The sequence below is a fragment of the Protopterus annectens genome, chromosome 9.part0, assembly GCF_019279795.1.
Source record: "Protopterus annectens isolate FY-2018-M chromosome 9.part0, PAN1.0, whole genome shotgun sequence".
In the NCBI taxonomy this organism is placed as follows: domain Eukaryota; kingdom Metazoa; phylum Chordata; order Ceratodontiformes; family Protopteridae; genus Protopterus; species Protopterus annectens.
The window spans coordinates 656,644,348-656,787,886 of record NC_056743.1 but is presented as its reverse complement, the minus strand read 5'-3'; the positions used below and the strand labels follow the sequence as shown (position 1 = coordinate 656,787,886).

The window sequence follows — 143,539 nt, the reverse complement described above, 5'->3', positions numbered from 1 at the left end:
TTTACCAACGTAGTAAACCAACATCAAAACACTGGTAACCTAGTATCCATTGTATTCCTACATCTCTCCAAGGCCTTTGATACTGTGTCCCAAACCAAACTCCTTTCTGCTCTCTCTGCTCTTACTCTCAGGCACTCCACACTAACATGGTTTTAAGACTATCTAACAAACCACCAACAAGCAGTAAAATGGCAAAACTCCTTGCCTCCCTTCCTACCTGGCACCCTAGGGATCCCTAATGATCCATTCTTGGACCTCTTCTTTTCAACATATTCACCAATCAACTTCACAAAGCTACCCGGCATGCCACTCTAGTCCAGTACGCCAATGACGCCACTCTAATCTGCTCTGCCGCATCACTCCCTCAACTGCAGGAATTGATACAAGAGTCCTTTACCATTGTTGAAACCTGGTTAGCCAACTCTCAACTAATACTTAACACCAACAAAACATAGCTAATGATATTCTATCCCACTACAGCCTTAGACCCCATACCACCATTTATAATATTCTTCGTCAATAACACCCCTATCACACGTGTCCAACACACCAAACTTCTAAGGGTTATAAAAGATCACAACATGAAATTCGATATACACATTGCACAGACAATAAAGAAAGTCCATAAAAAACTCGGAACCTTATATAGATGTAAAAAGTACCTCTCCAATGACAGTAAAGCCAACAGCTTCAGGTGAAGCAAGAACCCACCTACTATCCACACTCTGCTATGCCTTCCCCATACTCATTAACCTAAACAAACCAGACTTTAACAAACTAAACACCTGCTACAAAAAATATCTAGGTTTGCTATTAACCAACCCTTCAAGACACATCACTGCATAGCAATCAAGCAACTGTCCTGGCTAGATTTACCTAATCTGCTCACATATAACCAGCTTACAACAGCCCAGCAAATTCTATATTATCCCGATAGCATTCCTGCTCTTCAGGGTCTACTTAATATCTACTCTATCAAATGCCTAAGATCCACCAATAAAGCACTGGCTGACATAGGCAAAAGCAACAATAGCTCTGGGGACTCCTGGTTTTTCATTTCTGTTGCAAAAGCATGGAATACAATCTGTGTAGATATTAGGACCAGTGAAAATAAAAATAATTTCAAAAAAATCCTCCGGTCCCATTTACATAGCTCTTGGCTATGTAATTGTTCTGACCTTGGGTAGTTTCACTTAATTAGATCATATCATACTTTAACCTTCTATGAAAGCTTGCAACAACTCCTTTCTATACTCTTACTCAATCAGTGTGTGTTTACTGTACTAGCCATTGACGAATGTAACCAAATCACTAAATAAAATGTCCTTTCAACTGTATTGTTTATTGTAACACTGTGCTCCTTATAGTATATTTACTTTTTGCTCCTTTCTTGGCCTTGAAACTGTACCTTATTAACCTTTTGACTCTGTACTGTACTTTAGTAACATGTGTATTGTATTTACTGTATTTATTGTACTAATCTTTGTGGAGCTTTTCTCCCCGGCCCTCCGCTGAAAATGGGATCCATGCCCAGTCGGACTTTCCCGGTAAGCAAATGTAAGATAATAATAACAATAATAAAAAATAATTCACAACTGCAGGATTTATTCTTAATCTCAGTCTACTGCCTGACATGGAATTTGCATGCTATTGCTGTGTACCATTGAGAATTTCTTCAGGTTGTGTGAATTTCTCCCACCTCCCAAAACACCTAGTGGACTGATTACTCTAAATTTTATATGCAGGGGACACCTGTCCTACTTTTGTGACTACGTCTTAGCTGTAAAAGGTCACCAAACATCATATTGATCATATTGATTTACCTGTTTGCATACTTAGGTTCATAGGTTCATACTAGGCTATCTGCCCTAGGGCATTTATAAGCCTAGCCAGAGTGTGTTTAGCTTTCACCACCCATTTTAAATTAATTTTGCTATGCCCTTTTTCGAGGTTAGTATACTGTGCCTCTATCTTTAAGTGACACAGAAGTGATACCCGGGGTAAACCTACGATCTCCCATCCACTCATCAAGATTCCTCTTGAAGAGAGTCAATGAGGGACTCTGCCTAACCTGGACTGGGATTTTATTCCAGAGTGAAGGGAGCATCTGGGTTATGAATCTGTCCCTCCAGCATGTCCTATTTATTTCAGTGCTGAGGTTTAAGTCCCTCGAGCGCGTGGCTCGATGGGATTTGGACTTTCTAAGGTGCAGCATGTCCATTAATTCCGGGTTGGACATGGCTTTATATGTCAGGCACAGATCGCCTCTGAGCAGGCGGTATGCCACTGAGTAGAGCTGGAGTTTCTTTAACTGGGCAGCATACGGCATCTGTTTGAGCCCCTTGATCCTCTTGTTGAGGTACTTTTGGGGTCTTTCCAGTTGCTGCAGGTGTCTGGTAAGGTACATCCCAAAAGGGGCATTGTACTCAATTATGGGCCTGATGAGGGATGAGTAAAGAGGCACGATGACCTCCCCTGATCTAGATGTGAATCCCTTCATGATTAGGTGGGCTATATAAAATGTTTTTCTAACCACTTTGGCCACGTGGTTGTCAAATGAGAGATTGCTATCAACTTGGGTCCCCAGGTCCCTAATTACTTCTTCTGTACTTAATGGATTACCACCTATGTGGTAATTTGGCAAAAACAAAGTGCCCACAAAGGGGATGACTATACACTTTTTGGCGTTTATCTTGAGGCCATGGCTCTGGCACCAGTTGTCTGTTTCTATGAGGCCCTTTTGGAGGATGCTTGTGTCGGCTGGAGAGTCTATTATGGCACCCAGTTTGCAGTCATCTGCGAACTTGGTCAGCCACAGTCCTTCCAGGTTGGCCTGTACCTCTGAGAAATATATACCGAACAAGAGAGGTCCCAAGACTGAGCCTTGTGGGATGCCACTTGTAACTGGTTTGGAGTCTGACATGGCTCCAGCTATTCTAACCATGTGGGTTCTGTCCTTGAGCCAGTTTGCAACCCATCTAGTGACATAGGGGTTTATATTTAAGCTGGTGAGCTTATCTATAATGCCCGAGTGGGGTATTGTATCGAAGGCTTTTGCGAGGTCCAGGTAGGCTGTGTGGACCACCTTCCCCTTGTCAATGGCCTTGGTGACTGTTTCAAAGAAATCGATCAGGTTTAAGAGGCAGGATCTGCCCTTAACAAAGCCAAACTGGGTAGGATCCAGTGTCTGTAGGTCCCCAATATCTTTATTTATAAGGTCCATGATGATCCTTTCCATAGCTTTGCAGACCAAGCTAGTGAGACTTATGGGATGATAGTTTCCAGGATCCATTGAGGCACCACCTTTGTGGAGAGGGACCACTGTTGCTGTACACCACTCTTTGGGTACAAATCCTGTAGTAAGGCTGAGATTGAACAGTAGTTTTAGGTTTGGGTTTAGCTCTTCTTGGAGTTCATGTAGGACGCAGCCCGGGACACCGTCTGGTCCCATTGATGCGGTGTTTCTTGCTTTTGAGGGGGCAGCTCTTACCTGAGCATCTGAGATGTCAGGTGGGCAGCACTCTGCTGGGATAGATATTAGACCTTTTGGTGGGGAGGGGGGGGAGAAGTTTGCCAACATCCTGTCAGCTAGGATGTTGGCAATGTCTGTGGGTTCGGTGTATTTTTTGTCATTTTGGACTAATTCTGAGCATATCTGGGAATTCCCACCCAGGTTCCTAACATAACTAAAGAAAGCCTTGTGATTATCCTTAGTGTCCTGTGCAATTTTTCTCTCAAAGCTGGCCTTAGACGATTTTACGAGTGCCCGTAGTTTTTTGCTAATACTGATCAGAGATGCCTTCCCTTTTTGGGATTTTGCTCTGTCATGTAGTAGCTTCCTCCTTCTATTGTATAGTTTGTTTATGGCTGGGGTCCACCAGACAGGACGCCTGCCTTTGGAGGATTGGGTCTTGGTTTTATTTGGGATTGCATGATCCATGCATTCCTGAAGGTGTTCATAGAATGCGTTTATAAAGGATTTTGCGGTCTGGGCAGATTATCCACAGGCCCGGGGGCTTTGAAGGATTCCACCTCGGTTTTGAGGAGTGTGAAATTTGCTTTAGAGAAGTTTTTCACTGTGGTTTTCTGGGCATGGGGTGGGGTCAGGATGTGAATATACAGTGAGATTAGTTTATGGTCTGATCTTACCAGTGAGGGATACACTTCTGGTCTGGAGCATAGAGTCCCCATGTTGGTGATGATCAGGTCCAGTATGTTTTCCCCTCTTGTGGGAGTGGTAACAAGTTGTTCCATAGCATTTGAGTTTATAAATTCTAAGAACCTTTGGGCTAGGGTGTTGGAGCTAGAGTAATGCTCCCAGTCTATGGTTGTGTAGTTGAAGTCACCCAATATAATGGTGTTTGGAGAGATCTTCATATTTTCCAGTGTTCTTAGGAAGGCCGAGTGGGGTTCCTGGGTTTGGGAGGGTGGTCTGTAGCAGGCTATAAACTGGAAGGCAGTTTTACCCACTGTTAGTTGCATATGGATAGTCTCTGATGCTTCTTGCTGTGCCACCAACCTGGAGGTGTAGGTATCTTTGACGAATATTGATACCCCCCCTCCTTTTGTGGTTCGGTCCAAGTTTTGGGGCCGAAAAGCATGGTATGAGGTATAACCTGGTAGTGCTGGGGTGCTCTTGAGAGCCTTGAACCAGGTTTCTGTTACTGCACAGATATCGATGTTCTCCATGCTAAGGAGAGTTTCGAGTGCGTGCATCTTGAGGTTTAGACTTCTGGCGTTGAGTAGCATTACTCTTAGTTTCTTATCCCTTGTGATACCTATGGAGGTGGGTTTGTCTTTTGAGCCTTGCCTAAAAAAGGCACTATGGGGGTAGCAATAGCCTTTGCCAATATCCGAAAGCCCAGGGGTGACAGGTGCAAGCCATCCCTAGCGAAGCATCGTGGCTTGTCGAGCATGTCATCCCAGGCTGACAGGAATTGGATCCCCTTTGAATGACACCAATACTTAAGACAATTCTTGAAATTGATAATCTTGTCTTCATACTGTGGCATTATTCTTGGTGAGGGTAAGATGCTACTCAAGGTCAGGGTCATACCGGCCTGGGCTACATGCTCAGAGAGCTCCTCTATGTCTCTTTTCATGTAGTCCAGGGAGGTACGTCTCAGGTCATTCACACCAGCATGGACAATGACTGAGCCATATCTGTACTTGCCTTGGAGTGACCTGAGTGCTTGTGTTATGTGGCGGATCCTAGCGCCCAACGGGCAGCTCACCGTGACCTTCTCCTTGTTCAGCTTGGTGAGCGGGACGTCAGTGTGCCTGATGATAGAGTCACCTATTACAAGTGTATCAAGTGTGTTGTTTAGCCTTAAGGACTGTGACTGTTCGGCACATTGGCTTTGTGAGCTATGTGTTGCACGTGTTTTGTTTTGGGGTAGCGGTTGCTTGGGTGTCTGCTTTGGAGGTCTCTGCTGCTTAGGCAGATTTTTATTTAGAGCCTCCAAGTATGTTTTTGTGTATTTATGTGTTTGGTTTGCTGTCGTGGTAGGTCTATGTGAGACTGGAATTGTAGTGAGTGTGGTTTCCTTCTCCTCCTGACTGGTTACGCCAGTACTGAGTTGAGAGAGCTTAGCCTCCAGTTTGGCTGTATGGTTGCATCTCTCACATGTGTTGGAATTTGTTGGGAGGAGGAGAGGGTTGCCTGTGTACATTAGGCAGTTGTAACATTGCCTCAAGATTCCCAGGTTCACCAGCTGGACCGGAGAGGAGATTGACAACTGACCTTTGGACATGCTAGAATAGTATTGGGAATTCCTTTATAATTGAAAAAAGGGCCAATGGGGAACAAGTTACTCAAGGGGAGTTTGTGAGGGTGTAGTGCTTTTAATTTTTTAGTGCTGACTTATATAATTGCTTTAGTGAGCAAGTGCTAGGCTTTAGCGTAGGAATAGGGTGTTTATTATGAGAACTAGATCAGTTCCAAGGCTCAAACCCAAATAAGCGGCACTGCTCGATGCCGCGCTATGCACAAAATCATGCAAAGCTGCACTACAGCGGGTTTTAAACAGGCGGACTTGAAAGAGCTAGAAATTGGCCCAAAACAGCCAACAGACTACCAGATTCCTGCGCTGGGAACACTCCTCCAGGGACAGATAGGCTGCTCCAAGCTCCCCACTGCCACTGGTGAACAAAGAAGCCTCCCTCTATCCAAGAAAGGAAATGACAACACAGGAACTTTCCAAAAGTCCAGAATACAGCAAAGCTCATCATGAGGAGCAATTTCTCATTTTGCTTCACACAAATTCCCTTTTCCTGGCTGTTAGCGTTTCTCACAGTATCAGTGCCAAGCAAAATTCCATCATAAATAATTCCAAGCCATATTGCTTCATCAATAAAACATTCTGTAAGTATAAGTAACTCACTTAGTAACTGGAAGTTCAGATCTGAGGGTCCCTGCAAGGCTAAGTGCTTAACTTGCTTTATGCCTGTTTGGTCTACATTTTGAGCGAGACTTACTCTCAACATTTAGGAGACTAATGGCTGAAAGCTATGTTATGCTAATGCCTTATTGTTAGAAATTAATTTATTGACTTTTTGTCGTAGGATATCAGGTTAAAAAGCCATCACCAGATCATTTGTTTGTTTTGTCCTCCTTGCTGTTTCAATCCTCTGTCTTAAAGAAAAAAATGTAAGTTTTTTTCCTTAATCAAGATTTTCGTTTAGGCCATCATTAGATCAAAGGTTGTGGATAAAAGCTCCAGACTACACCTCAAAGCATTTATAGTCACATAGCTTCTGGGGACCTATTGGTCCCCACAGCCCTGGCTTATTTAAATTCCTTTCTGCACAATTGTTACAGTACAGTCTTGACCTGCTTGGTGTGTTGAATCATTGTAGGAAAGCTGACAAATGAAATAAAGTGTGAGAATGGAAAGGCAAGGATGGAAGGTAAGTAAAAAGGTCACCAGGAGCCTGCCAAAGAGACAGTAAACAACAGGGTGGGCATGTGCCATGGAACCCTTGGCCTAGGATTCCATATCATCTAAGGCTGTCCCTGCAGCCTCTGTGTATGGCATTTAAAAACTGGTGCTTCTAGGCATGGTTTGCTAAAAGGAGTGGGGCTCCCCCAAGACAAGAGGTTATCGTTTTCATTATACAGGGAGGTATGGCTCATTTATCAAAGTGGCAACCTTCTTTATAGGGGCAGGTCCAGAGGAGGCCAGAAAGTGTAGGTGCACCTGACAGACAAAGATGGGCACTGTGGCCATTGATGTTCATCTGCAGGGACAAAGACAGATGCAAAAATCAAAAAGAAAAGAAAAAAGAAAAGAAGTGTGATAACATGTAGCTTAAGCCTGCTTTATTAAACTAAATTTTGTCTTTAGTCGAAGGTAAAGGCAGTGCTTACAAATACTTGGGAATAAACCAGATATTAAATCCTTCCAGGCAGACAAATATATAATCCCACTGTACAGAACTGAGTAAAAAGCTATCCCCTATTATTTAACATTTTGTATTATATAATGACTGGCCATTAACATTCTAAAAGGAGCACGCTGATCAGTCAGCCCAACTAGTGTGCCCATTGTAAATCGAGAATATACCAACGATAAAAGTTTGGTTGCTAAAGTATTGAGTGGCCAGACTTTTTTTCTATTATTATACGGTAGGCACCCATTAGTCTGAATGAAAGAAACTCTGAAAATGAAATGTGTGTCATTATTTAGTGACTTTGTTCCTTGTTTTTTCTGACAAATCACTGAGGAACAGTCACTAAATAATGACAGGCATTTCAGTTACAGACTTACTTTCCTTCAGACAATGCACACATATTCACATTTTTTAAATAAAAGATCAAGAGGAACATATGAGACCACAGAAAATACAAGAAAAATCATACATTCTACAAACTAAAACATACCTGATTTTCCTTGTATTTTCCTGTCTATCTCTCTCTCTCTCTGTACCTCTAAACTGTCGGGAGTTTACACTTAAAAAAAGAAAAAAATAGCATCGGAGATCGTCCTTTCTCCATTGCTTACTTGCTTACTAAACCATGATGCACTGCGTATGAGAATGCAAGTACATCAAAGAGCAGAAGCAGAAAACAATGTAGAAGAACACCATGACACTGTTATACAAATACATTATTTAAGAAAAGTAAGTAATTTTTTTCTTAAATAATGTCATTGTATAATAGCAATAACTGACTCCGTTGTGTGGTATATTGAAGATTTACCCACAATTTGCTCTGTTTAATCACGGGGCTTCGCCTTCGTGATCAAACCACACCAACCATGGGTAAATCCAGCATTACTCACACCTAGCTGTGGGTTATTGCTATAATGAAAGAAACCTAAACCTGCAGGTTTGTATGTGGTGTTATCTCTCATCTAACCAGCAGAGGGTGCTGTACTATATAGAATGTCATTTGTTTAACCCAGCTACAGAAAACTTTTCCATTTCTTACCTGTTTTTTGCAAGTTTAGATAAACATACCATACTGTACTAGTTACATAAGGAAGCCTTGTCAAATAAGTATATCCCAACAGGATTTTACTTGTATGAAACATGATTTTCATTACCTGTAAGGAGCCGAACACGTTAACACCAATGTCATTAGAAGAAGATGTAGTCTTTCAAGTAAATGGTATAAGAAGGACCAGGATATTATTAGAGAGTAAACAGAAAGTGCTGGGTAAAGCCCACCAGAAGAAGGGAAAGGATAAGTATGCATGTTTCATGTTAAGTTTCAGGTATAGGAACAATTGTTTCAACAGCTTCAGGTGAAGCACTAGAGAAGAAGCTGAGGAGGAGGTGTGTAGTTCTGAAAGTAAACCTTGTGATACAGCAGGCATCTTGGATGGGATGAGCTGCACATGGGACAGGTGTTTGGCAAACTTCATGGGTAATCAGAAACATGAAATCTAATGATTCAGTGGCACAAAATAAAACATAATTTGACAGGAAAGACATTAAGTGGCAGTGTGTGACACAACCATGGCCAAGATCTGGGAATTTGTGTTTCGTCTGATGCCCATCTAACACTGAGTTCATCTTATGGTATCTAACCACAGATGTTCACATCCACCATTCCAGTCTCTATCCCCCCCAAGTCCCTAGCATCTAATACTGGCAGACCTTTATTCACTGCATATAACCCATACTGGTTTGAGACAGACAGGAAGCAACCATGGGGGACGATCATTAGTGGCCCATAGTGCAAAGAAAGAGCTTTACGTCTCTTACATATGAACCTCCATAGGGGGGCACAACATGAAATAATGCAGAGTTCCAGAGTCACTCATGCTTCCCCCTGTCAATGAAGGAAAGTGCCGTTTCTAATCCACCATAAATGCATCATTTGCTCAGGCAAGGAACCAGTTCATTTGTCCCTGATGCTCAGCAAGGAGATAAGAAATCCCCATTTATAATTCCCTTCCTCAGAGTGAGTGACAGCAGGCAACCACCACTCATTACCATACACTAAATCAGGCATCCTACTCTGAAGCAGCCATTAAACCATTACCAAATTACCAAAGTCACATCTGAAAATGGGATGTTGTGACTAGCAGGATTTCCACAATCATTTAATAGGCACTGAATAAACTGCAAAGGTGTAGGTACAATGGTAATTATTTTTAGAGTACATCTGCTATCAAATATAATAAGCACAACTAAACTATTCATTCATGTAGACAATTGATAAGGAGCCGTCATTCTTTTTTGCAGCATCTTTTTTTTTTTTTTAACTTGACTATGGACGTTTTGTGGGTTGTTGGAGTAGTCAGTCATCTGACAGGAGCGTTTATGTTTTATTTCAATCTGGGATATTTACCTGAGAAACCCCATTATATGTGAAGTACATGAAGACAGCTGTGCTACATTCAAAGTTCTCTAAAACAGGAAATCCAAAAGGCACTATCCAGCCCAATATGTACATGCCAGTTCTATCAGGAACTTTAAAAAATAAACAAATGGAACTATAGATAACATGTACAAACACCTTTTTGATCTGAGTGCATTCATCAGTAATGTTGTCTGACTTCTTAGCTCTCAAGAGTAGTTGGAGAGTTTAGAAGAAGATCAAATTTTGCAGAGGGATAGAATTCCACTTTAGCAATAGAGCTCCAGTAGAGTCTTGGCCAGCATTTTTGTGGGTTTAAGTGTGCTGAGAAAATGTAGTTCACTAAATCGAAGTAATCCATTACTGTGATAGCAATGGATAACAGGAGTAAAAGTAGGGCAGTCATCAGTTTTGTGAAAAATGTTGCATGTAGAGATAAGCTGTATGCAATTTGAGGCAGTTCCAGGAAATTCAAAGCCTTGTGTTTATCATTGAGTTAAACAATGCAATAATAATGGAATGTACGTATTGATGGTAAGTTGTGACTCAGCAGTTACCTTTTCCAGGCTGATGGTATCTTCCTGTCTAAGGACTGATATTTTTAAAATGCATTTCGGTGGTACAGCGGTAGCATTGTTACCTCACAGAAAGAGGTTCTCCCGTTCGATTCTCGGCTTGGCTTGGGAATGCCTTCTGTGTGGAGTCTGCATATCCTCCCCACGGTTGGGTACCATTCGAAAGACATGCGTGCATAAATGGGCGTGCCTTCGTTGAACGTTGGGCGTCGAGCGTTTCATAAAAAAAACAAATCTACTGCCAATCATTAGTGGACCGGAGTTCTGCTGTGGCGACCCCTTACCGGGAAAAAGCCGAAAGACAAACATTTTTTAACCGCCCAAAACGTCATCCCTGCATTTTGGCGCATAGCTGGAATAAAACACTATATTCATAAAAGAGTGCAGTGGCGTTCTTATTTGTAAAGTCCAGCATATGTGTGTGTGGCCTGAGTATCATAGACATAACTTTGAACTTATTTCCAAATTCCTAAAAACTCCGGGACAAAGCCAAAAATAATTGAGGGACAATGGATCAAAATCAGGGACAACTTCTAAGTACTATTCTAATAAACTCAGAAGAAATTATTAATAGAAGTACAGTTTTTGCATCAACATGCATTTAATATGAAGGATAAGAAAGATGAAGCTCTAATGTCTAGCCATTACTGACTGACTACAGTCTTCACTAATTAACCAGAAAATCAAACATTTTAACGGGTGATAATACAAAAATATGGCAAAATCAGGGACACATGTTCGCCAAAAGCAGGAACAGCTGAGAGTTATGACCAGAGATAATAACCACGTAGTGGGTGGAGGGACTTGAAAGAGCACAGCAAAATATGCAGCATTAAGATTTCTCCCTTTTTTTTTTTTTTTTTTATTTTTTGCTTTGCAACTATACATGAATGATGGCATTCATACAGAGGGCAGTTCTTCTGATCCTGTTCAGGGCATATGTCGCAACAGGTAAGTCTTGGAGCTGTTACAACTGAGGTACACAATATTGTTCACTGTTAACTCTTGGGGTGTTCCAACACCTGCTGGGAAATATGAAGACACTGATGTACATACTGCCATCTGCAAGGCAATCACAAAAGTGTTCTTGTGTTCCCGAGTGAGGCGACACAAAAAGAATAACTTCTGCTAAGCCTTTTTTACTTTCTGTTTTCTGATTAACCACTTTATTGAATTTAGGTCGCAGGGGAAGCCAAGCCACTACTGCACTCACCTAGTATGTGGCTGGAAGGCATCACACCCACTGTGTCACTCGTACGTGGCACAAAGTCCACACACTTTAGGACAAGTTACACAAATGCCAGGTCATCCTCTTACAGTATATGCCTTGGGATGTTGGGAGTCAGGACAAAAGCACTCGGCTAAAATTGTCGATAAAGAGGCAGGATTTAGTCAAACAGAACACTGACCTTTTAATCTGTTGATGTGTTTCCTTTTTGGATATTTTGCTGTCATACTAATGTTATGGACAGCGGAATTTTTATAAGCAGTATATTTGCAGAAACTGGCCTAGGCTGCATTGACTAGCATAGGAAGGGCGAAAATAGGTCACGTTTGCATTACTGCATATCATGGAAATTGGCTTTATGGGCTTTAATGCATCAATAAAGATACATAAAAAGTAATTGGATTCAAAAACCTTGTAGCTGAAACTTTCCTATGTCCATGAACCTTGGTTCACGGAGGTTTAAGGCATTGTGGAGTGAAGACTATGCGCTGCCTGGGCCCCTTTTATTGTTTTTGCCTACATGGTATTTCCATGGGCTCTTGTTGGTCATTTCTGTTTTATAACTAGACTATTATTATTATTATTATTATTATTATTATTATTATGTTTATTTGTTTATGTACCTTATCTTCAACTTCGCTATCCTGCTTATTTTACGTACTGGGAAAGTTTGGGGTAAAATGCTGCAAAATAATGCAAGAGGTAAGAAAATGATACATGCTGAAGTGGGGGCAGAAGTGTATCACACACACACACACACACACACACACTATGACTGAAACAAGCTGATGGGCATTAGGACAGGTAAAATTAATTCAAACAGTCAAACTAGATAGTGCATGGTCAGACTGGGTTTGCAGCATAGAAATATTGGCCATGTCTAAGACATCCCAGGTTAGTTTGCCTTTCAGTGGCCTGAAGGAGGTAACTGATGAAGGATGGGAAAGAGTGCTTAACACCAGTTTGCCATTCTAGGGCAGAGCATTGCAGACCCACCACAGGAGTGCCATTCTGTAGAAGGTATTGAACTATAACTTCTGCACTTGTGTGAGATTGCCAAAAAGTGTACAAAACTTGAGCTGAAGTTTGCAGCTGTACACAACTGTGTTATTGCACTGACCCCAAACTAGTGGGCATTGCAGTATGTTTTTTGAACATTGCAGCATACTTTTTGGTCATTGCAACATGCTTTCCTGGACATAGCAGCATGCTTACCTGAATACTGCAGCATGGTTTCCTGGACACTGCGGCATGTTTTCCTAACAATAATACTGGTTTAAAGAGCATTCAGAAAACTGTTTTACCCATACTGGATGACGGCCACATTTTCCAGTTCTTGTCCTGTCTCCCACAATCACCAGTTGCAAGGCTGAGAATGAGAATTTGAAGGTCTTGGGGAGACAGAAACCAAAAATTAAAAATAAGAAATAAAACAAAAAAAATTAAAAATACAGTGTGTTTGTGTGTGTGTGTGTGTGTGTGTGTGTGTCTGTCTGTCTGTGCATCTGTGTGCATCTATGCATCTGTGTGTGTCTGTATGAACTTGTCAGGAAAATGTAAAACTTACTGACATCACTCAATGAATGTTTTGGGACATAGGACAAGGTTCAGCTCCTACTCAAAATATCATGAGCATGATGGAGTAGTAGGACAAAAGGAGTGTGTGTGTGTGTGTGTGTGTGTGTGTGTGTGTGTGTGTGTGTGTGTGTGTGTGTGAGAGCGAGCCTGTGCACGTGTGCATGTGTTTGTGCATCTCCGTGTGTTTGTGTGTGTGTGTGTGTGTGTGTGTGTGTGCATGTGTTTGTGCATCTCCGTGTGTGTGTGTGTGTGTGTGTGTGTGTGTACACAGGCAAAAAATGCACAGTCTCTCTCAGAGAGAATTCTCAAATCAGTATCAAATATTACTGCTGGGTTAGCTTGGATAACATCACTTTTTGTCACCTGACTATAGTTCCCTAGCTAAACCAGAAACTAACAGAATTTTAACATCTCTGTGTTAAAAATACATAGCTCTCAGATGTTTGCTGAGATCTTGGAAGTTGTAAAACAATAAAACACTTTTACATTTTAGACCTAATAATTACTTTTCTCCAAGACAATACAAAAAAACTTGTAGCTCTAGACATTGTGTCTGCTATTGAACTGAAACTGAGAGATAACATATTTTGTTTATGGCCCAGCTGTCAAGTAACTTAACCTCAACTATTCTTAAGTTTTGCAAATTAATCTTCTGTGTTCCAACAGGGTATGCTGTGGTTACATTCTTGAAGCTCAGTATATACATACAATTCTGTATAAATCAAATCAATATTTACAAATGACGTAGAATTATTTACAAAATTTCAGATAGCTGGGTTGGCACTAGCAGTGTCACACATACAAATACATACACTTAAATAAAATGTAAGGTGTGAGAGAGTAATATGGTTCATATTTTTTGAAGAATGTCTCATAAATCAGTTTTACTGAGCTGAAATAAGATGGTACATTACTGGGAATATTTTATGAGGAAATCAAAAACTATTTGAATTTAGGATTTTTCCAGTATACCAGGTGGCAGAAGAAACAATAATAAGGTAAAAATAATTTGTGACTCAAATGCAAGAAAATGAGAGCACAGTTTTTTTACCTCATGGATAGAGGCAACATGTAAATGTTCCATGACAATAACAAATGAAATTGCACATTCAGTATGTCCTGCATATGGGTTACTCTTCTGGATGTAACTTAATGAACAATCTCTTAATATTAGGGAGAGATGTAGACATGTTGTTGAGCATGCTGGAAGATGAATACTTACTAGACAAAATGTAGCATAAAACTGATGCTTTCTGAAACAGATGGTGAAAAATCAGAGGTCTTTGTTACTGTTGTATATTTTGAAGTGAAAGAGATTAGGCCTGGAAATAGGTAGCTGCAAACATAACTAGGGCATCCAGTCAGCTGAATAAATGTCATCCTTATAAGTACTGAAGGAAAATAAAGGAACTTTGTATACCTAAGAGACAGTGCAAAGATGGATTTACAGGTAGACAATAACTCTACAGGCTGGTTTATCTTGCTTTACTTTTATTTTTGTTTCATGTCTGTTCCGTGTGGTGGAAATATTACAGTGTCATATTGTAGTGTGTGGGGTCAGAAAGAGAACAGGCATTAATAAAGCTCTGGTGGAGCAGAGGTTAAAAGTTGTCATGGGGTGTGACCGGGTGCAAGTGAAGTACCAAGATTAATTTCTAAAATGAATCCTGTAGCACTGTATTTTTGGTCCTCAACTGTGGGTTGAGGGGGGTGCCTGTCTAGGGACCGACCAGTGTGTCAAATAACTTAGCTACCACTTTGGGAGTAGGTCCAATTCAAACAATAACAAGCTGTAATCTATAGTTATTTTGAGAATACTCAAGTAATAATGTCACAGTCATACTATGGGAAATAAATAAACATTTTCAGTTGCAAAACATTAGATCAGAAAATAAATTTGTAGAGCATAGCATATTACATAAATCAATACAGCTGAGCTTGGCTGGACTAGAATCTAAGATTTACACAAACTAAGTAACAGTGTAATCACATATTTCCAGTATTTAGCACTGCAGTATGTAACTAATGCTCTCATCTGCAATGTATCAGCGATAGCTGTATCATTTCAGAGTATAGACTGCCATTTACTGCATGATCTTCAGTTAACCTATTACTTAAATCATCTAGTTCATTGTTCATAGGTCTTAATGCTTGCTATCTCTTAATGATTAAGTAGTGGTGTCTTTTACCTCCCTATTCAGGCATGGCAGATTCCCTGTTATTCTGTGAGGTACACATAGTAGGTAACAAAAAATGAACAGCACAAACACCCACCAGGGCATAGGGCACCAACCTTATTGTCCACATGGTTTTACCTACATAGTAGGAATTAGTGAAGGAAGTTTGGAACTTTTCCACATTTGTTTGCACATATATATATATTTTTATTATTATTTTTTATACATTCTCATTATATATATTATATATTTTTTTTCATTAATAAACTACTTTGATTAATTAAATATTAAAATATTATTGACAAAATGTGGTTTTATGATAGTGTTTATACACTGTAATAAAATTTTCGTAGTATCGCTGCTGCTGCTGGACTGTGGTAAAAAGTTTTTTTACACATAGTAGGTAGTTTAAAGTGACAGGTATAGTAATGCAGGCTGAGGTCTGGTAATCTGTCTAATACATTAAAAATACATACTGTTTACAATAATCAGGTAACGGTTGTAGTATAAGAACTTAACTGTTATCTTTGAAACTTTCATTCTTGAATATGTAAGCATCAAAATCAGCTGTTACCAGTTATTAACTTTTGCTCTGGGAACCAGACAGCCATGCAACTGTACCAACACCGTGTGACTTATCGTCTTCTCCCATGTCCATTTATTAGTTAGGCAGTGAGTAACCCAGAGTCTCCCTTGGGAAAGAGAACTTTTCAGACTAAAGAATGTTTCAGTCAAATGCGGTATACCTACCTAGAAATTATTTCTCTCCTATGTTTTAATTATCTACTATCCAGTTAATATATATCCTGCTGGTGCAAATAATTATGTTACCCATTACAGATATGTAAAACAAGATTTCATACACACAAAAGTGTAAACTCACATGCCTTGTTTTACTGTTTGAATGCATTCAGTTTGAAGTGTGTTTATTAACTATGTCAGCAGATTTGTCCAAGGATTCACCCATGAGTGAAGCATAAGGCAAGTGCACACATCATGCAAATAGCACTTATACTAATTCAAGCCATGCAGACAGAGATAGTCGCCAGCAGATTAGTACTGGCAATTATTTGCAATATTTATGGTGGTACATCTAATATTTATAGTGGTACATTAATATACATTTGCTCGCACTAGTATCTTGAAGTCATCAGTTTGAGCAGGAAATAAGCTCAGATATAGTCACTTTTCCCTGCAGTCAGGAAGTATTTGAATATTACTAGCAGTGTTAAGTGATCAAGTGTCTTAATTATGATGGCTGCCAAAAAAGCAATTACTAGAAAATGGATATCAAAATTTTAGCCAACTATACTGGAAGTAGTGAATATAGTAACAGAGATAAAACAACTGAAACTGAGATCTTTAGAAAAGGGTAGGAGTAAACTACATAGGAAAAAATGGGAACTGTAAGAGCAATACATACAGGGGAAGAATGATGTTTAAAAGAAGACAGGACTTAAAATCAGCTGTGTAATGTTTGATCAAGAAAGACTGGGTAGATTATAAGTGATTTATAATTGCAGCTGGGAGTGTGTCAGTATGGTTTGTGATGCAAAATGCTTACAACTAGGATTGTGTCAGTGTGCTTTGTTTAATTTATATAAATGTATGATTACCTGTGTAGCAATTGATGGTTTAATAAATATGTTTCTTGTTTAAAAAGGGGGCAGGAATTGCATAATTTATGTGATTTTGCTTAGGTTATATGATATATAGAAATATATGTGAAGTATAATGTTTGTTATGTTAAAATAGTTTGATTACTTTTGTATGAATGTAAACTTGCCTCTGTCACAAGTCATAACTCTATAAAGTTATTTGAAAAAAACAAAAGAATCTTCTTTTTAACCTTTGGAAGAAACTATCACTGATGTGTGAATATGAAGAAGACTGCATAATATAATACACAATTTATTTCTTTTTTTGTTACTTAACTAAATTTTATGTTCCTTCGTATATGATATATATATATATCTAAGTCCAAGCGCCGTAACTGCAATCCTCTGAACTTCAGAACTACTACAAGTACAAACATGGGGAATATTTACTTAAGTCTGAGGCTTCTACATCTCAGAGTACTCCCCGACTGCAATGTACAGTTCTATCCGAGTTAGGGGCCAGTGGCAGACCCAGCATTCACACGATGGGGGAGCTAACAGTGACCTGACAATGTATGAATAACAGGCCATCACTGTAGCATCTAGCTATTGCCAACATGCGCACTGTCTCTGTTGCTGTACTGTTACCATTTCCATTTTTCTTTAAATGCTGAGCAAAAGCTGCTTTCCTGCACACTGTAGCAGCCCCTTTACCTTTGTTTCATTCTAGGCTGGTTAAAGAGCCTGTAAGTTTAGTACATGGGTGGTGTTTCGATGTAGGTTTCTCAAGTCTGGAACTCTGCCACTTGAATTTCCCAGTGTGACCACAGGCCTGTAAGCCACATGCAGTTAAATGTGCACTAAATCAACCCATGGTGAACTTCAAGTCATGGTGAACCTCAAATATATCTACGTACAACCATTTTGCAAATTAGATTTGCAGTATTTCTTAGTAGTTCTCAGCTTGCTAATAAAACTGACTGTTGTAGCCTTGTGTCCCCCCCCCCCCGATAGTACAGTAATCCTAACTGTCCAATAGACAGTATAGATTTAATTCACATTCCTGTGACTAAATTAAATTAACCATCAAGCAGCCCTCTCAGTTCTTTCTGCCTTAGTTTGTATCACTTGGAGGATCACCTGTTTATTTGCATCTCTATCATTGCTAATGTATCTCCCTACTCTAATCTGTGCACAAACTGGTTACTAATCAGCAAGTCAATGTAAAGACACACTCCCAATCTTAATAAACTTTGCTGTCTCTTCTCTCCTTCACTTTACAGGTAGTTTGAATTATTACTTACCCTCTCTGAGGCCTTCACTGATTTCCACTGATTGCCTCTCTGGTTTCTTTGCATTCCACCTGGTTTACACCCCTTGTGCTATCTCTCTCCCCCAATACAAAGTCTATATTTGAATCCTGCTGAGCATGGAGCCATCTTTAAATTTCTAGTCTCCCACCAGGACACAAGTGCTCTTCAGCAATTACATTCTGCTAGCCGGTAAGCCATTAGACCTCAGGAATTTGTTTTAAAAGTGTTCAGATTTGTAAAGTAATACTTACTTTTTTCTCTTGCCTTGGTTGGCTCTGGCTCTGCCCCGCTCCGTTCGCCCTCACTAACGCTCGGGCTCTCTCCGCTCCCCTGCCCTGCCCCCTATTCCCTCCCGCCCCCACTACCTCTACATTTATAGTAATCATAGCCACACCCACAGCTCACCCTCACATCACCTCCACCAATCACAGCTCCTCAAGTCATATCACATTAAACCACACCAACTTGCTCTACACAAAATACTCCCAATCACTCTCATTCCCACTAGGCATTTTTGCATCACCCACACTACTTCCCCATCCACATATAGTGCAACCCTATAATTCCTATTCAGACCCCCCCACCTAGAAACAACATAAACTTTATAACCATGACTATCACACAACCAAATCTAGTCTGTCTTCTCATAATTCTTTACAACACCACAAGTTATCACTCTAGCAATATCCCTAAACTTAGTAGCACAACACTGCATTATGCACTCTCATACACAGACACCACACATTATAATAATATCTGCCCACACTTATTCAAGAACTACATAACAGACCAATTCAGAACTAAACACATATGCTCTCATTCCTACTCCAAAAACACAATACTTTCTCACACTCCTCACCAAACTCCAATATCTGTATAACCATTTTAACTCCAGGCTCACCATAAGTGGGGATATCCACCCCAACCCAGGCCCAAATCCATCCTGTCCAACACAAACTGCTCCAACACAAATGTCAGAACATAATATCCCCACTTTCTTCATCCCTGGGCAAATCAACAACAGCAGCAAAACCAACCATCTTTTAATGCTAAATATTAATATTAGAAGTATCAAAAATAAAATACCTGAACTCCAGGCCACAATAGCACACTACTCCCCAGACATAGTTGCTTTAACAGAAACCTGGCTAAATAAAAACATAGCTAACTCAGAAGTTCTCCCTACCGGCTACAATATCATTAGACAAGACAGACCACTTTTTAAAGGGGGTAGAACTGCCTTACTCTACAAGTCCAACTTAACTGTCCATCAATTACCAAACTCCTACCCATCCCCCAATAATTGGGACATACTTATCTCACAACTTCAACTTCACCCTAAAAAGGTCATCACCACAATTGTGATCTATATTCCACCTGGTAATACACCTGCTAGCCTTGAAGACTTCTTATCCTGGTGTTCTTCCACATACTCACAAGAAACCCTTATTCTGGGGGACTTCAATCTAGATTGGTTCACCTGTATATCAGAACCACCAAGTAATCTAATAAATCTCCATGGCTACCAGCAGCTAGTCCAAATTCCAACTAGGTGTGATAAAAAATCTAAAAGGGAATCCATCCTTGACTGGGTCCTAACTAGCAATCCCACATTGTACCCTCACACAGGCAGTCTCCCAGACACCTTAAGTGACCACAACATAATATACTTTATACATAGTAGAACAAGCATATGCAAAACCACTAACTATATATCCACTAGAAACACAAATAAATGCTCTCCTGAGGTCCTCAATACTTTACTGTGTAACTGTGACTGGACCCCCCTAAAAACCCTCCCACTTGACCAAGCTGTAGCATATTTCAACAAAACATTTCTACAACACCTAGACACTGTCACTCCATTGCGCAAAATCAAGGTTAGAACCTCTACAAACCCCTGGCTCAGTAAAGAAACCAAACAAATCCTCAAGTCCAGAGACACTGCCTGGCGTTACTATCAAAAAAACAAAGAAACACAAAGCCTAACTAAGTACCAAGAACTGCGCAACCGTGCAAAAAAATGCATTAGGATGGACAAAAAAATCCTACTACACAACATTACAAACTAAATACCAACACAACCCGCAAAAATTTTGGAAAAATGTAAACCAGATACTAAAATCCACCTAAAAGGCTACCCCCAAACCAACCACCCCTGACACTAAAGTTCCCATCGAAACACAATTCAGCTCCCACTTTGTGAACTCAATTCTATCCTTAGTATCACAGGACAGTTCCTTCCTCACTACCCCCCCCCCCAATACAAATAACACTAACAAGTTTTACCCTCAAAACAGTTTCCACCACTTCAATCAAAAGCATGCTCTCCAAACTAAAAACCTCATCAACAGCAGCCGACCTACTCCCCAGCTATTTCTTGAAACTCACAGCAGATGCTATTGCTATCCCAGTCTCCACTCTCACAAACAGATCAATTGTTGAAAACTATGTGCCCAAACTCTGGAAAAGATCCTATGTTACACCCATACATAAAGGCGGGACCTCCACTGAACTTAATAACTACAGACTCATTGCTTTACTCTCCCCCCCCCCTGGCCAAAATCCTAGAAAAATGCATCCATACCCAGATGCTAAACTATCTCCTAGACTGCAACATCCTGTCACCTTCTCAGCATGGTTTCAGACCTGCCCATAGTACCGCTACAGCTCTCCTCTGCTTCACAGACACAGTAAACCGTCTCAAAAATGAAGGCCTGCAAGTGTCAACTCTTTTTTTGGATATGTCCAAAGCATTTCACACAGTCTCACACCAAATCCTACTAAACAAACTAAACCAATATCATCTATCTAATTCCACTCTTACCTGGTTCCAAAGCTACTTAACTGACAGGTACCAAGCTGTGAAATGGGAAAATTCTCTCTCCTCAGCTGCCCATAACTATAGGAGTCCCACAGGGTTCTATCTTAGGACCACTACTATTCACAGTCTTCACAAATGACCTCCACACAGCATGCATCTATAATTCAGTATGCAGATGACACTACCTTAATCTGTGCTGCAAAAAACATTCCCACCCTCCTGCAAACAACTCAACTAGCATTCTCACGTTGAAAACTACCTTACCAAAGCCCAACTTATCCTCAATCCAAAGAAAACTCAGCTTATGATTATAACCAGTTCTAACAAAAACACTAACAGTCAATTCACTATCTACTCCACAAATGCTACTCCAATTGCTCCAGTGGCACAGGCTAAGCTATTGGGAATAACCATAGACTCCCACCTAAAATTTGATAGTCATCTGAACTTAACTATTAAAAAAGTACATGCCAAACTGGGGTCACTCTACCGTATCAAACCATTTCTTACCAACAACACAAGATCGGCCATTGCTCGCTCCCAACTTCTATCCACCCTACTCTATGCATCTCCCATTCTGACTAATCTCAACAAAACTGAACTAAGCAAAATGGAAGCTTGCTATAACAGAATTGCCCGCTTTGCTGCAAATTGCTCATATAGAACTCATCACTGTACTGCTTTGAGACAGCTCCACTGGCTTGAACTGCCCAACCTCCTAACCTACAATCAGCTCTGCCTCTGTCATTCTATCTATTACCTCCCCAATAAGTGTCCTGCCCTCAAAAACCTAGTACAACATCACTCAGCCAAAAGGCCTCTTAGATCATCAAGCAAACTACTACTAGAAGTCACCAACAGCTACAATAGCTTTGGAGATGCACTATATAGTAGTTCGGTGACTACAAAATGGAACTCTGTCCCTACTAGCATTCAAAACACATCATCCAAAGCCTCCTTTAAAGACCTCATCAGGCAACATCTCAAGCAAAGTTGGCAGTGCCATGATTGCTCCCCAGGCTAGTGAAAGCAGATAACATATACATACTAAATCTAGAGTAATTGATGATAGTTTTTCAATTTTACTCACAAACACTGGCTAATCTACAATGTATGTACTGTACCTGTGTACTATGTATGTATTCTACCTACGTTCCAAAGTTCAGCCGTACACCACAAATCTATTACTTACCTTTATTTTTAAAATTAATATTTTTTTGATTGTTCTCAACATTTATTTTTTTGATTGTTCTCTCCACTGTAACTGTTTGTGCCGCATACCACTGTAAAAACATGTCTCTTGTAATTTGTGTGTATACTGATCATGTCTAAATAACTAAATGTGTCTGTAATTTTTCTTTGTGGAGCTTTTCTCCCCGGGCCTCTGCTGAAAAAGGGCCTTTGTGGCTCAGTCAGACACTCCCGGTTAACAAATGTAAAATAAAATAAAAAAAATAAATGTGCCTGAACTGAAAATGCTAGCTTAAATATCTAACTACAATACAGCACTGCTGTAAATAAAATGATCCCATCATAATAAGCTAAGTTACACTAACATGTGATCTGAAAATAAAGCTATATATTGTGCCTTGTACCTTGCTTATGCAAAACAATTGTGAAGTTCTAATTAACGGCATAGAAGGGGATATCATAGATCACACATACAAGCTACTACGGTTTGTCTGTATGTCCTGTCCTAAGGGACAACAAAACAACTCCATCCTCCAGTCAACAGTACATGAGTATTGGGGTTTCTTAATTTAGCTCCCCTTCTACGGATCCCATATAGATAACATACCCCCATTTGGCCCTGGCAGGTTTTTTTTTTGTCTACTGCTCACATATTCCAAAACTGATTTAGGGTTGCCAACTGTCCAGAATTTTTCTGGATTGTCCAGAATTAAGGGACACTGTCCAGAAAATGGTAAGGACGGCATATTGTCCAGAAAAAATATCAGAAGATAAATTTTCTTTTAATTAAAAAAAATACTTTTTTTTAAGGGTATTTTTTAAGAACACCCTTTGCATCTGGTCACACACAGCTGCAAAAGATGAAAACAGTCTTCTGCGCCTTCATAACTGATTGTTTATGTCTTTGTCTTTCGCACTTGTGGAATTTGAATTCTTGAAGACATTTGAACTGTGCAAAGGACCACGAATGGACATGTTTCAAATATGGTTAAGGTACTTATGAAATGTTGCAGTTTTACCTACTCGTTCCACAGTCTGTTTGCATATATAGAGGAAGAATGTGGAATTCCTAGCTATACAGTAATATTTCAAAGTGCTATTAGTGGATATTAAGTAGCTATGTTGGCAGCTAAAGTTTCAAGCAATAAAGATACTAGGTCTGAATGACTCCAAGAATATTAAATGTATAAAATATTTTGAAACAGAAGACTACTAAATTATGATATTGTTTTTAGTTATAATGCTGTTTTACTCATGTTTTCACTAAATGATTAAGCAGAATATTTTTGTTGCACTTGCTTATGCATTTCAGTATTATTGGTGGGGACTTAATCATTTAATGTGATCAAAGAAGTCTTTTAAATGTTTCTTTTTGTGGGTGAATTCATTTCTGGTAACAGATGCAGTCACAGACTTCTGACAAATATTAGTAACTGATGCTATACAAATGTAATGTATCCAAAAGTAAAAAAGTGTGACAAGCCTGAGGATGCTGCTGTACTAATCAAATCTAGCTGCATCAAATACCGGCAGACAATTTAAGCACATCCCTCTCTCTATAAAGATGATGGTTGCTAAACCAGTATTCAGTGGGATAATGCCAGAAGACCATATGATCAATGTGCACATTCATGTATCTGATTTTTATGACTGCCTTATCAACCTTAGAGTACCACATAGACATGATACTGCATATATATATATATATATATATATAGGTCCCCCACGTTTTTGTTGAATGCCATTTGTTCAACAATCACAGGGGGTTTGTTTTAATGTCAATGGTACTGATAGCCACACAGTGGAAATGATATTGTGTAATGCTGAGATAGTTAAGTGAGGTTGGAGGGGTGAGAGTGTTTCTGAATGTGTATGTGAGGGAGGGTTAGGATTGGGGAGAGTAAAGGATAGGTGTTATATATTTGTGTGTGAGTTTGTTTATTTTAGGGTTAGCATCAGCGTTAGGTTAGGGGATAAGATATAGTATTGTCTGTGTGTCTTGTGTAGTGGCAGTGTTATGGGATGGATTTAATGAAGGTAAGGTGTAGGGTTTAGGTTAAGGAAAGAGGCTTCATTATAGGGTTTGCACCCATTACTGAAGTGGTACAGAGGGGCAAAGCTGACTACACAACTCACTTGTGATTCCCATGCTATCATATGACATTGTAAATAGTTTTTTCCATAGATGTACATAATTTAGTTATTGTATATTGCTTTTTATATAGCTCTATACTTTAGATATAAGGTTTATTTCTGTTTATCTTAGACCAGTTGTAAATGCTCTGTATGTAATACAGCTGTTAACATCCTTTTGTATCTGCTTATTTAGCCTGGGGCATGGCTGAAAAGGATTATCAGGCCAGTTTACTGACCTGTGTAACTTGTTAACAAAGCAAGCTAATTCACATGCAGACATAATATAATGTGGTTAACATGTCTGTATTTGTATGCTTTTCTATGTGGCTATCCGGGTTGTTCCCCTTTGTGTCACTTTCTTGATATTCAAAATGAGTAGGACTGATGTTCCAGATCTGACACAATGGGGTGCAAAATATGGTCTCAGTATACCAAGAAGCCATTGTTGCAGCGCTGGGCTTTCTGTGGTCAAACAGAATTTATATGTTGGTAGAAACACCAGCACTTCATCATTAAATATCAGACTTATTAGCTCAATAGTCAATTCAAACAGTGCCTTGTTTTTGTGGATTCATATACAAAGACACTGTTTTTCAATTTTCCACAAAAATACTGTAAAATTCTAAAATTGTTATTAAGTACATAAACAAAGGAATTTCTAGAGTCTGACATTTTAGGCTAGGTTAATCTTTCAATAAAGTTTCTCTTGCCAGTTTTCTTAACTTCTTATTCTGTTTTATTTGTTTTGTTTTTTTGTTTTTTGTTTTGTTTTTTTTAATTTGCTTTTAATCTCTTACAGACACATTTGCTGTAATCTGCTTTTGATCTGTTTATATAAACCACAAAAATTACAAACAGACTGTGCAGACTGGAACCAGAATAACAATCACCAGCGTAACACATGGAATGTCTGCAAATAAAAATGAGTCTTCCCCTGGGATTCAGTGAACTCCATGTAGGCTTCATACAAAGCTTACACAGAGTTTACATGTGTGCATGGTGATGCACTGTGAGCAGCAGCGCTAATTGCATAGCCATGCCTCGCACCACATTTAAATGTAAATAAGCAAGTTTTGTGGTTGGCAACAGTGTTGCTGGCTAGGAAGCTGTGTAAGCCAACACAAAAAGCAACCCTATTTAACTCAGAGCACAGTATTATTATTTTATTTATTTTACATTTGTTAACCGGGATGGTCCGACTGGATACATGTCCTTTTTCAGCGGAGGCCCGGGGAGAAAAGCTCCAACAACAACAGTAGGTTGTGAGTTTGCATGGAATGCCACAATGATCACCCGGGCTTAACAGATAATAGTCCTCATAGCTCTCAATCTCTTAGTGCAAGACATCTGGACAAAGCTCAACATAATGGGGGGGGGGGGGCAGTGACTCAGAAATAGGGACAGATTTTACATATTTGCTCTTTTAAACTTAGAAATGGTTGTGTTACAGCCCTTATAATGGTGGCCACAAAGGAAGAGACAGAAATTGATATAACATCAAGCCAACAGTGCTGTACAAAGATGTTGAGAGAAGACCACAAAGTTGTTGCACAAAAAAATCATGAAGAGCTGCAAAAAGTTGTTGCACAAAAAAATCGTGAAGAGCTGCATTCCTGTAAACAGCTGTAGTCATAACAACTGGTCTAGCACAATATGCCTTTAAGACAGAAAAATCACCGTATTTGCTACAGCAAAACAGGATGCAGTCTGAAACCCATCTGGCTAATATGATATCTAATACTTTAATTGTTCTATGGGAGAAAGCAATAAAAAAATGCCTATCCTGAAAGATGGGCTTTGTCATCTCAAGACAGAATCATAATTGTTGGAGCATATCCATATAACGGTTAAGATACTCTCTTCAAATGGAGTATTGTGGAATAAACAGGCAAAGATGGATATAGCAATTTCTGTTTGAATCAGTCACCATTTGCTTCAGAGAGTGAACCTGTCCCCCTGAAACACTGGGTCTATATTACATGAACGAGCGATCAAAATGTCGAGTACAACATACTCGACACACTTTGATCGCTCGTTCATGTAATCAAAACCTAAAAACCCTGAAAAATATAAAAATCAAAATATTTTGTTTGTCCCACACCTTCCCTAAACTAACATACAACACACACATATAACCAATGCATACAAACCCCTACACACTCACATCACTCAAACACCTACACAAACACACATACTTTTAAAACAAAGTGGGGGGCTTCACCCCCCCCAACTAAATATACCAACTCCGAGATCGCTGTACATTGGGGAAAGGACAATTTCCCGGTAATTGTAAAGCGACTTCTTACACAAGCGATTACCAGGAAATTGCCCTTTCCCCAATGTACAGCGATCTCGGAGTTGATAAATTAAAGAAAGCAGCCTCTTACAAAGCCATTCTGAACAGTATAGCATGTTTACATCACACGCTACACTCGCTAGGAAGGCCAACCAAAACACTCCGAAACTCCACATTTCAACATTCAGAGTCTCCGATTACATGAACATTCGATCAAAGTATGTCAAGTATCTTGCACTCGACATTTTGATCGCTCGTTCAAGCAATATAGACCCGAAACACCATATAAAGCCTGTCGCTCAGAAATTCTCAAGGCAGAAGACAAAATTACAAGGAAAAACATCTTCCAATAAAGATATTTCAAGTCTACAAAGGAAGGAAGACAAGATCAGCTTCTCCAACATAATTTCCATCTCAAAGCAATACTAGGTCCCTAAAGGGTAGCTTCAGTAAGACAGAACGACTTTGCAAACCTTTAATGAGGTTGTTGCTGAGGACTTAAGGTCTTCATGAATTTCTGATATGGTTGTTAAAAGCATTTTGATGGTGGAATAAATGAGGCCAGAAACAAAACCCTTGACAAGATAATGAAGTACTTATGGAACAGGGGCTCCTCTGTCTGTGATCTAGACAGAAAAATGGGACCACTCGTTCTTATAAATTTTGTATCAGATTTCTGTAAGGAAGGAATAAGCTAAATTATCCTACAAGAAGAGAAAGAACTGTTGACCACTAGTGGAACTGAATAAACTATATAATTAAGTAAAAGTTGTGTATGTCCAGGTGGGACAGAAGTATCCTGAATGGGTGCAATTAAAGGGCTTCTTCAGAAAGTAAGGCGGAATAGGAAAACTAATTTGCCAATGCAGAGCTATGAAAATAACTTCCAAAATAAACTTCTTCAGAAAAACAGAGGAAGTGAATAGGAGTCCAGATGGATATTTCTAGACCAGACTGTTCCTGAAGCATCCCTTCAGTGAAAGGATGAAGGAAAAGTAGTAACTGCATACATCACTGATTGGCGAAACAAATAAGTCACAGCAAGGCTTGCCGCATTATTGAAACAATGTCTGAGCCAGCAAACTAATGATGGCCAATTTGTGGGGCATCAGTCAACAGCAAGTGAATATGTTTGCCAGTGAGCTGGCCTATCTAGGAATGTAGCTGACTACCAGAAGGCAGTATGATAACCTATTCGTATAATTCCATGACCTTCTGACATATGGGGGTAAGACTGATCTCCTCCACATCTGTTGATGTACAAGCCACTACCATGTTGTAAGGGAGGATGGCAACCACTCTATGAAAAGGGTATCTTGGAAGGCTTGCAGAATCAGAAGGATTGGCTTCACTTCCAAGGTGATAATACGCAGATTTTACTCCGAAGAAATCTAGACACCTTAAACCATATGCAATGAACATGACCACCCACCCTAAGTCATGACTCTGTTTTAACTGCCACTGATGGAGTGAATAAGAAAATGGAATTCCCTGTGGATAACGTGAGAACATGCATCCATGTCTGGAAATGCATTTTACATACTTTTGAGATCTGAACACAGGGCATCAGGTCACAAATCTGAAACCAATGAACCATTAATGTTCACTCTAAACACCCACACGTGGAATCTAGCATGACATAGCATAGGAAGTAATGTTTCCGTGAGACCCAGTGCTTTAAGGCACATGTGCAGTAGCATTTTGAAAGTCCGGGATCATAGATACCTTGCTTTGCAAGGTGTGTACCCTGGCCATAGTCAGAGATGATATGCACCTCGGTGAATCCAAACGAAAGCCAATGAGTATGAGGAACCATAAGGGGTTCAACTGGGGAAGACTGATTGTAATGCCTACAGAGTGGAACAGAACTTAAATTAGAGAAGCAGCTGACAGCCAGTCATCTGCATACAGGAAGGCCTTGGCTCGCTGCAGTCTCTGATGGGCTGCCATAAAGGACATACATTTATTAACATCCTGGGTGCTGAGATGAGGACAAACAGAAAGGTTTGGAATGGTAATGGCTGGCTCCTAATACGAAGAAAAGAAACTTCCAAGATTCCTTAGCAATTGTGATGAGGATGTAAGAATACTGGATGTCCAACGTACATACACAGTTAGCTAAGCAGAGAAGAAATCGTATGAAAGGTTTCTGTGTGAATTAAAGTTATTTAGGCTGTTTAGGAACTGTCCTGATTTCCTTGCCTCTTTTCAGAACTACAAACATAATGAAGCAAAATCCTGATGCTTTCTGGTCAGGAACATCCTGGTTGGCTTTTTTTTTGAGAAAACTGAAGACCTCTATTCTTGCAGCCTGTTTCTGTTGAGGGATGGTAGACAAAGGTACCGAGTGTGGAGCTGGTCATATGTGAAAGGGAAATTCTGATCTTCTGGACAAAAGTGTCCTGACCCACCTGTCCACTGTGACTGATTTCCAAGCAGACATGAGGGGGTATAGCTAGATCTGCCTGCCTCCAGACAGGGGCATCAGGCAAGGCCTCAGGGTTGCTGCTACTGGCCATCCATGGGTTGACCTCAGCTAGCTAAAGACTGTGGGGGACCACTCCTCTCAGACCATGACTTCTATGAAGGTTACCCTGAGAGTGTTTTTTTTTTTTCCAAGATTCCTAGTTATTTTTCTGTTGTGCATACTAAAGAAGAGCTGAGTTGGCTGAAGTTTAACACCCACTGTGGTGATTGCTTTTCCCTCTCTCTCTCTTCATATGTATGCCTTTACTTCTGGCCTGAAAATGCATGGGACCTTGAAAAGAAAATTCATAAAAGTTGCTTTGGTATTCCAAGAAAATAAGTTAACCTCAGCCACATCTACTAGCTTACAACAATGCCAGATCACACAATGCTGGCAGAGTCATTATCAGTGTTAGAGAAAATGCACATCAGTAGGCTGAGTATAAAAGAAACAGCTGACGATTAGGACAAAAGTTCGTCCTTGGCCAAGTCCATCTGGCACACTATCACTGAGATCTTGTTAAAAATTCACCACATGCAAGAGGCAGCTTAGCAGCCTTAAAGAAAAGGTTGAGGATGTGTAAACTCATTTTCCTAGGGAGTCCATCTCTCTGAACTCCTTGTCCAGTAGGCTGACAGCAAGGATAGTACAGTTGTGTACACTTACCATAAATGTAGATGTTCGAGTGTCTTCACTGCTGCAGTCATGACTGTAGGGTTCTCCCCTGCCGGCAGGCAGTCCTCGGTTGGCCAGAATCCCAAAGTCTGGGTCCGGCGTCGGCTGTTCAGCCATGCTCCCTGACGTCAGAGCGCCAGGAGTACAAAGCTGACAGCCGACGCCATGTTCTCCAGTTTTTCTTGCCCCAGATGTCAGGAGTGCCAAAATGAGTAAGGCCCCATATCCTTTGCAAATACACCTCAGAAGAATGGTGAAAGAAGGAACCACACAAAAGTAAAAATAAGAGTGGACAGGAGGGATGGAAACCCAGACTGCAACAGTGAAGACACTCGAACATCTACATTTATGGTAAGTGTACACAACTGTACTATGTTCATCATGTTTCACTGTTGCAGTCATGACTGTAGGGTAGAATCCCAAAGCAGAATGAAAGGGAGGTGGTCATAAAGAAGAAGGGGCAGCTAAAAGGCCCTGCAAGACTGCAGAAGCAAAGCCTGCCCTAGACTTAGAGTAGAGAGGTAGACTGTAGTGCTTTGAAAAAGTATGCACTGAACTCCAAATTGCAACTTCCAAAATGTCTTTGGTAGGAACTCCCCTGAGGAAAGCAGCTGAAGTGGCAGCAGCTCTGGTGGAATGAGTGCGTATACTCCCTGGGATTTGTTCTCCATGGTGTGAATAATAAAATCTGATTCCATGAGCAATCCATTTAGAAATGACCTGTTTTGAAATGGCTTTGCCTTGGGAACTTGAAGCATAAGAAAAACAATTGCTCTGATTTTCTGATGTCCTTGGTTCTGTCCAGGTAAAAACGTAGTTGTCTGTGTACATCCAAGGAATGTAAGATCCTTTCCCCTTTATTTTGAGGAGTGGGGAAAAAAGTTGGTAAGTGAATAGTTTGATTTAAAGCCACTTTAGAAACCACCTTAGGCATGAAAGTAGGATTAGTCCTTAAAGACACCCTGTCTTGATGAAAAATAATATAAGGTTCCACAGCCATAAGAGCTTGTAACTCTAAAACTCTCCTGGCAGAGGTCAGTGCTAACAGGATGGCTGTTTTCCAAGATAAAAACTTAATGTCAGAAGAGGCAGCAGGCTCAAAAGGAGGTAAGGTGAGCTTTTCCAGAACATAGTTGAGATCCCAAGCAGGAATGGGAGGAGATCTAGGAGGTCTTAAGTTCTTAGCTCCTCTGAGAAACTGTCTCATGAGCTGGTGGGAAAAGATTGGAGGGTCTGTATTATAATGAGCGGAAATAGCAGAGACATGTATCTTAATGGAAGAGAAAGACAGACCCTTATGTAAGAGATCTGTCAGGTAAAGTAAAATCAAAGGAATGTTAGGAAGAAGAGGATCAGAATCCTGAGCCTGCATCCAGGAACAAAATCTTTTCCATTTTCCTGCATAAGATTTTCTAGTGCTAGGACGTCTGGCTTCTAAAACGACATCCATAACCTGCCTGGGCAGGAGAGAATGAATCAAAGACCCTGGATTAACTAGGCCGCCAGGTTGAGAGTTCTGACATGGGAGTGTAGAACCTGACCCTGGTGCTGGGACAGAAGGTTCGGAGTCTGTGGTAAAACCCAAAGGGGCTCCAGACATAGGTTTTTCAGAGTTGGGTACCAAAACTGTCGAGGCCAATTTGGGGCCAGCAGTATTATCATCTTGGGCTTGTCCTGTTTGATTTTTAATAATACCCGTGGAAGAAGAGGAAGAGGCGGAAAGGCATATCCCGATAGGTTTCTCCAACTGAATGATAGTGCATCCACTTTCCAAGCTTGTTCGTGGAAAGTCCTGGTGCAAAAAATCTGTAGTTGATGATTGAGGTGGGATGCATATGTGAGGACATCCCCAGACTGCTGTTATCATCCTGAATATTTCGGTGTCCAGCATCCACTCGTGTGGGTCTGAAAGGTTTCTGCTCAGACTGTCTGCCAGGAAGTTTTGCTTCCCTGGTAGAAACTGAGCTTGAAGGTCCAGATTGCAAGCTAGAGCTGTGTTCCATAGATCCATGGCTAGTCTGCAAAGGGGGTAGGAATGAGATCCCCCTTGCTTGTTTATGTACCACATAACTGTGGTGTTGTCTGTCCGTATCAGTAGTTGTCCTGGTTGTAGAAGATTCCTGAAGGTCAATAGAGCTTTCTGAATGGCTAACATTTCCTTTAAATTGATATGCAGGTGCTTCTGATCCTTTGTCCAAAGACCCTGCAGACAGTTGCCCTGAAAATGGGCTCCCCATGCATAATCTGAGGCATCCGTGGATAGTATCTGAGTGGCCGGAGGCAGACAGAAGGGTTTTCCTTTGTTTAGAGTACATGCCTTGGACCACCAAAGGAATTCCTTTTGAAGACAAGACAGGACGGAGATCAGTATGTCTAAACTGTGGCAATGCTGAGACCATACGCTTTTTAGGTACCACTGTATTTTCCTCATATGTAGTCTCGCATATGGTACGAGAAGGATGCAGGAGGCCATGTAACCCAAAGCCTGCAGGAATCTCCTTGCAGATAGCTGAGTTAAAGTTGCCAAGGTTTTGAAAGTTGAAGCCAGCTGCAACTGTTTTTCGTGTGTCAGAAATGCCATCTGGGTTGTTGTGTTTAGAGAAGCGCCCAGAAAAATGATCTGTTGTGAGGGTGTCAAATTTGACTTTTTTATGTTTACAGTGAATCCCAGAAATTTGAGAAGATTCTGAAAAAACTGTAGATGCTGGAGTAAGACCTCCTTGCTGTCTGCCTGAATAAGACAGTCGTCCAGATAAGGGTAAATTTGAATTCCCTTGAGTCTGCAATAAGCTACTACTGGAGCCAGGCATTTGGTGAAGACCCTGGGCGCAGTAGACAATCCAAAGGGCAGCGGAGAGAATTGAAAGTGCCTCGATCCGGCCTTGAACCTGAGGTATTTTCTGCGTTCCTGCCTGATGGGAATGTGTAAATATGCCTCCTTTAAATCCAAAGTTACCATCCATGCATTTTTGGTCAGCATTGAAAGTAGCTGCTGTAGAGTTAGCATCTTGAATTTTGGTACGTCTAGAAAGGTGTTCAAGACTGACAGATCCAGAAAGGGTCTCCATGAATTTTGCTTCCTGGGGATTAGAAAGAGCCTTGAGTAAAAGCCTTGTCCCATCTCTGAAACTGGAACTAGTTCTATGGCTTTCATAGCCAAAAGAGCTTCCACCTGGTTTAAGGCCTCTGTCCATTGATGTTTTGGAAGATCTGGCCATCCGCTTGGCCTTGGTAGGGTATGAAAATGGAATCTGTAACCTCTTGAAACCACATCCAGAACCCACTTGTCTTGGGTTATAAGAGTCCAATTTAGGTGAAAAAGAGAAAGTTTTCCTCTGAGAGGGGCTTCCAGGCAAGAGGTTCCTGCAGCCCAAGAGAGGGAGTCATTCAGTCCGTTTCCTATGAGCTTGCGACCTGTCCTCTCCTCCCATAGGGGTGGAAGCAGTCCACTGTCTTGGTCTATAAGAGGCTTGTGTTTGAGGCCTTCCTCGTGAGCGTCTGTATCTACCCCTCTGAGGCCTGTCTGAAGTGAGAAAGGACCAATTTTTTGTAGGCCAATTCCTACTAAATCTGGGTGGCTGTACTTGTAAGAAATCTTTAACTGTTTGCATGGATTTTGCCTTGTCCTCCATCTTTTTAATCACCTCTTCAGCTTTAGATCCAAACAAAACATTATGCTGAACAGGAGCATCAAATAATTTAGCTTTTACTTGATCTGGCAAATTTTGTTCCTTTAACCATGCATACCTTCTAATTACTGTGCCCGAGGCAGCAGCCCTACAAGAAGCCTCCAAGGCATCAAATCCACAGTGTAAACCATGCTTCCCAACTTGTTCAGTGGCATGCATTAAGTCATGTAATTCCTTATCATCTGCACAAGCGGAAATGGAAGTTAGCTTCTGTTTTAAAACAGACAGGAGAAATTGCTGGTATTTCAGCATATGAAACTGACAGTTTAAAGCCCTAATAGATAAAGTAGCAGAAGTATACACTATTTTTGTCCCATCTTTCTAAAGATCTGGAATCCTTCTCAGTGGGAATGGGTTTTTTTAGCAGAAGCGGCCTTAACTCCCTTAGGACCCTGAGAAATAGTTTCAGGGTCAGCGGTAGGGTTCTTGTATAAAAACTGGTGGGAATCAGGAACCCTGTAATATCTGTCAGGCTTAACAGGAGCAGGAGGAAAGGAGTCAGGGGTTAAGTTAGCCTCCAAAAAAGCATCATCCACAATATCCAAAATAGGAGGAATAGCCAGGGGTCTATGTTGGGGAAGAAGAAGAAAATCCCTTAGTCTCTTCTTAGATTCCGAATACTCCTGTCCTTCCCAGTGGAAATGTTCCCTCATTTCATGCAAAGTTTCCCCACAAGAGAAATCCTCAGGGGAAGAAGCTGAAGGTATGGACTCCTCAGCATCAGAATCCTCATAAGGAGGGAAAGAATATTCCTGGTCAGAAGAAGAAACTGAAGAAACAGAAGCCTGATCAGAGGAATCATAATAAACTTCCTGCCTTGGCCTTTTATCTGGAGGGGGACGTGAACCCCTGATCATAGTAAGTAAGTCCTCCGCCATCTTAAGTAACTGTTTCTGTGACTTGGGAGCCGGATCAGAAGAGGCCTGTGTTGCAGTCTTTGATTTAGTAGGAGTCTTTGGCTTTGCCTTTATTAGAAGCTGAGTAGGCCTGAAAACCCCTTCGGAAGCCGGTACCTGCACAGCAGCTCTGGACCCATCCAAAGGAGCATTGTCCGAAGGTCCTGCAACAGAAATATTCAAAGGCCTAGTTGGCTCCTCGTGGGAGTCCGTTTCGGCCATTGGTTCCGAAATGGCCGATGACAGGGGCTGCAAAAGCGCCTCACTGACGACGGCCGAACCTGAAACTGGCTCTGCTTGAACGATATCATCAGATTTGGACCTCAGAGGCCTGTCTTTGTCCTTGCGTCATTTGTGAACTCCGGTAGCCGGAACCGTATCCGACGACATTTTGTAATTAAAACGCCTACCGAAGTAATGAAATGCAAAATCGTACCTTCGTTTAATTGTACGTTGATTGAATCTAGCACAAAACCGACAACTAGCTACGTCGTGGTCAGGGCCTAAGCAAGGAATACAGTAAGAATGAAAATCCTTATGAGGTATTTGCTTCCCACATGAAATACAATTATTAACTTTTTCTGACATCGGACTGGAGCAAGAAAAAGTTTCAACGGTGTACTTAGCTTTGAGTAGGAGAAGAAAGTCTTCGGACTGAAGTTTGTTCAGAAAAGATTGTCAGGAGTCAGCCGACCGGCACTTGCGAACTGCTATCACCGCACGGCAAGAAAGACTGGAGAACATGGCGTCGGCTGTCAGCTTTGTACTCCTGGCGCTCTGACGTCAGGGAGCATGGCTGAACAGCCGACGCCGGACCCAGACTTTGGGATTCTGGCTGACCGAGAACTGCCTGCCGGCAGGGGAGAACCCTAAAGTCACGACTGCAACAGTGAAACATGATGAACATCTGAGGTGGTGCAGCCTTCTTGGGGGCATCTGCTTAAATCAGAGTCTCTAGCTTGGGTGGCCCTGATCAGTAATTCCACTCTCTAGGGTGTCAAAGGAGAAACATTATCATTTTGTTTTTTTTGTAACAGGAGTCCCCGTGTCAAGAACTTCCCAAGCTATGTTAGTGACATCCCTAAAGAAGCCCGCAAAGAAAAACATTTGGATAGACCACAAGGCCTTTAGTAGGAGGACAGGAGTCAAAGTCATCCCCCATATGACAAATTTGTTGAAGGAACTATGCAAACCTGGGATCTGTTGAGCAGGAGGATATACTGAGGAGTCTGTTTTTTCCTTGTCATCAACATCAGCAGTAAGTGTCTCTGCAGGTGAGGCCAAGTGCTATCTCTTGCACTGGGTCTTCCTTGGAATCATGAGTCAGAAGAGTCTGAACAGGAAGAAGCACACTTTTGGTGGAGGGCTATGAAAGACCTTGAGGCTCTCTGTTCAACTGTGCAATAAGTGGTAGGGCCAAGAGCTTAAGAACAGGCTGCTCCAGCCTCAAGTGTGCTGCCAGTATCAAAGAGAGACAGTTGTTTTGGGAGAATCAGTGCAGAGCTTACTGCCAGCTTGAAACTAAATAAGATGTTGAGGGCTAGCTCTACATGAAGACACCTAGCAGTGAATACTGTAAGCTTTGCAGGTCAGGACTTACAATGAAAGAACCACAGAAGGCATCATCTCTGAAGTCCCAAACCCCAGTTTGGCAATGTGACCATCAACACCAGCAGCAGCAATGGGAATGATAACATAAACATAAAGGGGACAACAGTCAAGGGAAGACGCACTGAAGCACAAGCATATAAATTTGTCAAAGGCATTACAGCCAAATCCTTTAACACAGGCCCCAGTGTCAATACTAAAGGTGAAGTCATCAAAACTGGCAACCTCTGGAATACTGCCACAAACTATGGGGCAAGTAAGAAAAACTGTTGTCATCCTAGGGTGGGGTGAACACAAAAAGAGACCATCTCTACCCAATGGAATGAGCAAGGAAGGGATACCACAGTCCTCACCAAGACCACCAGGAAGAAACGTTAACTATGTGTACTACGCTCTGACTGCAAAATAAGAGAAATTTCTCTATCATCTCCAACATCAAATAAAGGTACTTTGAGATGACAATTGAAAATATGCTAAAACAGATTCCACCACTTTAACAGCTGTCTTTTTAACTTGTTCTATTGTAGTTTTACCCTGTACCACAGAAACTGGAAAGGATGAATTTGAATGATTCCACCCTTACTTTTTTTTTTTTTTTTTAAAGAATTATGTAGCCAGCTGCTTAAGAAGGTTAAGGCCAAGGAGGTGGAAGGCTCAGTTACCCCGTGGCTCAACAGACACAGCTTGTCCAAACTAAACCATTTACTTTTACTTGAAAAAGTAAAACTCATGATCAGACAGCACATTTGATATTTTTGGGTGCTATACTGTTGTCCAATGAAGAAGACAGACTTCTTGTCTATCCTGGGGAGAAATAACAATAATAAGGCCCCAGTTTTTTTTTTTTTTGAGTGGTTAATGCTAGAAATGTGAACCTATGCAAAAAGCAGGTTGTCAAAGTGAAAGGACTCCTAACTAGCATCCGACTAGGAGTAGCTGCAGTAAAGGAAAGAAGTATTATCTCTCAGAAGTAATAAAAAGTTCATATCAAAAGAGCAGCTTTCCGTGCAGCAAGTCATAAGTGAAATGAGAAAGAGCTGCAGTCTAAGCACTGCTAGGGTGCATTATGAAATAGGCAGAGGGTCTTCGGTAGCTTTGGAAAGTTTATCCTGCACAAAGGTTCTAACACCCATCACCCTTTAATTAACTATCTGGTATTCTTACCAAATCAGACATTCAGCAAAGCAAAGTTTAAATTAGTATTTTTATATACAGAAAAATAATTTAGAACATGTTACCGTATAATGTTTACTGAAAATGGTGTTTTGATATATCAGTCTGCAGACCTTCATCAGAAATGACTACATAACTGAATACCTGAACACCTTATTCTTTCGATCTAATGACACACAGACCATGATATAAACACAGTATGCATTTATGGGCACAATCAACTCATGCTTCAAAAGGAACTCCACAGAAACCATTTTCAATGTACAATAAATGTTTCTACAAATATACTAAACCTTCTGACTGTTTCTGAGAATATCACCTTTTCCAGCATACAGCCTGGTGAAAAACGTAGCTGTCTGCAATGCCAATAGTACAGTGTGATACAGAATACACACAAAGGCAATCAGAAAAGCATCATGGATGGGGATTACCCAGGTTGTAAAGGTGGCAGCAATACTACAAAGTTACTTCATATGGCCTGTCTGCACGAACTGTCTGACGTACTTTGTACTTTAGTATATTCCACCTTAAAAAATACTAAACAAAATGGCACAAGGAACTATATTTAAAAAGATGAAATGCTTTTCTTCTGCAAATGTGTTCACACATACTATTTAAGGTATGCAATGTGGCATATAAAGACACAGCAGTGCTTACATCTTCAGAGACACACAACTGTATTGTTTAGAAATCACTATATTGCTTATTGTAAGGAGTTTCAAACCACACATCAGCTTAACGTTGACAGCCAAAGGTAAACCCATTAAGAGCTTTTCCCATTTACTCCTGAGGGGGAGTAACCTTATGGGGGAATCCAAGTGGCACAGCCCATCCCATGGATTGAGAGGGTGCTACCCCACCCAAGAACAATTTTGGAAATTTTGTCACCATCTATGTTTTTCGGTTGATGAGAAGTTTTGGCCAAAATAGACCTTGGAAAGTCCCCTGAAGTAAATTAACTTTACAAATATGCCAGATAAAATAAGTAATTAAGTAAATGTGCTATTAAAGCTAACAATGCTAGCTCGTTCTCCACCTGCAAAGCAGCAAAAAAAAAAAAAAAATAGTCAAATAACAAGGGTGACCTTCTTGCCTTTTCCTGCAGTTTGCAAACTTTTCCTGAAGTCTTATACAAAAAATGTGAAAAGATAATCACCTGCAGAACATATGTTTCAAGATGGAATCACATAGTTAAATGACATTCAATTAAAGGAACATTAAAGCTATATTAAAACAAATAAGCTTCAAAGAAAAGCATACATTTAAAATCACTTCTGATGCAAAAAATTAATATTGTTTTGTAAAATAACATTTAAATTCTTAATTTTTTCTGACAAAAGCATATCCAATCATTTTTTTTTTCTTTAATGCGGTAACCTACCAATTTTATGCAAGTAAGTTTGTGGTATATATTCTTAATGTTGTGACAGTACCGGAAATACTCATGTAATTTTTATAATTTCAACAACTATTCAAAAGTAAATTATCTTTCATTTTGCTTCTTCTGATAACTTGTTCAGTGCCTGTGACAGTGCTGTGACTGTGGCAAGAATTTTGTCCCGATCTTTGTCCAGCAATCGATCACTGCAGCGCTGCAAGAATTTGTCAGGGTGCCACAGAGCCTGCTGCTGGCGAAGGTAACGTCTGTAGGCTGGTCTGTCACTTGTATCCATCCCATGAAGAATTACTGCTGTCATATCCTCAACAGCTCCATTTCGACATGGCCATGGAATGTCACTGTATGCTAGCTTAGCCAAAGAACTCGAGCCAAAGATGTCACTACATTTCTGTACATACTGCTCCTTTTTGCTGCACCTCAACTCATGTCCCTTCTGATGAGCTCTCAGTAAGTACTGCTGGTGCTCCTCCTCCAGTTTTCGCTGAAATTCTTGCTGTTCCTGTTTCCTTCTTTCCTCGTCTGTCACATTTTTCTGGAAGCTGCAGCCTTCAGTACTCCTGCGTTTAGAAGCGTACTCTCTTGCAATTCGCGCTGCCCAGTCATCATACATTTCAGGTTCAGGATCAATACAGTAAAAGTCTTCTGAAAGAAACAAAAAAACAGAAGCGCAAAAGATTTACTTTCAAAATTGAAAAGACTATGTTACTAACTAAAAACAGGACTACGGTCAACACAGAAAGCACATTATGAAATTCTTCTCCAAGGAAGGAGATAGAAACAAAAGCCCAGGTAAATGGTCTTCACTAAAAGCACATTTGAAAAATTAGTTACAGACATGTCAATACTGACAATGACATACAACTTTCCCTAAATGCAGGGTAAAAATGAGAAGTAAAGCTAAAATATACGGTTTTGGAATGTGCTGACCATGCTGCACAATGATTTTCAACACTTTCAAACCATTAACAACCTTCTCAGGTGTGCAACCTGTTATTTATATAATGTGAATATCCTGTACAAGCGTGCAGACTCAAATGAAAACTCCAAAGCTAAAATCTCACAAGGTATTCTTCTGTTGTTCGGTTATTAATAGAAATCCTGGCTATAAGTCACATCCAGCCTATTCACTGTAAGGCTTTGACGGCAGGTATAAGACTTATTGAATACCAAGAGTTTATCCAGAATGTAGCCTCCCAACCCTAGTCAGTGCAGGTTTTTGGACAGGATACCTTTTCGGTACTGGAAAAAAAATCCTGAAATAACAAGCTTAAGGAAAAATACAAAACATTTTTACAAAATATACAACCACAAACCACGTATAAGTCGCGGTGGTGCAGTGGTAGCGTTGTCGCCTCACAGCAAGAGGTTCTCCCATTCGATTCTCGGCTGGAGCGACTTCTGTGTGGAGTCTGCATGTCCTCCCTGCGGTCAAGTAGCATTCAAAAGACATGCGTGAATGGGCGTGCCTTCGTTGAAGGTTGGGCGTTGAGCTGGCACCTCGGCACCATAAAAAATCTGCTGCCAATCATTAGTGGCCTGGAGTTCCGCTGTGGCGACCACTAACTGGGAAAAGTCAAAAGAAAAAAAACATGCAACCACAAACCACAATAAATATGTCAGAAATTTCTTTTAACTTAAATTCCTTTATATCTTATTGGATAAAATATTTCTTAAAATTATATATTGTGGCATGCATCATGCATATTTGGCTATGTGCTTAGTAAAGACAGAAGTAGTTCGGAAAAAAATGATAACCTTTTTGGTAGATTACTACAAACATGGGAATGGGTACTTTCAGGTTACACCCTTATTTATATGACAAATTTTGATATGGAGGAAAACTTTGAAAGTAGTCAGATCACTCAGTATTTACTCTATACCAAACATAATTCAAAAGAGTACTCCAACACTGTTTAAAACCTCTTGTAGCTGAATAATAAAAGAAATACTGTTAAAATTCAGCTAAATGCACTGGCAGTTATTGCAGGGGATTACGGCTCTGAAGTGTTAATCAGCTGTTTCCTCTAACCAAACAGTTCAAAACCGAAAGCACTTACTGATATTGTTTAACAAATATCTATTTTGCAGTATATTATAATTCAGCTCTTCATTTTCCAATGTATTTAGTTAAATTTTACTAGTAATTCAAATGAATGCTCAGGAATATAAACAATACCACCAAATTAAACTGCTTTGTACAGTTATTTTTCATTATTCTAACCTTCGTATTGGCCATAGGTCTCAAAGTATTCATCATCACATTCAGCACTTATTTTCTGCTGCCACTCTCTTTCCTCCTGTGACTTCCGCTTTCTAAATTTACTGGAGTAGTCCACATATCCTTTGTAACCTACAGACTGCAAAATTAAAAAGGGGTTAATGGCAACAAATGTATGTAACACATGTTCTGCACAGAGAAGAAACACAACTTATTGTCAGATGAGGTAACACATTTTCAGCTACAGAATTCAGTGTTTGATTGCTACATACATGAATACATTTTTTTCAGAAAGCTGATAAGTAGTGTAAAATAGTTCCTTCTACTGTTTAAAAATTGCACTGCATTCTACATTTCAGTACAGTTACATTGAAACTTACATGTACATTTGCCTCACAAGATTAAGATATGTTTCCATTAGATGTTTGCTGTGTAGCATATTGACTATTACACAGCTCTGAACACATATTGCAGACCTGAATGACCTCTTGAAGCTAGGCATTAGTCCCTTACAATATGAGCTATCACATTATATGGTTTGTTGTACATAAAGCACATCTGTATGTTTTAGTTTGCTGTAAAAGATGCAATCTCTTGACATCATAGAAGTCAAGTAAGAAAATAAAGAATGTATATATCTGCCATATTCAGACACCACAGTCTATTATATTTCTGTGCTAATCATAATTCTCAAACAGAAAACACTGCAAATAGAGTCAAAGGCCCTTGGAAAGTAGGTTCACCCACCCCAAAAATGGACATCTAATCAGCATAAAATGTAAATACCAAATAGGACATAATACTACTCAAAAACATGTTTAAAGAACACAGTGACAAAAACAATGAAAAAATCTAAGCACATTATTGGTGTAAAATAATAAACTATATTACAAATGTATTTTTACTTCTTAAAGTGGGAGATATAAGATGTGTCCTCCGTTTTTAATTATTGGTGCCACTAGCATGTTGACTGTATTGTGTTATTTTCTATACACTTGACAGCTTCAAAAATCACATGTGATTAGGGGGATTCAGAAAAATGTGTGGTGGAGTAAATTAATCCTAAACATAGAGATATATTTCCAAAAAATAGGTACCTCATGTGCAGCAGTAAATCACTCTAAAAACAGGAACATTTCCGCAAAATGGGGAAACAGAGAGATGTGGTGCAAAGTAAAACCAGAACAGACCAGAATTCCCTGTAAAGGCATACTATCTAGATAGCAGAAATGGCTTTTATTATTATAACTCTAACTATATGAGATGATGCAGTACTGAAAAAGCAACATAAATCAATAAATAACTTAGTTCCTAAAAAAATATTCTTATTCTGTTGATCAAGAATGCCTTGCTACAGAATGCAAAATAACAGATTCTTCAACATTTCATCAAGTCTAGTTAGTGTAGCTTCAACTGGATCAAAATAAAATAAATGCTGCTTCAACTTGAGCCCACCATTTTTTTATGGACAAGCCCCCCCTTACCCCTATTTGAGTGGAATGAGAGAGATGCTTACCTTGTATACTAACTCTACCATTGTACAACCACAAAGAAAAGACAAACCCCGGGATTCAATAAACTCCATGCAGGAATAGTGCTATTCCTGCACAGAGTGAACAGTGTCCGTTTCCTCTTAGCTTTAACAGCAGCGCACCTTGCATATTCATGAAGGCTCGCTACTGCTAAAGCTAAACAGACACGAACACTACTGAGTGCAGGGGGCGTGTTTAAGTAGTGCACGCACATCTAACATGCCCCCTGCACTCAAAGTGCCATATGGCACTTTTTAAATGCATTTCAGTGTCAGTGTACACTGAAATCAAATAAAATAAGTAGAGCAGTGTGTTCGGACACTGAAATAGATAGGGAGAACAAGAAATCAATGCTTTCCGCCAACACTGAAAGCAACAATTCCAATAGGAAGCAATGCAGGGGGTGTGTGACAGGTACTGTTACACACCCCCTGCCATACCTCTCAACCATGCCGAATTACTCGGTTTTTACCGAGTTTTGGGGTTCAAATGAAGGGGTGCCACGATTCCCGAGTGGCACCCCTTCAGTTCCGATTTTTTTCCTTTTGTTTTCTTTGTTTTTTAATTTTCGCGGCATTAGAACTGACATCATCACGTACGTGATGATGTCAGCTCCCTCATGGCTCCCAGCCTGCGCGATGATGTCAGCCCCCCTACCAGCCTGTCGGAATTGAGCACAAGGAGCTCACGCATTTCTGGCATGACTGGCTGCTCAAATGCGGGAACAGCAACAAGCGGTTGCGGTTGCGTGTTATAAAGAACTATGGATGAATGAATCTATTATCGCTGAAGAACTTCTTGGTAATGTGACTACTATGCTTTGGATAATTAGAAGATTTTTATTTTAGGGAATGTTTTATTTAATTTACTTATTTAAGAAATGACTGCAGAAAACTTAAGTGCTTTTTTTTTAGTTTATTTTAATGGCTGAGTGAGGAGAAACTGTGCACTTTTTACTTTAACAAACGGCTCAGCTGCAAAAACTGTAATGGTCGCAGGCAAGGCAAATATTTTGCTTGTTTATGTGCAGTGTGTGTGTGCGACAGCAGGAGAAGCTGTGCTGTAGTTGTACTTCATTTAAGAAATGGCTGCATTTTGTTTTACTTTTCATTAACTAATGGCTGAGTGTCAGGGCAAAATGTGTACTTTTTACTTAAAAAAAAAAACAGCTGCAAAAACTGTAATGGCAGGCAAGGCAGGGAAACTATGCTTTACTGCAGGTCTTGTAAAGGATATGCTTTCACTTTGCTTTAACGGCTGCACTTGTTTCATTTTACTTAACGTCTGCCTGCATTTTATATATGTGAAACCAGTACTTCACTTATTTAAGTTAACGGCTGGTTAACAGGTTTTATTTTAATGCCTGAGGAGAAACTGTGTACTTCCTGTAAGAAACAGCTGCAGAAACTGCGCTTTACTTTAATGGCTGAGACTCTGAGCGAGGAGAAACTGTGCACTTCCATTTTACTTTAACAGTGGGGCAGGTATTTTACTGCAGGATATATACTTTAACTCTGTGTAACTTTCGTTTTATAATGCAATTACTTTAGCTGCACTTTCATTTTATTTAAAAGCTGCCTCCATTTTATATATGTGAAACTGCTTTACTTTACCAGTACTAGCAGCAGGAATACATTAAAGATGGCTCAGTTTTAATGCCGGAGTAGAAACTGTGTACATTCTTTAAGGAACGGCTGCAGAAATGACGCTCTCTGAGCAACTGTGTACTTTCATTTTATTTTAAATGCTGCAGGAAGCAGGATACATCGGCAAGAGTGTACTTTCATTTTACTGCAGAAACTGTGCTTTAATAGGTGAGGTTTTGAGCAAGTGTGCTTTCATTTTACTGCAGAAACTGTGCATTACTTTAATTTTACTTTAAATGCTGCAGGATACATCAGCAGGAGTGTACTTTAATTTTATTGCAGAAATTGTGCTTTACTTTAATGGGTGAAGTTCTGAGCAAGTGTGTGTGCACTTTCATTTTACTGCAGAAACTGTGTTTTAATGGGTGAGGTTTTGAGCAAGTGTGTGTATTTTCATTTTACTCTAGAAATTGTGCTTTACTTCAAAAACTGTGCTTTACTTTAATGGGTGAGGTTCTGAGCAAGTGTGTGTGTAAATAAATGCCCAGTTGTGATTTAAGGAGATAACCATAGTTTTCAATGTCCAAAGTTTTATGGAATGTTTGGCTCATACTTTTGGTCAGTTCCTCTTAAAATTTGTGGTTTTCTAACATCAATGAGAAGTTGAACTGAATTCACTAAATAATGATAGCCATTTAAGTTTTCAGTCTTCCTATCTTTCAGGAAGTACATGGTAACATAAGACATTTTATTCTAGTAACTTTTCTAAGATTATACAAGCAATGTTTAAAATGTGTCCCTGGTTTGGGGCTTTTTTCCCCCCAATAAATGTATGGCTTTTCCATGTTTCTTGTGCTGCATAGTTCTTCAGGGGCAGAGAAGTTTAGTGCTTGTTATGCCAAGTCCATTTGTGTTAGTAGCACAACAGGTAAAATACTTGCGTTTGATGCATAAGGCTGTGGGTTCAATTTCCCATGGTATATAGATGGATTGTTGATACTGCTTGTACTTTTAAAGGGGGTTGATTCTGCAGTCCTGAGAATATCCTATTTGATGGAGATACCTAGTAACTATGAACCTGTTATCAGTTTGCCATCCATTCCCTATTGCAATATTACTAGCGTTTTTTTTTTTTTTTTTTTTTTTAAGGAACAAAGACAATTTATTCCTCAAGGGCAACAGCCACTTTATTTATAGATGAAACTATGAAATATTAAGTTGTTTGCTAGCAGAAAGCAACCTCTTCATTAGTTACACATCTTACATCTGTCTTTAATGTGGAATTATTTAGATGACTTCTGCAGAGTGTGTATATTTATGGATACTGGTGGACTGTAGAAGTTTAAGTACACTTTTATGATGGAAATGTTATGAATTGAACAGTTTTGTCATTTATTGGTTCATGCATTTTGTTTCATCGCCTACTGGAAAAATGTTTAAACAATAATGAGCTGTAACTGTAAGTCTAGCAAGTGTGCTGTATTATACAAGGAATATAATTTAATAATGTTAGGAAGGTGTATCAAAGAATACATGTAAGCTTCTTGTTTTGTGTGCAAGGGGCCTATGATGTGAAAACAGCCCAAAGGTAATCTTTATCCACCGCTGGCAAAATGCATTTTCTTTGGATGTGGTGTAGGTTTCAATGCTGTTTCAATGAATGTGAGTTTCAAGGGCAGAGAAGTTTTAATGCGAAGTCTATTTCATTGTGACACAGTATTGCTTTGTTTAGCAGATGTCTATTAGTGTTTTACATTGTGATATAAAATGTAAAAATAAAATCCAAATAATCATTGTAGAAGTAAAGCAGTATGCACATTAGTGTTTATGGTAAATGGAATGAAATAGCCAGGTAATGGGACATTGGAATGGCTGCAGGGGGACTCTGGTGCCATATTTTGCTTGTCTGTTCTTCAATTTGTGTTGGTATCCCACAATTCCATTGGAGTGGATGGAGCCACATAATTATATATGCAAATTTTATGTTAATTAGTGTACAGATTTGTACCTATTTTTCATGTGCCCTGTCCAGACTTTTGATGTTTCCAGGTTGAGAGGTATGCCCCCTGCACTGTTAAAGTGCTGTACAGCACTTTGCAAGTGCTTTCAGTGTCCATGGACACTGAAAGCAACAATTTCAATAGGAAGCAATACAGCCATACCCCTCAACTGTACAGGTTTCCCCAGAATACCCAGATGCCTGCCTCACATATTTCTCAACCTCCTAGAGCAAGAAAGCTGTATAAAACCATAAATAATGGGGGGACAAAGGCCCCAAAATAGGGACACTTTTTAAATATTGCACTTAAAAACTTGGAAATTTGATAGAATAAAAGGTTTGCATTAGCACAGATTTCCAGAATGGTATGAAGTCTAAAACACAAATATCTGTCATTATGTTTTGACTTAAACCCAGAGTGATTTGCCAGTGATTTGCTAGAAAACCACAGTCACATTTTAAGTTTGTAAGAGCAATAATTAAAATCTGTCCCTATGTGTCCCCTTACAATTTCCCTTACTGTGACTGACAAGGAGTACAGATACCTGTAAATAAAGGTGGTTTATTAATTTATTTTTTCCATTCTAAGGCATGTTTAAGCATAGCTGAGCGGCTGTGCGCGTTATGACCCTCTCCTCAGCATTGCTTAAACATCCCATAGGAGCCAAATAAAAATATACAGCTAAAATCCTAATGCCGAGATAGTGTAGTGGTTAAAGTCCCGGCTTTGCTTGCAGGTTTTCACGGTTTGAGTACCAAGACAGGCACTTTATTTTTACATGGAAAAGCAGTGTTAAATTATTATATTTATTTTAAATTATGTAGTAATTGATATTTGTCAACCAGGGTAGTGTAACTGGTCTAAAATGGAAGTGTGAGTGCATATAACATGTGGTATCACCCATGTATACACAAGTGCCCCATACAGTATAGTTGCACCTCACCGTAATGTAATGAAAGCACATAGAGGGACATCATGTAAAGTAAATCATATACACTTACTAATATGTCAGTAATGATTAATTAGGTCATTAATCTGATATTTTCAAAAAATGAAAAGTAAGCAATGGTTAGTAGTGCTCAACTATGCTTAGCTGGTTTAAGAAGTGCTTAGACGTAAATGCTAAGCAGAAGTCAGCTCAGCTAAGTGGATTTGCTCATTGTTAAGCAATGATCAGCAATTACTCCGTTAAGCACTGTTCAACCCAGCTTAGCAGATTTGCGCACTGCTTAGCTGAGCTTAACATGTTCAAAATGGTCCAATGACAGCAAAGGGCGGGAATATAGCCTTATTTTAATGACTCAGGCAGGAATACAGCCAGAATCTGTTGTAGCTTGCTGCGAGTAGGAACTATGGGCTCACACTTTCAGGTGCAGCGCTAGGGCATTTTGGAGTCCAGAATCACGGCTGGGCTCCTTGTAGCAAACCATGTGACACACTGCTGCAGGGCTAGTACCATGGCTCACAGTATAAAGCGGAGGCCTGGGACCATCTGGCATACGATGTCACCAAGGAAACTGGCATCCCCCAAACTAGTGAGCAAGTACCACATCACTATGCCGACCTAAAGCGGAGGAAGGGTGTGCTTTTGGCCCAATGGATCCAAGACACTCGGGACAACCATGCTGCAGTAGTTTGTAAGTATCCCAGATATAGCTGTACCAAATTTTAGCCCAAGTATGTGATAGGTATGCATATTGTTTGTTTTCTCCCCCTGCAGTTGCAGCGGAGAGGGCTAGCAATGCTGAGGACCATGCAGACAGACTGACAAGGCTGCGCTGACAGGCTGGTGAATAAAGATCTCCCTTGCAGTATATAGTGAAATAAATAAGAAGGATTAAACTGTTTACTGGGTTCTGTGTCTAACGATTAAAGAAAAGTTTTCCAGACTAATAGTGATCTACAGCATATGCAGTAGTAGAGCACTGTGTCATATAAGTGCAATAAAATCCTAAACCACCAACTGTTGTGTTTATTCCGGTATGTTGTTGTAGAAATAAAATGTGTGCATGTTCTGTACAGAAACTATGGCTTTGACAGCATGAATTAACAGAGGTTGTTTTGAGAACCAGCTAGTATGCAAAACAGTAGATTGTGGAGCTGGAAATCAAGATAAACATGAAATATGACATATGCTATGCACTAAGATCCGAACCCTGAATACTAATGTCAAACTAAGATCCGAACCCTGAATACTAATATCAAATGTAATATAGTGTGTCCCCTGCTGCAGTGCCTTGTGTTAAACCTTTGCTTTCTAGATCATATAATTTCAAAGGATTACTACACAGTACACTGCCATGCATGAATCCCAGGATTACAAGGTCAGACTGTCTAACCCACAGAGTATTAGGCAGAAAACAGTCAAACAAGACACAGCAGTTCACCAGTACCTCAGTATGATGAGAAACAGCCTTGTATTTCATTTTAGCACATCCAGACACGGTTCGAATCCAAGGAGTGGTACTGAAATATGTGCATATATATTCACTCAAGAAATCTTGAATATTTGCAGAAACAGTCAGATAGTGGTAACAGATATTTTCTCCACAGGTCTTACAGATAATGAAATGTTTGTAGTAGCTGTTTAAATGGTATAACAACACACAGTGTACAACTATCCCAATGTCCAACCTCATGCCTGCAAAGGACAGCAGGATAGGTACATACACCATGCCCTCTACCCGATACATGTCTTTCAAGTGTCACACTGTCAGGGCTAGTGGTCAATGCTGCCAATCACCTTGGACACAGACAGGAATGCAGGTAAACTATGCTAGTAGCAAACTCACGCAACCTCATTGCAGGGTACCCCTCTTTGTCAAGTATGCAACTCTGACATGTAAAAGCACCCTCCAGTAAAGTAGCCACAGTTCACCCAGTCTGCCCCATACCATTACAGGTTGACAGTCTAACAGGTACATATGTGCCACAGAAGCTATGGGCCATAGGTGATGTAAAGTGAGGGCAGACCGGTAGAGTATTGAGCAGTACTGTTGTGAAAAATAGAAGTCGATACAGTTGTTAATGGACTTTTTTCTCCCCCCCCCCATCATCTGCATCAATAATTATCATTCAAATACTACAGGTATGTTGTTCTCAAAACCTATTGTTGTGACGTGTTATATTATTGTTCATATATTTCATTGGTTGCATATCAACATACCTTGTTCAAATACCATTATTGGTGGCCTGTTGCTGTCAATGTAACTTGTATGCTGTTAAAATACTTACTGTTGTTCCATTTATGCATGTGTTCTGTTTGCTATGCAACTGTTTCAAATCTGTTGGCTTGGGTTAATTGGAACACCCACACATGCTGTTATAACTGATTTTGAAATGTGTTGTTTATGACTAATCAATATATCTGGCAAAACACCACCACCATAGCACATTTGGGAAGGGAGATCCCAGCAGATCAGATTGTCCTGCCCCATCTGGCCATGGCACTGGGCCCCAGCACATCTGGGACCCAACCTGGAACATCCTCCTCCACTGGTCCTGCACCACCTTCGGGTGCAACCGCCTCAGGGGATGGGGCCCATCCCCCCCTGGGCACGGAGAGGAGCCAGTCACCCAGAGAATGTTGTAGGGTATGGTGCACAGCGTCATCTGCTCTGAGATGGGTGGGCAGCTGCCCCAGATGGAGGGCCGCCTGGTTCACCTTGAGGGGCAGGCTGCCCATCTTGTCCAGCCCCAGCACGGCCACCTTCGGGGCCATGAAGGTGCAGTGGTGACTGACCATGGGTGGGGACCTCAGTCCTACTGTAGCCATTTGGGGGCTCATGGGCCTCTGATTCCCACCCACCCTCCTCATCCAAGGTGTTTACCCCCCTCATGTCTCATATACCGCCCCCCCGTCTGCTGTCCTGTGTGTCTTGTCTGTCTGCAAATGCTACTTATCCTACCGAACCTACCTCCCCAAACATACCTACAGTCCTTTCCCAACATCGCACTCTCACCTTAAAGGAAAAAAAAGGACATATTGCTGAACAGCACCTATGGCCATAGCATCTGGCTCTGTCTGCAGTGACATACATCACAGCTCAGGCCCCTGAGTCACCCCAGGAAAGGATGGCTCACATATGACTATTACTGGAGTGTCTGTTGAACAATACTGACTGTGACACTGCTAAGCCAGCTAATGGGATGTTGTAAATATCCATATGTTACTTGTGAATACAACTATGATACACATTTGTCTTGGAAATCTAAGTGACCTATACAGGGTATGTGCATAGTAAACTACTGTCGCAGAAGTGTGTGTTGAACTGCATGTCATATACTGAGCTCATACCATTCAACTGTCCAGTGTTCTGCACACTGACCACATGTGTGCCTCATAGTTGTAGTCATTTCCTCATAGAGTTATGTTATGCCTGGCAAATCAATGGCAAATCTGTGAAGACTGACATCAGAACATAGCAGCATACATATGAATGTCAGACATCCTCCAGGGTATTTCTGTGAATGCAAAGCCTACTGTGCTATCAACTGACTTTAGTGTGTTACAGCAATATTAATAAGGTGTCACTAGTTTTGGGCCATTGTCCCCATTTATGCATGCAATTGTCCAGATGTCCTGCTCTAACAGGTTGAGAGGCATGACTGAGCAGCAAGTGTGTAAATACAGTGTGCCATACTGACATAGAACAGAAATGTATATCGGGTATTACCTGTGCACATGTATGTATGAGTAGGTTAGCTGGAAGCCTCAAAACAGACATGAGATGCAAAACATCAGGTAAATAAGCTGTACATGTTGTACACGTGTGCAATCATGCTTTCAGTGTATCCAACAGACATAAATGTTTACAGCTACTGCTTGTTGCATTGCCCTGACACAGAAATGGGTACTAGAATAAGCATGATTATCAGGTTTAAATTGGAGAACTGTCCAACTGTGTTATGCCCTCGTGTCCATGCATTATACAAACAGCTATATGAGCACCTACATAGCTGTATGGGCTCACCAATACCCGACTCGTAAAACCTGCCTCCACCAAGGTAGAGTAATCCCCTTTGCTGGACAGCAGCACTACACAAACCACATGACAGGTCACTATATTGGCTGTACAGAGCCAAGTAGGTGCAGGCACCAACTTGGAAGCAAGTCCACCTTTGTCTGAACAAGCATATAAGGTCACAGGTGAATCACTGTAAGGCTAAGAGTACAAATTGGACACATCCACCAAGGTCAGTCACAAGGCCGTCATCACATATGTCTTCAATCTCAGAGGCAACAACCTAACCCACCCTGATGCACAGGGTGAATATAGTACAGTGTAGCTATGCAATGCTGTGTAAGGTGCTGTCTGCTTGCATTTGTTATGGGTACACATCAAAGTGTATGAACCTTATTAGCCATAATGCATTATTGGTGTTAGTACCATTGACTGAATGTAGCCTGACATGCTGTGTTCTGTTGGTGTTCCAGGTGTGTGTGTCTGCAGGCTGTGGCCCTGCAGACATTACCAATGAGGAGTATGGTAGAGTGGAAACACATCAGCCGTTTCAAGGTACAGCTGCATATGTACATGTTTACCAGGTGTGTATGCATGCAACAGTGTGTGAGGGACACTGTTGGCAGATAGTGCGACCTTGCATACATACCCCTTGTCACAGACAGCTAGCCTTCATATATGTCACCTCAGTGTTCTGTAGTACTACAGGCTCATACATACAGAGGAGGTTAGTGGAGTACTGGCACTAGGTACCTCAGAAGCCTGGCCATGACGTTAACCCCAACAGATTCACCTATCTTGTGGGCACACAGTAATCACAGGGCCTTCTCATGTCTACATATTCTACACACATAGGCAACACCCAATGTACGTGTGACATTATCAGTTGTGGAGTGTGGGGCACAAGTTGTAGTAATGTGACAGATGGCAGCACATAGCATGCCCACAGCAAGTGCAACACAGGACACCCTCTGGTATGCTAGTATGGCACCTTCTTTGTGTGACATTACCTTCACTTACAGTATTCCTCATGACATTAAGGTGCTTCTGATGTGCAATTATGTCTCTATGCAATCAGTACAGACCCATATGACATGTTTCTTGTCCCACAGTTCTGGGACCACTTTTAACTGTTTCAGTTGTCAGCACAGGTTACCCCCTGCCAAACATGGACTGCAACCTGCAGGGTGGTTCAGACATACCTCTCAACTGTACACTTTACACAGACTGTCCTGATGCATGCCATATATCAGTAATGCATTTTCTCATCTGCCTGTGTCTGCCTGGCACATTGTTTCCAAACAATTGCGGGCTTCAGTCATAACATAATGGCAGACATTATGAGTTGCACAATTCATACCATTCAGACCATCTATGCTAATGCAAACCCTGTTATGCTATCTCCATTATATGTTTGTAGGAGCAGTATTTCACTGGTGTCCCTATTATGTGTCCTTTGTCACCCCATTACATATGGCTTTGTGAACAGTCCTTGCACTGACCGCTTGAGAGGTATGGGTAGATATGGTGGCCATATCTCTGACCTCTGCATATGTGTGCAGATTGTCCTGATCTCTGACACATGATTTCTTCACACTGGTCATGTACATGTGGTTTTCTGGCCAACATCTGGTAAAACAATGACAGACTGACATTGTAGGTTAATGACAACTACTATATGTAACACATACCCTTTGGAAGGTGCATTCAATTGTATGACCTGTTCCGCTATCCATTTCCCATGTATGTCACAGCAATATGCAATGGGTGTGCCCATGTTTGCTGTTTGCCCCAGCTTCACATATGGCATTTACCTGATGTCTATCTGTAGACTGCTGCAAGGTGATGCGATACAGTGATAGGGTAACAGTCTATCAGCATTATGTTTCAGACAGGTACGAGGTCTGCTGTTGCCATGTCTGTCACTACAGTGACTGAAAGTTTGGCAATGTGTCTCATAAATGCCCATTGTTAGGGATCACAGACAACATACTGATTGCAAACATCAGGGTATTCCGTATACATATGTACAGATGGCTGGTATGGGCAGTACAGTTTAACATGTCGCATGTACAGCAGATGACATTAACTGGCTCTGCAAAGTAATGCCATGGTGAATGAGTCAACAGGCCTTAAAATGATATACCGACACAAACAGTCACAGGGAATATGCTTCTCAGACACACACACAGTATCACAGTTGCCAGTATTGAGTTTAGAACCCCTTCCTATCTAGTTGTTGGTACTACTGTGTTATGCAGCTATTGCATGCACCACGGAGCTTATAGGATTGAAGAGTGTCCTAAGGTACTTCTAAGGTGTATAACATCACCAGCCCTTGTAAAAGTATGGCAATGGGGAAGTGTACTGGCAGGGAAATGCCTCACGATACTGTATACTACAAATATACACACTTACAAACACACACACATACACACACGCACATGTTTGCCAGAACTGAGGCTAGACCCCCTGCCTATCTAATTAATTGTACTGTAGTATTACATAGTTATTGCACGCGGCATAAGGCTGAGAAGTGTATACAGGTACGTCTATGGTGGATGACATCAGCAGCCCTTGCAAAGACGGCAGTGGGATGTGTAATGGGTGGAACACACCTCATAATGGTAAAGCCCACACCCCCAGAGGATATGGCCTCAGCCAAACACACACACACACTTGCCAGGACTGAGATTATAACTTCTACTTATCTAGTTATCTGTACTATACTATTACAAGATTATTGCACGTGCCATAGAGCTTATAGGGCTGAGGGTTGTCCAACAGTACTTTTAAGGTGAATGACATCAGCAGCCCTTGTAAAGTAAGGCACTGGAACATGTTGTGGATGGAAAGGTCCACAAAACACTTTATCCTATGAACCTACACACTTACGCTCACACATTTGGCAGTAGTGAGGGAAGCCCTGCCTATCTAGTTATTTATACTGTAGTGTTACGCAATTATCGCATGTGCCACAGAGCTTAGGGCTCAGGCCAGTCCAAAGGTACGTCTTCGACAAATGACATCAGCAGATCTTGTAAAGTAGGGCAATGGGAAGTGTACTGGGTGAGAAAGGAGTAAAACTTTTATTCCTACACACACCCCTCCCCCACACCCACACTAACATATGCCAGGACTGAGGTTAGAACCCCTACCTATATAGTTATTTGTACTATAGTGTTACACAGTTATTGCACGCACTACAGAACCTATAGAACTCACAAATGTACTTCTTATAGGGCTGGGGCTGTACAAACCTATAAACACACACACACACACACACACACACACACACACACACACACACACACACACACACTCTAATTATTTGTACTATAGTGTTACACAGTTATTGCATGTGCTACAGCACTTATAGGGCTGACAGGTGTCCAATGGTACCTCTAATGTGAATGACAGCAGCAGATCTTGTGAAGTAGGGCAATGGAAAGTGTACTGAGTGGGAACAGCCTCCAAATACTTAAAACTACAGATACACACACAAAGGCAGGTGATGTGATATTATAACTCCCACCTAAGTACTATTGCACAATGGATCTCGCTTTCCTGCTAGCACATGCGACTGGTTATGACCAGTATGCCACTGTCCGCAGCAGGGCATCGCTCTATGCCATTCAGGGTATCCGTGTGTATGACTCACCCACTATGTGTCCCCCTGTGTCTCTCTCTCCCTCTTTATATCACTGTCTGTCTCTCTCTTCCCCACATCTGTGTGTGTGTGTGTATGCTTGACATATTATCTGTTGCCCATATATATGTCGGTGTATCACATGCAACAGATGCGGATATATCACATATGGGCCACCTACAGCTAGCTGGTGATAATCCTGTCTGACGGATGTGTGTGTAGGGACAGTTAAGGTGCACATAGCTGTCTGTATGCAAAGACATATATGCACAATACAGTTACACAGTCTGATGTGGGTTCCAACATGGCCTGTGATAGGAGCATGCCCAGTATGACCTTCTATAGTGATAGTGGGACTCCATTCCAGAGATAGTTGTACTCCGGTCTGGGATTTTGTGTGCTACAGTCATACCTCTCAAAAGTAAAAAGGACTTTCCTGGAGGTACTGGGTTTGTTTTAGCAGACATTTTCTGACATATCTAAAGTCAGACACTGCAATGTATTGTGTCACTACCTAGTGACAGACATCCTCAAATTATCACAGTGCTTTACCAGAGGAATACAAGATGTATGATGCACAGACCAATATGAGCCCGACTACATACATTCTTGCCCAAAAAGGCCAGTTGAGAGGTGTGGCTACAGCCGGTCAACTGATGAAGCTGTGTAAACAAGTCCAGCAACTTGGTGATATACTGGCTGGGGATCTCCTACTTGTGTGGTATTCTTCTTACCTGCAAAGTCAGATCCTGGTGTGACCATACCTCTAAACTGTACATTTTTTGGAAGACTGTCCAGGTATTTGTCTAGACGTTTTGTCCAGTCTACATAAACTTGTGTTTTTATGGCAAGTTAGTTGCATATAATTGAAGACTGATATTACAAAATAATGACAGACAGTGTTTCAGACTTCATAACCTTCAGACAATTCCTGCTAATATAAAACCCTTATTCTACCAACTTTCTCAGTATGTGAGGGCAATATTTACAGCACGTGACTATCATTGTGCCTTTGTCCCACTTTTATTTATGATCTTGTCCAAAATGTCTCGCTGTCAGATGTTGAGAGGTATGGGTGTGGGTACAGTGTGCATTCTACTCTGCAGAAATGGTCATTATATGTGTAGTATATTCCACATAGCACTCTGACTTCTAGGTATGTCAGTGGCAGAGCAGTACAGGGTAATGTGGTGAACCACTGACAGACAGCTGTGTATAGGTTGATAGGTTGCTATGACATTAGTAGGGTACTGCCCTGAAGCCCTTATAACCTACGCAGACGGGAGTGTAGCCCATGTTACAACACATCAGCACACAGCGCCCCTGTCCAGCAGGGACACAGGTGGGATCACAGGACTGTAATTTGGGTTTCCCGTGCACTTATACAGGGAGCACATCACTAGGGGTATGGAGGCACTTGGCTTGCTGTTGACAGGGAGTGTATTTCATAGATGGAGGAGTGTGTGGGATATGTATCTGTCACACCAACAAGCAGTGCTAATATCACAGCCCAGGTTAACGCTGCACCTACAGGTTGATGGAGTGGGCCTTGAGTTCCAGATATGCAACTGTCCCATCAAGGCAGGATCTGGATTGCTTTGCATGCCAGACAGGGGTCACCTCAGCAGAGTATGTATGGAACAGGGTAGTGGGACAGTGCTGTTAGCCTATCTGTGTAGGGTAGGCGTTTGGTGTAAGGCCTTCATGTTTGCAAGACCCTGGTATGTGGAGTCTACGTGGTCTGTATGTTTGTGGAGCTCTCATGTGATTTTTGCCTCTGAGGTATCCATTGTTTGGGTTTTGTATTATTGTGGACCTCCACTTACATGGGTGTGTGTTGTGTATTTGCAGGTGATGTTTACTGACTCCTTACACTGCATGGCACCTATGTTACTGCACAACCTGTTCTGGTGTGCATATTCTCCATTTGTCTGGCCAGTGGTTTCCCTTCTCCTTATGTGTGTCTCTTTGTCCTTCTGTAGTCCAGTCACAGGCTTTGGCCATAGTAGCTGCTATGTATTTGTAATTCTGATATGGGCAGGGTACATGCCATTACATCACACACAAGGTTGTGGAATTCACACCTCTGAGTGTACCTATTTAGCAGGTTGTCCATCACTGTAACACTCCATTTGCTGGGGTCCTTAGATGGTTTGTGTTGCTATATATTATAAAGCTACATGTGGAACTAGGTGTCATACCGCCACAGACTGACATCTGGACAGGCCCAAATATTACAGTCAAAGGCCCACACATGGTGACAGGGTGTTAATAATGTTCTGCCAAACAGACAGTTGGGAGACCAGTTTGGTAATTGCTTGTTTGCTTTAATGAGTATGAGGTCTGCTTCCCCACCGTCTGCTATTGCTGTTTTCACATGACCCTTTCTTGTTTTGCAAATAGTTGGCAGGCAAATGCAATGTTAGGAGAAGCAGAACAGACATACAAAGCATACTTGTGCTCCTTCTATGCAACCTGTGTCATTCCAGGGGTATGGCTGTGCTAACACAGAAAGGTGGCAGCCATTTATACACTAGCAATACGCTGGCCTTTGGGTACCTGCTGTACTATTAGGCACCATACCTCTCAACTTTTGAGAGCTAGATATCTAGACAAAGCCATACGTAAGTGGGGGATAGAGGCCTAGATATATGGACCATTTTTAAGTATTGGCCTTACAGACCTAGAAAGGTGATTCAATAACAGGTTTTGCATTAGCATGTGTTTTTCTATAGGGTATGAAATCTGACACTACAATCTGTCATTATTTTCTGACCTTAGTCTAATGTGATTTGCCAGTGAATTGCCAGACAACCACTATTTCATGATATACAGACCACAACTATGATGCTTACCTCTGGACATTCTACAATAGGTCTGCACAGTTGAGAGGCATGGTAGGCACTGTGTAGGTTACTCCAAACTGTGTACCCCCTGTCCATGATCTGTCCAGCTTTCCTGCAATAACAAATATTGACATCTGGACAGTGTGTACAACTCCTACCGTAGGTTTAGCTGACATGCAGATTAGTTGGCACTGCAGTTCTTGGAGCATGGCCCTGTCAACCACAGTACTGTACCTAGGCCACTATGACACAACAGCCAGGAGTAAGTGCTGGCCACATCCTGACAGTATTAACCACACATATACATAGCTCATTGACCCCTGCATATTGTGGACATGCAACATGTTGTCATGTAGATTGGGACAGGCCTGGCAATCTGTGCTCTGCTGCTATTTCCCTACAAACATACATGTTATTGCAGTTCTATGGGAATATGTGTGTGGGGAGGCACACCTGTCAAATGTACATATTTGCACAGACTGTGCTGCTATTTGCTTTACATTTTTGTTCTATTTAGCATAGTATTGTGCCTTGTCTTGGAGACTAGAGGTATATCACTAAATCACAGGTCAGAGTGTAATGGCATAATTTCAGTTTCAGACTTCTTACTCTTCAGAGCCTTACTGCAACACCTGCTGTACTATCACTGTGTAAAGTCTGTAGGGGGTATTTCAACATTGTTACCATTTCTGGGCATTTCCCAGACATTTCTTAATGGTTTTGTATGGCTAACTTGCTGGATGAGGCTGAGAGGTGAGTATGGGACCCCCCACACTGACATCCATGCCTGTGACCTATGACCCCCCAGTTAGCTGCCCCCCCCACATATACTGCAGTGGGATCTGTTACCTTGGGTACTACTGCATAGTGTGGAGAAGCCAGTAATGGGCAAACATTTTCTGGTGTCCCACATAGCTGTCAGTTGTCTGCTTCTACCCCAGTAGGCCACCCCATTCCCTTGCATGCATATAGTGATACCATAGATATGCTATCAGAACATACTGCTACCTTCATTTATTGTTAAGACGACTGACTTACCTTGTCCCTGCAGCAGTTGTGAGGACAGTGCTTGAGGGCTGCCTATGATGGATGCACGCAGTACACTGCCTATACATGGTAAGGTATAGGAAGTGTGATATGTGTGTGGCATCCATTTTTAGTGTGTGTGTGTGTGTGTGTGTGTGTGTGTGTGTGTGTGTGTGTGTGTGTGTGTGTGTGTGTGTGTGTGAGAGAGAGAGAGAGAGAGAGAGAGAAAGAGAGAGTCGGAGAGAGGTGTCAGTCCCTGGGCCTCTACAGTGTCAGTGTGTGTGTTACACATTGCCTCTTTGCCAAGGCCAGGGCATACTGGGCACGCCTCAGTCTGCCTACAGGAGCTGGCTTAGGGGGTTCCTCCTCAGAGTCCTTCTGTGCCTGTGGAGACCTTGGCAATGGTGGGGGGCTGCATGGCCCTTCCCTATGCTGTTCCTGCTCCTGCTATTTCTGCAGGATCATATTGTGTAGCATGGCAAATGTTATGAACATGTGTCCAAGTGGCTGGAGAGTACTTCAGGGCTCCACCAGATATGCCAAGGCAGCGGAACCGTGATTTGAGCATCCCAAACACACACACTATGATGACCCTGCTTTGTGCGTGTGCCTCATTATGGCGTTCGTGAGTGTGTGTGCATTTCTGACGGGTGTCATCATCCACGGCTCCAGTGCATAGCCAGCATCCCCCCACCAGATGGCTATATGAGATGTCCCCCTGGCAAATCCCTGGTAAAGCTGTGAGGAATGCCAGATGTGGGAGTTGTGATAGCTTCCAGGGCTGCCAGCACACACATTAATGATAATGGCCTGGACACTGCACATAACCTGGCAAGCTGATGGAGTGAAAGCCCTTGTGGTTTACGTAGACCCTACCCTGTTCATTAAGTGGTGCTTTGATGTGGGTGCACGTGCAGTCTATGGCACCCAGGACTTCTGGGTAGTCTGCTACATGGTGGAAGAAGTGCATATTGCTGGTCCTCTCCTCATGGGTGCTGAGGAAGTAAATGTGCTCACCGGCATGTGGTAGCATAGCATCCAGGAACTGGTGGAGTACCCTGGATGCAGATGCCTGTGAGACCCCCCCAATGAGGTCCTCAGTAGGTCTTTGGAAAGTGAGACCCCCCAATGAGGTCCTCAGTAGGTCTTTGGAAAGTACCTGTTGCTAGTATTCTTAAGGCTATACATACCTTGGTATCCACTGGGATGGGTTCCCCTCTGTTGGCTCTGGGTCTGAGATGAGGCCAGCACAGCTCGATGAGTTGCTGAAGTATGTCCCTGTCCACCCTGTAACACTCTAGTATCTCCAGATCATGTAGCCCCTGGTAGATTACCCTGGGTCTGCACACTCTTCCCCTCCTCCTCAGCCTGGATCGGTTGGCAGAATTATCCTCCTCGCCGCTCTCAGCCTCTAGCACATACTGATGTATCAAAGCAGCAGCCCCTAACATTTTGTCAGTTAAAATTCTCCCAAGTGTGTACACCAACAGGACAGAGTTTGTGGGAAAAAACAGACTGCAAGGTGTTTGCATAGTTTATACTGTTGTGCTGCAAATGCTGCCTTTATGATTGGCTGGCTATGATAGATTCCACCTGTCTACTATATTATTTGTACTCGATTGCTTTTATTCTGCTATTTCCCATTTTCTTTTTTTTCCCTTTCCATTTCTGCCACTTTTAAGCCCCATTGCGCTCCATGCAAAACCCGCTGCCGAAATGTAAACAGTTCTGCTATTTCCGGGGGGGGGGGTTGTTTGTTTAAGAGATGGCGCACGCCGCGCAAACCGGTTTAGCTAAAGTAAACACTTTTAAGCAGAAATGGCCCTCCCTAGATGCGAACACACTCCTCATTTCATGGAACAAGTAAATACAGCCTCAGACATACCTTCTTTCTTACCTGTGCTTAGCTAAGCTCAAATGGAAGCCGTGGAGCTCCAATGTGCTTACAACAAGCATGACACACCCCCTTTTCATGTCAGTTGCTTCTCCTGCTTACACCACTGCCTTATAGCTCCTACACGGTTAGGTGCAGGCAGACAATGGTCTCCCATTTTGCTATTCAGTAAAATTTGTTCATTTGCATACCCCACTGCCTTAGTCCCTTGTTACACCACTACACCAGAGACTTTCTCCTTAGCAACCAGTGTTACCCGTTATTGTTTTGATTCTGCATGCTATACACTATAACGGCAAAAGGCAAATTTCACTTAAAATTGTCTTTTCACATTTTTTAATTTTTCGACATGATCTCGTTTGTGTGCCACTGCGCTATGCTTAAATGGCCGAAATCGGCCAAAAAAAAAAAACTTTGATTTTTATAATTTTGCAACTCTTTTCCGTGCTAACGGCCATATTTTTGGCCACTGGCATGCCTAATGATTATAATACATGCTTTACTTTGAGCTGTCATGCCCCCGTTTTCATTTTTGCAGAAATGTACATGGTCAGTAACCGAATACATTTCTGCAACAGACACTGTTATGGCACAGATGCCCGCCTGCTTACTGAATCACCAATTCACCTAATTTGCATGGTTTTCACCAGCAAATGAGGTAATTAGCATTATTCAGTGGTGTCCATGTCAGAATAGTGCTGGCGGGCTCGTGCATGCCTCCAGCCTTGTTTACTGAATCGCTCGGTGGCCATATTCCATGCAGAAGCTGCTGCACTATTCTGGCACAAAAAAAACGATTTAATGAATCCTGGGGAAAAACTCACACATACTGAATCACTACTAGTATGCCAACAAACTACACCAGCAGTAACTTTCAATACGAAAGGCGATCAGGAAAATGAACCTGATGGATTTCAGCCTTGCACACTTTAAACTCGGGGCACAGAAACCATGATGATATTCTGAGGATGTGATTATATTGAAAAAAATGGTTATGTAACAGAATATTAAAAGATCAAAAATACAAAGACTTTTTATTTTACTGAGTTGTAACTTCATCTACAACACAGCTGCAAACAAATGACAGTGTTATCTAAAATGTTTGTAAAGAAGACATAAGCTTCATTATAAAATCTTCTGAAGTACTAATCAAAACCAAAAATTAAGACTTCCCCACAACCACTCAAAATTTATAATTCCCAAAACCAAATTAATTTCCTCTACAGATGTACACCTTCAAAGAGAAAATAAGTATCACAGCTGTCAGTTGTTTTTGTAGTTTTATCGACAGCCCCCTTTTTTCCATTTATTATTATCATCATCATTATTATTTTGCTGATCTTTAAGCTTCCCTGAATCAGATTAGAGCCAATTTGTTCCCTGGTGGTGGTGATCACCAGGGAGAAAGCTATTTGGAAAAAAACAACATTCAGGCAGCCATGACAATTGCTTGCATCCATGCTGTCTTTCCAGCAACTAGGACATTTTCGCTAATTAATCTAAACCATCCTCTGAGCACGGGGATGTGTGAAACACATCACTGTGGGAGCCCATAACACCTTCCTTTTTCCAAGTGCACCTGCAAACTGAGGGATGCCACAAATTAGTAGCATGGTGGAACATTTGTATGCCCCAGGTCACAGGCCCTCTCTTTCTCCAAAGGGCAGCTACTGCCCACAGTCCATTCCTCCCCCTCCTCCTAAGAGTTCCAAGTCCATCCTCCCAGTCAGCTCCATCAGGCATCTCAACCACTAGTTAGGCCTGGGTTGCCTGGACCACACTCGGGGCTTTACCCCTTTATGTCAAAGGACAGGCTTATAAAAGCCCTTTTTGCTTCTCTTTAGCTTTATCACAAAGATTTGTTTCTTTTTTTTAGTTTTCTACACACATTTTCACTACTGTGCACTCCATTACTCATTAATGAGCCTCATAGGTGGTAAGAAAGAAACAGTCTCACTGTTTTTTTTTCTTGTCAGCAAAGCATGAACAGCATCACCTCTGTGCTGGACAGAAGAAAACTCCATATTCTCTTACCTCCCTAAGTGATACCATTCTTTTCAGAAAAACCTTTGGCGATAAAAAGCAGTGTCACAACTCTACACTGTTTCTTTTCAGCTGAAATATCAATATCAGACAACAACATTGCGAATTGTAACTGTTGGTGTCTATCAGTTTCTGTTTGCTAACAAGACAGGAAAAAAGAAATGGTGTAACATAGTTAGAAATTCCTCTTTTAAAGTAAGTGGGATATGCCTACAGGACAAGTTTCAAAACTCAGTAAAGTGCAGTTGTGTAAGTAAACTTACCATAACAGTAAATACCCGAATGATCACTGCTGCAGTAGCCTAAACTATATGGGTTATATCCTGCCAAGAATATAACAACCAGCCAGCTTCCAAAGCTTCAGGGTACCTTCCACGCACCCAAAACTGTCAGACAGTTCAAAGTGAATTGTGTAAAAGACACATTTGGGTACCAAGCTCTTCAGAGCTTTACTGCCAAAAAGATATAAACAACACAACACAAAAACAAAGGGGATGGAGGACTACTGCAGTGATGATCCTTTGAACATCTACTAATACAGTAAGCTTACTTGCACAACTGTACTATGTTCATCATATTGATCACTGCTGCATTAGCCTTAGTTATACTAGTAGATTACCTTAGCTTACTACATTTGGGAGGTGAAAGGAGAAGACTGCAGGAGCCCCAAGTTCTTGCAAAGCCTGAACTAGACCTAGAGAAGGAACCAAGCTTATATTGCTTTCGAAAAGTATGTACACAGAACCAAGTAGCAGCTTCTAGAATGCAAATCTTCCAAAAAGACATATATGAAGTCAAGACCTGGTAAAATAGGCCTTGGCCCTGCCTGGAATACTTTTGATGTGGTGAGTATAACAAAAGTTAATAGCCTTACACAACCATTTGGAAATGTCAGTTTTGATACAGGTTGTCCCTTCTTCTTGCCTTAACAAAAAATAATCAACAGATCCAAAGATCTGAAAGGTTTAGTTCTGTTAAGATAGCACCTACATTGTCTGTGGACATCCAAGGTACGGAGTATCCTTTCTCCCTCATTTTTAGGTTTCAGAAAAGAAAACAAGGAGATGGACAATTTGGCTTAAAGTAAACTTGGATACCACTTTAATCATAAAAGAAGGATTAGTTCTCAAAAAAACTCTCTCTCTGTGGAAAATGAGACAAAGTTGACTCAGCACCAGAGCTTGCAACCCAGATACCCTTGTTACAGAGGTCAGAGCAATCAGCAAAACTGTTTTCCATGTTAAGAACCTCAAGTCAGCCAGGTTAACTGGTTCAAATGGAGCAAGTGTTAGCTTCTCTAACACAAAATTAAGATGCCAAGGAGAGGCCACAGTTTTTTTTTGGAGGCTTCTTATGCAAAACCCCTTTAAAAAAACATTTTGACAAGAGAATGTATTAAAAGAGGAGGACCCTTGGGCAGACATGCTGAAATGGCCGATAAACGATCCATGACAGAGGAGCAAGAAAGACCACAGGATAATAACTCACATAAATATTGTAAAACCAGAGAACAACTAGCCTTGAATGAGTGGTGGTGGTTATGCTGCTGGCACCAATTAGAAAACCTTTTCCATTCACTAATACATGATTTTCTAGCAGAAGACTTTCTTACCTCCATTAATTCCTGCTGCACATCCTCAGTAAATGGATGCCTAAAAGGAATTAAAACCCTATCATCTAGGCACTCAAATGAAGTTGACTGATGTCAGAATGTATCAAACATCCCTGTTCTTGTGTGAGTAGATCCAGTTGTGAGGAAGCTTGTGGTAATTCCCCTGGTCATTTCCAAATGAATGGACAACCACAGAAGCCGGGGCCAGAAGGCAGCTACACAATTATCCTGGGGATTCTTATGACTCTTCAGAAGTAACCTAGATATTAATGGAAAAGCATGCAGAACATTCCTGCCCACAGAAAAGAAAAGGCATGCGTCTTACAGGACTTCTTGCATGGAGTCCTGGAGCAGAATCTTGCCTGCTGAGAGTTCGGACAGGAGGCAAACAGGTCTACTTGAGAAACTCCCCACAGATGGATCAAATCTCAGAAGACCCCCTGATCTAGTTTCCATTAGTGAGGGTCTACCCTTGTTCTGCTCAGCTTATCTACCACATAACTTTGCTCTGACAGAATGTAGGCTGACTGCAGAGTGAGAGTGTGCGCTGAAGCTATATCTCAAGCTAACAAGTCTGCAGAGGGGATACAACCTGGTTCCCCCTTGATTGTTGATGTATCACATGACTGTGGTATTGCCTAACAACTTGAGGAGGTCCCATGGACCAAATATACTTCAGAGAGTTGAGTGCTTTGATAAGAGCAAGAATCTTTTTTATATTCATGTGCTTGCATTTGCCTTTAGTGCCCCCCCACATCTAGCACTTTAATCCCTCCTTAAAATGCTCACCAAGCAAAGTCTGAGGCATCTGTGGTGACTGACTGCTTTGGAACAGGCAGGGGAGACTGGATTTGGGGATATCTGTTGTCTCCAGCAAGCGATTCTCTTCTGACAAACCCCAGCACTGAGATGTGAAAAGACAAGGGGTGTTGGTGCTGGGACCAAAGAGAAGCCAGATACCACTGTATCTTTCTCATGTGGAGTCTTGCCGAGGTATAATGAGAATCATAGAAGCCATGAAACCCAAAATCCTGTAGCATTCCCTCCAAGTGACTGAAGTTTGAGTGGAAAAACCCTAGAAACAGATCTTGTGTTTCTAGCTGATATCCCAGAAACACAACCCTGTGATAAGAAATCAAAAATGACTTTTGAATGCTCTCCTGGAATCCCAGCTTGTGCAAGAGATCTCTCTCCCAAGAGAGAGATTCCTGACACACTGAAAAAAGACTCTGCAAAGATAAGCAAATCATCTAAATATAAAAAAAAATGTGGATACCCTGTAGCCTGCAATGAGCTATAAGCAGAGCTAGACACTTTGATGAACACTCTTGCTGCAGTGGATAACCCAAAGGGTAATGCAGAAAACTAGTAATGTGATACAGACACACAAAACTTTAAGACACACCTGAAGTCTGGATGAATATGAATGTGACAATAAGCATCTTTTAAATCTTGTGTTACCAGGAAACATGAATGAGGAACAAGTACTAACAGAGAAGCGACAGCATTTCAAATTTGGGAACTATCACAAACAGGTTTAGTAAAGAAAGATCCAGAACCGGTCTCCAAGCACTTTCTTCTCTTTATTTCTTTCTTTGGCACTAAAACATCCTTGAATAAACCACCTTTCCCACCTAGGAAGATGGAACTGGTTCCATCACTCTGTTGGAGAGCACGTGACAAATGACAGGAGAAACAAAAGGGTCTGGTCTGGAGGATGAGGTAGAACTTCAAAACTTCCTATTGTACAATCTATATGTTTTACAACTTCATATACACACATACTAAACCATAAATGAAATTAAAACACCAAATTATATAATAAAAAATATTATTAAGTAAGAAATACATTGTTACCCTAAAGAAACTCATGTACATTGCTAATAACCAATGTCAAACGCGAATTAATATAGTTACTGTACTAATAAATTAGTGCAATAATATCAAACACACTTTAATAATATCATCTTTGCAGACTTCTAAGTTTAAGAATACTACTGATGGAGCAGGATTCATTTAAACCTGGAACATTGTATGCATTGAGTTTGATCTGCCACATTAACTCCAATTCTTCAAGTTTAAGAGGGAAAGGTCCACCTCTAATGTCCTGTGATACATTATCAATTGCCATGAATTTAAACTGATGGTCCACATTAAGATGAATGTGTTTTGCCAATGCGTTATCAGTCTTATTATGGCTAATTGCATACAAATGTTCATACATTCTGTCTCTGAGTCTACGCTCCGTCTTACCTATATAAAAGGCTGGACAGCATGTACATCTAGCCAGGTAGACTGTAAACCTGGAATTACAATTAAACCTAGACTTTAATTTGAATTGTTGTCCATTTAAAACGAAGAAATTAGCTACCTCCACATTTTTACAGTAATTGCAGTTCTCACATTTGTTCATCCCAACTATTCTGGGAACCTTAATATGCTGTTTTTCCAATAAGTTCTTGAGATTTCTTCCACGTTTAAAAACAAAGTTTGGTGTACTACCAAATTTATTAAATAATGTTTGATTAGATCTAAACAATTCCCAGTTTTTCTGCATAATTTTAGTGCAAAGGTTACTTTGTGCATTAAATGTAGTTATAAAACTACAGTATGATCTTTGGTTGTTGCGGGAAATGGGCTCACTAAGAACCGTGTGCACTGACAAATCTGAATCTATTAAGTCATTACACACAGTTTAATAGCCAAAATGGGTTTGTAAACTTGATTTGCCCTCTTAAAGTTGACTTCCTCAATCAAAGAATCCAACAAAGATTCCAGGTAGTCACGATGTAAAAAGAGATTCTTTAAGAATGTGCATTCTTGTACAAAATCTTCCTCCTGGCTAACAATACGAGAAGCCCTAACTAGCTGACCCTTGATGATGGGCCATTTCTGATGAAAAGGATGGCAGCTAGAAAAATAGAGGAAAGAATTAGAATATGTACTTTTCCTAAAAATGTTGGCCGTGAAATAACCCAATGTTCTGTTTTTACTTAACCAGATGTCTAAATATGCTATGGCCTCAGTGTTGAAAGTGGAAGTAAAATGTAAGAAATCAGTTGATTGATTGAACATTTCCAACATCCCTCAGCCTGTCTCCTGATCTCCTTTCAACAAAATAAATACGTTGTCCAGGTATCTGGTGTAATATACAAGGTCTTTTTGTACATTCATGTTGTTCAGTACAAATTTGGATCCCCAGTGCACCATGACCAGATTGGCTACACTGGCTCCGCATGGGGAACCCATTGCTATCCCCACGTTCTGCAAATAAAATTGGTTGTTGAACATACAAAAATTATTTGTTAATACTAAGTCAAGTAATTCCATCACTAAAGAAATCTCTGAACTGGGAGCTCCATGTTTCTTCATCAATAGAGCTACCCATTCGGTACTGACCTCATGTGGAATACATGTGTACAGGTCCCTGACATCAATTGTGAGAAAATTGTTGTTTTCATTATATTCTAAGTTGTCAATTTTAGCCAAAAAAGTCCGAGTGTCTTTACATATTTGGTCTTCACAGACCACACATTTCTGCAACATTGTGTCAATGACCTTAGCACAAGCATAAGTGGGGAGCCTCGACTATCAACCAACGGTCTCATGGGTGGATCCAGTAGGTCTTTGTGTATTTTTGGAATACCGAACAGAAATGGATATTTAGGATAAGATGTTGTCATGTAATTGAACATGTCCTGTTTAATCTGACCTTCAATAAATAAATCATTAATACACATCTTAATCAAATTAGAAGCCTTATTGACCTCTGAACGAGAACTCGTTTGGTAAGCATTACTACTCAACAATCTATCCATCCTTTCAATATAATCAACATAGTCAAAAACCACCAAACCACCACCTTTATTGGGTTTGCAAACCCAAATATCTTGTGATTGAATGTACTTTTAAGTAGTCACTTTCATCACAATTTACATTCATAGAATAATTACTATATAGACTACTTTTTGCCATTTGCCTAAAGTCTAGTTCACACAGTTGCTCAAATACCTGCAACACTGGATGTAGCGGTGGATTGAAAGTGCTAGGAATACGAAACACATTGATACCTACTGTGTCTGTCTGTGCTGTTACCAAACAATAACTGAAAATTCAACTTCCTAGTAAAAGACAATTTCAATAATGGCCTTAACAATGTCAATTTGATGTTGAGGTACATACATGTGTCCCTTAGCTAAAAGGTTCACAATATCGGGCGTAAATACACTTGAAGAAAAATTATACACTCTAAAGTCACCTTCTTTGTTACAGATAACCTTTGGACCTATCTAACATCATTGTAACTGTTCATCGTTAAATGGAGACCTTGGTGAACTATTTTCTTCGTCACTAAACATTACTTGTTCATAAAAAACCACAGGCTGAAGAATAAGGGAAGAGACCTCGCTAGAGGAATCTAATACCTCACTTGAGGAATCTTCCCCAGCCGTTAAGTTTTGTTTCTGTTGGTATATGGCTTACCCTTGTTCAATTATAGGTTCTTTTGTTGTTTCGGCCTCGCTCCTGTATTACTGGCTTGCCGAAAAAACTGATTCTCATTAGAATTTTGTCGTCTATTATTACTATTATAATATACGCAAGGACCGTTTTGAAGTCTCTCACTCCTCTGGACCTCTGGAAAAACAGGATCACTGTCGTTAAATTCATTACCATTGTTGGTCACATTCATAGCATCAAAAGGCATGTTAGCATTCTGGGCAACCTGTTCACCATTAAATTGGTCAGGTTGATCATTGTTAGAAAGGCCATGACCATGAACTTCTTTCTCTTGCTGGTTATGCTTACCCCTGGCCAGCCTGCCATACTTGAGCAGGAGAAGGGGCCGGGTATGCCACTCCTTGGTTGTATGCCTTACGGTCACGGTCGAGTTTTTTGACTTTATTAGCTTTGAGCTTACTCATATGTTGCTCAATACTAGTGAACACCCTACTATATTCGTATTTGTATCTTACAAACTCAACATCATTGTTAATACCCTTGTCTAAATCAGTAACTGAGTTGGTTAAAGTATCGACACAAACAGAATAATGTTTAACCATAAGTTCTAAAAGTTCGAACCCTTGACGGAACCCTTGACGGTAGAACAGTTCTATTAAATCCATATGAAAGGGCGATCCTTTAACAAGCCCTGTAGGGTACTGAAATCTACGCAAGCCTTTCGAAACCACTCTCTGTGCTAAACATTCTTTAAAGTAAGATATTCCCAATTGCATTTTCTTTAGTTTTAAAAGATGGGTGTCAAACAATTTCAAATTATTAACTATTTCAGGAGGTTCAAAAGAATTACCTCCCACTAACTGAGAATCACTAACGGTAGATGAAACTTGCCCAGAAAAAGAAAAATTGTCTGAGATTCAAACTGCCAACGAAGGAATTCCTCCCCTCTGTTCCTGCTGTTGGACTGAGTTAGCCTGCCGGTCTACTTGCAGGGCGTCCTGTGGATTCACTTGTTGGTTGATCATGCCCTGGTTCTCTCCTTGCAGTAGCTGGTTAGCAGGCTGCCACTGCTGATTAAAGAAAAAGGTAAATTACCGGCACAGACATTACAAGGAATTAAGTCCTTAAGAGCCCGCTGGTTTTGGTCAAGCTGGTCGAGTCTCATACAAATAGACTCGATTTTACTGAACAATGATGGTAACACTTTGTTGTTTAGAGAGGAATTAATACCATCAGGAACAGGAGTGATTTAATTCCTCTCTAAACAAAGTGTTAGCATCATTTAGTCAGCAGTGGCAGCCTTGAACCTCAGCAGGCTAATTTACTAACTAACTGGACACAGCCGCTACATGGTATTCCAAAGCAGTTAAGGCAGCAGGAAGCTGTTATTGACGAGAGTCGGGTGAATTTGTCAATACCACCACCAGCACAAGGTACCGTGGTTGGGTCCGTAAGGATGACCCCAGCTCAGTCGTCTAACCAGCTACTGCGAGGAAAGAACCAGGGCATGATCAACCAGGTGAATCCACAGGACGCCCTGCAAGTAGACCGGCAGGCTAACTCAGTCCAACAGCAGGAACGGAGGGGAGGAATTCCTTCGTTGGCAGTTTGGATCTCAGACAATTTTTCTTTTTCCGGGCAAGTTTCATCTACCGTTAGTGATTCTCAGTTAGTGGGAGGTAATTCTTTTGAACCTCCTCATATAGTTAATAATTTGAAATTGTTTGACACCCATCATTTAAAACTAAAGAAAATGCAATTGGGAATATCTTACTTTAAAGAATGTTTAGCACAGAGAGTGGTTTCAAAAGGCTTGCGTAGATTTCAGTACCCTACAGGGCTTGTTAAAGGTTCGCCCTTTCATATGGATTTAATAGAACTGTTCGACCGTCAGGGGTTCGAACTTTTAGAACTTATGGTTAAACATTATTCTGTTTGTGTCGATACTTTAACCAACTCAGTTACTGATTTAGACGACTATTAACAATGATGTTGAGTTTGTAAGATACAAATACGAATATAGTAGGGTGTTCACTAGTATTGAGCAACATATGAGTAAGCTCAAAGCTAATAAAGTCAAAAAACTCGACCGTGACCGTAAGGCATACAACCAAGGAGTGGCATACCCAGCCCCTTCTCCTGCTCAAGTATGGCAGGCTGGCCAGGGGTAAGCATAACCAGCAAGAGAAAGAAGTTCATGGTCATGGCCTTTTATAACAATGATCAACCTGACCAATTTAATGGTGAACAGATTGCCCAGAATGCAAACATGCCTTTTGATGCTATGAATGTGACCAACAATGGTAATGAATTTAACGACAGTGGTCCTGTTTTTCCAGAGGTCTGGAGGAGTGAGAACTTCAAAACGGTCCTCGCGTATATTATAATAGTAATAATAGACGACAAAATTCTAATGAGAATCAGTTTTTTTGGCAAGCCAGTATTACAGGAGCAAGGCCGAAACAACAAAAAAACCTACAATTGAACAAGGGCAAGCCATATACCAACAGAAACAAAACTTAATGGCTGGGGAAGATTCCTCAAGTGAGGTATTAGATTCCTCTAGCGAGGTCTCTTCCCTTATTCTTCAGCCTGTGTTTTTTTATGAACAAGTAATGTTTAGTGATGAAGAAAATAGTTCACCAAGGTCTCCATGTAACGATGAACAGTTACAACGATGTTAGATAGGTCCAAAGGTTATCTGTAACAAAGAAGGTGATTTTAGAGTGTATAATTTTTCTTCAAGTGTATTTACGCCCGATATTGTGAACTTTTTAGCTAAGGGACACACGTATGTACCTCAACATCAAATTGACATTGTTAAGGCCATTATTGAAATTAAGTCTTTTACTAGGAAGTTGAATTTTCAGTTATTGTTTGGTAACAACACAGACAGACACAGTAGGTATCAATGTGTTTCGTATTCCTAGCACTTTCAATCCACCGCTACATCCAGTGTTGCAGGTATTTGAGCAACTGTGCGAACTGGACTTTAGGCAAATGGCAAAAAGTAGTCTATATAGTAATTATTCTATGAATGTAAATCGTGATGAAAGTGACTACTTAAAATACATTCAATCACAAGATATATGGGTTTGCAATCCCGATAAAGGTGGTGGTTTTTGACAATGTTGATTATATTGAAAGGATGGACAGATTGTTGAGTAGTAATGCTTACCAAACGAGTTCTTGTTCAGAGGTCAGTAAGGCTTATAATTTAATTAGGATGTGTATTAATGATTTATTTATTGAAGGTCGAATCAACAGGACATGTTCAATTACATGACAACATCTTATCCTAAATATCCATTTCTGTTCGGTATTCCAAAAATACACAAAGACCTACTGGATCCACCTATGAGACCGTTGGTTGATAGTCAAGGCTCCCCCACTTATGCTTATGCTATGGTCATTGACACAATGTTGCAGAAATATGTGGTATGTGAAGACCAAATATGTAAAGACTCTTGGTCTTTTTTGGCTAAAATTGACAACTTAGAATATAATGAAAACCACAATTTTCTCACGATTGATGTCAGGGACCTGTACACATGTATTCCACATGAGGTCAGTACCGAATGGGTAGCTCTACTGATGAAGAAACATGGAGCTCCCAGTTCGGAGATTTCTTTAGTGATGGAATTACTTGACTTAGTATTAACAAATAATTTTTTAATGTTCAACTACCAATTTTATTTGCAGAAAGCGGGGATAGCAATGGGTTCCCCGTGCGGAGCCAGTGTAGCCAATCTGGTCATGGTGCATTGGTAATCCAAATTTGTACTGAACAACATGAATGTACAAAAAGACCTCGCATATTACACCAGATACCTGGACATATTTATTTTGTTGAAAGGAGATCAGGAGGAGACAGGCCGAGGGATGCTGGAAATGTTCAATCAATCAACTGAATTCTTACATTTTACTTCCACTTTCAACATTGAGGCCATAGCATATTTAGACATCTGGTTAAGTAAAAACAGAACATTGGGTTGTTTCATGGCCAAAAGTTTTAAGAAAAGTACATATTCTAATTCTTTCCTCCATTTTTCTAGCTGCCATCCTTTTCATCAGAAAAGGTCCGTCATCAAGGGTCAGCTAGTTAGGGCTTCTCGTATTATTAGCCAGGAGGAAGATTTTGTACAATCATGCACATTCTTAAAGAATCTCTTTTTACATCGTGACTACTCCGAATCTTTGTTGGATTCTTTGATTGAGGAAGTCAACTTTAAGAGGGAAAATCAAGTTTACAAACCCATTTTGGCTATTAAACCATCTGTGTGTAATGACTTAATAGATTCAGATTTGTCAGTGCACACGGTTCTTAGGGAGTCCATTTCCCGCAACAACCAAACACCATACTGTAGTTTTATGACTACATTTAATGCACAAAGTAACCTTTGCACTAAAATTATGCGGAAAAACTGGGAATTGTTTAGATCTAATCAAACATTATTTAATAAATTTGGTAGTACACCAAACTTTGTTTTTAAACGTGGAAGAAATCTCAAGAACTTATTGGAAAACAGCATATTAAGGTTCCCAGAATAGTTGGAATGAACAAATGTGAGAACTGCAATTACTGTAAAAATGTGGAGGTAGCTAATTTCTTTGTGGTAAATGGACAACAATTCAAATTAAAATCTACGTTTAAGTGTTAATTCCAGGTTTACAGTCTACCTGGCTAGATGTACACGCTGTCCAGCCTTTTATATAGGTAAGACGAAGCGTAGACTCAGAGACAGAATGTATGAACATTTGTATGCAATTAGCCATAATAAGACCGATAACACATTGGCAAAACACATTAATCTTAATGTGGACCATCAGTTTAAATTTATGGCAATTGATAATGTATCACAGGACATTAGAGGTGGACCTTTCCCTCTTAAACTTGAAGAATCGGAGTTAATGTGGCAGATCAAACTCAATGCATACAATGTTCCAGGTTTAAATGAATCCTGCTCCATCAGTAATATTCTTAAACTTAGGAGTTTGCAAAGATGACATTATTAAAGTGTAATAGTTTGATATTATTGCACTAATTTATTAGTAAAATAACTAGATCAATTTGCGTTTGACATTGGTTATTAGCAATGTACATGAGTTTCTTTGGGGTAACAATGTATTTCTTACTTAATATTTTTTATTATATAATTTAGTGTTTTAATTTCATTTACAGTTTAGTATGTGTGTATATGAAGTTGTAAAACACATAGATTGTACAATAGGAAGTTTTGAAGTTCCACTTGATATAGGTACTACGCAATTTTAGTATTTGTCAGTTAAGTAGCAATTATCAGTTTTTTCTCCCGCATTTTTTTTGGATCAAGTGTTTTTAAAGGATGACGTAATTTTATGTATTTTCACTTCTGATGAGGTTTGCATGAATGCAAACGAAAAGCGCTTCAAGTTTTTATTAATTAAATTAGAGCGTTGACTCTACAGTTGCTTGGACTTGTTTTCCGTTATTATTTTTTTAAACATCTGTTTGCCTACACTTTGTTGAGACTGTTTATTTTGTTTCATACCAAACTCGGACAAGGAATTAGTGAATCCGTTGGAAAATTTGGTAAAGGCGGGCTATTCCATAAATCAGCTTACTCCTTTCATCACACTTTTTCATCACCTCTGCAGCACATGGGGCAAAAACTAAATCCCTATCCAAAGGAGAATTTAAAATCTTACATTTATCATCATCTGGGAGGTTTGGAGAATGCAGCCAAGCAAATCTCTTCAAAACAGTTCCAGTGGCCATAGCCCTTGAAGAAGCATCAACAGAGTAACACACACACATTGTATACAATGAGTAGTGACTTGATCAATAGAAGAAAATGCAGACAAAACATTCCTCATACCTTTGCAATTAGTCAGGACAAACCTTAACATATGTGCCTAACAATTCTACATCTTGAAAATCAAAGTTGCAAAATTATACACTTTTTCCCATAGTTATCAATAATCTTCCCATCCTTATCAGAAATAGTAGAATTGGAATTACTAAGTGTTTAGCAGCAGAAGGATTAACTAAAGCTATAGCTGCTGGATCAGATTTTGGAAGAGCATATACAAAACTTAAGATTGAGGAATTTTACACATCCTGTTTTTGGAACAGCTGTAAAGAAAACTACAGGCACTAACACACACATCCTCCAGAGCTAACAGAACTGGAGGAATGGGTGCACGTTCTGGAAATTCTTTCTGTAACAGCTCATAATGTTTTCATAGAGACAAAGAAACTTCAGTGTTCCCACCTTGAAAACACTAGCAAATTGTTTCAAAGAAAGAGACCCCCCCAAACACACACACACAGTGAGAGTCACAGACTGAGCTCTCTTCTGAATCTGAATCAGAAATCTGAGGTGAAAACCATGAATCTTTCTCTTAATTCTCCTGTCTTGATTCAAAATCTTGAATATTTTCATGAAAAGAGGCATCCCTCTTTCTTTTACCAGAAACTACTTTATAAGAAGGATCAATAGCCTGAATTAAACCCTGAGCCAGTCCCAAGAAACTAGTCTTGTCTACGGAAATTAGAGGAGGAGCAGATACGCGTTTAGTTTTCTGTTTCTTTTTGACAGGAAGAAAAGGACTAACATTGTTATTAATGGCACCAGTAACTTCTCCAAGAATGTGCACAGCATTCTGACAAAACAGGGAAGCTTTCCCCTGTTCCCACACCCAGGACCAACAAGAGTGGCTCTCCCTTGCCTACTGAGAGGACCCCAACAGCTGCAGAGGACATGGTTGACCCCAGTCCACAATGGCTATAGGTGCTACACCAGTGGGATCTGGGGTAAAACACAAGTGGTCTGAAGTACAACTGAATTGATAGCCTGCTGTAATGACACAGGCTGCTTTTGCTTAACTTTTTCTTTTTGAGGCTGGAGGAAGGATTGATCATGGGGTTGGTAGAGTGTTCCATGGTCAAGCCAAAAACGGTGCCTCTTCCCAAATAAAACAAGCACCAAATGCCAGAAAAAAAAGTCTTTAATTTCATTTTTTCACATACAAAAACAGCAAAAGGCACTTAAACACAGTAAAAGGCACTTAAAAATACTTTGCCTGCCCCACAAAATAAAATAAATACAATATCTCCACAGAAAAAAATGATTGCAGTTACTTTAAACAAAATTTAAACTAACAGGAAAAAAACTGTGCTCCCATTTAAAAGTGCAGTACAGTCTCATGACAGTCCATCAAAACACAACCCCCAGCTTTAAAATAATGTTCCTGAAAACAGAAGCATCAATAAAAACAAAATTATTTAACAGAATTTTTTTCCATAAATGGAACGCATCTGACAGCAAAGGACCAGCACAAGCAAACCACTGATTCTTTCAAGCCTCAAATGAGCGTATTCTTCAGTAGCAGTAAAGTTCTGAATGGCTTGACATCCAAACTTGTCTTTTAGTCAGCTCAGCTCATGCTGCCTGACAGAAGCTTTGAAAGCTGGCCAGCTGTTACATCACTGGCAGGATATAACCCATATAGCTAAGGCTTCTACAGCAGTGATCAATATGATGAACAGCATCACTACATAATGCAATAATTTATGATGCAGTCCTTTGCTTTCATGTACTCATTTACTACACAGAGCGCTAGTGTGTAACTGGTGTTTCAGTAGAGTTAATGAGCAACTCACACATTCACTCCTAAAGATACCATTGTTCTGCTTTTTATAACTTGTCATTCATCTTTAAATAAAATGTAATCATTCAAATAACACTTAATAATGTTTCCTGGGTGTAAATTTACAGCAAAGCATGCATGAGCAGGGTCTTTTTTTTTTTTTTTTTGAAGACTTCATTTGTAGTCAGTGAGCTATCTTAAAGCTGAGATGCTCATTGCTGATATTAAAAAAATACTTGGGCTGTTTTCAGATTTTAGAATGATGTGTGGTATCACTGGCAAAGTATACAGCCTGTTTTCAGTTTCGGAAGTTTTATAAAACTCACACTACCAGTTAGAGAAATGGAACAACATGAAAAACTTTAAAATCTAATGATATTTATAGTTTAGAGAGGATAACTAAACAGTTACACTGATAGCAAAATCCAACTGCAGAAAAAAAATGTATGCTCAAAAAGCGCATGCAATTTAAACAAGAATAGCAACAGCATCAAAGTGTCAAGATAATAAAATCTGATAAACAGTCTCAAGATAACATCTGATAAACAGTCTCAAGATAATAACATCTGATAAACAGTCTCAAGATAATAACATCTGATAAACAGTCTCAAGATAATAACATCTGATAAACAGTCTCAAGATAATAACATCTGATAAACAGTCTCAAGATAACATCTGATAAACAGTCTCAAGATAATAACATCTGATAAACAGTCTCAAGATAATAACATCTGATAAACAGTCTCAAGATAACATCTGATAAACAGTCTCAAGATAATAACATCTGATAAAGTCTCAAGATAATAACATCTGTTATCTGATCTTATCAAACAAAGACAATTTTCCAATTAAACTGGAAAAATAAGTGGATGGCAAGCCAAGGACTGTAATCATGCTCTACATAAAAACTTTTTCTCATCATGCCTGCTGACCTATCAGCCAATTTATTTTTTGGGCATCAATCACAAGCAGTGATCACACCAGTGTTGACTTATGCAGGCATGCTTCTGCACATGTTTAGTGATAACTACAGGACACTACATGGCAAGTACATGCATCCTAGTTCTTGTACTACACCACTGCAAAATTCAGCCTCTGCTAGGGATCAGTACTGTAGCAGACAGTTACCTACCCACCCACCTCCAATGATGGGTAAGCCAACACCAGCAAAGGACCCCACCCATCTTTCTCCCACAGATATTGTGTTACTAATGAATTGAGGTCATCTGCATTACAGTTGGGGATTTATCTCTCCAGCTACCCTAGATACAGATGTTACTAAAGAACAGCAACCACAATGATATTGTTCACTGTTCTGTTGTCAAAAGCCTGGGAAAATGCTCTCGGCAACCATGCCCAGATTAAAAATGGAATGATCCCTAGTCTGTTCTTTGCAATGAACAAAATGACTGCTTAGGTTATTTATGCATTTATGTACTTCAGTTGACCACGTTAGTCCTATTAGGCTCATGGATTGCTTTCAAGCGAGACAAGGGATGGTATTTAACTTGACTAAGCGTAACAATGTCAGAACACTAGGGAAAAGCATGTACACTTTTTTTTTTTATACATTCTACAAGATCTTAAAGTTGATTACCACCACCTAAGGCAACTGGCTTAATGTTTGTTTTGAATGACTGCACCTCAGGAGTGCAACAAACCCTGCCCCCTTATGCTGCACTACAGTGTCAATACTGTAATATGAACCCAAGTACCTGGTTTGGGAATGTGACCCTCAGCCTTCTGATATTCCCTACAGCAATGGAGAATGCACTACCTGATGAATCACTATCATTGCAAGACTGTAAATTTACACAATTCTGCAATCCATGCAAAAGGACATCTTGGCATTTTGCCAAACATCCCCATCACACAGAATCACTTACCTTTCTATTTTTCATTTGTTCTATAATGCTTCTGGGTGTCTCCCCTTCATGATTAGCAATCTCCATGGCAACAGGGCAGTGCTTCTTCAAGGGAATAAACAAGTCATCATATACTGCAATGATAAAATGACAACTAAGTTAGTACAAATGCAAGTCAGAAAAGAATACTTTTTTAAAATTTATATTCACACCATGTATAAAATAATCACCCTATATCTGTTTTTGCCTTCTCATTTGCCTGATAAAATTTTAATTAAAAATCACCTGAGGAGTAGTTACTGACACTGCCTTGTGAAAACAAATTAAAGACGAAGAACTGGAAATGGTTGCAGAAGGAGGGCAATATGTTTTGGTAATGACTGGCCAAAAATGTGGGGTAAGTATTCAAACCAAGTCAATCTCTCTTAATTTTCACTACTTCTTTTGTTCAGAATGAGTTACTTCAGAAAGAATGACTTTAAGCTAACCCACTGGCTTAATACCTGTGCTAATACTATAGGTAGCGACATCAGTAAAGCAAGGCCACACTGAAAGACTAGTGCAGTGATGGAGACGGAACTCAAAGTAATGTGCATTCAGACATTTCTGCTCATTCATTAGTATGGAAAGGCAACACTGGATGTAGCTATTTAGCTGTAAAAAGATGACAATTGATGATTACAAAAAAGTGATAATATGGTCCACACTGGGACACAAAAATAATGTACTATAAAAAATCTTTACAAAGGGTTGAACACACACCACTACAGAGCAGCTGCTCAAACTACTTTTCACAATCTGAGCCACTCAGGATGCAGTAAGCTAGATGTACTACCTAGTCTGTTCAGAGCAGTTTACAAGCACTCAGGAGACAGGAAGCACACACAGCCTTACTCAGCACATGATGCCTTTATGTAAGTACCACACTGTGTGGAACAATCCACATCAGGATGATATAGCACAAGCCTCCACCAAAACAAGTTAAACCACATCAGCAAGGTCCTGCTTTAGAGAACTCTGCACAGCCAGGGCAAGGTGAGAGGGAGGGTGAAGCAACCCTCAAAGTAGGCTACAACTGTCATGTCTGCTAGTAGTGGGTGGTTTTATAGGCTGGTAGGATAGCAAGCAATATACTGGGTAAATAATATAGCATGCTCAAGACAAACATGCCATTACGCGACATGTACTGTACTATTAAAATTTATTAGTCTGGCAATTGAGTAAAAAAGGTTAGAGCTATGTGCAGTAACAAGTTTCATCCTGTAATCCTGGGTTTGATTCCTTCACATTCTACATACAAACGATGAGACTCTCATATGATGCTTCATCTAACAGTTTTCCTAGACTACTCCTAAAAAGAGGCATTTGCACTTATCAGATATACCCAATTAACAAATGAACAAAGTTAACCATTTAAATTAAAGAATTTTCCAGTAATAAAAAAAACAAGGCAAACTATGGCTGAAAAAGAACCCACAAAACATTTTTTCTTAGCGCTTTCATTCTTTTTAATGTTTCAACAAGAACTTCATCAGATGAAGTTTCTTCAGCTAAGAAAACGTGTTCACGGGTTCTTTTTCAGCCATAGTTTGGCTTGTTTATTAGTTTTCCAGTTGTTTATTGGAAAATTAAGATACCAACAAAAATTACTTATGTTACACTACCAGTGCTGCATTTTTGCTAATTACAACTAACCTGACTGGCTAGCAACAACTACCAAGAAACTTTCTAGTGGCTGTGCATTGCAAAAGGTCAGCATGTAACTGCAGCTGGCAACATTGCCATTATATAAGACAAGAGGTACACTCTACCAAATGCCCTTAGTGACCACTGCTCTGTCACAGTAAATAGACACACTCCCCATTTCACCAGACCTTTCAGGTTTATCACGTCCCGCAAAATCTCATCTTTTAGTCTTGACTCTTTCACTGACCAACTCTAAAATTAACTGGTCCCATCTCACTACACTCCCCTTAGATGAGGCTGTCCACTCTTTCAACTCCACCTTTCTAAACATCCTCAACTCCCTTGCTCCTCTCCATTCAATCAGAATCAAAGGGTCTATATATATTATATCCTCGAATGCTTAAAAAAGCAAACGCTGATTGATTGAACTTATTTTCGCGAAACTGCAAAATATTGAAGCAGCAGAAACTCAAATTTTTTCCTAGGGAAATAATTTGGTTGTCCGTTTCTGTTGCTTCGGTATTTTCAGTGTTATGGTGAAAAGTTACCAGTCAGATTCAGGTAAGTGTGCGATTGTGTGGATTTGAGTGTTAGGGTGATTTAGGTGAGTTAGGGTTAGGGCTCGGGTTAGGTGTGTGTGCGATTGAGTGGACATGAGGGTTAGGGCGGATTTAAGTGAGTTAGGGTTAGGGAGCGGGTGAGGTGAATGTGCGATAGTGACGGACCTTAGGGTTAGGGTTTTGGTTAAGGTAAGTGGGTAGTTAGTGGTGTGTGCATAGTTTAGTGTAGGATTAGGTATCAGATTTTAGGTGTATGTGTGTGGATTTCTGTTTGTTTGGTGTGCTTGTGTTGTGTGTATGTGTTTTGGATCAGCGATTTTTTTTCCCTGGGAAAAAAATCACTGATCTGACAGTTCGAGATTGTAAGCTTTCACTTAAATTAGGTCGATCAATCAGCGTTCGATGATATAATATAGATCCGAATCAAAGCTAAAACCACTCCTTGTCTGACCAAATCTACTCGAGCCTTGATGAAAACCGTGACAGGATATGGAAATTATAGACTAAAACGAAGACCCCTTCTCTCCTACAGACCTATAAAGAACTTAGGAATCAAACAAAGAAAATTATCAACAAAGACAAGATTAACTTCTATGCAAACCCTCCCACTACTCTAAAATCTGACCCCAAAAAATTCTGGAACACAATCAATCATATACTACATCCAGGAAACCCTTCCCCTCCTAACCCATGCCCAAATAAAACTCCTGAAGAAACTGCCACTACATTTAACAATCATTTTATTGACTCAATAACTACTACAATAAATGCTCTTCCCACTAGAAAAAATACTAATAACCCCACATTCTCAACTTCTCCCCCTTATCCCTCTAACTCTTTTTCCCTTAAATCAGTTTCAACTAACTATATTAAATCTCTATTCTCTAAACTCAAACCCTGCTCCCCCTCAACTGATAATCTATCTTCCTACAGACTGCTGCTGAAACCCTAGCCTATCCAGTATCCATACTGATCAACCAATCTATCTCTGAATCAAATGTTCCAGTAATATAGAAAACATTGTATACATTACCTACACATAAAGGAGGTAATTCTACAGATACATCAAACTTCAGACCAACTGCAACACTGTCTCCCCTCTCCAAGATACTTGAGAAATGCATACACAAGCAGATAATGCAGCACCTTCTCTAAGAGAACCTTCTAACACACACACACAACATGGCTTTCATCCTAAACCCAGTACTACAACTGCACTAATATCCTTCATCAGTACTGTATCACTGGCCCGTGGCAACAATAAACTAGTTTATGTCTGTTCCTCGACCTGTCCAAAACCCTTGACACTGTCTCCCATCCCTTTCTCCTAGACAAACTCTCTCATTTAAGATTCTCTCCTCCCACCATATCCTAGTTTTCTAGCTCTCTCTCTAACCGCCAGCACGCTGTTAAATGTCACTCTGCTCTATCTCCCCCCCCGTAATCATCCCAATGGGTGTCCCCCTAGGATCCATACTTGGGCCACTGCTCTTCAATATTTTCACCAACCTACTTTACACCTCTTGTCCCCCACTCGACACTTGTACAATATGCCGATGATTCAACGGTCATCACCATTGCTGACAATCCATCTGACCTCCACTCTACTACCCTAGCATCACTCAACACCATAGAGACATAACTTTGTGATAACAAATTAATTCTCAACCCTAAGAAAACTAAGCTCCTACTCTTCCTCCCAAAAAACCTCATCAATCTCAAAACTACATTTTCCATCCTATCAAGCAATAACACTATCATTACTGCTGAACCTAGCACTAAACTGCTGGGAGTCATAATAGACGATCAGCTTAAATTTGATCTCCAAGTCACTACCTTTATCAAAAAGGCTCACCAGAAACTTGGACTCCTTTACCATAACAAAAGACATTTAACCAATACAGCCAGAATAACTCCCATGCATTTCTTCTTCCCACCCTTCTTTACAGCGGTCAGTTATTCAAAATCTTAACACCACGCTCATAAATAAACTTGAAACTACCTACAATAAGGTTGCTAGATTTGCTGCAAACCAAACCTACAAGTCACACCATTGCTTATCCCTTAAACAACTGGACTGGCTCGAATTCCCTCATTTGCTGCTACTACATCAACTGCAAATTATCCACTCCATCCTCTATCTACCTTCTTTCTGCTCTAGCCTTCTATCTATTATATCTAAATATTCCCCAACTAGCACACTATGTAGCTCAGACCAGGACTTCCCACAGATTTCTAAACCCAAAACCAAAACAGGATGTTTACTCTATAACTATAACCCTGCTGCGACTTGGAACCAACTACCCCTAGAAATTAGGTTCCTTGAACAAACCAACCATTTAAAACTAGCCACTCGGAGATATCTAACAAATAAATGGTCCTGCCACCGTAGTCATCCTCCCTGAAACTACCCTACCTTAGCTTCCATTCATCCTCCTTCCGTTCTCTTCCCTTCTACTTCTTCTCCCTCTTTTTCCCCTCACCTTCCACAGTCTTAGCATAATAAACATCTACCCCTCTGTCTGTGTTTAACCACTTCATCCCCATGCTATTCCTTTTGTACTTATACTGTATATAACCACTTTAACACCTTATTCCTTTCATGAAATTATATCTAGTGTTTTCAGTAAGATTTCTTACATTGTACCCAACTGTCTTCTGTATGATTTCTGTATGATTTATTGTAAATGTTCTCTCTTTAACTATCTGTTTAGCTGCAAATGAAAATGTCTTAATTGCGCGTAAGTATAATGTAAAAACTCACTGCAGAGCTTTTCTCCTCGGGTTTCCACTGAAAACAAGCCAAATGCTCAGCTGGACTAACTCTGTTAACAAACGTAAAATAAAAAAAAAAAAAAAACTTGGCTATGGTATTCAGTGTGTGTGTATGTTGTCTATCTAAAGCATCTGTGGATAACACAAACACAGAGGAAGATGTTGCATGACATTTACTGATGTCTGTGATGCACATCAGAAAATAAAAGATGAAAGCACCAAGGACTTCAACTATTTTTACACAATATATGACAGCATACCTATTTAATTACACTGAAGCCTATGTCAGCAAAGAGAATTAGCAGTGAAAAAACCTGCATTATCAGCTCAGTGAAAGCAGCAGGAATACAACACTGTGCAAATGACAAAGCAACATGTACAGAATTCTGGACATATGACAAATACTAGAGAAAAAAAACACAGCACAGCTCTGTGTGCAGTTCTTCTAAGCTCTACAATCACAAGAATGCCAGCAGGCACTAGTCTGCTGAAGATGCCTAGTAACTTGGTTTGTGTATTTACACAGCTGTTGCTCTCAAAGCTTTCTTAAGTCTACGTACTGGGAACACATCTGGTGTTAGACAAATCTCAGAAGGGAAGACTTTATAGTTTGCATCATCCAATGTGAGTTTCAAAAAAGGGTTCTGCATACCATACTTTGCAGTTCTTACCTCTTCTTCCTTTCCGAATTGCCAGCTGGGCTGCAACATGAAGTGGTGTGTTTCCCTTGTTGTCCTGAAGCAGTACACTAGCTCCATACTTTAGAAGCAAGTGAACCACAGCATCGTCCTGCAGGCCACAAGCAATATGCAGTGGAGTCCTGCCTTTTTTTACAACATAATTGACATCAAGACGTGTATTCTTTCGAAGGTAAGACTTTAGCTTGAGGAGATTGCCCCCCTCTATGTAACATAACAGTTTCTTCCACTTTTTTGATTTCATGTTGAAGAACTCAGCTTATCGTCAGCAGCAATAGACTCTAAATCAGCCGCAAACTCTTTCAAGCCAACAAGTGGACAGGAGGTGTCTGTCAAAACACTTCTTTCCCTACAAGAAAAAAATAGTTTTAAAATGAAAAATAATGTGTTTCATACACATTAATACTTAGAAATATAAAAGTGGGTGCAAGCAGTATACGGACTAATTTTAATTTAGAGGCAAACTGCATTTAAAAAGGCATTTGAAATCAAAACCACAATTACTTTCCATGTTGCACTATGGACAGAAGTAAAATTTCACTCTGTAGTTCACCCACAGAAGGTGTGCTTAGCAGCCTTTGTTTTCTATAACAACATACTAGTTACACTGCACTCTACAAATTCTGAAGCCTACCAGAATAATTTGGGAGAAACACTCCATAACTCAGCACTGAAAGCTTCTCTAGTTTAGCTAAAAAGAAATGTATACCAAGCTGATCTTTGCCAAAACAGCACTAACATGGCATACCTACAGACAACCTAGTAATTATAGGTTCAGGTTAATACTAGACTAACTGCCCTTGCAGGCCTTTTAAGCCTAGCCAATTTCAGTTTTTGTGCTTGAAATATCCAATTTGATTATAGACTGGCCTAACCCATCCCATTGTTAATAATTATATATTACCCTTAATAAAAATAACTAATTTAATTTTAATTTAACTCCTGTACCTTAGTTTTTTGCTTGGGTTCCCACAGCAGCTGTCTACAATCAGCTGTGAACTGCAGCACCTTCTCAAATCACAGTCTCTCACACCTCTCAGATCAGGGCCCCTTGAACAGGGAAACCCTAAGAGTAAACAGTTTTGTGCAGAGATGAGTTCAGGGAGTCCTACAAAGGTCATCCTGACACATGTGGAGGGCTTTTTGAATGCCCTATCCACTGGTTTTACCCACCTCCTAATGTGTACTACGTGTTCATTTGCTTCTAAACTTTGATCACTGCCCTCCACCAATGACTGCCTGTCACTAGCTATAAACCATGGCCCTCCCATGGGATACATGAGCTGGTAAAAATGCCATTGCTCCATATCCTCTTGGCTAATCCTTCAGTGATTAGTTCAGAGTTATATGGGTCACAATCAGGGCTCCAAGCCTCTCTGGGCCTTTCCTTATACACTTTTTACAATAAAGCATCTGCAAGAATTACAAGAACTACTACCATAAAAGTATACAGAATAAAAAATGAAGAAGAAACATATGACATCATTACTTAGAATACTTGTCAAATGTCCAGAATTTTGCAGAATTTCCAGACTGTTGCCTCATATTTACGGTCTGTTCTTTGTAAAATTTGCAATTTTCTGACAAGCCACTGAGGAATGTAGTCACTATTATAACAATAGACATTTGAGTTTCAGACTTCATATTCTTCAAAAAATGCATGTTAATGCAAAACCTGTTACTCTAGCAAGTTTCTAAATTTATAACCGCAATTATTTAGCATATATCCCTGATTTTGACCCTTTATCCCTCTGTTACTTTTGGATTTGCCTTGAATTCTTGTGCAAAGAAATTGAACATTTACTGGGTTATACTGTTGTAATATCATGAGAAACATTACAGTTCATTACCAGAAAAGATTTCTGAAGCAGGATGAGATGACTCAAAATTTAAAACAAATTGCAGAGATAACGGATACCTTATCATGTGTACCTAGCAAAGGAATTCTGGCCAGCATTGGCGTTTAGAGTGTGAACTAGGATAAGGCAGGGAAAAGAAGATTCAATATACTCCTAACATTATGTAAAAAGTCTGTAGAAATTACTTCAGTTATAAAAATAACATCCATATTAGAAAGGGGACAAAGAAAAAGAAATACTGGATGGTGGTTGGAATATCAATAAGGAACACAAAAGCTGCATAACGGAATAAATACCAACCGTCACAGGGACAATGTGTCTCACACACAGTCCACTAATTAATGGTGCAGCCAGACAGCTAGGCTGGGGAGGGTGGAAGGAGTGAAAGGAAACAGGCTGATCTTTCCTACGGGTAGGCTTTGTGGGGGGGGGGGGTACAAGCTCTGGAAACAGAAGGAATGGGAATTCTACAAGAGTAGCAGGGAAGTTAGCTTGTGCCACTGTGCAGTTGTGGTTCCACTACATACCTCAAACATGTTCCTCCCTAAAATATGAAGGAAGATCAAGAAAAATACAGTAAAAAGCAAATCCACCCAGGATTATTGCACAGCACCAATTAACTCTTGCTCCTACCAGCAACTGTTATGACCAAAGTGGTCAGTGGAGTGGTGGGGTAGGTAAGATGCAAATAAGAACATTACAGAAATTTCTGAATAAACCTCCTCCATCTACCTTCTCATATGTTCACTTTGTGCTATGGTTCAGAAGTCAGATGGGCAATTCAAAAAAATAACAGTGGGAAAAATAAGAAAGATGCTAGTAACAGAAAACATTATTATCACATTTGGTTATCTTCTATTTAATTCTGGACAGCTCAAAGTAAATGTGGCCCCATACTAAACAGTTGCACTCATAGTCTCATTTTAGCAAGATATACAAATTATAATTAGCTATTTACGAGGGGTGACACAGGAATTCTGATCTGGTTAAATGACATCCTCAAAAGTCATGCACTACACCTGAGAAAGGGATAAGAATCCAAAAATAAGTTGTTTACAACTCATTATGATATGACATTGTATATAACATACTGAAATACATTTTGAAATTTGTTTTTTTTTTAAACTACATTGTTTCCTGCAACAGAAAAATATGAGAACAAAAATATAAGAGCAAAAGTGAAACTTGTCCAATGTTTTTATTCATTTTTTTATTCTCTTATTTCAGTTTAGCTAAATCTAACACTGTTTTCAGGAAATAATCAAATTTCACTTGCAGATTATCCCCAAGATGTGACAAAAGTACAAATGCTACAGCTAACAGAACACCACCTACTAAGTAAAATTGGGAAAAATCTACTGTCGAGTGTCTGGCAACTGGTTACAAAAGAAAACATAATTCAAATAACCAAGACTCAACCAGTTGCAAGTATATCTTTTCAAAATGTGACTCAAAATATTTCCCCTATTAAACTGACTTGCTTGAACTTGTATTATGTAAATGAAGAATCATGAACTGAAAACTAGATCTACAAAATAAAGTTCTGTGATACTGGCTTTAATGCTCTGGACTGCACTGCCACACAAGTGGCTTCCCAGCCTTGATTTCACATTCCTAATGTCCATCTATAGAGTCATTTTAAACAAGTACGATTCATGTAGATTACTCTTAATATTTATGATAAACAGGAGAGAAAGCACGCACCCCTCTCCATGAAAATAATTAAAGCATGAAGCAAGCCCTCACCTGGTGATATGAGGTCAGAAACATTTCAAACACTAGTGCTGTATCCAACACCATACATTAATGATTTTTTTTGGAAGACAGCACTTACAGCAACAATTCAATAATGACAACAACTTCTTCAGGACAGTTCAGATTATTTCAGGGAGGATGAAAATGATGACTTTTTTGTACTGCTGTTCGCAAGGTCATGTTAGAAGATTGCAACTTAAAATATGTATCCAAAAGTAAATCACTGGCAAAAAGCCAAATGTACCGAACTACACTGCAGGTATGTATATATTAAAAATTATTTTAATTCTAAGATACAGCTCAGCATATGCTTTTCCTTCTTCTTCTGTACTGGAATGGCCTAAAGTCATTTTGATTCCAAAAGAAACATTAACCTCTTCATGACAGTTTGCGGAACGCTTAGTGTAGAAGACCAAGATTCTGCATTTTACAGTTACTTCCCTCTGGATTCAACATCCTGCCTCTATACTTGCACAAAGCTGAATGTGCAATGTAAAACCTTTGTTAATAAGACCAAACAGTCAAAGGAACTAAAGAGGCACACACATAGACCACAGCTCTTCCATGATATATACTGAATTAAAATACCGTTGAGATTTAAGCTACTTTCTGCCCTTCCAAACTTCAGCATTCACCCCATCACTGAGATCTAGCAACTTACACAGCACTGCCATCAAGACTTCAAGCATTACAGCAGCAGAAACGCTAGTGTCACTGAATTTTTTTTATGCACAGTATTATAAATATAATTGTTTTGCAAATTTTTGACAATTTACTGTGGCAGCATCCCTCAACCTGGTCCATTGCCTCACATTTAAATCAATGTTTCATCATTCTCTTGCATTATTTTGGTGGGTTCCCACACACCAAGGCTGCATCACTTGATATTTAAATCTTTCCAGATTTTTTTCATTATTCTCATGCCTGAGTCATGAAATAAAATCTGTCTACCAGCAGGAGGACACAGTCAAACTGGCCTGGCCTTCAAGTGCATTTAACATCCAACCTCTCTTATATCCCTTCCACCTTGCCTTCACGCTCTTCAATGAATCTGTGGATTCCTTCTCCAATTTCCATTCTGGTAATCCTTTGCAAGGCTCCACAACCACCTCTACATTAAAAAAAATACATTTGCAGATCCAGAAAACAGAAGCTCCTCATAATCTGCTACTTGCTCTCCTTCCTGGTGTCTTTCATATTGAGGCTGACCTCTTCACTTCTCCTTAACATGTCCTTAACTTGATTGTGCCTTGTACTCCAATATTAGCATCTTCTGGACTCTAGTGAGATGATCCTGTCTTCTCTAGTCTCCTGTGATAACGGTTCCTTTTAACCAACACATTCTCCTGGTGTGTTTCCTCCAGACTTCTTTGACATCATTCTCCCTGCAGAGCCTTCAGAACTTCACATGACACAAAATACACAACAAGCAGCAGGAATTTCTTCTTTGCTTCTGGAGTCTATCTCCCTGAGGAAACACTCCATCATTCTGTTTGCAAGTACCATGGCCATCTGACTGAAGCCAATAGTTCAGTCCAAGTGTAACAACATTCTGTAATCCTTTTTCTGCTCTGCACGATCAATTCCACTCCTCCAGCTGACACTTCACACCAAGGCTTTTGCAGCCCAAATATAGTAATTTACATTCCTCTGCATCACATATTAAATGCCACCCTACTGCACAATGGGCCAGCTTTTCCAAAACCCTTCTTAGTCTCCACCTATCCTCCAGTGCTGTCCCTATAGTTGTGCTGTCAATAAAGAAAATAATCCTTCTCTGTTCCTTTAGATACAAGCGAAAAAAAAAAATGCGTATAGTACCTCGCCAACCAAGACCAGTAGTCCTCCACAGTCATTTGCTTTATTCCCAGACACCGTCTCACTCAGATCTCTTCTTCCTACTACTCAACCATGCAGCAGTTCTGCAGCTCCAGTCGCTGTAGTTTTCCTAGTCAAAGGCCTTGATAAAATCCACATAGACCATATCTACCACAGGATCATAGGAGGTTACTAGGCTAACAGCCCCAGGGCCCTTACAAGCAGAGTTTAACTCTTGTTCCCAAGGGTGTCCGGTTCAAGCAGACACTAAAATCAGCACCTATTGCCCCTGTCCAAGACGGACACAGGTGGAACCCCCAGGGTAAATTTCCAGTTACTCATACAATCGTCCAAATTACACTTAAATAGGGCCAATGAGGGGCTTTGTTTATAATGAATAGGAAGTTTGTTCCAAAGGTGGGGCAACCTCTGTGAAACAAACCTGTCTCTCCAGCAAGTTCTGTTGATGTCACATACCAGGTTAAGGTCCTTTGAGCGAGTGACCCATGTTCATGCCATTTGACCTGTGAATGTGCAGCACTTCCATTAAAGGTGGGTCACAGATTGCTCTGTAAACAAGGCACAGGTCGCATCTGAGCAGTCTGTATGAGACCGAGTAAAGTGACAATGATTTCAGTCTATCCACGTAAGACAGATCTTGAAGATCCCGAATTTTCTTTGTAAGGTACCTTTCGGGTCTCTCCAATTGCTGCAGGTGTTTGGAAAGGAACATACCAAAAGGAGTATTGTTCTCTATTATTAGGGAAGAGTACGGGGGGGGGGTTATAACCCCTTTTTTTCTGGAGGCAATACCCTTGTTTAACAGATGAGCAATATAAAATGCCCTTCCTACCATGTGGAGGCATGGTGATCGAAGTTAAGGTCGCTGTCAACCTGTGTTCCAGATCTCACACCATTGACTGTGTGCTCAGGGTACTGCTTACCGATGTGGTAGTTTGCAAGAACATCACCCTTGCCGAAAGGGATGATAAACTTAATGCAAAAAATGCGTTAAGACCATGACTTTGGCACCAGTCTGTGTAAGACCTTCCTGAAAGATGTTGACATTGCTAGGGGTTTCAGTGATCACTCCCAGTTTGCAGTCATCCAAACTTTGTCAGTCACAGTCCTTTAGTTTTAGCCTGTACTTTGGAGACGTAGATTCCAAACAATGGGGGTCCCAGAATGGATTCCTGTGGAACACCTCTGGTTATGGGTTTGCTGGAGGAGGTGGAGTCCCCTATTTTGACTGTATGAGTTCTATTAGTGATCCACTTTGCAACCCATCTGACATAATATATATGGGCTGACAGCCAGCTGGGTGAGTTTATCAATAATGCATGAGTGGGGGATTGTGACAAAGGCCTTGGCTAAGTCTAGGTAAGCCATATGCACAGATTTACCCTCATCTAGGTCTTTGGTAACTGTCTCAAAGAAGTCCACCAAGTTTAACAGGCATGATCTCCCCTTGGCAAAGCTGCCAAACTGGGTGGGACCGTGCATTTGGAGATGTCCTATATCTTTATTAATAAGGAACATGACGATTTGTTCCATGGCCTCTCAGATAAAGCTGGTCAGGCTAATGGGTCTATTGCTCCCGGGGTCCATGAATACACCCCCTTTGTGCAAAGAGATGATGGTAACCGTTTTCCATTCCGCTGGGACAAAGTCAGCATTTAGGCTGTGATTGAAAAGCATGCCCAATGGTGATGCTAATTCCTGTTTTAACCCATATAGAACACAGCCTGGGATGTTGTCTGGACTCAGAGGCTGTACTTTTGGCCTTGGAGAGAGTGTTTAAGACCTGCTGCTTAGAAATACTAGGTGGAGGACAGGTGTTGGGATGCTTTGGAGTATATGTGACAAGGACAGGGGAGTGAAGTTTTAACTGAACCTGTCAGCCAGGTTTGCTATATCCACAGGTTCTGTATATACAGTACCATTAACTATGAGTTCAGTGCAAATCTGGGCCTTACCTTTGAGGTTACGGATGTAACTAAAGAACATCTTGTGGTCATCCTTAGTTAGGGAAGCTAAATTGGATTTGTGGTTAGCTTTGGAGGACTTCACTAGGAGTCTTCTTAGCTTGTTTAAGTTGAGGAGGAAGTGTCTCCAGTTTTGAGACAGTCTCTTCCTACTCTTAAGACAGCAATTTTGTTCTCCTGTTCTATAGCCTATAATGGCAGTTGTCCGCCAGGCAGGTTTGTTTTTCCTTGAAGATCTTGCTTTGGTTGTATCAGGTACAGCAGAGTCAATACAATTCTACAGGTGCTCATATAAACCATTGGTGTATAACTCAGCATAAGTGTCTGTTTCATCAGTGGGGGGAGCTATGAAGTTATTTATGCTGTCATGCAAGAGGTTGTAATTCACCGTGGAGAAATATTTTAGTCTAGTTGTTGCTGAAGGGGGGCTTGCGTTATAGTTACTTCTAGTGAGACTAATTTGTGGTCAGATCTCACCAGGGATGGACACACATTGTAATGTTGGTGAGCACCAGATCCAGGATGCCTGAGCCCCTTGTGGGTGTGTCAACCGGCTGGTCCAGGACATTGCAGTTAAAGAAGTCCAGGAACCTTTAGGCAAGTGATTTAGAACATGCATAATTTACCCAATCAATGGATGGGTAATTAAAGTCACCCAAAATCAGGGTGTTTGGTTGTAGCTTGATTGACTCAGGTAGATCCAAGTAGGCTGAAGCTTGACTGACTCAAGTAGACCCAAGTAGGCTGAGTGGATGTTCTAAATCATTGAGGGGGTCCTACAGCTGGCAATGACCTGAAGAGGGGTCTTATCTACAGTCAATTGCACCTGAAGTAATTCAAGGGACTTTCTCTGTCAAGTACTGCTGCCAAAGAGTCATGGATTCATAGGTTTATAGGTGTTTACTAGGCCAACGACCACAAGGGCTTTTTAAGCCGAGCCATGCAAATCTCTGACAATTTCTGATACTTTTGATAAGTATAAGCATGGACCTTGGAGATTAACCATTTACAGGCTACCTGCATCCATTTGAGACATAGGTGCCAAACCAGGATGAATTTCCAGTTTCCCAACCAATTGTCCAAGTTGCACTTGAATTGGGTTAGGGGCTCTGCTTCACATGGATAGAGAGCCTGTTTCATAGATAGGTATGTATCCCAGAGACTACCCTATCCCTCCAGCAGGTCCTATTTATATCACATCACAGGCAAGGTTTAATTCTTTAGAACGGGTAATTCTGGTGCTGTTTGTTTTGTGGATATGCAAGAGGTCCATCACAGTGGGGTAAGACAATGCCCTGTATGCCAGGCATAGATTTCTCCTCAAAAGCCTGCAGGAGACAGAATACAGGGATAGGGCCTTTAGGTGGACTGCAGAGGACATGTTACTTATGCCCTGTATACTTTTAGTGAGGGACCTCTGTTGACATTCCAATTGTTGGATATGCCTGGTTAGGTACATACCAAAAGGGGGGCATTGTACTCAATGATAGGTCTGATGAATGCCAAATACAGTGGAACAATGACTTCCTTGGACTTAGATGCCATACCTTTGTTTATAAGTTGCGCAACACAGAATGATTTCCTCACCACTGTAGATACATGATGGTCAAAGGCTAGATTACTATCTGTGTCCCTAAGTCCCTGACTACTGGGTCAACTCTAAGGGGTGTGTTGTCAATACGATAGTTACCGGGGATGTATGACTTCCCAAAGGATACTATTATGCATTTCTTGGCATTTAGTTTTAGCCCATGGCTCTGACACCAGTTGTTTGTCTGTGTCAGCTCCTCCTGGAGAACATTTGTGTCAGTGTGAGATTCAATGACCGCTCCTAATTTGCAATCAGCTGCAAATTTAGTCAGCCAGAGACCACTGACATTGGCCTTGACTTCAGAGAAGTAAATGCCAAAAAAGAGCGGTCCAAGGACTGATCCCTGAGGGACTCCACTTGTGACTGGCCTCTTTGTAGAGGTGGACTCCCCAGTTTTAACTTCCTGGGTCCTGTCTGGGAGCCATTTTGCTATCCGCTGGGTAACATATGGGTTTATACTCAACTTCTTGAGTTTGTCAACAATGCCAGAGAGAGGTATTGGGTCAAATGCCTTGGTCAGGTCAAGGTAGGCAATGTGAACGATTTTCCCATCATCCACTGCTTTGATGACCTTCTCAAAGAAGTCCACCAGGTTAAGTAGGCATGATCTGCCCTTGATGAAACCACACTGGGTTGGGTCCAGTCTTTGGAGGTTTACTATATCTCTATTTATTAAACATCTCCATGATGACCTTGGACCGCTCCTTTTTGGCATTTGCTTCTCAAAAGTCAAGGTCAATGACTAAATTTGCAGATTATTGCAAATTAGGAGCCATCAATGAATCTTACACTGACACAAATTTGACCATCACGTGTCTACAGTGGTGAAGAAATCATTCTATGTTGCGCAACTTATAAACAAAGGTTTTCTGTAATCTCCTTCACAGCATGGCCAGTTTTGAACCTTCCTTCTGCTACATACCTAAAAGACCTATGTTTATAGGCTGGTACTAGGCTATCAGCCCTAGGGCCTATGCAAGCCTAGCCATAACAATTCCCTGGACATTTCTTCCCACAATATTTACTTCTCTGGACCCCTGTCTAGCAGGCGACTGACATGATCCCCGGGGTGAATTTCCTACCTCCCATCCAATCATCAAGGTTCCTTTTGAAGACGGTCAATGAGGCACTCTGCTTGACATGTATGGGCAGTCTATTCCAGAGTATGGGGAGTCTCTGGGTCAGGAACCTATCCCTCCAGCAGGTTTTGTTCATTGTGATGACAAGGCTTAGATCCCTGGAGCGTGTGGCTCTGAGGGATTGGGATTTCTTTAAGAGGAGCATGTCCAACAGCTCAGGGTTTGACATGGCCTTGTATGTTAAACAGAGATTGCCTCTGAGTAGACGATATGCCACAGAGTATAGCTGGGAGTTTTTTTAGACGGTCAGCATATGGCATCTGCTTTAGGCCTGTGATTCTTTTAGTGAGGTATTTCTGTGGCCTTTCCAGCTGTTGCAGATGTCTTGTGAGGTACATACCAAATGAGGCATTATACTCTATAATGGGTCTAATGAGGGATGAGTACAGTGGGACAATGACCTCCTTTTTTCTGGATGAAAAGCCCGTAGTGATGAGGTGTGCCACATAGAAGGATTTCCTGACTGTTGTGGCGATGTAGTTATTGAAAGTGAGACCACTGTCCACCTGTGTCCCTAAGTCTCTCATCACACTTTCGATGTTTAGTGTCATGCCACCCATGTAGTAATTCATGGGTACGATTTTTTTTCCAAAGGGGATAACTATACATTTCTTAGCATTAAGCTTGAGCCCTTGTCTCTGGCACCAGGCATCTGTTTCTGTAAGGCCCTTTTGCAGAATATCCACATCATTTGGGGATTCAATAATGGCTCCCAGTTTGCAGTCATCTGTGAACTTTGTTAGCCAGAGTCCCTTAGTGTTGGCCTGTACTTCAGAGAAATAGATGCCAAACAAGAGTGGTCCCAGGAATGAACCCTGATGTACTCCACTTGCCACTTGTCTGGAGCTGGATTAGGAGTTGGCTACTTTTATAGTCTGGGTTCTGTCAGTAAGCCAGTTGGCAACCCACTGAGTGATGTAGGGGATTTATGCCCAGCTTAGTAAGTTTCTCTGATTCCAGAGTGGGGGATGGTGTTGAAAACCTTGGCGAGGTCCAGATAGGCTGTGTGGACTGCCTTACCCTCGTCCACAGCTCTGGAGACGGATTCAAAGAAGTCAATCAGATTCAGGCATCAAGATTGGCCCTTCACAAACCCAAACTGGGTGGGGTCCAGTGTTTGAAGGTTGCCAATGTCTTTGTTTATAAGTTCCATGAAAATGCATTCCATGCCCTTGCAGATCAGGCTTGTCAGACTGATGGGACGGCAGTTCCCGGGATCCAAGGTGGGTCCTCCCTTGTGGAGCGGGATAACTGTAACTGTGCGCCACTCAGTGGGCACGAAGCCTGAGGTGAGGCTATGATCAAACAAAACATTTAGGTGAGGTGCCAGTTCATTTTGTAGTTCATGTAGTACACAGCCTGGGATGTCATCTGGTCCCATGGATGCTGCATTCTTAGCTTTGGAGAGTGTGGTTTCTACCTGTGTGGCAGTGATTATCAGAATTTGGCAATCTTTTGATATTGAGATGGGCCCTTTAGGGGGATGAAGCTGGCACTAAAATCGATCTCTCAGGATATTGGCAATAACCTTGGGATCAGTATATTTAATGCCATTCTGTTGTAGTTCAGAGCAGATCTGAGCATTGCCATTTAGATTCTTGACATAACTATAGAATGCCTTGTGGTTGTCTTTGGAATCTTTGGAAATTTTATTTTCGTAACTAGCTTTTGAGGATTTTATGAGGGATCTCAGCTTCTTACTGAGGTTGGTGAGGGAGTCTTTTGCATCCTGGGATTTTCCTCTTTTTCTGCAACAGTTTCTTCCTTCCGTTGTATAGTTTGTTTATAGCAGGTGACCACCAGATTGGCTTCCTTTTTTTGGAGAAGAGCATCTTGGTTCTATTTGGGATGGCACGATTCATGCACGAGTGGATGTGCTCGTACAGTGCCTTAGTGTAGGATTCTGCAGTCGAACTTCCAGATCCCGTCTGTGTGGGTGTTGGGAAGTTTGTCACTTCTGACTTCAGTAGCATGAAGTTGGCTTTGGAGAAGTTTTTTAAGGAGATTTCCTTACTGGGGGGTGGGGGTGGGATGTGGATGTCAAAGGTGATTTGCTTATGGTCAGACCTGACCAATGAGGGGGTGACCACTGGTGTGGAGCATCTATCTTGCATGCTGGTAATGACCAGGTCTAGGATATTGGAGCCCCTGATGGGACAATGGGTTAGTTGATCCAGGGCGCTGGAAGTTATGAATTCCAAGAACCGTTGGGAAAAGGAGTTGGTACCAGAGTAGTTTTCCCAATTAATGGCAGGGTAGTTTAAATCACCCAGTATTACATGTCCCCCTTCTTGACACATTCTGCCAACACTCGTATAACTTAAGCCTTTGTTACCCTAATCTCATTCATCATCCTTTTTTGCCTCTTTGTACTGTGTCTCCTCCATGTCACCCTCTCTCCCTTCTACCTCCTATACACCCTCTTTTTTGCTTTGATCTCTGGCCTTACATTCCTACACAGCCACATTTGCCGTTTCCATTTCTATCTTTTTTTTTTCTTTCAAATCATTGGCAATCCCCAAGTGCTCCATCTCAGACTCATTCTCAAAACTTGTTCCATCCCCTTGACTTGCATCCTAGTCCATAAAGCCATCCATGATCATCACTCCTAGCTGAACCTCACCCACATTCTTAAAATCCCTTTTCCACCATCTTTGTCTTTAGTATCCTACCCTTCCTCCCCCAAGCTCTGAGGGACACAGTGGCATAATCACTGCTGGTTAATGGTGCTTCTTCCTGAACATCTCCAACACACCACAGTCTTTGTCAGGCCTACATGCAGACAGTACAGTTGTGTAAGTAAACTTACCATAACAGTAGAATACTGCTGCAGTAGCCTAAGCTATATGGATTATATCCTGCTGAGGCCACATAACTTTCATGGCACTTTCAACACACCCAAATTGTTGGTCAGTTTGAGATGAGCTGGCAAAAAGTCAGGTTTGGACACTAAGTCCTTCTGAGCTTTCATGGTAATGCAGACAGGGTGGCTAAAGTCACCACAGAACAATGTTAGGACTACAACAATAAAAAGTCCATACCGTGGCATAAAAACTTCAAAAATAAGTGGGATGGAAGGGGAAGCAGCTACTGCAGCAGTGATCTTTCACACTTCTGCTGTTATGGTAACTTCACTTACACTACTGTAATATGTTCTTCATAAGGAACACTGTTGCAGTAGCCTAAGGTATATGGTTAGATTATTATAGTTTAACATGATTGGGAGAAGGAGGAAGGATTAACATCCAGGAGCCACTGGAGAATGGTCCTAGCAAAGCCTGTGTTAGCCCTTAGAAGGACTCTAGATTACAGTACTTTGGAAAAGTTATGTACAGCAGAGCAAGTTGCTACATCTAGAATACTTATAGAATCCAACCCTTTCCAAAGATCCACAGATGAAGCCATGGACCTGGTAAACTGAGCCTCAGCCCTGCCTGGAATTTCCTCATTTTGTGGTGGGTATAAAAAAAGTGATAGCACAAGACAACCATTTTGAAATAGTGTCTTGACATGGGCTGTCTTTTTTTCCTACCTTCACAAACAATGAACAAGTGATCTTCTGAAAGACTTTGTTCTGTCAAAATAGTACTAAAGTTGCTTATGGACATCCAAGGAATGTAGTATCCTTTCTCCCTCATTTTAAATTTCTGGGAGGAAGACAGAGATGGATAGCTTGGCTTAAGCTAAACTCACTTACCACTTTAAACATAAAGGATTAATTCTTAAGGAAACAAACGATTGAACCACCATGACAGCTTTTCAACTTGGATAGTCTTCTTGCAGAAGTCAGAGCAATTAGCAAGACTGTTTTCTATGTTAAAGAACTTCAAGTCAGCCCGATGAGCTGGTTCAAATAGAGCAAAGTTGTTTTTTCTAACACAAAATTAAGATCCCAAGGAGGAGCCACCTGTTTTATAGAAGGCTTGTTATGCAACACTCCTTTCACAAACATATTCACATCAGGTTGCATTGAATGATGGGGAATAAAGGGCATACATGTTGAAATGGTCAAGAAAAGAAGACAGACAACAGAATACAAACTCGCACAAATACTACAGAACCAGAGATTCACTAGCCCTAAATGGGAGCTGGTTCTTTTCTTGGCATCAGCTAGAAAACTTTTTCCATTTACTAATATATGATTTTCTAGTAGCAGGATTTCTTGTCTCCATTAATACCTGTTGCCCATCCTGAATAAACAGGTGCCTAAAAGGTATTCAAATTCTATAATCCAGGGAATCAATCTTAGTTTTGGGTGTTTGATGTATTAAACACTCCTGGTCTTGTTTAAGTAACTCCAGTTTGTGTGGACTCTAGTGGTAACACCTCTGGTCTTGTGTCAGTTAATCCAGTCTGTGAGGAAGCTTGTAGTAACTAGCCTTGGCTATTTCTAAAAGAAAAAAGAACCCACTTTTGCCTAGGACAGAAGGGGGTCAACCACAGTGATCTCCAGGGAATCCTTCTGAATCTTCAACAAGACCCTGGATATTAGTCTAAGGGATGGAAAAGCATACACAAAACATTCCTGTCCAAGGAAAAGAATATGCATCGTTCTTGCATGCAGTCCTGGAGTAGAATCTTGCCAGCTGAGTGTTCAAAGAGGAAACAGAGAGAGCTACTTGAGGAACTCACCACAGATGGATCGAATCTTGGAAAACCCTCAATATAGTTTCAATTTGTGAGGAACTGTTCTGGTCCCACTCAGCTTGCCTGTCGCACAACTCCGCCCTGATGGTATATAAGATGCCCGTAGAGTGAGACTATGCTAAATAGCTCTAGCTAGTCTGTAATATATGATCCCCCCTTGCTTGTATATGCACCATATTACTGTGGTGTTATCATCAAACACCTGAAGAGGTCCAGGGGTCCACAGATGGTAGACAGAATTTAAAGCATTTATAACAGCAGACATCTCTTTTATGTTTCTGTGCATGGGTCTGTCTTTTTTGTTCAAATGACCCTGCACTTTTTTCCCCATAGACGCTGCTCCCAAAACAAAGTCTAAAGCATCAGTTGCGACTGACTGTGCTGAAGCAGGAAGGGACAATGGAAGACACGAATTTGGCATCTCCACCATAGAAATTTCCCTTTTTACACATCCAAAAACTGGAATCGAAAGTATCAGGGGATGTTGATGCTGGAACCACAGACATTTCAGGTACTATTCAATTTTTCTCATGTGGAATCTTGAAAGAGGTATCATGGGTATTATAGATGACATGAAACCCAGAATTATGATGAATTCCTTTGACAAGATGAGTGGAGAAACTCAGGAATAGATGTAATACAGATATATTTTTTGCTGTGGGGCAAAAAGCTCTTTGAACTGAGCTGTCCAGGGAACAACCCAGGAAAACAATCCTGTGAGAAGGGGAAAGACAAGACTTCTACAACTTCTTTACGGATCACAGCCTGTTAAGGGGATTCCTTACCCAAGTGAGAGATTCCTGGCACAGAGTCTGCAAAGATAAGCAGATCACTTAAATAAGGAAAATGTGAAAATCTTCAGTCTGCAGTAGGCTATCACAGAAACCACACACACTTTGTGAATAACCTTGTGGCATTAGATAGAGGAAAAGGTAAAGCAGAGTATTGCAAAACGTGATCCAGACACAGAAAACCTTGAGAAACATATGACATATTTGGATCTACAGGAATGTGATGATATGTATCTTTTAAATTCAAGGCACTAGGAAACAAATGGAGAAAAAGGGGTAACACGTTGTGAAGAGACAGGATTTTGAACTTGAGCTCAATCACAAACAGATTCAGAAAGAAAATATCCAGAATCGATCAACAAGAACATTCTTTCTTTCTTTGGCACAAGGAACTTCCTGGAATAAAACCCTTCCCCTAAGTGAGGAGGAGAATCAGCTTCTATCACCTCCGAGACAGAATATGATGGATGACAGGAGGAAAAAGGGCTCTCCATTAAATTGTCAGCACTCAAAATGCTGAGTGCTGACATAAAAAAAAAAAAAGACTGAAAATGCAGAAGAGCGAATGCCGAAAAAAGCTCTTCTCTTTAAAAATAAGCCTCTCCACGCCCCTGAACTTATATATACCAACTCTAACATCACCATACTCCTTTGAAAAAGGAATATTCTGAGAAAAAGCATTGTGGACTTAAGTGAAGGAAAGTCCGTTTTTCAGCCACTCACTCTCCATATTTCAGGACTCACTGTAGCAGGTTCCAACATTTCAAATGGTTACTGGGAAAAAAAAAAAAGAGTTTGGGCTGGATGAGGCAGAATCTCCTGAACGGACAAAGATTCCCACTGTCATATGTACTCTTGATAGACTACTATGAAAACCTATCAGTCTTAAACTATTGCCAAAGGGAGAAATGGAGGTTCAGACATTCTGGAAGAAATAAGGGGCTGCCAGGGTTAGATGGGGAGACTAGTCCTGTATAAGCATGTTAAGCTCTTCATGCTTATTTTATTTTTTTTTACCTTCCACATCAATCAGATATATGTTTTCTTTCAATTTTCGTATTTTATGCTAAATGTAATATATATCAGCTGTCTGTCTTGATCACTTTTGTATATATTACACTAAATGCAAATTCTATACTTTTTTATATTTATGATGCTTTCTAATGGGGAGATTTTCTCCCCAGGTCTCCGCTGAAAATGGGTTTCCAACCTAGTTAGACTTTCCTGGTAACCAAATGTCAAATAAATAAATAAAACAAATATAGTCATTCAGACTTATCAGACTGGCATTTGCTCTGGGGAGTTCCAACTTTCTTTTTGGAACCTCCCTACCACTGTTTACTAAACATATACTTACCTACTGACTGCCAAGACTATTTTTTAATTTATTTATTTTTTTTATTAAAAGTTGAAGACGGGAGTGTTGAATACCTTGGAAATCTTATAGGAGGGCAGCAAAATCTGAGATATCCATTGAATCAGCTTCCCTGTCTCTCGTCACACTTTTTTAATGATCTCAGCAACAGACGGACAAAAATTAGTTCTCTATCCAAGGGAGAATTCAAATGTTATTTTGACATCCTCACAGAGATTTTGGGCATGCAGCCAGGCAAACCTCCTCATGACAGTTCCTGTGCCAGCAGCCCTGGAAGTGATATCAGCAGAATCATAAGCACATTTCAAAAAACAGGTAGTCACTTGAGAAACACAAGAGACTAAGCTACACAAAGTACATTTCTCCACACGAGAGGCAACGGATGCCAAAATATATTTTCATATTCTTGCAATTGGCAAGTATAGACTTCAGTACGTGGGCTTGTTGCAGAAGAACACACTCCCACCTCCCTAAACTAATCAAAAGGTTTCCTATCATTGTCAGAAAAGGAGGGATTGGTATTAACCAAATGTTTAGCAGCAGCTGGAGTCACTAAAGCAATAACTGCTGGGTAATATGTGGGGTAACTGCATAAATGTATTTACTGACATTGAGGAACTTTAGATAATCTATCTTGCTTTCTTAGGTGCAGCAGGCTGACTGTTAGGTAAATTGCAAGCTGTGACAAACATCCTCCAACACAGAAAGAACAAGAGTAGGGTCTGGAAATTCCAGTTGTAATGAATCATAATATCTTCTCATTTTACGGTTCAATCTATTGAATCTCCTCAGGAAATGAAGAATCACACTTTATTTTATCAAACAAACATTGATGAAGGGTCAAGAGCCTGCACAAAACCTTGAGCTAAGACCAATAGATTACACCTGTCCTGTATCACTGAGACATAAGAAGACAGATGTTGATTTTTTTGTTTCTTTTTAACAGTAATTTTTGAATAAACAGAATCAGAATTGCTAGCATTATCTTCCCTAGAGACAGACACAGCTTTCTGGTTATGCAGAGAAGAATACCCTGAAGCTTCTCCCAAGACTGATGAGACTGGCTCTCCCCTGCCCACCAACAGCACACCAACAGCTGCAGAAATTGTGTCTAACCCCTGGTTCAAGGTAGCTGTAGGGACTTCACCAGTGGCACTCAAAGAAAAAGATGAGTGGTCCAAAGAACTAGCTCTGGTCACATCAGAGTTACCCACTTGCAGCAAAGGCATTTTATTAGCCTGGTGTGGTGGTAAAGTCTGTTTAATAATCTTATTCGTTTTATGGGTGGAAGAAGGTAGAACCGAGGAACTGGTAGGTTGCTCCAAGGTTAAGAAGAAGGTGGTGCCTAATTCCTGGGAAAGCCTAGCAGCAATAGTCAGTAAAACAGGTAAGTTGCAAAAAAAGGAATCTTTTCCCCTGATAAACACAGTAAAATACACTTTAATCACTTACCCAAGCCCCCAAAAGTAAAATAACAGCAGTTTCTCAATAGTAAAATTAGCTTAAAATAAGTTTTAACAACTTTTTACTACAAACATAGAAAAGTAATACTCCCATTAAAAAAAAAAAAAATATATATTACAGTCAACAAAAAAACACTACATCCCTAGCTTAAATATAATTTTTTTTAGTAAAAGTAATTTTTCTGTCAGAAAAAATAAAGTGGAAGGTTTGTTCCCCAATAGGAATTTATCTGTCCAGCAATGGAACAGCATTACCTGACCATCAATCCTTGAAGGGCTGCAAAGGTGCACTCTCACCTGACGTAGGAAAGCTCTGAAGGGCTTCGTGCCCAAACCTGATTTTTACTCAACTCAGCTTGAGGTGACTTAACAGTTTGGCCTTATGGAAGGTGCACTGAAGTTTTGGAAGCTGGCCAGCTGTTATATCCTTTGCATGGCATAACCCATATTCATAGTTTAGGCTACTGTAGCAGTGATCAATACGAAGAACATTTCCTGTCTCTCCAAGTGCAATATCTCTATCAATACTCAAACCAGGGAACTAAATCTTCACCAACAGGCACATAAAACATAGGTGTATAACCCAGTGCTTCCCAAATCAATGGAATACATTTCTCCTATTATGTGTTAACTACTTCAACTCGCTATCTTTCTTTACAAATAAACTAGATGATGGGGGGTACCCAAAAATTTACTCCAAGAGTGACCTGTATGGCCCTCCTGGAGGAAGATGGTGCTTCCTGAGGAAGGGTACTGGCAAGGCAAGAATGGTCATGAGACTCAGTGGCCCTGGCATAGCTATGAATCTAAACACAGATTTAACAAAACTGAGTAGATTTAAAGGCTGGTAAATCTGCAGATCAAATATGAACAGATTCCATGTAAACAGGTTAACCAGCATCCTTAAAGCAACAGCATTTACATTCCTGGATTAGTAACTTTTTCTTAAACAAAATGAGATTTTGCAAGGCAATAATATGAGCAGGAAGATTATTCTATAAAAGGGAGGGGCAAGCTTTAGGAATGATCCTTCACAAATGTCTAAGGAGAATTGTAGCCTATTCAATTTGATGGCAGTATTACTATGTAGAGAATAGGAGTTTTCATGCACTATTTGGTTGCTAAGGGTGGGCATTAGCTATTACTAAAAAGATTAAAGGCGAGAAAATTGAGCAAGTAGGATGACCTAATATAGATAGGAAGCCATGCATTTCTTTTAATAGCAACACCGTGGTGCTCCGAATGACTCGCAAGATGGATAAATCTGATAATCTTATTTTCAGCACTTTATAGTATTCTTGTGTATGGTCACAGAGTGTGGCAATTACAGGGAGAGCATTCTGCGTCTTGAAAGTAATATATTGATGGCAATGCCATGATGACCTTCAGAAGTAATCAGATGTGAAAATGTATGTAGCGCCTTAAGTTGTAATCACAATGTAGCTACAGTAAACAGTGTGATTTATGAAAGAAAGAATGTCATCTATTAAAACAAGATATTTTTGCAGTCTGGAAAAAAGGAATTGTGTTCCAAATGGGTCAGTAATATGGGGAGTGATACTTTAGCTAGCTGTTCAAAACAGCAGGATTGTGGATTCGGTAGTCCTGATAGACAAGTTTGTTGCAGATAAGCCAATTCCAAATAGATAAGACATCATTTTGCAGTTCGGTAGCTAGTGAGTGGGTGGGCTTACCAGCAGTAATAAGTACTACATCATCAGTGTACACAGTAATGCTTAGATTTGGCAAGGCCCATGGAAGACATTTATGTATAATGAGAAATGAAAAGGGCCTAAGACAGAGCCCTCTGGAACCCTGATATTGCTTGAACTTGATGAGGACTGACCATTTTGACCAGCAGTGCAGAACATTTTGTTGGATAATTAAGTCTGAAATCATACTGCTACTTTTGTACAGAAATTCAGCTCAGCTAATTTATTTAGAAAACAGTTATGACTTACAGTGTCAAAGGCTCTTTAAAGAGCAAGAAAGATGACCAGCAATTTATCCACGTTCGGAGTATATTTCTGAGGTAAGAGTAAAGACTGCATTTAGTATGTTATAGTTCAGGTACAAAAACATGTTGTTTGTCTGTAAGGAGATCATATTCAAGTAGTTGCTCACAGGTATGTTTTTCTTTTATTTTTGCTAAAAAACAAAGGTTTGCTATAGGGCTGCACTCAGGGGGCGTACATGTTGTTTGTCTGTAAGGAGATCATATTCAAGTAGTTGCTCACAGGTATGTTTTTCTTTTATTTTTGCTAAAAGACAAAGGTTTGCTATATGGCTGCACTCGGGGAGTACATGTTGTTTGTCTGTAAGGAGATCATATTCAAGTAGTTACTCACAGGTACGTTTTTCTTTTATTTTTGCTAAAAAACAAAGGTTTGCTATAGGGCTGCACTCAGGGGGAGTCTTGTGCCGAGGACCTTAGAAGGAAATGACATAATCTTTATGGCTGGGAGGTAGAATGCTTATAGCAGGACACATGTTAAAGATGCATGCCAAGGATTTGGAAACAAAAGTAGTCCTAGTATTCAGAATTTTATGGTGCAAATAGTGAAACAGTGGGTTGTATTTGTAATCAATGTCCAGTAAGTATTTTCAATCACCTTGTGATTGAAATAAAATGGGGGTTAAGTATTTTCTGCAAAGGAAGAGAAGGACTGACAGTGTAACTACTCTAAAAAGTGAAGCAATTTTGGAGAAAAAGGAGGATATATTAACATCTGCAGCATCTAACATGCTGGGAGGCAGGGTCAAAGTTGTCTGAGATTTAGTAAAGATTTTGAAAGAAATAAGTGATTTTATTGTCTTCCAGAACTTTTGGGGGTTCTAAGTTTAGATTCCTAAAGTACTTAGCTTCATCAGTTTTGATTCTAGTATATCATTTTAATTATTGACAACAAATTCTGTTGTGTTTGGTGTATATTTTTCCCTTTGTTTAAAGGCATTATTTTTGCCCTTGACAAAGATATTAGATCATTCAGACTCCAAACAGTGGGTAGCAAAACAAAAGGAGGTGGAGTTGCAATATATATATATATATATATATATATATATATATATATAAAGGAGGTGGAGTTAGTGTATGGTGGCAATATATATATATATATATATATATATATATATATATATATATATATATATATAAACATATACACCTCTAGGCCGGTCAAACAGTATGATGCAGAGGAGTTTTGCAACTATCAATGTGACTGACATGTTTACTTCTATTTCCCATAAAGGAGGGTTAGAGTTTTTTTTTTTTTTTATGAAGCCCTACAGGAACTTTCTACACTAAATAATGCTATGATTCATTTTATAATGGTTCTCATGGAGTATATTTTGGGTAATATTTTTTTATATTTGAAGGGGAGTTTTTTAAGCAGATTACGGGTGTAGTGGTGGGTGTCAGTTGTGCACCCATCTACGCAAATTTAGTGTTGTATTCATAGGAGAAAATCATTTTGAAGTCTGAATTTAAGGAATTTTGGTTCACACACCTATAGTACATGGATGATATATTTATTCTGTGGAAGGATACTAATAAGGAAGTGGGACAATTTGTGGATTACATAAATAGTGTTTATCCCTATTTTAAGTTTACTTCTAAAGTTTTAGGTGATGGTATAGATTACCTTGATGTCATAATTTTTAAAGATTACCATATTCAATGTTTTGGTTAAAAAAACTTTAAAGGAAGCCTATGTATTCCAATACTTTTTCGGATTTTCAGAGTGGTCACCAAGAGATATTTGGTGAGAGGACAGATAAGAGCAGCTCATGTGTGTTCCATGATACAGGATTTTAAGGTAGAGCTAGCCACACTGTTTCAAATGTTTGGTGAAGGGGGTTACCCCTTAGATATGACTGCAAGGAGTGGTAAAGAGGCTTTAGATGGATGGGGTTCTACTTATAAACCATTATTGAGGAGTGAGGCGGTAGCTTTTTCTCAAGGGAATAACAACCCTGACACCCATTTTGCACATTCTATGGTTCTACAATATGGGAGTTTCAGCAAAGAGGTTAAAAACATTTTTATTAAGAACTGGGTTTTGTTCCAAACCAATTTAGAACTAGTTCATAATTTTGGGGACAAACCCCGTTTTGTTTTTAAAACGGATTCAAATCTGAAACATTTGCTGGAACACCCTTTATTTGGACGGAGGAACCAAAGAGGTACTCGTAAATGCGGTACATGTAAATTTTGTTTTACTAGGGGTAGGAGAACATGGGAGTTCAGGACTGGTGTATATTGCTGTCTGCCAGGTGTGTAGCTACTTTTATATAGGTAAGATGCAGAGAACGTTACTTAGGAGTATTTACAAGCATTTGTATGCCATTAAACATCATAACCTGAATAATACTTTGTATAAGCATTCTTTAGTTTGCTATAATTTTAACAAATTCCTTTTTGCTATTATTGATATGGTTAAGAGGGACCAAAGAGGGATTATTGGGAAAATAAATTAGCAATGAGAGAAGTTTATTGGCAGTTCAGGCTCAATACTACTGCCACCCCCCACCCCCCCTCAGGTCTTAATGATAATATTAACCTTATGCCCTTCCTTAAACATAGAACATTAAATTCATATTAAGTTTTTTTATTATTTTTTTGATATTTTATAGTCTTATTTCTTTAGGGAAGGTTGGGTTTTTATTTAGCTTGGGAGTTTTAGGATACAACTATTAGGTACCTGTTCCCCTGTTTTGTTTGTTTTTCATAATTTTACTACTTTACATATTGTAAAAATAATCAAACTGTTAGAAAAATACATAATAGTAATATGCATGCTTAGTGCATTTGAGGTTTAAAAGGGTTAATACATTTATTCTGTTCACACTGCATGAATCTGCACAGCTATTAGAAACTTAACAAGAGGCATTTCATTTCTGCTAATGTCATGAAAATAACAAGAGACATTTCATTTCTGCTAATGTCATAAAACCTAACAAAGAAATATTCATTTCTGCTTAGGCCATGAGAAAGTATGCAGCTGCTAGAAGCTTTGATAAAGAAAACAATAGATGCTTGAAAGTATAAACCAAAGAGCCATAGATAAACAAATCATTAGCTGGATATGAAACAAAAGAGAAACATGCCATGCGGAATACTGGCCACAATATAATGGCAAATGCATAAATAGAAATGAAAAGGTTAGCCTAGTCCTAGCTACCATGAAGGTCTATCTGACACTTTAAGACTGAATCTAGTTTCTAGGGACTGGATCTGGGGACATGAGTTGGGGATAGTTGCTCCAGCGACACTCATGTTTGCGCACAAAAAAGTTGCCCACCACCACTTCTACATTCATCCACCCATCACATCTAGATCAAGATGGGTCATCATCCCTGTACTCATCACTCACTAGACCACAATGATTGAGTACAATGCTACAATGCCTCTGACCATGAATGTACAGCAGCACACCTCAAAAAGGCCCAAAGTTCCTCACCAAAAAGGTCAAAGTCTTGTTCGGCATCTACTTATCTGAAACTCCAGAAACACAGGAGCTCATTATTGACAAAGTTTGCAGATGACCTCAGACTGACATATAAGGCCACAAGGCCATGTCAAGCAACCCTGATTTGATATTTATCAAAACAAAAATAGAAGATCCCTCAGAACACCACAGTGGGCAACTTAAAAAAAAACAGGGTTTTATTAGAACATGCTGGAGGGGACAGATTCATTCATCAGAGACTCCCTAGCTCTGAGAACCCAAAATCCGGTACATGAGGCAGAGCACCTCGCTGGCCTTGTTCAAGGAATCTTGACCAATGGATGGGGGATCATAGATATACCCCAAACCAGTCAGCATTACTTGTACTAAAGCTAGAAATGTACCTTGAATCCAGACAAAATGTAACACATGTATTAGAACACTACAATTGAAGAATTGAAAAGTTAAAATGGGGTAAAATAAGCCCAAGGCCAGGTTGCTTTTCTCAAAATGTTTTGCAAGCTAGAAAATAATCTAACCTAGTCAGCAATAAGTCTAGTAACATTTTCTGTACAACATACAGAAAGCTGTGTCTAACTATGTCAACAATAGAATAGTAACATTTTCTGTGTGACAGGAAGAGAACTGTATAAGAATAACATACAAATCACCAGTAATTCAGACAAACCTTGCGCCTACATGCTTTGTCTCCTTGCTGCAAGTAATAAAGGGTGCCTTGCTTGAACCTAACGTGAATTGGTCTTTGAAGTTTTTTCCTTTGACAGATTGGTCCTTCAGACCGGAACCCTCTCTTCACCTCAGATCAGATGGCCAGGTGGTTGAAACCGTACGGGGAAGAAACCAAATTGGTTATTCTTATATGGAAAGTCCTCCGACTGAATTGTCGTTCAAAAGAGGCCAGCCACTTTCTGATCTGTGACTGAAGGACGGGTTTCCGCGAATTGGTGATCAATCACGTGGGCTCAGGTAAGGTGAAGCTACTTTTTTCTGTTTTCTGTTTTAGATCAGGGACTAGATGTGTATTGTTTTTGTCAGACTGTATTTTTCTTACAAGTCAGGGACAAAAAAAGATTACTGTCTTGTCATAGATCAGGAGAAACAGAATAAGTAGGCAGTCATTCTGAAGAGACTATAACAAAATCTGTGGTACCACGTTAAAAAATTAAGAGAAGTTACGTAACAATCAAAGGGTAGAACAAAATGGGTAATAATTGCACAAAAGACCCCAAAATCTGCCTTTAACAGAAGACGCAAAATATACAGTCGCAGCGCACCGACAATGTTAGATATTATTCAAAATGGGTTAATAAATATGACTTCAACGGAAAATTAGAAAAATCCTCGCTTATCAAACTTATTAAGCAGCTCAAAACCGATTCCAAAGGTTGGGTAAAAAAGCAATGTCGATTAGGAATTCCTCAGGCACACAGGTGGCTTGAGGAAGTAAACCGTAGGGAACAAAAGAACAAAAATTCAAAAGCAATGTTTTTAGATAAGGAGGACAATAACTTAGTAATAGCATCAGCACCTCCGCCTCCCTTACCAGAATATGAAGCAAGTGAACAGGTTAGTCTACCCCCACGATATCCTGTAGTCACTGAAGATAGAGATATTATGAAACTAAAACTGACTAAAATTAGAGATCCCATTAGGACCAGGTCCCAAACAAAGGCAGGTAACTCAGATGAAGGCACTGAGTTATGGCAAATGGTTAAGAATTCACGATCTATAAGTGAAGAAGAAGAAATATGCCCACTTATAGAAGTACCCAATCCTCAGGCAGGCCAAGACAATCAGGACCCAACTATCTAGACCTTGGACTCCAGAAGATATCCGGAAAGCCACTGAGGGAACTCCCCATCCAAAGGTTAATTTTAGAAAATTCTCAGAAGATTTACAAGGAATGAGGTTGAGTTATAACTTAAACGGAGAAGAGATAGAAAAAGTAGTTAGACAGATTGTAGGGCCAGATTGGTACATGATTAGTGGGAGCTGGAATCCCCGTGACGCTGCACAAAGACCCGTCCCACATAGCAGCACAGAATTGGACACCAGAGTAAAAGGTCTCACAGACCGCATCTCTGAAAAATGGAAACCTAGGGCAGACTGGACTTCCATTAATCAATGCATCCAATAAGAAGGTGAAACAATTGACCGGTACTATGCCAGATTATCAGAGTGTTTTAATAACCACTGTGGAATGCAGGTTCCTGAAGATCAAACACAAGATTCCCCATATGAACAGCAATTAAAGAATGCATTCTTAAAAGGCAGTATTGCACCTATAAGCAGTTTTATTACAAAACATATGGTAGACCATTGTAGAAGCAGGTTACAATCATTACTTGAATATGCTAGGCAAGCCGAAAGGCATTTTAATAGCAAAAAGAAAAAGAAAGCTCAAGTATTTTCTGTAGAAGATGGAGCAGAAGTTTACGTAGCACAGACCGGGAAAAAGGGCAAGAGAAATGCGCAGGGAAACAAACAATCTGATCAAAGATCAGAGGACTTAGAAGGGCGGAAGAAAAGGGGAGAGTGTTTTAAATGCGGTAAAAAGGGACATTTTGCAAGGGATTGCAAGAAAAACAAGAAGGCAACAACAGAAGACAAGGAGGGTGAGGACTGACTATATGATAGTCATGAATCACTAGAAGGGGCTAGCGAGGAAAGGACAAATGAGAATGTGATAGAGGGAGTAGAGGAAGTGCAGGAAGTTAGTGACAATGAAGACCTAGCTTTACTTGAGCTTGGAGCTCTATTTAGCGGACACGAAACCAGAAGTTACACTCTTGGTAGAAGGGAGGGAAGTCAAATTCTTGTGTGACTCAGGGGCATCACGAACCCTGACACATCCATCCAAACTGCCAGAAAACACAGAGTCACCTGATTACATACTGGTCAAAGCAGCTAATGGACAGCTGTATCGGGAGCCTCTCTCCCATAACACTGCAATAACTGATCCAGTTTCAGGATTGACACAAAAAAGCAAAATTGTTGTTTCTGCAAAATGCCCAGTAAACCTCTTGGGCAGAAACCTCATGCAGCTATTTGGTATAGCAGTAGTCCCAACCATGCAGAGTATGGAAGCACAGCGACAAATTGATACCTTTACAGTGCAGTCGGAGTGTGAAATGTTTTATTGGTACAGCCAGGACTTGGTTACAACTGGTCCAGGGACTGTGACCAAAGAGTAAATGAATGTAGCCATCAGCAAGTTCCCCTCCCTTGACATTGGTAAGCAACACCTGTTGCACTGTACCCTGTATTATTGTAACACACCAGGACCTGATAAAGACCAAAAAATACAACGGCAACCAGAACCAGATAATAAGACGTATCCAGGCAGCTCAGCAGGAACAACCAACTTGGTAAAAAGTGAACCAGTGGTTCACTTTTTACCAAGTTGGTTGTTCCTGCTGAGCTACCAGGACCTGATAAAGAATATAAGCAAGAATTATTTAAAAATCATGCAAACAGATTGGTATTGCATAACCTGTACTGGGACACAGAAGGGAACAGTGTAGCCAGCTGTTCATTGCCCCGGGAGTTCTTTGCACTTTATAAATCTAATCGATTACCACATGTTAGCATAAGAAAAAACAGAAATATAGAATGGGCAGACCTAGGAGAAAAAGTCACGAGATGGGAGAAACAGACAGAACTAGAACTGTCAGAACAGGGAATACAAATACAGAAGTTGAATTGAATAACTCAGACCAACCCAGCTGTGCACTTGCAGTCTAGCGAGGACAGCTGATTGACACTCCTGTTAAAGGAGGAAGAAAATGCCTTATGAAATATACCAGAGACCCTCTGGTCAACAAGAAAATCAGATGTAGGGCTCATTCGTACAGTGGGACCAATTACTATCACTCCAAAGTCAGCATTCAGACCACAAAAAAGACAGTAACCCTTAAGAAAAGATGCAGAGGCAGGGATAAAGCCTATTATAGCAGCCTTACTTAAAGGAGGGATACTAGTACAATCTCCCGATTCACCATGTAACACATCCTTATTTCCAGTTAAAAAGGCCAATGGAGAATGGCGTATGGTCCAAGATTTACAAGCTGTAAATGATGCAGTAATACCAAGGGCACCTACGGTGCCAGACCCACACACCCTGTTGAATGATTTGAAACCTCAACAGAAGTATTTTTCTGGGTAGACATCAGCAATGCGTTCTTTTCGATACCGATGCACCCTGATAGCCAGTATTGGTTTGCATTCACATTTCAGGGGAAAAGGTATACATATACGTGACTAACACAGGGATATTGTGAAAGTCCAACAATATTCTCACAAGAAATGGCAAGCAACTTGGCGGGATTCACCCCACCAAGAGGCAGTCAGATTTTACTTTATGTTGATGACATCTTGCTGGCAGCCCCCACCCAGCAGGAATGTAGAGAAGATACCATAGCACTTCTATGATTTTTAGCCACTGAAGGACATACGGTAAATAAAAGTAAACTGCAGCTTTGGAAAAAACAAGCCAAATACCTGGGATATGTAATATCTTAGGAAGGTAGAACATTAGATGATGACAGAAAAATGGCAATTTTGCAAGCACCAAAACCCACTACCAAGAAGGAAATGATGTCCTTCCTGGGTACAACCAATTTTTGCCGGAGCTGGATTCCAAACTATGCCTTGGAATCTGCACCTCTGACTGACCTTATATATAAAAAGCCTATGGCAGCGCAGGATTTGTTACAATATACACCAGAGGCAGAATCTGCCTTCTGTAAACTAATGCAGTTAATAGCGTCCTCATTAGTTCTGGGACTGCCAAACTACCATAAATGTTTTTTCCAAACCGTAGATTGTAAGCAGGGTTACATGACATCGGTATTAACACAACAGCATGGGGATAAGCAAAGCCCCATTGCTTACTATTCATCACAACTAGACCCAGTGGCACGATATTTACCCCACTGTGTACAAGCAGTAGTTGCAGCTGCAATGGCAATACAGGCTTCAGCCTCAGTAGTCTTGTTCCACCCTCTCACTTTGACAGTACATCATGCAGTCGCAATTATTTTACTACAAGAAAAGGTGGCATATTTTTCCCCTGCTAGGCATCTTTCCTGTAGGACTATATTGTTGAGCCAGCCTCATATGACAATTGAGTGATGCACGACTTTAAACCCTTCTACTCTGCTCCCAACCCCTACAGACGGCACACCACACCGCTGCCTGCAGGTAATTGAGCAAAAGACACTACCTAGAAAAGATCTCACGGATGTCCCCTTGGATGATGCTGAGGTGACATACTACATGGATGGTTCGTGCAAAAGGGGTCCTGCAGGACAGAACCTAGTAGGATATGCAGTAGTCTCTAATACTGAGATTATAGAAGCAAAACCTCTACCACACAACTTACCTGCACAGGCAGCAGAATTGATTGCCCTGACATGGGCATGCACCTTAGCAAAGGGTAAATGTGTAAACATTTTTACTGATAGCCAGTACGCTTTTTCTACTGTACATGTTTTTGCGCAACAGTGGAAAAAACGGGGAATGATAACATCTACTGGCAAACCTATAAATCATGCACAGTTTATTTTAGATCTTTTAGAATCTATTCAGTTACCTCAGGAAGTAGCCATTTGTAAATGCACAGCTCACACCAAGCAACAAGATAGAATTTCAAAAGGTAATGCGAGAGCTGATTTAGCTGCAAAACAAGCAGCCACAGAAGTATTTCTTTTAAATGAGGAATTACAACCCCCTGAGATTTTAGACTTAGATATGTTAAAAACAATGCAGACACTCACTACGCAAGCTGAAAAACTATGATGGATAAAACAAGGAGCAATCCTTGAAAAGGGCTGTACATCTCTAGAGAAGGAAAACCGATACTACCCTCTAATTTGTTTCGATATGCAGCTTTGTTGAGCCATGGGCAGTGCCATGTCTCAACAGGGGGGGGGGGGGTACAGCTGGTGAACCAGGTGTTCACAACGTATGGATTTACAAACTACTCTAAAAAATTTTGTTTAATGTGTCAGATTTGTAACAAACATCATGCACAGGGGGCCATAAAGCCCAAGCAAGGGAGTTTCCCTATACCACCATATCCGTTTCACACTATCTGTATGGATTTCATAGAATTGCACAAATGTGAAAATAAGAAGTATTGTCTTGTCATTGTAGATATGTTTTCCAGATGGGTGGAAGCCTTTCCAACCAAAAATCCAGATGCAGCTATGGTGGCAAAAGTGCTGGTCAAGGAAATCATTCCTAGGTTTGGTATTCCGGAAAGGATCTACAGTGACAATGGTACACACTTTGTAAATCAAACCATACAGCAGTTGAGTAAGCATTTTGGTATTTCTTTAAAAAAATCATTGTACATACCATCCACAATCTGCAGGGCTAGTTGAAAGGCATAATGGTATACTAAAAAACAAATTGAGAAAATTAATAGCCGAGTCAGGAAAAAAATGGTTATATTGTTTGCCCCTGGCACTGTTGAGCATGAGAACTGTCCCAACAGCAAAAGGATTGACTCCTTTTGAAAAATTATTTGGAAGGGCTTATTATACACCCCAGTGGAAACTTCTCATGACATCAGACCAGGAAGCTGATTTCACACTAGCTGAATTGGTCTTTGAAGTTTTTTCCTTTGACAAAAACAACACCCACTAGTACCAAAAACCTGTCGCTCAACAGTGCAGCAGCACAAATAAAAATTACAAAGGAACCGGTTACCACGGATAAAACCATAAAACTTAATAGACGACAAGCACTTTCGGACTGACTGTCCTTCACGTCAACATACAAATTAATGTTATTCATGTAAATGTGTTGTGTGTAGACAGCTCATACTGGTGTCTATTTCTATATAATTGTGCTGTTACTGGTGGATAGAATCACGACTCAGGACAGAGTGCTGCTCGCTATATTTTTATCTGTGACTGCATAACTGTCTGATGAGGTTTCTTCTAACAGAGGTTTTTCCATTTGGCTCAGTATCTGCATATACTAGTAGTTACAGTAGCTATTTGCTCAGTTTGTTTTTTGTAATCATTATAATAATCTTTATAATATATATTTACCATCTCAAAAGTACTTACTCCTCTCTGTACTCTTCTTTTCTAGACCTAACACCACTCTTAAGTATTCAACTGCGGTACCACCTTTATCATTCTTATAAGAAAAGTGCAGTCCGGGTCTGAACTGTCTGCAAACAGCTAAAGGTAACTTTGAGTGTGTGTCTACCTGTTTGAGCCAATATTCATTTTCCCCTGGAGAGCACTGTGCTTTGGCTTGTAAGCAGCCCACACACACACACACACACACACACACACACACACACACACACACACACACACACACACACACACACTTCTTTCTCTCTCCTTCCCTTCTAGCAGCAAGTATCTATAACTGATCGATACTGTGTGTTTGTTAATTTAAACTGAGACCACAGCAGCCTACTGATACAAGGTTATCCTGTTTTTCCACCTGAGAAATGGTTAAGAAATGACTTACAGTTTCAGAGCAGTCCTTGGTCAATTCTGATTTTCACACACACTTGTCTTTGCTTTGGCTCATTAGCAGCAGTACAAAAGAACTGCCTGCTCACACCCTTGTTCTCCACCTCCCTGTTTATTACCTTAAGCCAATCCCAAAGTTAATAAATATTACCTGTGGCAACCACCCTTTGTCACCATCATATGTTCATTTATCAGTTTACTCTGTTACCTGATTGTTTCCAGCCCTTCATAAGAGCAACTAACAGGGTCTCTACCAGCTTTGCTCCCCACCCTGCCCCCTATTTCCTCCCGCCCCCAGAAGTCCTACCTTTATTGCACTCACAAACCCCTCCCATCTTTCCAATAGCCAACCACAGCGCTAACCCAACACTACCTCCTCCATTTTCCCACTACTATCACACCTCCAACTAACATGTACAAGCCTACCTTACCTATGCTCAGTGCATGCACTCTCCTTGCATATCTTATATCCTACCAAAGCTCCATCATTCCCCCACTCAACCACTACCACTGTACTACTACTCACACCACCACTCATGTCTCACCCTCACTCAGCTCCCCTCCCACCAACTCAAGAACCATCCCTATGCACCCCCCGCATATTCTACCAACTATATTACTCAAACATAAAGCATCCCTAACCCTCCCACCATACCTATTACCCACAGAGCACAATCATAAAGTTTCCCTAATAAACAAACACACTCAAAAACTGAGAAAACTAATAACCTCATGCATATCAAAACTAGCCCTAAGTGGAGACATCCACCCCAACCCTGGCCCTACCATCTCCAACCCCAAACCTCATAATCAGACTAGAAACCACAACTTCTCCCATATCACAGCCAACAGAAAGCTAAGTGACTTCCTTCTACTAAGCCTAAATATTAGAAGTATATCCAACAAAGTCCATGAACTCCATGCCACCATAGACTTGTACTCCCCAGATATAGTCATCCTGACAGAAACCTGGCTAAAACCTCACATTACCAGTGAGCAAATACTCCCTACCGGTTATGGCATACTGAGAGTAGACCGGCTAAACAAGAAAGGAGGCGGTGTAGCTATAATATTTAAACAGCATCTAAACATCCAGATCTTAAAATCATCAGCTCCACAAATAGGCAATGAAGAAATAATATATACCAACCTCAAAATAAACCAAAACAAAACCATCAACATAATTGGATGCTACTTCCCACCTGGCCAAAACATCCCTCCACTAGAAAACCTCCTCAGCTGGTCTACCCACAATCTCCCCCAAGAAACTATCATTTTAGGTGATTTCAATATTGACTGGCAATCCTGTTCTGGCAACAATCCAACCCATCATATAAAGCTCCACGGCTTCACCCAACTAGTCCAGTCGCCAACCAGGATAAATAAAAACTGCAGCAAGCACATTACCCTGGATTGGATACTAGTCAGTAAGAGCCCCCGGTCATATATAACAGGCTGCTTATCAGATACCCTCAGTGATCACTCCCAAACATTCCTACTCAAAAAATACCTGTACCAAGCTAAACCTGTCATCTACCATCAAATACGTAAAAAAAATAAACTTTAACCCACTCACATTCATCTCATCCCTCAAAGAACTGGCTTCCCCTAAAGTACCTCCATCTTGATGACGCAGTTGAATTTTTTAATACTACCTTCCTGAGCATCCTTGATTACCATACCCCCATAAGACTTAGACCAAAAGCACAACCCTCCCCATGGCTACAGAAAACCACTAAGTCAGAAATGCCTGGGAGCACTGGCGCAAAACCAAAAACCCCTCAACTAGAAAGAAATTCCTAGAACTACACAACAGAGTTAAAAAGCTAATAAAACAGGAAAATTCCAATACTACCAGTCTGCCCTAGACTCCTCCCAACACATCCCCAAACAATTCTGGTCCTCCATAAACTCCATCCTCCACCCAGGTAAAGTCAGTACCCCTCCTCCTAACATCCCTCACTCCTCCAAAAATATTGCTACCTCATTCAACACACACTTCACACAAACCATACTATCACTAGCTAAACAACACAACCCCCTCCCTCCAACCCACACCTTCAACTAGTAATCTCCCCACTGCCTTCTCTTTTTCTCCTGTACCTACCTCCAACATAAAAAAACTCTTAACTAAACTTAAGCCCACCAAATTAGCAGCAGACAACCTCCCAAGTGAATACCTACAAATCACAGCTGATGCTCTGGCCTACCCAGTATCCATCTTGATTAACTGATCTCTGTCAGAAAGTTACTTTCCCACACTGTGGAAAGTATCACATATAATTCCCCTCCACAAAGGCGGCCCCTCCACAGAACTAACCAATTACCACCCCATAGGTATTCTCTATCCACTCTTCAAAATACTACAGAGATGCATACATTCTCAGGTCTCAGAATACCTCCTTACTAACAACCTCCTTTCCAATACTCAGCATGGTTTCCGAACAAACCATAGCACCACCACTGCCTTAGTCTCCTTTACTAACACTATCCTTCAGCATAAAAACAATGGCCATCTCTCCTCTGCTACTTTCCTAGACCTATCTAAAGCATTTGACATGGTCCCACACAAACAACTCATCTCTGTCCTCAATAACCTATCCTTCTCTCAATCAGTCACCAACTGGTTTCAGAGTTACCTGTCTGACCGCCAACAATCCATTGTATGGCAGATTTACCTGTCTGACCGCCAACAATCTGTTGTATGGGAGAATGATATATCTCCCCAACTACCTGTCTCCATAGGGGTTCCCAAGTATCCATCCTTGGACCCCTACTCTTCTCAGTTTTCACCAATAATCTAGCCTCTGCCACCAAACATGGCACACTCATACAATACGCAGATGACTCAACCATCATCTGCTCAGCCCAGTCCCTACCCAAACTGCAAAAAGTCACACAGGAAGCCTTTTCCTCTGTTGAAACTTGGTTATCCGATGCCCAATTAATACTCTACCCAAACAAAACTAAACTACTCATCTTCCAACCCACCAAACATACTCAAAACAACTCTCACTTTAAGATCACACCAAAAGACAATACCACTATATACCCAACTGAACACACCAAACTGCTAGGAGTGGAAATAGACAATAAACTAAAATGTGACATTCACATATCCATGACCATAAAAAAGTCCACAAAAAACTAGGAGCATTATACAAAAATAAGCAACTTCTCACCTTATGCATTGGCAAGACATATTCTTAAGTATAATGAACATATGTTTAGATTTATGGCCTTACAAACAGTAAAATTAGGCTTTCAAGGTGGGGACATGGTGAATAAGACAATTGGCTGAAATTAATTAGATTGCTACACTGCAATCTGACAAGGCACCCAGGACTTAAGGTTATGTGTACTGATTAAGCCTGCCCTTAAAGGGAGTAAACTAATTCACTGAACTGATTGGTCAGCTGATTTTTTTTAAATCTAGTATTGTAGAATTCTAATGTGTATGCTGACCTGAAGGACAGTCAGTCCAAAAGTGCTTGTTGTCTATTAAAAGTTTTATGGTTTTATCTCTGGTAGCTGGTTTCTTTGTAATTTTTATTTGTACTTTACATATTGTAGGTGTAGATTTTTACTTACGGTTGCATAGATTAGAATTGGTTTAGGCACTGGATGTTTGCCTTTTATAATGTTTTTAATATGAACCAGATTTTTGGTCTTTTTCATTTTAAATGTTGGATTAATGCACTAATTAATTAAATGTCCTGTGATGGTAATTTCCTATAAAAGTACTGGGATTGGGTATTTTAATTGATTCCGAAAAAAGTCCTTATGTGAAAAGGACGAAAGACCTTAATAAATTTTTTTTGTTTTATATTATCCTGAGTTCGGGCCGTTTTTAGTAGACTGACTTTTCATATGGATGCTTTTTGGTTATTTGGAGTTATTTTAGTGCCAACGGTTATCACTATGTGTCTGACTTAAAATAAAATAAAAAAAAAATAGGACAATAACTTATTTTAAACTCTCACTCTTGGGCATGTATACATATTCCTGGCATTGCTTATTTGTAGCAATTTGGCATTACCCCTTTACATACCCTTTCTAACTTGTTCCCCTATTTCTCATAAGATCCTATTGAGTCTGCCCTAGCTATCATGAGGGACTGCACCCTCATACCCCCTAAAATAACCATTCACTGGGGAGGTCACACTATTTGTGGGGAAGGGGAGGCAAATTAGATGAATCAACAGATTGTCCTCCTGTTCACTATGAGTGACTATTGCCCACAATCCATCTCCCTTAAACTAGCCATGCCAAAGACTGTTTTGCATAACTCACGTAATTGCTCTTTCACTCACAGCCTACCCTCATGCACACAGCCACTTATGGCAATCACCTCTCATGTGGGATTGCCAAAGCTGGTGAAATAATGATACTAAACCAGATACAGTGTGCACCTCTAAATTCACAGACACAGAATGACAAACCTATTAAAAATATATGATGAGTTCCAAAAATTTCCAGGCCCTGTTTACCCTCATTTGTCACTTATCCAAATGAATTTTACTACAGTCTAAGAAGCAGCATACACTAAAATGCCACTGTCACTGTCAAATATAAAAGTAATTTTAGTCCTGATGTTGTCATTCACTCTGCAGCGGATACCAGCAAGGGCTAAACCATACAAATCAATGATGTAAGAAATGATGTTCATGCAAAAGGAGTGTAGCATTGCCACCTTGGATAAACAGAATATAAGAGCAACTTACATTATAGCTGGAATCTAGTCCTGATGTTGTCATTCACTCTGCAGCGGATACCAGCAAGGGCTAAACCATACAAATCAATGATGTAAGAAATGATGTTCATGCAAAAGGAGTGTAGCATTGCCACCTTGGATAAACAGAATATAAGAGCAACTTACATTATAGCTGGAATCCTACTCCAGAATGATTGATATGGTCATCAGAAATCTCAACACTACTCCCTATCTTTTGACAATCACGCAGTCAAGTAGTCAGGTAATCCTTCTGTCTAGCCCACTTAATAATTTGTGGTTTTTCATCCAAATCAAAAGACTTTATCAAACCAATTGTAGAATATAATGCCCCTTTTTGTAAGCATCTTTCAAACACTTCAAACAGCTACAAAGACCCAAGAAGTTCTTAACTAAAAAGATCACCAGAATAGAGACTCTCATATACCAAGAGAGGACTGAAACTCTATCCCTATATTCTTTGTTTGTATAGACTCTAGTGCTGTGATTTCTGTTTACATTCTGTGTTATTGACGACTCAATCCTCCCTGATCTCCTACACCTCCAAAAAAAAAAAAATGGCTCTACAAACACTCAAAGTGAAGACTGGAAATCTCCAGCTACATACAAATAAGACATGCAGGATGGACAAATTTATTAGTCAATGCTTCTTTCATCTGTGGAATATGTTACATAAAAAAATAGAGTGATATCATTTCTTACTTTTAAGGCAAACAATTAGATGGGCTCCCATAAATTCATCTCCATCCTAACTTGTTTGTCACCCCTGGAGGCAGGAGATGTGATGCAATGAGGGTGGATGCTGACAAGGCCAAACTCTGCCTTGAATACATTGAATCAGTGAATCTATAAATATGTGCAGTGACCATCAGTTGCATGTTTTTCTTCCCACAGTAACAGAACAGATGCAGCTAACCCATGACCTATATTATGAAGTATAGGCACCCGTGATTAGTTGTCCTTAGCAAAGTATCACAGTGCTGAGATAGCAATCTCATCATGTATTACTATGATATAGACTGTCATGCTTCCACTTGGTTGCCATTAGCAACCAACCACAATGGTCTTCTGGCAATCTCTAAAAATCAGAGCAATAGGCGAAGTCTAGTAGTCCTCTGACAAGGCTGATGGGAATTGTTGAGTTGTTTTGCAGGTTCTTTTATTTATTTATTTATTTTTACTTTTGTGGCAGGAACCCAAATGAAAATATTGGCAGTGATAATAGTAGACACTGCCCAGATCAGGCAATCTATGTTTTTGTACTTTTAGCACAGTCAGTGCAGGGATAGGGTCCTTGCATACCTCTCAACTTCTTTCCACAAAAATTCTGGACATAGCCAAAATAAAGCAGTGACAAAATCAGGGTGAATAAAGTACAAAGGAGTGACTAAATCAAGGAGAATTTATAACTGTCACTCTAATTCACTTTAATAGTAATTACAGGTTTCGCACCAACATGCATTTTCTCAACAATATGAAGTATGAAACTCTAATGTGGAACATTACTGATTCATCTGTAATCCACAGTGATTTACCAGAAAATCAGGGACAGGACAAGGAATGTGAAGCAAACATCAGAGATATTTTGCAAACTCAGGATCAGAGGAAGTTACTAGACTACTGACCCTGAGGCCCTTATAAGCCTAGTCAAGAGTTTAGCCCATGTTTAGACAAGTCAGCACCCAAAGCCCCTGTCCAGCAGGGACACAGTTGGAATACCAGGGGTGCATTTTCTGTTTCCCATCCAGTTATCCAGGTTGCATTTAAAAAGGGATAATGAGGTACTCTGCATGACATGGAGAGGGAGTCTATTCCACAGATGAGGGGAGTCTCTGGGACACAAATCTGTCCCACCAAGTCCTACTGATGTCACAGACCAGCATGAGGTCACACGTGCGGGTTACTCGAGTGGAGCTTGACTTGTGGATATGCAGCAGTCCCATGAAGAAAAGGTCTGAGATTGCTTTGTATGCCAGACAGAGGTCACCTCTGAGGAGTCTGTATGAAACTGAATAGAGGGACAGGGCTTTTAGCCTGTGTATGGCAGATGTTTGAGGCCATGGATTCTCCTGGTTAGAAACCTCTATGGTCTCTCCAGCTGCTGCATGTACTTTGCGAGGTACATGCCAAAGGAGGGCACTGTACTCAATAATTGGCCTTATAAGGGAAGAATGCAGGGCTTTATGACCTCCTTGTCCCTGGATAAGATACCCTTGCTTATAAGGTGGGCCATGTAGAAAGCTTTCCGTACAATGGAAGCAACATGGTGGTCAAACGTCAGGTTGCTGTCAACCTGGGTGCTCAAATCCCTCATGACTAAGTGCGTGCTTAGGACGTTATAAATGTGATAATATATGGGGACGTCCCTCTCCCCAAAGGGGATAATGATACATTTTTTGGCATTCAGCTTGAGGGCATGTTTCTGGTACAAGTCATTTGTTTGGGTGAGACCCTCTTGGAGGACCTCCACATCACTTGGGGAATTGATGACCCCCACCCAGCTTGCAGTCATCTGCAAACTTGGTCAGCCATACCCCACTGGTTTTGGTCTGCACCTCAGGGAAGTACATCCCGAATAACAGAGGCCCCCAAGACTGATCCTTGGGGTACGCCGCTCATTATGGGTCTACTGCTTGAGGTGGCTTCCCCTATTTTGATTAGGTGGGTTCAATTAGTGAGCCAGTTTAACTGCGGTGGTGGTGCTGTGGTAGCATTGTCGCCTCCCAGTAAGACGTTGTCCTGTTCGATTCTCAGCTAGAGCGTCTTCTGTGTGGGGACATGTGTGAATGAGCGTACCTTCATTGAAGGTTGTGTGTCAGGGCCGGCAACTCAGCACGTAAAATCTACTACCAATCATTAGCAGACCGGAGTTCTGCTGTGGCGACCCCTAACTGGGAAAAGCCGAAAGACACAACAACATCAGTGAGCCAGTTTGCTACCCATCTGGTAACATATGTATTGATGCCTAGTTGAGAGAGTTTATCTATTATGCCCAAGTGGGGAATAGTGTCGAAGGCTTTGGCCAGGTCAAAATAGGTGATGTGCACCATCTTCCCTCGTCCATGGCTTTGGTAACTGTCTCAAAGAAGTCAACCAGATTTAACAGACATGACCTCCCCTTGAGAAAGCAAAACTGTGTGGGGTTGAGTGTTTGGAGGTTGCCAATGTCCCTGTTAATGAGGTTCATGATAATCCATTCCATATCCTTGCAGATCAGGCTAGTTAGGCTGATGGGTCCATAATTTCCCAGATCGGTGGACGCTCCACCTTTGTGTAAAGGGATGACAGTGGCTGTTCTCCACTCGGCTGGGGAAAAGCTGCTACTCAGGCTTTGGTTGAATAGGGTGCCTAATGGTGCTGCAAGTTTATGCCAGAGTTCATGTAGGATGCAGCCTGGGATGTACAGCTAAGATTGTTTTTATCCTTTGCTGAGTGGGTTAGTTGTACTAGGCTAATGGCCTCTTTTCAGGGAGACCCAAGGAGGTATTTATACTGCTAGGAAGAAATTTAGCCAGGGCATCGGGGAACTTTTTCTACTCTTTTTGATAGATTCCATGAGTTATTTTATATTCACTTCAGCTATAAAAACTCAAGCAGATGGGATTTTGATTAAACATATCATCTGAAGGTGGACACTCAGGAGTGCACCCTCCTAAAACTGCACTGCAATGCCAGCAACCCAATCACCAGGAATGGGAACAGAACCCACAGTCTTCTGGTCTTCCACCACTAAGGGCAAGTATTCGTCCTGTTGAGCCACTGACACTGCATGCCCTCAACTTCTCTGTTCAAGAACTCTGGATGTTGCAAAAAAATAATTGGGAAACAAGATCAGGCATAATTTTAAATATTACTCTTAACTCACTAAAAAAATTATATAACGTCAGGTTTTGCATCAATGTGCAGTTTCTAAACAATAAAAATTATGAAACCATAATGTCCAGCATTACTGACTTCAAAGTGATTCACTAGCAAATCAAAAAGTTTATGGAGTACAGGGGAAAATTCTGCAAAAGGAGAGAGAAAACCACAACACTGTGTGCATGCACATTGGAATAAAACAATTCTATTGGTACACTTATCTCTGTGTGTGTGTGTGTGTGTGTGTGTGTGTGTGTGTGTGTGTGTGTGTGTGTGTGTGTGTGTGTGTGTGTGCAGAATACTTATCAGTCCATATTACAGCAACTTTTTATGAGTTAAATTAATAATTTTATAGCTGCAAATTGAAAAATGTAATCACAAAGTCCACACCGGATGAAAAATACTATAATAGTTTTAAAATGTGCACACTTGCACCCACACATATGCAATTGTGCACTCGCAGATACATGCGCACACACACATACAAACCTAGAAATCAGGATTTGCTCTTCTGAAAAAAAAAAAAGAAAAAGGTAGACTGCACATACCGCCAGACCCTGGCAGCAACATGGATTTTATGAACAATAAGAAGTAAGAAATTCTAACAACTGGCATTATTGACTGACCATAATCCTCAGTGAGACCACCACAGCACAGCTAATAAAACCCAAATTTAATAAAGTAATTAAAATAAAAAGCAGGAGTAAAAACAAATCCGATAAGCGCTTTCGGCTAATATAGCCTTCTTCAGATCATAAGTAAATCCTGCTGTGAATTTCATTTAAAATCCAGTTAGCCAATCACAAAGAAAGGGGTGGACTGCTGTTACAAATGAGGGTTTCCAAGCATAATACTGATTGGAGACAGGACAGCCAATTACAATTCTAAAAACTAGCCAACAGCCAGTATTAGAGCATTCAGTCATGGTATCCTTATAGGACAAGCTCCTGCATTTTGAACCTATTTACTTGTTTGTGTACACTTATGCTAACAAGCTAAGGTGCTATTGTAATTGCCACTAAGTCCATACATCCTCAAAAAGAGGAAACATTGTTCAACTTATAAGAGTAGAAACTATGTACATAAAATTCATTGCAATAATGGCTAAAAAGCATATGTAACTGGGCCATATTACAAGGGACAGAAGTAATGAATAAAGCTGTATCAGTTTCTAAGCCAGCAGGAGATAAACGTCACTATCAGAAGCCTTACACTTCCTTTCCTGCTACAAAGCTGAACATCCAATCTAAGGTGCAAAGTCTTTAGTTACATCCAATCATATCAGACAGTTCACTGTTAGGACCAAACAGTGGTTTTCGCACTAAACAGTGCATAACTGTAAAAATGTAGCCCTTAGACTCAGCAAAATTTTAGCCTAGAGAATTAACTAAATGCAGTTGCCAATTTTCACAGAAACTCCTCGTTCTCATAAAGTTAAAGTACATCCATGTAGCAATGTGCATTTAGTAGAGGATTTAGCAGAGGAAGACACATTGCTAAAGTCCACAATCACAAATTCTCATTGAAGATATAAATGCCTAAATAAATGCGATAGCTTATTATAATTTCTTGTAATGCTGAGTAAATTCTTGGGTCCCCTTGGTCATGGGATAAATACAAAGAGATCTTTGAATAATCAAACCAAATAAGCAACTCAAACTCATTTTATGCTGGCAGCCTATTTCTTCGCCAGTCATAACAAGCACCTCATAATTTAGGCCAATCAATAACTTTGGTGTTTACAATGAGTAACAGTAAAATTGCAGCCTTTATCCACGGAAGAGTAGAATCTCATCAAGGGCAACAATAGAGCATAAAACTCCTTGGTGATGTAAAATGCATATACATATATATTTATATATATATATATATATATATATATATATGAAACTATGTGCAAAGTGTTGGGACAAAAAACAAATATGTTGGTACGATCAGTGCACAAAACTACATGGTGGGCAAATGTCCGACATACAACGTAATCAATTAATCTCATCCAGCTAGAACAAGTCTATCAGTTGTTGCTTATTAGAAATAATGCTCACAACAAAAAAAAAATAGGAAGATGTGTGCGCTTGTAATCCATAATAAAACTGGAACAAACCCCACCTATACATCCAACATGGTATACTGCAGGCAAACCAGTCAATTGGAACTCAGGAATCAATAGCAGACATGGTACAGAGACATATCTCGTGCAACACAGTCGAAGCTCCAATCATATTTGTCCAACAGGACAAGCCTCCTGATTCGACCCAATCCTTAGCTTCCTCACTTTCAGGATGGGTCTTAATGGGATCACGTTGTTTAAGCCTGGAGGACAGTGCGCTCTTAAATTAATAATTCAATTGATCTCTCTAATTTCTGTTCAATTTCTTGTGTCTTCTTCTCTTACGTTAGATTTAATAAAAAAACTCCAGCTTTACTCCGTAGCATATCGCCTACTCCGAGGTGATCTCTTCCTAACATATAAAACTATGTCAAACCCAGAGCTGTTGGACATGCTACACCTAAAGAAATCCCAATCCCTCCGAGCTACATGCTCTAGGGACCTAAACCTTGTCACCACAATAAACAGGACACGCTGGAGGGATTGATTCCTGTCCAAGAGACTTCCTATACTCTGGAACAAGCTCCCCATCTACATCAAGCAAAATTCTTCATTAATACTCTTCAAGAAAAATCCTGATGAGTGGATTGGAAATAGGAAATACACCCCGGGGATCACTTGTGTCTCTGCTCGACAGTGGCACAGGAAAATAACTTTCTTGGGTGGCGTAAGCTATGTAGTCCCTTGGGCCGATAGCCTAGTAACTACCTATGAACCTATAATACATTCCAGGGCTTTAAATTTGAACCCATGCACTGAATTATGAATAATGTGCACAGCGAGCGCATTATTCTGATAGTCATTCCTTATGTCCTTCATGTGCCATAGGATCCGGTCCTTAAAGTGCTGGTCAGTTTTTCCTATGTAGAAAGCTCTGCATGAACAGCAGGATGACATGTATACTAGATGTTGAGTGGTGACATTTGCAAACACATCAAAAGTATAGGTTCTATTGGAGACGGGTGAATAAATGAATTGCTGCTATCGAAATGAGCACCGGCTTTACAACAATGACATTTGAAGGTGCCTTTTCTGCCTGAGGTTGGTCGATGATCAAAGCCATTTTTATTACATAAAATACTCTATGTTTCATTGCTTCTGTCCCTTGTAATATGGACTAGTTACATACTTTTTTTTTTAGCCATTATTGCCATTATTGCAATGAATTTTATGTACGTAGTTTCTACTCTTATGAGTTGAACAATTTTTCCTCTTTTTGAGGTATGGACTTAGTGGCAATTACAATAGCATCTTAGCTTGTTAGTATAAGTGTACACAAACAAGTAAATAATTGGTTCAAATTCAGAAGCTTGCCCTATAAGGATACCATGACTGAATGCTCTAATATTGGCTGTTGGCATGTTTTTAGAATTGTAATTCGCTGTCATGTCTCCAATTAGTATTATGCTTGGAAACCCTCATTTGTAACAGCAGTCCACCCCCCCTTTTTTTTTGTGATTGGCTAACTGGATTTTAAATGGAATTCGCAGGATTTACTTATGATCTGAAAAAGGCTATATTAGCAGAAATCGCTTATCGGATTTATTTTTACTCCTGCTTTTTATTTTAATTACTTTATTAAATTCTTGTTTTATTAGCTGTGCTGTGGTGGTCTGTCGAAGGTTTTTTCTTGCAGTTTGTTTTACTTCCATCGGCAGCTTTAGCAGTGGTAAGTGTTCATTTTTCTATAATCCTCAGTGACTTACCACAGAAAATCAAAACATTTAGAGGGACAGTGGAAAAATCCATTCAAGATTTACACTGCCCAGTGGCTAGCCCTACCGCAGTTCTTGCGCATCATACACTCGCACAATCACACCTATGGTCCATTTAACGTGTCCTATCCACTTCTCTATGTCTTTTGAATGTGGGAAGAAACCAGAGCACCCAGAGGAAACCCATGCAAACACAGGGAAAACATGCAGACTTCACACAGAAGGCACCCCAGTCAAGAATCGAACTGTACGACCTCTTGCTGTGAGGCAACACTATCCTCTGTACCAGTGTGCTGCCCTAGACAGCAGAAAAATATGAGGGCAAAATCGGAAAGATCCTGCAATAGTACTTGGCAGGTACTTCGACTTTAAGAGCTTCCTTTTCTTTATCTGCAGCCAGTCATATTGCCAGTACTGTATCTAGATTTAGACAGCCAGTACAAATGCAGATCCAGCCAAGGTCAACAGTGCCAAGTTTCCTGTTTTTATTTGATTTTTTCTCTCTCTCTCTCTACTGTTCTTAACTACTGACTATACCAGAAAAATAAAAAAATGAACTTGTTCATTTAAAATCAAGCCTATTTCTGTACGTTCTGTTTCTGTTACTACAGTTAAATAGGTGTTTTTTTTTTTTAACAGATAGATTCAAAGAGCACAGGCAATGATTCTGTGGAAAGTGGGAGCACCCATGTTCTATGGTTCCGGCACCCTTAAAGAATTGTGTCAGGCACAGGTCACCTCTTAGCAGTCTGCAAGATACAGAGTACAGTGACATGGCTTTATTGTCATTGTTTATTAAATATAATCCACCACATGTTCTCACAAAATCGACAGTTTTAGAAAGGACGTATCAACATTTTGGGCAAAAATCAAGGTATGCATCTCTACACGAGTTTACTACAACCCCTCCATCCATAAATACGAATAGAGACAAACACAGGAGAAAGATCAGAACATCTACCAATATTTTTTTTCTTCTTTCTGCACTATCCCTTATTCAAAAGGTGAAAAGTTAACACGGTGTAGTTGGCTCCTACCGGTCTACGTTCCCAAGTGGATCTCTTCTTCTCGCGCATCTTGATCTAATACTTTACAGCAGCGCTTCAAAAAGGAAAGGAATATATTCTGTAACGGACTAACCTGTCCAACATTTAAGTGGAGCCGAGTAAATGTTGTTTCGTAGACGAAATTAGAGGAAATTAAGTTTCGGTTTGTTACCGAGGTATGCTTGGAACGTTGTGGTTGCCCTGGCAACCTGACACGAGCGCCGATTCCCTTTTTCGTTTGTTATTTTTGGTAGGATTGCTGTAGATGGCAAGATCCTGACTGTATTTGCGACCCATTAGCTCCAAGTAAAAATAGCCCTATCTACACATACTATCTACACATATTAGTACTGCACGATGTCTGAACAGCTTAAAACTGAAAAGGTGACTGATAAAGAAATACATCCAACTTGAACCACAAAATAGAAACTAAAGAAATCAAATGTCATAATATAGCATACTAATTATGTAAATTATACGTTTACTTTATTTTTAAACAGCAAATAGATCAATTTTCTCACAAATAAATAGTAATATGCAAATCATTGTCTAAAATTCTGCCACGAATAACGGACATCTTAAATGATACTCTTGGGAGTTGAGAAGGGTTGGGTGAAAAAGGAAAACAGTCAATGGTATTTTTTACACTGTGGTATATTATAGCAATAACCCACGCCTGGGTGTGGGTAATGCTGGATTTACCCACGGTTGGCGTGGCTTTGCCCTCAGGACCAAACAAAGCCAACCGTGGGTAAATCCAGCATTACCACACCCAGAAGTGAGTTATTGCTATATACTAATGACATTATTTAAGAAAAAAAATAATTACTTTTCTTAAATAATGGCATTGTATAATGCCTCCTTGCTGCCCTTCCACAGCTGTCTGGTATTCCGCGGAAGTTCTGATGTACTGCGCATGCCTACGCAGTACATCAGAGCTGTGGGCAAAAGCAACAGAGAAAACAAGATCTCCGTTGCTTTTTACTGTTTCGCTATATTAAATGGGTTTAACAGAGCGAGACAGCTTTAAAAAAAGCAACGGAGAATCTCCATTGCTTATTTTAAAGCTGTCTCGGTATGTTAAACCCATTTAACATAGCGAGACAGTTTTGAAAAAAGCAACGGAGAAAGCAAGATCTCCGTTGCTTTTTACAAACTGTTTCGCTATGTTAAATGGGTTTAACATAGCGAGAGATAAGCAACGGAGATCTCTGTTGCTTATTTTAAAGCTGTCTCGCTATGTTAAACCCATTTAACATAGCGAGACAGGATTAAAAAAAAAAGCAACGGAGAAAGCAAGATCTCCATTGCTGTTTAGGAGTTTAACATAGATCTCTGTTGCTTTTTTAAAACCTGTGTCGCTATGTTAAACTCCTTTAACATAGCGAGACAGTGTTTTAAAAAAGACTTATACTAATGGAAAAAGTCCAGGCGACCGGACCTTTTTCCATTAGTATAAGTCGATTTACAACGTGCACGCTGACCAATCAGCGTGCACGTTTTGGAATATTAATGGGGCGGGTGTCATGGTATAATGGGCGATATTGTACTTGAGGGCCTCACCAGATGCGTAGTGGCAAGCCTCGCCCAAAACCCGCCCCCGTGCTGTTTCTTAATCGGGCACTAACGAATATGTATTCCCTCGAAGAATCCTAATGCACTGTCCAGCTTTTAGTACGTGTCTTGTGTTGTCTTCGAGAACAATTGTTTGATTCTTATTTTAATATAAACAAAGAAATTCATATTTATTAAATAAAATACATATTTCAGAAACTTCGTTTTGTTCCTGCATTTGGCTGTCTGCATAGTATATTTTCTTTTAAATTAAACGGTAAACTACATGGTCACTTTTTAGCTAATGATTTAATCAGGAGATACATGTTTTTGTTCAAAATAAAGTATATAAGCTCACTTCTTATTCTTGTCCTGACCTGGGGTTACCACCAGTTTCCCTTTAGTCTGGGCAGTCCCTTATTTGGGCAGGTGTGTCCTTGTCGGGGAGGGGGCTATAAAAATGGCAAGTGTCCTTTTTTTCTAAGTTCCCTTTATTAGTCGACTAAAGCTATTACTTTTGTATTTGAATCGCTTACCAACCAACTAAAATTCTAAAAAGAGTGGGCTTTTATTTTAGCAAAAAAGCTATTATTTTTGTATCTGAAACACTTCAAAAATGTAACAAGCAACTACAATACTTCAAGAGTGTGCTTTTATTTTTAGCAAAAAGAAGTCCATTCGATTGCATTGTTTGAATGCCATGTCAATTATGGCTCATTACATATGCAGACCTGGTCGTCAATCATTCGCGACATGCCCACTTCTGTGCGAAATGCAAGGTGAGGCCTTCAAGTACAATATTGCCTTTTATAGGTTAAAATACATGAAAATCTGTTTGTTGAAATCTCACGTTGGATTACAACCTCTTACCTCGCAACTGTCCAGAGTTTCGCAGATTTTGCCCAATCTTTTTGGTCTGTTCCTCGTGAAATTTGTGGTTTTCTGGATTTTTGTGGCAAATCAATGAGGACTGACTTCAGTAAATAATGACAGGCATTCGAGTTCAGAAGTTATATCCATCAGAAAATGCATGTTAACACAGGACCTTTTATTCTAGCAATGTTCTAAGTTTATAAGAGCAATATTTAAAATTCATATTTACTATTTTCCTCTATTGGACTGTCTTCATACTACTGCAAAAAATCTAATGTACTATGTATGCACTGTATTGTGTTTCAAACCACAACTGGATACTATGAAATGTATTAATTATTCTTATTACCCGCGGTGGTGGTGCTGCGGTAGCGTTGTCGCCTCACAGTAAGGCGCTGTCCGGTTCGATTCTCAGCTAGAGCGTCTTCTGCATGGAGACATGCATGAATGGGCGTAGCTTCATTGAAGGTTATGTGTCAGGGCTGGTAACTCGGCATGTAAAAATCAACTACCAATCATTAGCGGACCGGAGTTCTGCTGTGGCGACCCCTAACCAGGAAAAGCCAAAAGACACAACAACAACATTAATGAATGTCTTTTTGATTCCCCTGTATTGTGCTGTCTTCATACCACTGTAAAAACATGTCTATTGTAAATGTGTATGTATTGTGATGCTGTTTAAACATCTAAATCCAAGAAGCATATGTCCATCCGAGAAGCATATGGCCCATCCATCTGGCGCCAAGCATACATTATCCCACTACACAAAGGAGGAAAAAACTCTGACACTTTCAATTTCAGACCTATAGCTATCCTTTCCCCTCTTTCAAAAATCCTGGAGAAATGTAGCCATACTCAACTCATGTCTTACCTTACTCAAAACAACCTTCTTACCCCTACTCAACATGGCTTCCGCCCTGGTCATAGCATCATGACTGCCCTCCTCTCCTTTCTTGAAACCATAAATAAAGCTTGTGTCTCTGGTAAACTTGTATCTTCCTTGTTCCTCAACCTATCCAAAGCTTTCGACATTGTCTCCCACCCTCTACTCTTAACTCAACTCTCATCTTTCAACCTCTCTACCTTAGCCTGGTTTACAGGCTACCTCTCTGAATGTCAACAAGCTGTTCAATGGAAAACCTCAGCCTCTCCCTTTCAACATATCCCCAGTGGCATCCCACAAGGTTCTGTTCTAGAACTTCTTCTGTTTAATATATTTATTAACAATTTCCACCATGCCATCCCTGACTCATCAATAATCCAATACACAGATGACTCAACTATCATCTGCTCTGCAAACACTGCTTCCAACCTACTTCTAAAAACTCAGTCAGCCTTCTCTAACATAGAATCCTGGATGAAAAATAACCACCTTGCCCTCAATGCAAATAAAACTAAACTTATGGTCTTCTCCCCCTCCAGAAACTCCACAAGAGACAAAACCTCTTTCTCAATACTTAGCAGTGATAACATCCCAATTGAAATTGTACCCAATACCAAACACGTTGGCGTCATCATTGACGACCATCTAAAATTTGACACCCATATTTAATCCACCATAAAAAAACACACCAAAAACTGGAGCTTATATATAGACACAACTGCTGTCTCTCCCCTCCACTAGAAAAAAAACTAGCTTGCTCCTACCTTCTCCCCTCTCTGATGTATGGCGCCCCCGTGTTAAACAATCTCCATGTCAGTCTTCAATCTAGACTCGAATCATGCTATAATAAAATAAGCAAATTTGCTAACAACTCAAAAAACTCCTCCCACCACTGCCACTCTCTCCTCACTCTACAGTGGCTCGAACTTCCTAATTACTTGACCTTGCTTAAACTCACAAATGCCGACAAACTCATCCAGAAACCTACTAACTGCCCCTTTCGCTCTTCCGCACTAAGCCCCTACATCCCTAACCACTCACTCAGATCTGAAAAACAAAACCTTCTACAAATCTATAAACCCTCACGTCCCCCTGGCCACCTGCTACTTTCTTGCTCCATCTCTAAACTATGGAACTCAGTTCCTCCCACCCTCCACAATACCCCTGACCACACCAAATTCAAATCTCTCCTGTTCTATCTCACAACTAAATGGATCTGCCCATTCCACTCCACAACGTAAATTCCCCCCTCCAACCACCCTCCACAAAAACTAATTTCTTCAACCTCCCCATAATTACTCTAATTAGGACAGTCATCTACTGCACCTAGACCCCTCTCTCAAATTCATGTCCTTCCAAAAAAAAATGTTTTTTTCAAGTATTTCTCATTTAGTCTGTATTCAAATATGTGTTAATTTCACTTTCTTTTTTTGTATCATAGAATGTATCCCTCTAAGAACTTACTGTGTATGTTTGAACTTACCGTATTGTATGCTCTCTAAATTTTCATTGTATTCATATAGTTTCTCTGTAACTAATTTTTGTAGTTTTGCTTCATATTGTTTCTCTGTAACTATTTTTGGAGCTTTTCTCCCTGGCTCTAAACTGAAAACGGGCTCTTCGTGGCCCAGTGGACTTCCCCGATTATCTAACTGAAACAAATAAATAAATAAATGTATCTGTAATTGTCTTTCTGTGTGGAGCTTTTATCCCCGTGGGGGCCTCTACTGGAAAAGGGCCTTTGGCCCAGCCAGACACCCCCGGTTAACAAATGTAAAATAAAATAAAAAAATAAAAAATTGTGCCTATTTTTAGAGCTTGTTCCCCCATTATGTTTATCTTTGTCCAAATTTTTGGTGCTAAGAGGTTGAGAGGTATGGCTCCTCAGTATCTCCATGTGGCACATATTTTATAAAAAGGTGATATTTTGTTTGGTACAAAAATGCCCACTGCCAGTGCAGTGCACTAAGTTTGACTTCACTATCCAAATAAAGGCTCACATTTCTATAATTTGTTTCTTTTGGTACACATCATGGTAAGGCGTATCAGAAGCAGTGTATTATTGGTTTTCTACAATGGATAAAAGAAAGCTAAAAAAGATTTCTTGTCCAAAAATTATTAGACGCTTGTTTGATTTTTTTTCTGTCTCAGAAAACAACTGCCTGTGTAGTGATTGTCATAAAATTAAGGACAAGTGATAATTCTATCCCATAAAATTTGAAATCATAGAGATAATGCTGTACTTCTCTTGGCTCAATGCGCATGACTCTGCTGACCACTTGGAATCTTGACAGTAATATCTCTTCCGCTAACCAACAACTGCATTTTGTAGGCCCAAAAGCCCTTCATCCTCTGCACACACACATGCATCACCATTACTGGAAAAATATATATTAGTCTGTCAGTTGTGTTATTGGAGTGGCAAAACTGACCAGTATGTTTTCTTTGCAGATGACAAGGCTGATGCAGTATTGTCGCAGTCCTTAAATAGGTTTATAGGTTCATAGGTGTGTACTAGGCTAATGGTCTTGGAGCCTTTACAAGCCTAGCCCATAGAAGTGCCCTAGCATCATGCTGCCCAACATTAGTTCCCAGTGCCTCTATCAAGTAGAGCCAGTGGAGTGATCCCTGGAGTGAACCTTCTATTACCCATCCACTTATCAAGATTTTTCGTGAAGAGAGACAGTGAGGTGCTCTGCTTCACATGTATGGGAAGTCTATTCCAGAGCATGGGCAGTCTCTGGGTGAGGAACCTGTCCTTCCAGCATGTTCTGTTGATTGTGGTAATGAGGTTGAGGTCTCTGGAGTGTGTGGTATGGAGGGACTGGGATTTCTTTAGATGTAGCATTTCTAACAGAGCTGAGTCAGACATAGCTTTGTAAGTCAAGCAGAGATCGCCTCTAAGTAGGCGATATGAGACAGAGAATAGCTGGAGTCTTTTGAGTCTGTCAATGTAGGACATGTGTTTAATGCCTAGGATCCTCTTTGTGAGGTACATCTGTGGCCTCTTCAGCTGTTGCAGGTGTCTAGTGCCAAATAGGGCATTATACTCAATGATTGGTCTAATGAGGGAAGAGTAGAGAGAGATGATGACGTCTTTCTTCCTGAATGCAAAACCCTTGGTAATGAGATGTGCCACACAGAAGGACTTTCTGACGACAGTGGCAATGTGGTGGTCGAAGGAGAGGTTGCTGTCAGCCTGCATCCCCAGATCTCTTATAATGCCTTCACTGTTCAGTGGCTCCCATCGATGTGGTAATTAGTGGGAACTGAGTTTTTACTAACGGGGATGACGACTCATTTTTCTTTGAGTTAAACTTAAGGCCATGGTTTCGACACCAGTCATTGGTCTCAGTGAGGCCTTTCTTTAGGATGTCTGCATCACTTGGGGAGTTAATAATGGCTCCCAGCTTGCAGCTGTCTGTGAACTTGGTCAGCCAGAGTCCCTTTGTGTTGACCTGGACTTCTGAGAAGTAGATGCTAAACAGGAGAGGACCCAGGACCGATCCCTGTGGGACTCCACTTGTGACTGGTCGGCAGTCTGACTTGGAGTCCGTTACTTTCACATTGTGTGTTCTATCTGGGAACCAATTTGCAACCCACCTAGTGATGTTGGGGTTAATGCCTAGTTTGGTGAGTTTATCAATAATTCCCGAGTGAGGAATGGTATCAAAGGCCTTGGCCAGATCGAGGTAGGCTGTATGCACTGCCTTACATTCATCCACAGCCCTGGTGGGTGACTGACTCAAAGAAGTCAACCAGCTTGAGCAGGCATGATCTCCCTTTCACAAAGTCAAATTGCTTGGGGTCTAGAGTTTGGAAATTTCCTATATCATTTTTAATCAGGTCCATGATGATGATGATGCGCTCCATAGCTTTACATATCAGACTTGTCAGGCTAATGGGGTGATAATTCCCAGGGTCTGTAGTTGCTCCCCCTTATGGAGAGGGATGACTGCAGCAGTGTGCCTTTTGGTAGGGACAAAGCCTGAGGTGAGGCTGTGACTAAACAGGGCACACAGATGTGGTGCCAGTTCACTTTGTAGCTCATGTAGAACACAGCCAGGGATATTATCGGGTCCCATGTAAGCTGTATTCTTGGCTCTGGGCAATGCAGATTTAACCTGTGCTGCAGTAATGCTGGGTGCCTGGCATTCTTCCGGTATTGTGACTGATCCTTTGGGGGGGGGTAAGGTTGGCACTGAATCTGTCGGCCAGTATGTTGGCAATATCTTATTTTTATCTGTTTTTTTGTGTTTTTATCTGAGCCTATGCTCAGTATAGGAGGTGCCATTGTGCAGTAACAGAGCAAATCTGGGTATTGCTGTGGAGGTTCTTGATATAGATATAGAAGGCTTTGTGATTGTTTTTAGTGTCTGCTGCAATTCTGCCTTCATAACTGGCTTGGGAGGATTTGATGAGGGATCTCAACTTTTTGTTGAAGCTAATAAGGGGAGTTTTTCCAGTCTTGGGACTACACCTTTTTCTGCAACAGTTTCTTCCTTCTGTTGTAGAGTTTATTATTGACAGGGGACCACCAGATTGGCTTCCTATTTTTGAAGGAAAGCTTCTTGGTTCTGTTGGGTATGGCTAGTTCCATGCATTTATGTAAATGTTTGTACAGTGCATTGGTGTATGATTCGGCAGTCATGCAGCTATTTTCTATTGGCATGGGTGCTGTGAAGTTAGTTACCTGTGTTGTTAGGAGCCCAAAGTTAGCTTTGGAGAAGTTTTTCAAGGTGGTTACCTTTGCAGGGAAGGGGGTACTCATGGATTTAGTGTCAATAGATGGTTTACAGTCTGCAGCCTGGTTACTGTTTACTATGCTTGAGGGTGGTGATATTGTGTTTGTAGATTTCTGCTGAAACTTGAAATTTATGATTGTAGGAAGCTTGGGTGATGACTTCTGGTATGTTTGTGCAGAGGTGTGCGGTGCTCACAGACCATCTTTTTTGGTGAGACAGTGAACTCCATTGTGTATATACTTAAACCTCTCACAGACTGCATCATGTATAGCAAGTAAAAGCTCATTATCTTGAGCATTTGACAGTTCCTACACTGCCTAAAATCCCAACTGCTATGAGTCTGGCAACAGAAGAACATTGCCTGAACTGGTAGCATAGAGGAATAAAGCTTTGACTGTGGTCTAGATGAACCAAGTTCAGTTATCAGCTCCAGCACTTGATAAGTTGATTCCCGGTCTTCTTTTTCATCCAGCTGGAATTATTTCTTTTAAAAAGGTAACAGCCACCAATATATAGTTAGCAAATTACTCAATAGGTGCAAGGGATCTTAAGCATAAAAAAATCACAATAACCAAGATAGTAGGAATGGCAGTAGTATATAACAAAGCCTACAAGAAGTGATAACATTTGAGAAAATATACATCTGATGTTGTCAATCTTCATTTATTCATGACAGTTGGGTCTCAGTTCTGTCCTCGGAACTGACTTGGCCATTGTAACAAGCTCGTGCCAGCCAGAAACTCTCAAGCTAAGGCTACTTATAATGCCTCTCTTCCCTTCAGATCTCATTTGCCAAGTAGAGTTTCAAGACGCATCAGGCACTGCTCTCAAGCTAAGTGCTTTATTTTTCTAAATATTTCTCAATATTTTTCTCTCTTATAGCTCCCCTCCTTAATATTTCCTAGTCGCTTTATCCCTTATTACTGAATTAGTGTGTGAGTGCTGCTTTAACCTATTTTTTTTTTTACCTATTTGGTATTTCTTCTTTACCATAGTTGGTATAGGCCCCTCCCTTCCCCTCTTACTTCAGGTAACTCTTAAATACCATTGTTGGTATTCTTTCCTCTTCTTCTTTCTTCCCCTTTACCCTTATGGGTATTTCTTTTGCTACCATTGTTGGTACGTTCTAAAATAAAAAAAAAATCTTTAACTTGCTTTATTTCACTGTTGTTGTGCATGTGTATGTGATCACATAAACGGCTGTTAATTATTTTAGTGATTTACCTTAGAAATGGCTGAGAAAAAGGGCACAACTGGATTCAAGCAGTGTGACAAATGTGGCAGGAAGATGCCCATCTCTGATGGACATCTTTCCTGCGTTTATTGCTTGAGGGTGCCCTACTTAGAAATCCAGCCTCCGTGCGACTTCTGTAAGGGTTTTAGTGCCTGGACCCTTGCAGAGTGTCAAAACAAGTTGATCCTAAAGGGGTTGTTTAAAAAAAACTTTTCAGAGGCTTTGCCTGAGGTGGAGGTGTCAAAACCTCCTAGAAAAAAAGCAAAAAGAGGAGAGATTCGGTTCCAGCATCTCCTTTTTCTCATGAGCTAAAATCATCCAGAGGTCAGGTTTCCATGGAACTGAAGTCAAAACAATCTCAGCACCGGAGTCTATGGCCCCTTCCATGGTGCCATCTATTCTTATGGAACAGACTAAAGTTAACATGGTACCAACCCCTTCCATGGTATCTCAGACCCTCTCAGCACCAATAATAATTTTCCCTATAAAACTGGTCACTTCCCCCCAACACAACCTTTTGGTCATCCGACCATGGTGACCGAGGTTGAAACCCTAGCCAGGACTTGATATTCCCCATTCATTGTCCCCTTTGTTTGTCAGCAGCTCAGTCTCTTTATTGATCATCCAGAATCTCCCTCAGGGATGTCCATTTGTTCCACCAGGAGCCTTTTGGAGCTTGATATAGTTAGATTGGTGGATCAGCTCTTGGCAGCCAGAGGTATTCCAACCCCATCTAGGACCTCCCTCCCACTCAGAGGTTTTTTCTCCACGGACTCCAACTTATCTTCCTCCTTCAACCTCCCTGCAGGGTTTGGAGCCCTCGACACCGACGCCTCTCCTGGTGCCAAATTCTTCGGTACCGATGGTGGATCTCACCGTGGTCCCGGAACTCACTCTGGGGACCTTGGCTCAGTCAGAGCCGACCCATCCATGGGACCGTGACTTGGCTGCCGGCTCCAGAATCCCTAGTATAGCATCAATTTTTTCTATGGCGCCATCTACAGTTTCGGTTACTTTGACAGTTCTGAGTCCTCTCGCAGCTCCTTCTCTAGAGGCAGGCTCGTTGGAGTGGGGTGTGACCTCGGTTCTGAGGTTGTCTTTCTCGGTAATGAGCTCTCATCCCTCTTCAGGTGGGCTTGTCTTTCACATTATGGAGAGAGTGCTTGCCTCAGCAAGCTCTCAGTTGGCACCCTCAACATCAGAATGCCATATCTATGTGTCCTCTGGCACGCAGCTGTCACAGCTACTACACTTGGGCAGCGGGCACGGGACCAGCAAGACACTCTACTGCAGGCTACCCTCTCTTCACAGTCCTCAGACCTCCCTTCTGATGAGCCACCCCATAAGAAATTGTGCAAGAGGAAGCACACTGATTCTCCGGAAGAATTTCTAACCGAGGATACAAATTACGATGAAGGGAAAGGGTCTCCACAGTCACCCCCTGAAGATGTCTCCTTTGGAGACGTACTAGAAATCGTAAAGCAGAGGGGTGACTGGAAGCCCACCAACCCTTCCTCTAAGGAATCTGTCTTCTTGCAGGCTTTCCATGCCCGATCTTCTACTTCCTGGTGACCCTGCCTGCAGATGAGTTAGTCAAGCTCATCATGCAGCATGCTTGGAAGGCCCCTGACACCAGTGAGCCAATTCCTCAGAGACCTGACAAAATACTCTTCCCCCCAGAGGATCAACCCCACTGATTCAAGGGTTTATCAGTAGATACTATGGTGGTAGCAGCAGCCATGAAGAAGGAACTCGCAGAGGAGAGTCCTACTATCCATCCTCCAAAGCAAGAGTCTTGGATGTTGGACAGATTAGGGAAGTAGGTTTATGCTTCAATGACCTTTGCCATACAGTCGTTGAATTATTTGGCACATTTCACCTGTCTTCAAAGGGATCTAATCACTGAACTCTCAGGAACCCTAGCAGGAGCAGTGTCTGATGAGGTATGCAGTAAGGTTGCCTCCCAGCTTGCCACCCTAAAATCCATCTCTAACTCGTCCATGCAGTTGACTGCACATATAGCTGAAGGGGCGGCCAAAGCAGCAGGTGCAGGCATTGTCATGAGAGATTATGCTTGGATGCGCTTGTGTGACTTCGTGGACCCATTCAAGTCTTCCATCATCAACGCTCCCATTAATGCTTCCTCACTGTTTAGCCCAAAAGTTAAAGACACATTAGCCAGGTGTGAAAAGGACAGAAAGACCCTTTCTGTTGTGGGCATACATTTTTCCACTCCTCAAAGTCCCTATTCCAAGAATCAGAGAAATGGAAAGATATGGTTCAGGAAGTCCCAAGGGCCTTTTTGTGACACATATGCTGAGTTTTCTCGGGGCAGAGGGGGAACTCATCAGAAAGACATCCCTTCCATGGGGACCCACATAACCAGGGCTCCAAGGGATTCTTTCTGTGGGCAACCCTAGCAGCGCTTCTGAGGAGCGGTCTGATTGCTTGCCTCTGGAGGCAGTCAGGGGAAGGTTCTGTCTGCACCACTTAGCCTGGCATTCAATAATATTAGATTCATGGGTGCAGACAATAATTACCAGAGGTTACCATATCCCCTTCTATCTTCATCCAAGGCCACAAAGGCAAATCCCCAACATACCACACAGTCAGAGGGAAGAAGCAGCAGCTCAAGAAATTGAAAAGCTGCTCTAAAAAAGAGTCATCCAAACAGTCCCACCAGACCAAGTAGGATCCAAATTTTGCTCAAGATTCTTTTAGTGCCAAAAAAGACAGGGGACTGGAGGCCAATTCTAGACCTCAGTATCTTGAACAAGTTTGTCAGGTAGACAAAATTCTGGATGGTCACGGTTCAGTCTATCCTTCCTTTTCTGGAGAAAGATGATTGGATGTGCTCTATAGATCTTCAGGATGCATATTACCACATTAAAATGGACAAGCACTCCAGAAGATATCTCCACTTCCATCTGGGAGCCAGTCTTTACCAATTTCGCATGCTGCCCTTTGGTCTCACCACAGTCCCCAGGGTGTTCACCAAATGTATGGCAGCAGTAGCAGCTCATCTGAGACTGCAAGGATTCTGGGTGTTTTCATATTTAGATGATTGTTTCCTTACCACCCCAACCAAGCATTTACTGCTTCATGCCTTATACTACACTCTAGAATTGGCAGAGCTCATAGGCATTTCAATAAATAAACAGAAGTCAAAACTGGCACCCACTCAAAGCTTAGAATTCATCAGAGTGACATTTGATACAAGATCCTGTGTGGTTGTTATACCTCTTCACAGATTACAAAAGTTAAGGTCACAGCTCCAAGTGATACTCTCTCAAGATATAATCCCAGCTTGCTTAGTCTTACAGCTACTAGAGTCAGTGGCAGTGACAATCACCCTAGTTCCCCTGGCAAGATTCCACATGAGGCTGCTTCAATGGCTCCTAGTGTCACAGTGGTCTCTGTTAACACACCCCATGTCTTATCCAATCCACATAACAAATCATTGCAAGCAGGATCTGAATTGGACGATAAAGCCAGAAGAGGAGTTATGAAGTCACCCTTTTTCACCCCCTCAGCCCAAGGCCGTAGTGACCACAGATGCATCCCTGATGGGGTAGGGGGGCATTTTCAGGGAAACACAGTCCATGGCATTTGGTCCCCCTTAGAGGCCAATTTGCATATCAACGTCCTAGAATGGAGGGCGGTGCTTTTAGCGTTGCAAGCATTCCAATCTGCCCTTCTGTCAGGGACAATTGCTATCCAATCAGACAACATGTCGGTCATCTGGTACATCAGCAAACAAGGAGGAACCATATCCTATCCGTTATGTCAGGAAACTGTGAGAGTATGGCAATGGGAGATCACCTCCAACTGCATTCTGATAGCAATGCACATTCCCAGGAATTCCAATGTGATTGTGGACAAACTGACCAGATGCATTCTCCTGCCTCACAAGTGGTCTCTCAATCCCATTGTAGCGACAGAGATTTTTCATCATTGGGGTCAGCCTTGCTATGATCTGTTTGCATCTCCCACAAACCACAAATGCAGCAGCTACTTCGCCCTAATCCCCCATCAGGGGGATTCCCCAAGAGATGCTCTTCTGAACAATTGGCCCCCAGGAATGCTTCATGCCTTTCCTCCTTTTCCCCTAATACCTCAGTTTTTGAAGAACGAGCAATGGTTGAGAAGCAAAGTGATCCACATTGCACCCTATTGGTCCCATCAAGTCTGATTCCCCTTTCTTTGGCTTCACCTAGTTCACTGTCCATGAACTCTGGACCCAACTCCAGGACTGCTGCCTCATCCACAGGGGCTGGTCCATCCCAACCTACCAAGTCTCAAGCTGACCGTTTGGTACCTCAACTTCCGGTAATTGCCAGGCAGAATAATCTATCTTCCCCAGTACAAAAGATACTTCTGGCTTCCCATAAACCGTCCACCAAGAAACTTTATCTTAGTAAATGGAATAGATTTCTGATCTGGTCTCAATAAGAAGGAATTGACCCCGCTTCAGCCCAGATTAATAAGTGTTAGAATATTTGTCAACTTTACTCCAAACAGGAGCCTCAGCCTCTGCTATCAGAGTCCACTTAGCGGCTATTTCAAATTTCCTTAATGGCTTCAATGATTTTTCCTTGATATCTCACCACCTCTGCAAAACCTTCCTAAAGGGAGTATTTATTTAAAGCCACCTTTTAAAGAACCTATTGAACCTTACAAACTTTGATCTGTCAGTCCTTTGAGCCAGCAGTCACCTGCGATATAAACTTTTTGTCTTGGAAGACCTTATTCCTGGTAGCCATCACTTCAGCCAGGAGAATGTCAGGATTGCAGGCCTTGTGTGTAAAGTGGCCATACATCATTTTTCATAAAGAGAGAGTATCCCTTAGGACTAACCCCTCCTTTCTACCTAAAGTTATCTCAGACTCAAATATTAACCAATCTATTGACCTGCTAGTTTTCTTCCCAAATTTTTCAATCAAAGGAAAATATTGTTTACATTTGTTGATTGTACACAGACAATTACATTTTTATTTAGATAGAACTAAATCATTCAGAAAATCAGACCAACTATTCCTGTCCTTTTCAGGTTCTCAACTAGGCAAACCAGTTTCCAAAGTCACTTTGTGAAAATGTTTGAGAGATAGCATCACCTTTGTTTATCAACAAAATAAAATGAGTCTATCAACTAAAGTCAAGGCTCATTCTACCAGATCAGTTTCCACTTCAGTGGCCTTTCATTCTAGAGCCTCCATGAATGACATTTGCACAGCAGTTACTTGGGCTACCCCTCATACCTTTATCACTCATTACAAATTGGATATGGTCTCCAGGGGAAGAGCATCCTTTGGCTCTATGGTGCTCAGGAATATCCTTCCATAGGGCCTCCCAGGACATAAAGTAGCTAGGGACTCTGTCCCAACTGTCATGAATGAATGAAGACTGACAATATCAGATAAAGAAGTTATGTTCTTACCATAATGTTCCATCTGTGTTGTCAATCTTCATTCATTCTTGACATCCCACCCTCCTACCCCCTCCAAAGACTCCTGGAGTTTCGGAACTAGTCCTGGTTCTGTAGTAGGGCAGTTGCTCGGACAAAGCTTCTGCTTTATGTTTCTACAGGCAAACTCGATCTGAAGGGAAGGGAAGAGAGGCACTATGGGTAGCCTTAGCTTGAGAGTTTCTAGCGGGCATGAACTTGTTAAAATGGCCAAGTCAGTTCCAAAGACAGAACTGAGACCCAGTTGTCAAGAA

General features: G+C 40.6%; 1 protein-coding gene across 2 annotated transcripts; it reads right to left on the bottom strand.

The window, feature by feature from the left end:
* Window positions 1-37,421: 37,421 nt before the first annotated feature.
* NFKBIL1 (NFKB inhibitor like 1) lies at window positions 37,422-128,598 on the bottom strand. Of its 2 annotated transcripts, none has more exons than XM_044083241.1 (5): window positions 128,524-128,598; window positions 83,649-84,024; window positions 77,978-78,090; window positions 40,853-40,988; window positions 37,422-39,273 (listed from the first exon to the last, which is right to left on the bottom strand). In XM_044083241.1, exons 2-5 carry the CDS (start codon window positions 83,917-83,919, stop codon window positions 38,723-38,725), a joined length of 1,071 nt encoding a protein of 356 aa, XP_043939176.1. In that variant the 5' UTR covers window positions 83,920-84,024; window positions 128,524-128,598; the 3' UTR covers window positions 37,422-38,722. The 2 variants fall into 2 exon arrangements, with proteins under 2 accessions (XP_043939176.1, XP_043939177.1); XM_044083242.1 differs by having other exon boundaries at window positions 37,422-39,270.
* Between the last annotated feature and the right edge of the window lie 14,941 nt (window positions 128,599-143,539).

What these genes read in the sequence shown, in the direction of transcription:
- NFKBIL1 (XM_044083241.1), bottom strand. Translation starts at nt 83,919, where the DNA reads ATGAAATCAAAAAAGTGGAAGAAACTGTTATGTTACATAGAGGGGGGC. An exon ending in AATTCGGAAAGGAAGAAGAG is followed by an intron (nt 78,091 to 83,648) that starts GTAAGAACTGCA and finishes TTATCATTGCAG; the next exon opens with TATATGATGACTTGTTTATT. An exon ending in AACAAATGAAAAATAGAAAG is followed by an intron (nt 40,989 to 77,977) that starts GTAAGTGATTCT and finishes TTAATTTTGCAG; the next exon opens with TCTGTAGGTTACAAAGGATA.